The 144,179-nt window shown below is 37.3% G+C and overlaps 5 protein-coding genes and 3 non-coding genes across 11 annotated transcripts; 6 read left to right on the forward strand and 2 right to left on the reverse strand.

The window, feature by feature from the left end:
* The first annotated feature begins 6,290 nt into the window (after positions 1 to 6,290).
* On the forward strand, positions 6,291 to 6,394 carry LOC130955060 (small nucleolar RNA R71). The gene has a single exon (XR_009076574.1). It is a non-coding gene; the product is annotated as a small nucleolar RNA R71 (small nucleolar RNA).
* Positions 6,395 to 16,348: 9,954 nt separating this feature from the next.
* LOC130951729 (small nucleolar RNA R71) lies at positions 16,349 to 16,456 on the reverse strand. Its single transcript, XR_009074080.1, has one exon. It is a non-coding gene; the product is annotated as a small nucleolar RNA R71 (small nucleolar RNA).
* A 33,543-nt stretch (positions 16,457 to 49,999) lies between these two features.
* On the forward strand, positions 50,000 to 53,088 carry LOC130965604 (probable apyrase 7). 4 transcript variants are annotated; one of them, XM_057890379.1, is made up of 3 exons: positions 50,000 to 50,146; positions 50,344 to 51,456; positions 51,983 to 52,826. In XM_057890379.1, exons 2-3 carry the CDS (start codon positions 50,643 to 50,645, stop codon positions 52,531 to 52,533), a joined length of 1,365 nt encoding a protein of 454 aa, XP_057746362.1. In that variant the 5' UTR covers positions 50,000 to 50,146; positions 50,344 to 50,642; the 3' UTR covers positions 52,534 to 52,826. The 4 variants fall into 4 exon arrangements, with proteins under 4 accessions (XP_057746362.1, XP_057746376.1, XP_057746369.1 ...); XM_057890386.1 differs by having other exon boundaries at positions 50,010 to 51,456; positions 51,983 to 52,114; positions 52,198 to 52,536; XM_057890393.1 differs by having other exon boundaries at positions 50,009 to 51,456; positions 52,198 to 52,536.
* A 354-nt stretch (positions 53,089 to 53,442) lies between these two features.
* LOC130965629 (uncharacterized) lies at positions 53,443 to 55,504 on the reverse strand. Its single transcript, XM_057890396.1, has 2 exons — positions 55,088 to 55,504; positions 53,443 to 54,065 (listed from the first exon to the last, which is right to left on the reverse strand). Exons 1-2 carry the CDS (start codon positions 55,300 to 55,302, stop codon positions 53,621 to 53,623), a joined length of 660 nt encoding a protein of 219 aa, XP_057746379.1. The 5' UTR covers positions 55,303 to 55,504; the 3' UTR covers positions 53,443 to 53,620.
* Positions 55,505 to 72,436: 16,932 nt separating this feature from the next.
* LOC130982301 (uncharacterized) lies at positions 72,437 to 78,048 on the forward strand. The gene is made up of 2 exons (XM_057906263.1): positions 72,437 to 72,472; positions 76,948 to 78,048. The coding sequence occupies exons 1-2, from the start codon at positions 72,437 to 72,439 to the stop codon at positions 78,046 to 78,048; spliced, it is 1,137 nt and encodes a 378-aa protein (XP_057762246.1).
* A 6,556-nt stretch (positions 78,049 to 84,604) lies between these two features.
* Positions 84,605 to 86,758, forward strand: LOC130982318 (uncharacterized). The gene has a single exon (XM_057906286.1). The coding sequence runs from the start codon at positions 84,605 to 84,607 to the stop codon at positions 86,756 to 86,758; it is 2,154 nt and encodes a 717-aa protein (XP_057762269.1).
* A 36-nt stretch (positions 86,759 to 86,794) lies between these two features.
* LOC130982326 (uncharacterized) lies at positions 86,795 to 89,971 on the forward strand. Its single transcript, XM_057906298.1, has one exon. The coding sequence runs from the start codon at positions 86,795 to 86,797 to the stop codon at positions 89,969 to 89,971; it is 3,177 nt and encodes a 1,058-aa protein (XP_057762281.1).
* A 20,840-nt stretch (positions 89,972 to 110,811) lies between these two features.
* LOC130948705 (small nucleolar RNA R71) lies at positions 110,812 to 110,915 on the forward strand. Its single transcript, XR_009073173.1, has one exon. It is a non-coding gene; the product is annotated as a small nucleolar RNA R71 (small nucleolar RNA).
* Positions 110,916 to 144,179: the final 33,264 nt, after the last annotated feature.

The raw sequence follows: 144,179 nt of genomic DNA on the forward strand, positions 1-144,179 counted from the left end.
TAAAAATCTACTTCCGGGCCCACTTGGTGTGTGCTTGGGCTGAGCATTGAAGCATTTTCGTGTAGAGACTCTTCTTGGAGTTAAACGTCAGCTTTTGTGCCAGTTTGGGCGTTTAACTCCCACTTTGGTGCCAGTTCCGGCGTTTAACGCTGGGAATTCTGAGGGTGACATTGAACGCCGGTTTGGGCCATCAAATCTTGGGCAAAGTATGGACTATCATATATTGCTTGAAAGCCCAGGATGTCTACTTTCCAACGCCGTTGAGAGCGCGCCAATTGGGCTTCTGTAGCTCCAGAAAATCCACTTCGAGTGCAGGGAGGTCAAAATCCAACAGCATCTGTAGTCCTTTTCAGTCTCTGAATCAGATTTTTGCTCAAGTCCCTCAATTTCAGCCAGAAAATACCTGAAATCACAGAAAAACACACAAACTCATAGTAAAGTCCAGAAAAGTGAATTTTAACTAAAAACTAATAAAAATATACTAAAAACTAACTAAATCCTACTAGAAACATACTAAAAATAATGCCAAAAAGCGTATAAATTATCCGCTCATCAGTATCTTAGAACAGGAATAAATCGAATTGAATAGAAAATAGTAGTAATTGCATTAAACTTGAGGTACAGCAGAGCTCCACACCCTTAATCTATGGTGAGTAGAAACTCTACCGTTGAAAATACATAAGTAATGAAGGTTCAGGCATGGCCGAATGGCCAGCCCCCAAAACGTGATCACAGGATCAAAAATACAATCCCCCGATATGTGGTCAAAAGACCTGAATACAATAGTAAAATGTTCTATTTATACTAAACTAGCTACTAGGATTTATAGAAGTAATTGATGCAGAAATCCACTTCCGGGGCCCACTTGGTGTGTGCTTGGGCTGAGCTTGAGCTTTACATGTGCAGAGACTTTTTTTGGAGTTGAACGCCAAGTTGTAACGTGTTTTTGGCGTTCAACTCTGGTTCGTGATGTGTTTCTGGCGTTTGACTCCTGAATGCAGCATGGAATTGGCGTTGAGCGCCAGTTTACGTCGTCTAATCACGAATAAAGTATGGACTATTATATATTTCTGGAAAGCTCTGGATGTCTACTTTCCAACTCCGGTGAGAGCGCACCATTTGGAGTTCTATAGCTCCAGAAAATTCATTTCGAGTGCAGGGAGGTCAGAATCCAACAGCATCAACAGTCCTTTGTCAGCCTTTTATCAGAGTTTTGCTCAGGTCCCTCAATTTCAGCCAGAAAATACCTGAAATCACAGAAAAACACACAAACTCATAGTAAAGTCCATAAATGTGAATTTAGCATAAAAACTAATGAAAACATCTCTAAAAGTAACTAGATTATACTAAAAACTATCTAAAAAATGCCAAAAAGCGTATAAATTATCCGCTCATCACAACACCAGACTTAAATTGTTGCTTATCCCCAAGCAACTGAAAATCAATTAGGATAAAAAGAAGAGAATATACTATAAATTCCAGAATATCAATGAATATTAATTCTAATTAGATGAGCGGGACTTGTAGCTTTTTGCTTCTGAACAGTTTTGGCATCTCACTTTTTCCTTTGAAGTTTAGAATGATTAGCATCTCTAGGAACTTAGAATTTCAGATAGTGTTATTGATTCTCCTAGTTAAGTTTGTTGATTCTTGAACACAGCTACTTTTATGAGTCTTGGTCGTGGCACTAAGCACTTTGTTTTCCAGTATTACCACCAGATACATAAATGCCACAGACATATAGCTTGCTGAACCTTTTCAGATTGTGACTCAGCTTTGCTAAAGTCCCCAGTTAGAGGTGTCCAGAGTTCTTAAGCACATTCTTTTTACTTTGGATCACGACTTTAACCACTCAGTCTCAAGTTTTTCACATGGACCTGCATGCCACAAGCACATGGTTAGGGATAGCTTGATTTAGCCGCTTAGGCCTGGATTTTATTTCCTTGGGCCCTCCTATCCATTGATGCTCAAAGCCTTGGATCCTTTTTACCCTTGCTTTTTGGTTTTAAGGGCTATTGGCTTTTTCTGCTTGCTTTTTCTTTTTCTTTCTAATTTTTTTTGCCACTTTTTTTTTCGCAAGCTTTTGCTTTTTCACTGCTTTTTCTTGCTTCAAGAATCAATTTTCATGATTTTTCAGATTGTCAATAACATTCTCTTTGTTCATCATTCTTTCAAGAGCCAATAATTTTAACATTCATAAACAACAAGATCAAAATTATGCACTGTTCAAGCATTCATTTAGAAAACAAAAGTATTGTCACCACATCAATATAATTAAACTAAATTCCAGGATAATTTTGAAATTTATATACTTCTTGTTCTTTTAAATTAGAAACATTTTTCATTTAAGAGAGGTGAAGGATTTATGGAATTATTCATAGCCTTGAGACATAATTACTACATACTAATGATCATGAAGTAGAGACACAAAACATAAACACACATATAGCATAGAAAACGAAAAATGGAAAAAATAAGAACAAGGAATGAGTCCACCTTAGTGATGGTGGCACTTTCTTCTTGAAGAACCAATGATGCCCTTGAGCTCTTCTATGTCTCTTCCTTGCCTTTGTTGCTCCTCCCTCATTGCTCTTTGATCTTCTCTAATTTCATGGAGAATGATGGAGTGATCTTGATATTCCACCCTTAATTGATCCATATTGTAACTCAAGTCTTCTAGAAAAGTGTTGAGTTATTCCCAATAGTTGTTGGGAGGAAAGTGCATCCCTTGAGGAATTTCTGGGATTTCTTGGTGATGAGCTTCCTCATGTGTCTCTTGAGTTTCATGAGTGGGCTCTCTTGTTTCCTCCATCCTTTTCTTAGTGATGGGCTTGTCCTCCTCAATGGGGATGTCTCCTTCTATGATGACTCCAGCTGAGTAACATAGATGGCAAATAAGATGAGGAAAAGCTAGCCTTGCCAAGGTAGAGGGCTTTTCGACTATTTTGTAGAATTCAAGGGAGATGACTTCATGAACTTCTACTTCCTCTCCATTCATGATGCTATGAATCATGATGGCCCAATCCACAGTAACTTCAGATCGGTTGCTAGTGGGGATGATGGAGCGTTGGATAAACTCCAACCATCCTCTAGCCACAGGCTTGAGGTCCAGTCTTCTTAATTGAACCGGCTTGCCTTTGGAGTCTCTTTTCCATTGAGCTCCTTCAACACATATGTCCATAAGGACTTGGTCCAACCTTTGATCAAAGTTGACCCTTCTTGTGTAGGGGTGTGCATCTCCTTGCATCATGGACAACTTGAATGCCAACCTCTCATTTTTCGGACTAAAATCTAAGTATTTCCCCCGAACCATTGTAGGATAGTTCTTTGGATTCGGGTTCATACTTTGATCATGGTTCCTAGTGATCCATGCATTGGCATAGAACTCTTGAACCATCAAGATTCCGACTTGTTGAATGGGGTTGGTCAGAACTTCCCAACTTCTTCTTTGGATCTCATGTCGGATCTCCGGGAACTCATTTTTCTTGAGCTTGAAAGGGACCTCAGGAATCACCTTCTTCTTAGCCACAACATCATAGAAGTGGTCTTGATGGGCTTTGGAGATGAATCTCTCCATCTCCCATGACTCGGAGGTGGAAGCTTTTGTCTTCCCTTTCCCTTTTCTAGAGGTTTCTCTGGACTTAGGTGCCATTAATGGTTATGGAAAAACAAAAGCTATGCTTTTACCACACCAAACTTAAAATATTGCTCGCCCTCGAGCAAGAGAAGAAAGAATAGACGAAGAAGAAGAAGATATAGAGGAGAAGGAGAGAAGGTTGTGTTTCGGCCAAGGTGGAGAAGAGAGGGTTGTGTTGTGTGAAAATAAAGAAAAATGGAGGGGTATTTATAGTGGAGGGAGAGGGGTTAAGGTTCGGCCATATTGGGTGGGTTGGGTGGGAAAGTGATTTTAAATTTTGAAGGTAGGTGGGGTTTATGGGGAAGAGTGGGAGGATGTGAGTGGTGAAGGGGGGTAATTGGAAAGAGACATTGAGGTGATTGGTAAAGGGTTTTTGGGGAAGAGTGTTTATGGGGAAGAGAGGATGAATGTGAAGAAGAGGAGAGAGGGTGAGTTGAGGTAGGTGGGGATCCTGTGGGGTCCACAGATCCTGAGGTGTCAAGGATTTACATCCCTGCACCAATTAGGCATGTAAAACGCCTTTGCATACAATTCAGGCGTTTAAACACCGAAGTGATGCTTATGTTGGGCGTTCAACGCCCAACTGCAGCATGTTTCTGGCGTTGAACGCCAGTTCCATGCTTGTTTCTGGCGTTCAGCGCCAGCTCTCCTCAGGGTATATTCCTGGCATTCAAGGCCAGATCCATGTTCTGTTCTGGCGTTGAACGCCAGCCAGATGCTCCTTACTGGCGTTTGAACGCCAGTAAGTCCTTCCTCCATGGTGTGATTTTTCTTCTGCTATTTTTGATTCTGTTTTTAATTTTAGTATTTTTTTCGTGACTCCACATGATCATGAACCTAATAAAACATTAAAGAACAATAAAAGAAAAAAATAAAATTAGATAAATAAAAATTGGATTGCCTCCCAATAAGCGCTTCTTTAATGTCAATAGCTTGACAGTGGGCTCTCATGGAGCCACACAGGTAATCAGGTCAATGTTGTAGACTCCTAACACCAAACATAGAGTTTGGATGTGGGGATTCAACACCAAACTTAGAGTTTAGCTGAGGGCTCTCAACACCAAACTTAGAGTTTGATTGTGGGGGCTTTGTTTGACTCTGTACTGAGAGAAGCTTTTCATGCTTCCTCTCCATTGTTAAAGAAGAAGATCCTTGAGTCTTAAACACAAGGTAGTCCCCATTCAATTGAAGGACTAATTCTCCTCTGTTAACATCTATCACAGCTCCTGTTGTGGCTAGGAAAGGTCTTCCAAGGATGATGCATTCGTCCTCCTCTTTCCTAGTGTCTAAGATTATGAAATCAGCAGGGATGTAAAGACCTTCAACCTTTACCAACACGTCCTCTACCAATCCATAAGCTTGTCTTACTGACTTGTCTGCCATTTGCAATGAAAATATGGCAGGCTATACCTCAATGATCCCCAGCTTCTCCATTACAGAGAGTGGCATAAGATTTATGCCTGACCCCAGGTCACACAGAGCTTTTTCAAATATCATGGTGCCTATGGTGCAGGGTATTACGAATTTTCCAGGATCTTGTCTCTTTTGAGGTAAAGTTTGCTGAACCCATGTATCTAGTTCACTAATGAGCAAGGGAGGTTCACCTTCCCAAGTCTTATTACCAAATAACTTGGCATTCAGCTTAATGATAGCTCCTAAATATTGAGCAACTTGCTCTCCAGTTACATCTTCATCCTCTTCAGAGGAAGAATAGTCTTCAGAGCTTATGAATGGCAGAAGGAGGTTTAATGGGATCTCTATAGCCTCTATATGAGCCTCAGATTCCCTTGGGTCCTCAATAAGGAACTCCTTCTTGCTTAAAAGATGTCCCATGAGGTCTTCCTCATTGGGATTCACGTCCTCTCCTTCCTCTCTAGGTTTGGCCATATTGATTATATCAATAGCCTTGCACTCTCTTTTTGGATTCTCTTCAGTATTGCTTGGGAGAGTACTAGGAGGAGTTTCAGTGATTTTCTTACTCAGCTAGCCCACTTGTGCCTCCAGATTTCTAATGGAGGACCTTGTTTCACTCATGAAACTTAAAGTGGCCTTAGACAGATCAGAGACTAAGTTTGCTAAGTTAGAGGTGCTCTGTTCAGAATTCTTTGTCTGTTGCTGAGAAGATTATGGATAAGGCTTAATATTGCTGAGCCTATTTCTTCCACCATTATTAAAGCCTTGTTGAGGCTTTTGTTGATCCTTCCATGAGAAATTTAGATGATTTCTCCATGATGAATTATAGGTGTTTCCATAAGGTTCACCCATATAATTTACCTCTGCTATTGCAGGGTTCTCAGGATCATAAGCTTTTTCTTCAGAAGATGCCTCTTTAGTACTGTTGGAAGTATTTTGCCATCCATTCAGACTTTGAGAAATTATGTTAACTTGCTGAGTCAACATTTTGTTCTGAGCCAATATGGCATTCAGAGCATCAATTTCAAGAACTCCCTTCCTTTGAGGCATCCCATTATTCACGGAATTCCTCTCAGAAGTGTACATAAACTGGTTATTTGCAACCATGTCAATAAGTTCTTGAGCTTCTGCAGGCGTTTTCTTTAGGTGAATGGATCCACCTGCAGAATGGTCCAGTGACATCTTAGAGAACTCAGATAGACCATAATAGAATATATCTATCATGGTCCATTCTGAAAACATGTCAGAAGGACATCTTTTGGTCATCTGCTTGTATCTTTCCCAAGCTTCATAGAGGGTTTCACCATCTTTTTGTTTGAAGGTCTGAACATCTACTCTAAGCTTGCTCAGCTTTTGAGGAGGAAAGAACTTAGCCAAGAAGGCCGTGACCAGCTTATCCCAGGAGTCCAGGCTATCTTTAGGTTGAGAGTCCAACCATGCTCTAGCTTTGTCTCTTACAGCAAAAAGGAAAAGTATGAGCCTGTAGACTTCAGGATCTACTCCATTAGTCTTAACAGTCTCACAGATCTGCAAGAACTCAGTCAAGAACTGATAGGGATCTTCTGATGGAAGTCCTTGAAACTTGCAGTTCTGTTGCATTAGAGTAACTAATTAAGGTTTTAGCTCAAAATTGTTTGCTCCAATGGCAGGAATTGAGATGCTTCTTCCATCAAACTTGGACGTAGGTGCAGTATAATCACCAAGCATCCTTCTTGCATTATTGTTGTTGGGTTCGGCTGCCATCTCCTTTTCTTGTTTGAAAATTTTAGCAAGGTTGTCTCTGGATTGTTGTAATTTAGCTTCTCTTAGTTTCCTCTTCAAAGTCCTTTCAGGTTCTGGATCAGCTTCAACAAGAATGCCTTTTTCCTTGTTCCTGCTCATATGAAGGAGAAGAGAACAGAAAAAGAAGAGGAATCCTCTATGTCACAGTAAAGAGGTTCCTTATTATTAGTAGAAGAAGAAAGGGGATAAAGAAAGGAGAATCCAAACACAAGGGTGAGGATAAGGGCAGTGATTTGAGATGAAGAGAAGTGTTAGTAAATGAATGAATAAATAGAATAAGATGAGAGAGAAGTTTTCGAAAATAATTTTGAAAAGGAGTTAATGATTTTCGAAAATTAAGATAAGAAATAAAATTTAAATTTAAATTTAAAATAATTAATTAATTAAAAAGAATTTTTGAAAAAGAGGGAGATATTTTCAAAAATTAGAGAGAGAAAAGTTGTTAGGTGGTTTTGAAAAAGATAAGAAATAAACAAAAAGTCAAATAGTTAGTTGAAAAAGATTTGAAAGTCAAATTTGAAAAGATAAGAAGATAAGAAGATATTTTGAAATCAAATTTTTGAAAAAGATATGATAAAAAGATATGATTAAAAAGATATGGTTGGAAAAGATTAATTTTTTTTTAAATTAAAATTAATTACTTGACTAACAAGAAACTAAAAGATATGATTCTAGAATTTAAAGATTGAACCTTTCTTAATAAGAAAGTAACAAACTTCAAATTTTTGAACCAATCACATTACTTGTTAGTTAAGTTTCGAAAATTTTGAAATAAAATTAAGAAAAGATTTTGAAAATAATTTTTGAAATTTTCGAAAATCATAAAAGAAAAGTGAAAAAGATTTGAAAGTTGAAAAAGATTTTGAAAAGATAAGATTTTTAAAATTGAAAGTTTGACTTGACTTACAAGAAACAACTAATTTTAAAATTTTTTTTTACTAAGTCAACCCAAATTTTCGAAATTTTGAGAGAAAAAAGGAAAAGATATTTTTTTATTTTTGAATTTTTAATTATGAGAGAGAAAAACATAAAAAATGACTCACAACATGAAAATTATGAATCAAAACACATGATGCATGCAAGAACACTATGAATGTCAAGATGAACACCAAGAACACTTTGAAGATCAAGAACATATTTTTGAAAATTTTTTAATGCAAAAAAAACATGCAAGACACCAAACTTAGAAATCTTTAATGCTTAGACAATATGAATGCATAAATGCATATGAAAAACAGCAAAGAACACAAAACAAGAAAACATCAAGATTAAACAAGTAGACTTACCAAGAACCACTTGAAGATCATGAAGAACACTATGAATGCATGAATTTTTTCGAAAAATACAAGAACAATATGAATATGCAATTGACACCAAACTTAAAACATGATACAAGACTCAAACAAGAAACACAAAAATATTTTTGATTTTTATAATTTTATTATTTTTTGGGATTTTATTTTATATTTTTCGAAAAACATATAGGAAAAGGAAAATAAGAAATTCAAAATTTTTAAGAAGAATTCCAGGAATCTTTCAATGTTAGCCTAAAACTCCAATCCAAGGGTTGGACATGGCTTAATAGCTAGCCAGCTTTAGGATATAAATCAGTCATACAACAGCTGATATTTCAATTAACTTGCCTCTATGCTGATGGTTGGAAGCCTCAATCCAAAAGAATTTGGATATGGCTTTATAGCCAGCCAGGCTTCAACATGCTTCATGAAACACTAGAATTCATTCTTAAAAATTTAGAATAATTTTCGAAAACAGATGAGAAATACTTTTTTTTTTCAAAAAATTTTTGAAAATAAAACAAAAAGAAAATTACCTAATCTGAGCAACAAGATGAACCGTCAGTTTTCATACTCGAACAATCCCCGGCAACGGTGCCAAAAACTTGGTGGACGAAATTGTGATTCATACTTAAATTGTTATTCGAAATTGATTCCCAGGTAATGGCCCCAAAAACTTGGTGCTCAATACCATGGTCTAAACATAATTTCACAACTTCGCTCAACTAACTAGCAAGTGTACTGGGTCGTCCAAGTAATAAACCTTACGTGAGTAAGGGTCGATCCCACAGAGATTGTTGGTATGAAGCAAGCTATGGTCATCTTGTAGATCTCAGTCAGGCAGATAATAAATGGTGAGAGAGTTTTCAAATATTAATAATAAATAAACTGAAAATAAAGATAGAAATACTTATGTAAATCATTGATGGGAATTTCAGATAGGCGTATGAACATGCTGTGCTCCTTCTGAATATCTGCTTTCCTACTACCTTCATCCAATCCTTCTTACTCCTTTCCATGGCAAGTTGTATGTAGGGCATCACCGTTGTCAACGGCTACATCCCATCCTCTCAATGAAAAAGGTCCAAATGCTCTATCACAGCACGGCTAATCATCTGTCGGTTCTCGATCATGTCGGAATAGAATCCCTTGATTCTTTTGCATTTGTCATCACACCCAACAATCACGAGTTTGAAGCACGTCACAGTCATTCAATCCCGGAATCCTACTCGGAGTACCACAGACAAGGTTTAGACTTTCCAGATTCTCATGAATGCCGCCATCAATTCTAGCTTATACCACGAAGACTCTGATCTCACGAAATGGAAGGCTCGGTTGTCAGGCGAGGGCAACTATGCGTCGTGCATCAGGAATCCAAGAGATACACACTCTAGCTTTCGCTTGTAGAACGGAAGTGGTTGTCAGGCACGCGTTCATAGGGACGGATGATGATGAGTGTCACGGATCATCACATCCATCAGGTTGAAGTACGAATGGTATCTTAGAACAGGAATAAATCGAATTGAATAGAAAATAGTAGTAATTGCATTAAAACTTGAGGTACAGCAGAGCTCCACACCCTTAATCTATGGTGTGTAGAAACTCCACCGTTGAAAATACATAAGTAATGAAGGTTCAGGCATGGCCGAATGGCCAGCCCCCAAAACATGATCACATGATCAAAAATACAATCCCCTGATATGTGGTCAAAAGACCTGAATACAATAGTAAAATGTTCTATTTATACTAAACTAGCTACTAGGGTTTACAGAAGTAAGTAATTGATGCAGAAATCCACTTCCGGGGCCCACTTGGTGTGTGCTTGGGTTGAGCTTGAGCTTTACACGTGCAGAGGCTTCTTTTGGAGTTGAACGCCAAGTTGTAACGTGTTTTTGGCGTTCAACTCTGGTTCGTGACGTGTTTCTGGCGTTTGACTCCCGAATGCAGCATGGAATTGGCGTTGAGAGCCAGTTTACGTCATCTAATTACGAATAAAGTATAGACTATTATATATTTCTAGAAAGCTCTGGATGTCTACTTTCCAACGCCATTAAGAGCGTGCTATTTGGAGTTCTGTAGCTCCAGAAAATTTATTTCGAGTGCAGGGAGGTCAGAATCCAACAGCATCAGCAGTCCTTTGTCAGCCTTTTATCAGAGTTTTGCTCAGGTCCCTCAATTTCAGCCAGAAAATACCTGAAATCACAGAAAAACACAAAAACTCATAATAAAGTCCAAAAATGTGAATTTAGCATAAAAACTAATGAAAACATCCCTAAAAGTAACTAGATTATACTAAAAACTATCTAAAAATAATACCAAAAAGCGTATAAATTATCCGCTCATCAGAGATCAGTATAGTAATAATTTTTAAATATTCTGATTTAATTAAAATAATAGTGATACTGTTAGAGATTAGTAGTTTATTATAGTGATAATATTAGAGATTAGTGTAGTAATCATTTTTAAATATTTTGATTTAATTAAAATAATAGTGATAATGTTAGAGATTAGTAGTTTATTATAGTGATAATGTTAGAGATTAGTGTAGTCATAATTTTTAAATATTTTGATTTAATTAAAATAATAGTGATAATTTTAGAGATTAATCATTTATTATGGTGATAATATTAGAGATTAGTATAGTAATAATTTTTATTAAGATGTATGATAATAAATTAATTATTGTTATTAATAGATTAATTTTTAAAAAAAGCTGCATGTATGATAATAAAATAATTAATATTAATTGTTATTAATAAATTTATTGTAATAATAATGTTTATTAAGATTATACACGTGTTTTGTAATAAATTAATTATTATAAATCGTTATTTATAAGTAAAGAAATTTATTATTATTATTATTATTATTATTATTATTATTATTATTATTATTATTGCTATCTAAATATAAATAGAAAATAAAAAATGAGAGTTGTTATTATAAAATAATTTGGTTTGAGACATTAGAATATGTAAAAAATATAGATGTGAAATTTTTGTAAAATAGAGTTAGTGTATTTTGAGAAGTTAGTAATATAGTTGTTAACATGATTATTTTTTACTAGTTATGTGATAACAAAAATTTGATGCTGTTTGTAGCACCCTAATTACCCTAAGCCTTATCTCTAGCCGTAAAGCAAAGGTTAATCAAAGGATACGACAATCATATATATATATATATATATATATATATATATATATATATATATATATATATATATATATATATATATAAAGAAATAATATATTCTAGAAGTCTGATGAAGGAGTAAAGCTCAAAGTCACGTAAAACGGAATTTCGAAAAGCGCAAAACGTTCACACACGAATACTAAACACGTAGGTACGAACGGAACAAGACAGGATATATATAAAACCTTGTAGATAGCTCCAGAATACACATGACGATACTCAAATTAACAAGATATATATATATATATATATATATATATATATATATATATATATATATATGAAATACCAAAATGAGAACTAGTCACAATCTGCGGAGTTTAGGCCGGCTAGTCAAACTGAATACAACAGAGTTTGAAGTTTACAACAGTAACACCCTATCTCTCAAAGTTTTTAGAAAATAAAGCCTTTAAGGCAACAAAGCTAAATATACAAAAGGTGAGAGAATACTACGACAAAAGTAAAACAGAAATAAACAAGGAAAGAACCATACTCCGCTCTATCACTATGTCCGCAATTTCACCGAGGTGAATTACGACCTGCATCTGAAAAACAACAACAAAGTATGGAATGAGAACCGGAGGTTCTCAGTATGGTAACAGTGCCGAATAATGTAAGATGTAAGGTTTCGGGACGCCGAAGGCAATCCTAGAACTTCACACCAAACAGATATTCAAGCTTAACATAAATAAATAAATTAAACCATAAACCATAAGTAGGGTTATCTAAACTTAGGAAAATTCTAACTAATACTAATCACACTGCTGTATCTCACAGCCTTCGCCACCCTAACCTCCGTGTGATCATATCGCCACCACCTACCTAGCCTCCTCAGCACCAGACAATCACAATTAATGTAAGCAAGTAATACACAGGTAGTAATCATATATAACAAGTAATTCAAAAAGCAAGTAGGCATGTTATACAATTAGGCAAACTCAAGTAATCAAAGCAAACAAACACATAAGAGATGCATATGATGAATGTCTGTCCTATTGGCTCGTGATATCATTTGTCGGTTCATAAATGCAAACCCGACACATCCTTTCAGATGTAGCCTTTTTTGTCACGCCAGAGATATAGTGCCCTGCACACTCATGTAGTAGTGAATCTGCTACGGCAGAGATATAGTGCCCTGCACACTCATGCAGTAGGGAGTCTACTACTTCAGGGATATAGGCCTCGCACACTTCATGCAGCAGAGAAGGAAACAACAACAATGATTCATGCAGCTGAGAAATCTGCTACGCTGGAGATATAGGCTCCGCATACTCTCAACAACAACTTTTCATGCAGCAAGAAAATCTGCTACGCCGGAGATATAGGCTCCGCACACTCTCATATAATCCAATAATTTTCTCATTATTTGCTTCTAAGTTCTCAACTCATCACAACCATCGTCAATTGATGAGCGGATAATTTGTACGCTTTTTGGCATTATTTTTAGTATGTTTTTAGTAGGATTTAGTTAGTTTTAGTGTATTTTTATTAGTTTTTAGTTAAAATTAACTTTTCTGGACTTTACTATGAGTTTGTGTGTTTTTCTGTGATTTCAGGTATTTTCTGGCTGAAATTGAGGGACCTGAGCAAAAATCTGATTCAGAGACTGAAAAGGACTGCAGATGCTGTTGGATTCTGACCTCCCTGCACTCGAAGTGGATTTTCTAGAGCTACAGAAGCCCAATTGGCGCGCTCTCAACGGCGTTGGAAAGTAAGCATCCTGGGCTTTCCAGCAATATATGATAGTCCATACTTTGCCCAAGATTTGATGGCCCAAACCGGCGTTCAAAGTCACCTTCAGATTTCCCAGCGTTAAACGCTGGAACTGGCACCAAAGTGGGAGTTAAACGCCCAAACTGGCACAAAAGCTGGCGTTTAACTCCAAGAAGAGTCTCTACACGAAAATGCTTCAATGCTCAGCCCAAGCACACACCAAGTGGGCCAGGAAGTGGATTTTTATGTCATTTACTCATCTTTGTAATTCTTAAGCTACTAGTTTCCTATAAATAGGACCTTTTTACTATTGTATTTTAATCTTCTGATCTTTGGAATCATTTGATCTTTAGATCTTTTGACCACTTTGGGAGGCTGGCCATTCGGCCATGCCTAGACCTTGTTCTTATGTATTTTCAACGGTGGAGTTTCTACACACCATAGATTAAGGTGTGGAGCTCTGCTGTACCTCGAGTATTAATGCAATTACTATTGTTCTTATATTCAATTCCGCTTGTTCTTGTTCCAAGATATCACTTGTTCTTCAACTTGATGAATGTGATGATCCGTGACACTCATCATCATTCTCACCTATGAACGTGTGACTGACAACCACCTCCGTTCTACCTTAGATTGGGTGAATATCTCTTGGATTCCTGATACACGACGCATGGTTGATCGCCTAACAACCGAGCGCTCGCCTGACAACCGAGCCAGCCATTCTGTGAGATCAGAGTCTTCGTGGTATAGGCAAGAATTGATGGCAGCATTCAAGAGAATCCGGAAGGTCTAACCTTGTCTGTGGTATTCTGAGTAGGATTCAATGATTGAATGACTGTGACGTGCTTCAAACTCCTGAGGGCGGGGCGTTAGTGACAGACGCAAAAGAATCACTGGATTCTATTCCGGCCTGATTGAGAACCGACAGATGGATAGCCGTGTTGTGACAGGGTGCGTTGAACATTTCCACTGAGAGGATGGGAGGTAGCCACTGACAACAGTGAAACCCTTGCATAAGCTTGCCATGGAAAGGAGTAAGAATGATTGGATGAAGACAGCAGGAAAGCAGAGAGACGGAAGGGACAAAGCATCTCCATTCGCTTATCCGAAATTTTCACCAATGGAATACATAAGTATCTCTATCTTTATCTTTATGTTTTATTCATATATCATCCATAACCATTTGAGTCTGCCTGACTGAGATTTACAAGGTGACCATAGCATGCTTCATACCAACAATCTCCGTGGGATCGACCCTTACTCGCGTAAGGTTTATTACTTGGACGACCCAGTGCACTTGCTGGTTAGTTGTGCGGAGTTGTGATAAAGAGTTGAGATTGCAATGAGCGTACCATGTTGATGGCGCCATTGATGATCACAATTTCGTGCACCAAGTTTTTGGCGCCGTTGCCGGGGATTGTTTCATGTATGGACAACTGACGGTTCATCTTGTTGCTTAGATTAGGTAATTTTTTCAGAATTTCTTTAAAAATGAATTCTAGAGTTTCATGATGATCTGTTGAAATCTGGCTGGCTGAGAAGCCATGTCTAATCTTATTGGACCGAGGTTTCAACTTATCATCACAAGAGCTTGTTGATTTCTATCAAACTTGCTATTGGAGCAATGATCTGCTGAGGCTTGGCTGGCCATTGGCCATGTCTAGTGTTTTGGACCGAAGCTTTCTTTGAAAGCTTGGCTGGCTGTGAAGCCATGTCTAATTCCTGGACCGGAGTCTTAGACTAGCATTGCAATGATTCCTGGAATCCAAATTAAGAATTCTGAAACCTTTATTTTCTATTTTCATATAATTTTCGAAAAAGCACAAAAAAAATTACAAAATCATAAAAAACCAAAAAAGATTTTATGTTTCTTGTTTGAGTCTAGTGTCTAATTTTAAGTTTGGTGTCTTGCATGCATTGTTTATTTGATCTTGGTTCTATTTTCAAGTCAATAGTACAGGGAACTGAAGATTCAGAACATGCAGCAGAGGAATTACATAGAAAAAGCTGGGCGTTCAAAACGCCCAGTGAAGAAGGAAGACTGGCGTTTAAACGCCAGCCAGGGTGCCTGGTTGGGCGTTTAACGCCCAAAAAGGTAGTGCATTGGGCGTTAAACGCCAGAATGTGCACCATTCTGGGCGTTTAACGCCAGGATGGCACAAGAGGGAAGATTCTGTTTTTAATTCAGATTTTTTTTCAAGTTTTCAAAGTTTTTCAAAATCAAATCTTTTTCAAATCATATCTTTTCAGTCAAATCTTTTTCAAAATCAATTTCTTTCCTTTTTCAAAGATACTTGCTAACAATTAATGATTTGATTCAACATTTCAAGTATGTTACCTTTTCTGTTGAGAAAGGTTTAATGTTTGAATCATATCTTTTCTTGTTAGCCAAGTCATTAATTTTTAAAATCAAATCCTTTTAAAATTGTTTTCAAATCATATCTTTTCAATCATATCTTTTTTGTTTCTTTTTTTCAAAATCTTTTTCAAAAATTACTTGATTTCTTTCCCACTCTTGGTTTTCAAAAATCAATTAAAGTTTTTCAAAATGTTTTCAAAATCTTTCACTTAATTTTCGAAAATTTCTTCCTCTCTTCTCACATCCTTCTATTTATGGAGTACCACTCCTTCTCAATGCACAATTCGAACTCTATCTGATAAAGTTCGAATTCTTCTACCTCTTTCTTCTATTTTTCTTCTTCTCTGACACCTCAAGGAATCTCCATACTGTGACATAGAGGATTCCACATTTTCTTGTTCTCTTCTCTTTCATATGAGCAGGAACAAAGACAAAGGCATTCTTGTTGAAGCTGACCCTGAACCTGAAAGGACCTTGAAGCGAAAGCTAAGAGAAGCTAAGGCACAACTCTCTGTAGAGGACCTAACAGAAATCTTCAAAGAAGAAGAACCCATGGCAACCGAAAACAACAACAATGCCAACAATGCAAGGAAGGTGCTGGGTGACTTTACTGCACCTACTCCCGACTTCTATGGGAGAAGCATCTCTATCCCTGCCATTGGAGCAAACAACTTTGAGCTTAAGCCTCAATTAGTTTCTCTAATGCAACAGAATTGCAAGTTCCATGGACTTCCAATGGAAGATCCTCATCAGTTTTTAGCTGAATTCTTGCAAATCTGTGACACTGTCAAGACTAATAGGGTTGACCCTGAGGTCTACAGACTTATGCTATTCCCTTTTGCTGTAAGAGACAGAGCTAGGACATGGTTGGACTCACAACCTAAAGAAAGCCTGAACTCTTGGGAAAAGCTAGTCAATGCCTTCTTGGCAAAGTTCTTTCCACCTCAAAAATTGAGTAAGCTTAGAGTGGAAGTCCAAACCTTCAGACAGAAGGAAGGAGAATCCCTCTATGAAGCTTGGGAAAGATACAAACAATTGATCAGAAAGTGTCCCTCTGATATGCTTTCTGAATGGAGCATCATAGGTATTTTCTATGATGGTCTCTCTGAACTATCCAAGATGTCTTTGGATAGCTCTGCTGGAGGATCTCTTCATTTGAAGAAGATGCCTGCAGAAGCTCAAGAGCTAATTGAAATGGTTGCAAATAACCAATTCATGTACACTTCTGAAAGGAATCCTGTGAACAATGGGACAAATCAGAAGAAAGGAGTTCTTGAGATTGATACTCTGAATGCCATATTGGCTCAGAACAAAATATTGACTCAGCAAGTCAATTTGATTTCTCAAAGTCTGTCTGGAATGCAAAATGCACCAGGCAGTACTAAGGATGCTTCATCTGAAGAAGAAGCTTATGATCCTGAGAACCCTTCAATGGAAGAGGTGAATTACATGGGAGAACCCTATGGAAACACCTATAATTCTTCATGGAGAAATCACCCAAATCTCTCATGGAAGGATCAACAGAGACCTCAACAAGGTTTCAACAACAATAATGGTGGAAGAAACAGGTTTAGCAATGGCAAGCCTTTTCCATCATCTTCTCAGCAACAGACAGAGAATTCTAAGCAGAGCCACTCTGACTTGGCAACCATGGTCTCTGATCTAATCAAAACCACTCAAAGTTTCATGACTGAAACAAGATCCTCCATTAGAAATTTGGAGGCACAAGTGGGACAGCTGAGCAAGAAAGTTACTGAACTCCCTCCTAGTACTCTTCCAAGCAATACAGAAGAAAATCCAAAAGGAGAGTGCAAGGCCATCAACATGGCCGAATTTGGAGAGGAAGGAGAGGCAGTGAACGCCGCTGAGGAAGACCTCAATGGACGTCCACTGGCCTCCACTGAGTTCCCCAATGAGGAACCATGGGAATCTGAGGCTCAAAATGAGACCATAGAGATTCCATTGGACTTACTTCTGCCTTTCATGAGCTCTGATGAGTATTCCTCCTCTGAAGAGGATGAGTATGTCACTGAAGAGCAAGTTGCTAAATACCTTGGAGCAATCATGAAGCTAAATGACAAGTTATTTGGAAATGAGACTTGGGAGAACAAACCTCCTTTGCTCACCAAAGAACTGGATGACTTGTCTAGGCAGAAATTACCTCAAAAGAGACAAGATCCTGGGAAGTTTTCAATACCTTGTACCATAGGCACCATGACCTTCAAGAAGGCTCTGTGTGACTTAGGGTCAAGTGTAAACCTCATGCCTCTCTCTGTAATGGAGAAGCTAGGGATCTCTGAGGTACAAGCTGCAAGAATCTCACTAGAAATGGCAGACAATTCAAAGAAACAAGCCTATGGACTTGTAGAGAATGTTCTGGTAAAAATTGAAGACCATTACATCCCTACTGATTTCATAGTCCTAGAGACTGGGAAATGCATGGATGAATCCATCATCCTTGGCAGACCTTTCCTAGCCACAGCAAGGGCTGTGATTGATGTTGATAGAGGTGAACTGATCATTCAAGTGAATGAGGAATCCTTTGTGTTTAAGGCTCAAGGATATCCCTCTGTCACCATGGAGAGGAAGCATGAAGAGCTTCTCTCAAAACAGAGTCAAACAGAGCCCCCACAGTCAAACTCTAAGTTTGGTGTTGGGAGGCCACAACCAAACTCTAAGTTTGGTGTTGAACCCCCACATTCAAACTCTAAGTTTGGTGTTGGGAGGTTCCAACATTGCTCTGAGCATTTGTGAGGCTCCATGAGAGCCCTCTGTCAAGCTACTGACATTAAAGAAGCGCTTGTTGGGAGGCAACCCAATGTTATATTTTATCTATTTTCCTTTGTTATTTTATGTTTTCTGTAGGTTGATGATCATGAGAAGTCACAAAATCAATTGAAAAAGCAAAAACAGAATGAACAACAGGAAGAAAAACAGCACACCCTGGAGGAAGAACCTACTGGCGTTTAAACGCCAGTAAGGCTAGCAGATGGGCGTTTAACGCCCAGTCTGGCACCATTCTGGGCGTTTAACGCCAGAAAGGGGCACCAGACTGGCGTTAAACGCCAGATATGGGCAAGCACTTGGCGTTAAACGCCAGAAATGGGCACCAGCCCGGCGTTTAACGCCAGAATTGGCTCAAAACGCATTTTTGCATGCCATTTGGTGCAGGGATGACTTTTCCTTGACACCTCAGGATCTGTGGACCCCACAGGATCACCTCCGAGTCATGGGAGATGGAGAGATTCATCTCAAGGGTGCATCAAGACCACTTCTATGAAGTTGTAGCCTTGAAGAAGGTGATCCCCGAGGTCCCTTTCAAACTCAAAAAGAGTGAATATCCGGAGATCCGACATGAGATTCGAAGGAGAGGTTGGAAAGTTCTTACCAACCCCATTCAACAAGTTGGAATCTTAATGGTTCAAGAGTTCTATGCCAATGCATGGGTCACCAAGAGCCATGATTAAAGTGTGAACCCGAACCCAAGGAATTAGCTTACAATGGTTCGGGGGAAATACTTAGATTTTAGTCCAGAAAATGTGAGGTTGGCATTCAACTTGCCCATGATGCAAGGAGATGAACATCCTTACACAAGAAGGGTCAACTTTGATCAAAGGTTGGACCAAGTCCTCACTGACATTTGTGAAGAGGGCTGATGAGCGGATAATTTATACGCTTTTTGGCATTGTTTTTAGGTAGTTTTTAGCAAGTTCAAGCTACTTTTAGGGGTGTTTTCATTAGTTTTTATGTTAATTCACATTTCTGGACTTTACTATGAGTTTGTGTGTTTTTCTGTGATTTCAGGTAAATTCTGACTGAAATTGAGGGATTTGAGCAAAACTCTGAAAAAGGCTGACAAAAGGACTGCTGATGCTGTTGGAATCTGACCTCCCTGCACTCGAAATGGATTTTTTGGAGCTACAGAACTCCAATTGGCGCGCTCTCAACGGCGTTGGAAATTAGACATCCAGGGCTTTCCAGCAATATATAATAGTCCATACTTTATTCGGAAATTGACAACGTAACTTGGCGTTGAACGCCAAGTACATGCTGCTGTCTGGAGTTAAACGCCAGAAAAACGTCATGATCCGGAGTTGAACGCCCAAAACACGTCATAACTCGGAGTTCAACTCCAAGAGAAGCCTCAGCTCGTGGATAGATCAAGCTCAGCCCAAACATACACCAAGTGGGCCCCGGAAGTGGATTTATGCATCAATTACTTACTCATGTAAACCCTAGGAGCTAGTTTATTATAAATAGAACATTTAACTAATGTATTTGACATCTTGGGACGATTAGTTCTCAGATCATGGGGGCTGGCCATTCGGCCATGCCTGAACCTTTTACTTATGTATTTTCAACGGTGGAGTTTCTGCACACCATAGATTAAGGGTGTGGAGCTCTGCTGTACCTCAAGTATTAATGCAGTTCTATTTTCTTTTATTCAATTCTCTCTTATTCTTATTCCAAGATATTCATTCGCACCCAAGAACATGATGAATGTGATGATTAGATAACCCTCATTATCATTCTCACTTATGAACGCACGTGATTGACAACCACTTCCGTTCTACATGCAACAGAGCTTGAATGTGTATCTCTTAGATTTCCCAACAGAATCTTCGTGGTATAAGCTAGATAGATGGCGGCATTCATGAGGATTCGGAAAGTCTAAACCTTGTCTATGGTATTCCGAGTAGGATTCTAGGATTGAATGACTGTGACGAACTTCAAACTCCTGAAGGCTGGGCGTGATGACAAGCGCAAAAGAATCAATGGATTCTATTCCAACCTGATTGAGAACCGACAGATGATTAGCCATGCGAGTGACAGCCGCAGAGGACCATTTTCACTGAGAGGATGGGATGTAGCCACTGACAACGGTGATGCCCTACATACAGCTTGCCATGGAAAGGAGTAAGAAGGATTGAGTTGAAGCAGTAGGAGGGCAGGCATCCTTGAGCCTTACAGTATCTCCATATGCTTATCTGAAATTCCTACCAATGAATCTGAATAAGTGTTCTATCCCTTTTATTATTTCATTTATTTTCTTATTATTAATTTCTGAAACCATAAAACAATTTTAATCTGCCTAACTGAGATTTACAAGGTGACCATAGCTTGCTTCATACCAACAATCTCTGTGGGATCGACCCTTACTCACGTAAGGTTTATTACTTGGACGACCCAGTACACTTGCTGGTTAGTTGAACGGAGTTGTGGATTCAACCAATGCCATAAGAATGATTTCATCTCAAAATAGTTAGAAACATTGATCACAATTTCGTCCACCAAGTTTTTGGCGCCGTTGCCGGGGATTGTTCGAGTATGGACAACTGACGGTTTATCTTGTTGCTCAGATTAGGTAATTTTTCTTTTCAAAAATCTTTTTCAAAATTTTTCTTTTCTTTTTCGTTTTCACAAACTATATTTTTCGAAAAAATTTAATAAAAATCCAAAAAAATTAGAAAATCATAAAAATCAAAAATATTTTGTGTTTCTTGTTTGAGTCTTGAGTCAAATTTTAAAGTTTGGTGTCAATTGCATGCTTTAAAAAATTTTTCTTGCATTTTTCGAAAATCCCATGCATTCATAGTGTTCTTCATGATCTTCAAGTTGTTCTTGATAAGTCCTCTTGTTTGATCTTGATGTTTTCTTGTTTTGTGTTGTTTCTTGTTTTTCATATGCATCTTTGCATTCATATTTTCCATGCATTAAAGATTTCTAAGTTTGGTGTCTTGCATGTTTTCTTTGCATAAAAAATTTTTCAAAATTATGTTCTTGATGTTCATCATGATCTTCAAAGTGTTCTTGGTGTTCATCTTGACATTCATAGTGTTCTTGCATGCATCTTGTGTTTTGATCCAAAATTTTCATGTTTTGGGTCATTTTTGTGTTTTTCTCTCTCATAATTAAAAAATTCAAAAATAAAAAATATATCTTTTCCTTATTTTTCTCATAATTTTCGAAAATTTGAGTTGACTTAGTCAAAAAAATTTTCAAAATTAGTTGTTTCTTACAAGTCAAGTCAAATTTTCAATTTTAAAAATCTTATCTTTTCAAAAATCATATCTTTCTCATTTTTTTATATTTCTCGAAAATTTCAAAATTATTTTTCAAAATATTTTCAAAATCTTTTTCTTATCTTTACATCTAATTTTCGAAAATTCACTAATAATTAATGTGATTGGTTCAAAAATTTGAAGTTTGTTACTTTCTTGTTAAGAAAGGTTCAATCTTTAAGTTCTAGAATCTTATCTTGTAGTTTCTTGTTAGTGAAGTAAATAATTTTAAAATTTTTGAATTAAATCTTTTTATCTTTTATTTTATCTTTTTCAAAATTTGATTTCAAAATATCTTATCTAACTTGCTATCTTCTTATCTTTTTCAATTTTGATTTCAAATCTTTTTCAATCAACTAACTAACTTCTTGTTTGTTTCTTATCTTTTTCAAAACCACCTAACTACTTTTCCCTCTTCAAATTTTCGAAAATATCTCATTGATGAGCGGATAATTTATACGCTTTTTGGCATTATTTTTAGGTAGTTTTTAGTATGATCTAGTTACTTTTAGGGATGTTTTCATTAGTTTTTATGTTAAATTCACATTTCTGGACTTTACTATGAGTTTGTGTGTTTTTCTGTGATTTCAGGTAATTTCTGGCTGAAATTGAGGGACTTGAGCAAAACTCTGAAAAAGGCTGACAAAAGGACTGCTGATGCTGTTGGAATCTGACCTCCCTGCACTCAAAATGGATTTTCTGGAGCTACAAAACTCCAATTGGCGCGCTCTCAACGGCGTTAGAAAGTAGACATCCAGGGCTTTCCAGCAATATATAATAGTCGATACTTTATTCGGAAATTGACGATGTAACTTGGCGTTGAACGCCAAGTTCATGCTGCTGTCTGGAGTTAAACGCCAGAAAAACGTCATGATCCGGAGTTGAACGCCCAAAACACGTCATAACTCGGAGTTCAACTCCAAGAGAAGCCTCAGCTCGTGGATTGATCAAGCTCAGCCCAAACATACACCAAGTGGGCCCCGGAAGTGGATTTATGCATCAATTACTTACTCATGTAAACCCTAGGAGCTAGTTTATTATAAATAGAACATTTAACTAATGTATTTGACATCTTTTGATCACTTTAGATCTTAGGATCAGATCTTTGAACGCATAGTTCTTAGACCTTGGGGGCTGGCCTCTCGGCCATGCCTGAACCTTTCACTTATGTATTTTCAACGGTGGAGTTTCTACACACCATAGATTAAGGGTGTGGAGCTCTGCTGTACCTCAAGTTTCAATGCCATTAAGATGATATCCTATTCAATTCTATTTATTCCTATTTCAAGATATACGTTGCACTTCAACTTGATGAATGTGATGATCCGTGACACTCATCATCATTCTCACCTATGAACGCGCGTGATTGACAACCACTTCCGTTCTACTCTAGGCCGAGCGCATATCTCTTAGATTCTCCAACAGAATCTTCGTGGTATAAGTTAGATAGATGGCGGCATTCATGAGGATCCGGAAAGTCTAAACCTTGTCTATGGTATTCCGAGTAGGATTCTGGGATTGAATGACTGTGACGAGCTTCAAACTTCTGAAGGCTGGGCGTGATGACAAGCGCAAAAGAATCAAGGGATTCTATTCCAACCTGATTGAGAACCGACAGATGATTAGCCATGCGAGTGACAGCCGCAGAGGACCATTTTCACTGAGAGGATGGGATGTAGCCATTGACAACGGTGATGCCCTACAAACAGCTTGCCATGGAAAGGAGTAAGAAGGATCGGATGAAAGCAATGAGGAAAGTAGAGATTCAAGAGGAGCACAGCATCTCCATACACCTATCTGAAATTCCCACCATTGAATTACATAAGTACTTCTATCCGTTTTATTTATTTTATTTATCCAATTTAATTCCATTTGACCCTATGATTCCACTCACTAACTGAGATCTACAAGATAACCATAGCTTGCTTCATACCAACAATCTCCGTGGGATCGACCCTTACTCACGTAAGGTATTACTTGGACGACCCAGTGCACTTGCTGGTTAGTTGTGCGGAGTTGTGAATTGAATTTTAGACACCGTAATATTGAGCACCAAGTTTTTGGAGCCATTACCGGGGATTGTTTCGAGTTAGAAAAGAATGAATCACAATTTCGTCCACCACTCATCCCTTTTTCAAAAGTTCTTTTTAATTAATTAATTGTTTCATGTTTAATTTTAATTACATTTTATCTCTAATTTTCGAAAATTACTAACCTCTTTTTCAAAAATTAATTTCGAAAATTTCCTTCTCTTTCCTTCTTCTATTTAATTATTTAATTACTAATACTTCTCTTTACCTCTCTTCATCCAAAAATCCGAACCTCCTTCTTCATTCTTCTACCCCCTTTCTTTTTCCACTAACATAAAGGAATCTCTATACTGTGACATAGAGGATTCCTCTTTCTTTTCTTGTTTTCTTCTCTTTCATATGAGCAGGAACAGGGATAAAGGCACTCTTGTTGAAATTGATCCAGAACCTGAAAGGACTCTGAAGAGGAAATTAAGAGAAGCTAAATTAAATTATTCTAAAGGTAACCTTTCAGAAATTTTCGAACAAGAGAAGGAGATGGCAGCCGAAAATAATAATAATGCAAGGAGAATGCTTGGTGACTTCACAAAACCAACGTCCAAGTTTGATGGAAGAAGCATCTCCATTCCTGCCATTGGAGCCAACAACTTTGAGCTGAAACCTCAGCTAGTTGCCTTAATGCAACAAAACTGCAAGTTTTATGGACTTCCATCTGAAGATCCTTATCAGTTTTTAACTGAGTTTTTGCAGATCTGTGAGACTGTAAAGACGAATGGAGTTGATCCTGAAGTCTACAGACTCATGCTTTTCCCTTTTGCTGTAAGAGACAGAGCTAGAATATGGTTGGATTCACAACCCAAGGATAGCCTGGACTCATGGGATAAGCTGGTCACTGCCTTCCTGGATAAATTCTTTCCTCCTCAAAAGCTGAGCAAGCTGAGAGTGGATGTTCAAACCTTCAAACAAAAAGATGGTGAATCCCTCTATGAAGCTTGGGAAAGATACAAGCAGCTGACCAAAAGATGTCCATCTGACATGTTTTCAGAATGGACCATATTGGATATATTCTATTATGGTCTCTCTGAATTTTCGAAAATGTCATTGGATCATTCTGCAGGTGGATCTATTCACCTGAAGAAAACGCCTGAAGAGGCTCAAGAGCTCATTGACATGGTTGCAAATAACCAGTTCATGTACACTTCTGAGAGGAATTCCGTGAACAATGGGATACCTCAAAAGAAAGGAGTTCTTGAAATTGATGCTCTGAATGCCATATTGGCTCAGAACAAAGTGTTGACTCAACAGGTCAACATGATCTCTCAAAATCTGAATGGATTGCAACATGCATCCAACAGTACTAGAGAGGCATCTTCTGAAGAAGCTTATGATCCTGAGAACCCTGCCATGGCAGAGGTTAATTACATGGGTGAACCTTATGGAAACACCTATAACTCATCATGGAGAAATCATCCAAATTTCTCATGGAAGGATCAACAAAAACCTCAACAAGGTTTTAACAGTGGTGGACGCAACAGGCTGGGCAATAGCAAGCCATATCCATCATCTTCTCAGCAACAGACAGAGAATTCTGAACAAAACACTTCTAATTTAGCCAATGTAGTCTCTGATCTGTCAAAGGCCACTTTCAGTTTCATGAATGAAACAAGATCCTCCATTAGAAATCTGGAGGCACAAGTGGGCCAGCTGAGTAAGAAAGTCATTGAAACTCCTCCCAGTATTCTCCCAAGTAATACAGAAGAGAATCCAAAAGGAGAGTGCAAGGCCATTGATGTGATCAATGTGGCCGAATGCACAAGGGAGGAGGAGGACGAAAATCCTAGTGAGGAAGACCTCCTGGAACGTCCCTTAAGCAAGAAGGAGTCTCCTATTAAGGATCCAAAGGAATCTGAGGCTCAAATAGAGACCATAGAGATTCCATTAAATCTCCTTCTGCCATTCATGAGCTCTGAAGACTATTCATCCTCTGAAGAGGATGAAGATGTAACTGGAGAGCAAGTTGCTCAATATTTAGGAGCTATCATGAAGCTGAATGCCAAGTTGTTTGGTAATGAGACTTGGGAAAGTGAACCTCCCTTGCTCATTAATGAACTGGATACTTGGATTCAGAAAATTCTACCTCAAAAGAAATAAGATCCTGGCAAGTTCTTAATACCTTGTACCATAGGCACCATGATCTTTGAAAAAGCTCTGTGTGATCTGGGGTCAGGGATAAATCTTATGCCACTCTCTGTAATGGAGAAGCTAGGGATCATTGAGGTACAACCTGCCTTGTTCTCATTACAACTGGCAGACAAGTCATTGAGACAAGCTTATGGATTAGTAGAGGACGTGCTAGTAAAGGTAGAAGGCCTTTACATCCCTGCTGATTTCATAATCTTAGACACTAGGAAGAAAGAGGATGACTGCATCATCCTTGGAAGACCTTTCCTAGCCACAGCAGGAGCTGTGATAGATGTCAACAAAGGTGAATTAGTCCTTCAATTGAATGGGGACTACCTTGTGTTTAAGGCACATGGTCACCCCTCTGTGACAAAAGAGAGTAAGCATGAAGAGCTTCTCTCAGTTCAGAGTCAAGAAAAGCCCACATAGTCAAACTTTAAGTTTGGTGTTGTGAGGCCACAACCAAACTCTAAGTTTGGTGTTAAGATCCCATATCCAAACTCTAAGTTTGGTGTTGGGACCACACTAAAATTGACCTGATCACCTTGTGGCTCCATGAGAGCCACTGTCAAGCTATTGACATTAAAGAAGCGCTTGTTGGGAGGCAACCCAATTTTATTTATCTAATTTTTATTTTATTTTGTTTTATTGTTATTTTGTGTTTTATTAGGTACATGATCATGAGGAGTCACGAAAAAAATCAAAAAAATTAAAAACAGAGTCAAAAACAGAAGAAAAAAATTTTCACACTGGAGGACGCACAGGCTGGCGTTAAACGCCAGTAAGGTGCATCTGGCCGGCGTTCAACGCCAGAACAGAGCACCATTCTGGCGCTGAACGCCAGAAACAAGCAACATCCTGGCGTTGAACGCCAGGAATGTGCCTAGAGGAGAAAAGCTGGCACTGAACGCCAGTAACAAGCATGAAACTGGCGCTCAACGCCAGAAACATGCATTACATGGGCGTTGAACGCCCAGAACATGCATCAATGGGCGTTTGAATGCCAGAATGATGCATGAAGGCATTTTACATGCCTATAGGGTGAAGGAATGGTATTTCTTTACACCTCAGGATCCTGTGGACCCCACAGGATCACCTCAGGATCTGTGGACCCCACAGGATCCCCACCTACCATATTCCCACCTTACCTTTTAATCCTAATCACACTCTCCTAATCCTAAATATCATTCTTCTTACTCCCCATGTCACACTTCCCAACACCCATCACCAATCACCTCAATTCCTCTTCCCAATTTCCCCATTCACCATTCACATCACCCCACTCTTCCCCATAAACCCCACCTACCTTCATAAAATTCAAATTCAATTTCCCACCCATTCCCACCCAAATTGGCCGAACACCCACAACCCCTTCTTCTCCCACATAGCCGAACCTACCTCTCTCCCTCTCTACCACATTTTCTTCTTCTTCTTCTACTCTTCTTTTCTTTTTTGCTCGAGGACGAGCAAAATTTTAAGTTTGGTGTGGTAAAAAGCATAAGCTTTTTGTTTTTCCATTACCATCAATGGCACCTAAGGCCGGAGTATCCTCTAGAAAAGGAAAAGGGAAGACAAAAGCTTCCACCTCCGAGTCATGGGAGATGGAAAGATTCATCTCCAAGAGCCATCAAGACCACTTCTATGATGTTGTGGCAAAGAAGAAAGTGATCCCTGAGGTCCCTTTCAAGCTCAAGAAGAATGAGTATCTGGAGATCCGACATGAAGTTCGAAGAAGAGGTTGGGAAGTCTTAACCAACCCCATGCAACAAGTCGGAATCTTAATGGTTCAAAAGTTCTATGCCAATGCATGGATCACTAGGAACCATGACCAAGGTATGAACCCAAGTCCAAAGAATTATCTCACAATGGTTAGGGGAAATACTTGGATTTCAGTCCGAAAAATGTAAGGTTGGCATTCCACTTGCCTATGATGCAAGGTGATGAACGCCCCTACACTAAAAGGGTCAACTTTGATCAAAGGTTGGACCAAGTCCTTATGGACATTTGTGTGGAAGGAGCTCAGTGGAAGAGAGACTCCAAAGGCAAGCCAGTCCAACTAAGAAGACTGGACCTCAAGCCTATAGCTAGAGGATGGTTGGAGTTCATTCAACGCTCCATCATTCCTACTAGTAACCGATCTGAAGTTACTGTGGATCGGGCCATCATGATTCATGGCATCATGATTGGAGAGGAAGTAGAAGTTCATGAGGTCATCTCCAATGAAATCTACAAAATAGCCGACAAGCCCTCACCTATGGCACGGCTAGCTTTTCCTCACCTTATTTGCCATCTATGTTACTCAGCTGGAGTTATCATAGAAGGAGATGTCTCCATTGAAGAAGACAAGCCCATCACCAAGAAAAGGATGGAGCAAGCAAGAGAAGCTCCTCACGGTTTTCAAGAGGTGCATGAGGAAGTTCATCATCAAGAAATCCCTGAGATGCCTCAAGGGATGCACTTTCCTCCAAACAACTATTGGGAGCAACTCAACACTTCTTTAGAAGGTTTGAGTCACAATGTGGAACAATCAAGGGTGGAACATCATGAGCACTCCATCATTCTCCAAGAAATAAGAGAAGATCAAAGAGCAATGAGGGAGGAGCAACAAAGACAAGGAAGGGACATAGAAGAGCTAAAGAACATCATTGGTCCTTCAAGAAGAAGACGCCACTAGAGGTGGATTCATTCCTTGTCCTTTATTTCTTTCTGTTTTTAGTATTGTGTTTATCTATGTTTTGTGTCTTTATTTCATGATCATTAGTATGTAACCATGCCTTAAAGCTATGAATAAAATCCATTACTCCTTCACTTCTCTTAAAAGAAAAATGTTTTAATTCAAAAGAACAAAAAGTACATAAATTTCGAAAATAGCTCTTGAATTTAGTTTAATTATATTGATGTGGTGACAATACTTTTTGTTTTCTGAATGAATGCTTGAACAGTGCATATGTCTTTTGATCTTGTTGTTTATGAATGTTAAAATTGTTGGCTCTTGAAAGAATGATGAACAAAGAGAAATGTTATTGAGGATCTGAAAAATCATGAAATTGATTCTTGAAGCAAGACAAAGCAGTGAAAAAGAAGAAGCATTCGAAAAAAAAAAAGAGTATATAGAAAAAGAAGGAGCAGTAGAAAAAGCCAATAGCCCTTAAAACCAAAAGGCAAGGGTAAAAAGGATCCAAGGCTTTGAGCATCAATGGATAGGAGGGCCCAAGGAAATAAAATCCAGGCCTAAGCGGCTAAATCAAGCTGTCCCTAACCATGTGCTTGTGTCATGAAGGTCCAAGCAAAAAGCTTGAGACTGAGTGGTTAAAGTCGTGATCTAAAGCAAAAAGAGTGTGCTTAAGAGCTCTGGACACCACTAATTGGGGACTCTAGCAAAGCTGAGTCACAATCCGAAAAGGTTCACCCAGTTATGTGTGTGTGGCATTTATGTATCCGGTGGTAATACTGGAAAACAAAGTGCTTAGGGCCACGGCCAAGTCTCATAAGTAGCTATGTTCAAGAATCAACATGCGTAACTAGGAAAGTCAATAACACTATCCGAAATTCTAAGTTCCTAGAGAAGCCAATCATTCTGAACTTCAAAGGAAAAAGTGAGATGCCAAAACTATTCAGAGGCAAAAAGCTACAAGTCCCGCTCATCTAATTATAATTAATATTCATTGATATTCTGGAATTTATAGTATATTCTCTTCTTTTTATCCTAATTTATTTTCAGTTGCTTGGGGACAAGCAACAATTTAAGTTTGGTGTTGTGACGAGCGGATAATTTATACGCTTTTTGGCATTGTTTTTAGGCAGTTTTTAGCAAGTTCAAGCTACTTTTAGGGGTGTTTTCATTAGTTTTTATGTTAAATTCACATTTCTGGACTTTACTATGAGTTTGTGTGTTTTTCTGTGATTTCAGGTAAATTCTGACTGAAATTGAGGGATTTGAGCAAAACTCTGAAAAAGGCTGACAAAAGGACTGCTGATGCTGTTGGAATCTGACCTCCCTGCACTCGAAATGGATTTTTTGGAGCTACAGAACTCCAATTGGCGCGCTCTCAACGGCGTTGGAAAGTAGACATCCAGGGCTTTCCAGCAATATATAATAGTCCATACTTTATTCGGAAATTGACGACGTAACTTGGTGTTGAACGCCAAGTACATGCTGCTGTCTGGAGTTAAACGCCAAAAAAACGTCATGATCCGGAGTTGAACGCCCAAAACACGTCATAACTCGGAGTTCAACTCCAAGAGAAGCCTCAGCTCGTGGATAGATCAAGCTCAGCCCAAACATACACCAAGTGGGCCCCGGAAGTGGATTTATGCATCAATTACTTACTCATGTAAACCCTAGGAGCTAGTTTATTATAAATAGAACATTTAACTAATGTATTTGACATCTTGGGACGATTAGTTCTCAAATCATGGGGGCTGGCCATTCGGCCATGCCTGAACCTTTTACTTATGTATTTTCAACGGTGGAGTTTCTGCACACCATAGATTAAGGGTGTGGAGCTCTGCTGTACCTCAAGTATTAATGCAGTTCTATTTTCTTTTATTCAATTCTCTCTTATTCTTATTCCAAGATATTCATTCGCACCCAAGAACATGATGAATGTGATGATTAGATAACCCTCATTATCATTCTCACTTATGAACGCACGTGATTGACAACCACTTCCGTTCTACATGCAACAGAGCTTGAATGTGTATCTCTTAGATTCCCCAACAGAATCTTCGTGGTATAAGCTAGATAAATGGCGGCATTCATGAGGATCCGGAAAGTCTAAACCTTGTCTATGGTATTCCGAGTAGGATTCTAGGATTGAATGACTGTGACGAACTTCAAACTCCTGAAGGCTGGGCGTGATGACAAGCGCAAAAGAATCAATAGATTCTATTCCAACCTGATTGAGAACCGACAGATGATTAGCCATGCGAGTGACAGCCGCAGAGGACCATTTTCACTGAGAGGATGGGATGTAGCCACTGACAACGGTGATGCCCTACATACAGCTTGCCATGGAAAGGAGTAAGAAGGATTGAGTTGAAGCAGTAGGAGGGCAGGCGTCCTTGAGCCTTACAGTATCTCCATATGCTTATCTGAAATTCCTACCAATGAATCTGCATAAGTGTTCTATCCCTTTTATTATTTCATTTATTTTCTTATTATTAATTTCCGAAACCATAAAACAATTTTAATCTGCCTAACTGAGAATTACAAGGTGACCATAGCTTGCTTCATACCAACAATCTCTCTGGGATCGACCCTTACTCACGTAAGGTTTATTACTTGGATGACCCAGTACACTTGCTGGTTAGTTGAACGGAGTTGTGGATTCAACCAGTGCCATAAGAATGATTTCATCTCAAAATAGTTAGAACATTGATCACAATTTCGTCCACCAAGGGCGCCCAATGGAAAAGAGATTCAAGAGGGAAGCCGGTTCAATTAAGAAGGCATGACCTCAAGCCCGTGGCTAGGGGATGGTTGGAGTTTATCCAACGCTCAATCATTCCCACTAGCAACCGGTCCGAAGTTACTCTAGACCGGGCCATCATGATTCATAGCATCATGATTGGAGAAGAAGTGGAAGTTCATGAGGTTATAGCCCAAGAACTCTATAAGGTGGCGGACAAGTCCTCTACCTTGGCAAGGTTAGCCTTTCCTCATCTTATTTGTCACCTCTGTTATTCAGTTGGAGTGGACATAGAAGGAGACATCCTCATTGATGAGGATAAGCCCATCACTAAGAAAAGGATGGAGCAAACAAGAGACCCCACTCATCATGAAATCCCTGAGATGCCTCAAGGGATGCACTTTCCTCCACAAGACTATTGGGAGCAAATCAACACCTCCCTAGGAGAATTGAGTTCCAACATGGGACAACTAAGGGTGGAGCACCAAGAACATTCCATCCTCCTCCATGAAATTAAAGAAGATCAAAGAATCATGAGAGAGGAGCAACAAAGACAAGGAAGAGACATTGAGGAGCTCAAGCACTCCATAAGATCTTCAAGAGGAAGAACAAGCCGCCATCACTAAGGTGGACCCGTTCTTTAATCTCCTTGTTCTTTATTTTCTTGTTTTTCGAATTTTCATGCTTATGTTTATCCATGTTTGTGTCTTATGATCATTAGTGTCTTAGTATCTATGCCTTAAAGTTATGAATGTCCTATGAATCCATCACCTTTCTTAAATAAACAATGTTCTTAATTGAAAAAGAGAAGAATTGCATGAATTTCAGATTTTATAACAGATTAATTATTTTGATGTGGAGGCAGCACTTTTGTTTTCTGAATGTATGATTAAACAGTGCATATGTCTTTTGAATTTGTGGTTCATGATTGGTTGGCTCTTGAAAGAATGATGAAAAAGGAGACATGTTACTGAGGATCTGAAAAATCATAAAAATGATTCTTGAAGCAAGAAAAAGTAGTGAATACAAAAAAAAACGAAAAAAAAAAGAGAAAGAAAGAAAGAAATAAATAAAGTTGTGATCCAAGGCAAAAAGAGTGTGCTTAAGAACCCTGGACACCTCTAATTGGGGACTCTAGCAAAGCTGAGTCACAATCTGAAAAGGTTCACCCAGTTATGTGTCTGTGGCATGTATGTATCCGGTGGTAATACTGGAAGACAGAGTGCTTTGGGCCACGGCCAAGACTCAATAAGTAGCTATGTTCAAGAATCATCCTACTTAACTAGGAGAATCAATGACACTATCTGGATTCTGAGTTCCTAAAGAGGCCAATCATTCTGAATTTCAAAGGATAAAGTGAGATGCCAAAACTGTTCAGAGGCAAAAAGCTACTAGTCCCGCTCATCTAATTGGAGCTAAGTTTCATTGATAATTTGGAGTCTATAGTATATTCTCTTCTTTTTATCTTATTTGATTTTCAGTTGCTTGGGGACAAGCAACCATTTAAGTTTGGTGTTGTGATGAGCGGATAATTTGTACGCTTTTTGGCATTGTTTTTAGTATGTTTTTAGTATATTTTTATTAGTTTTTAGTTAAAATTCACTTTTCTGGACTTTACTATGAGTTTGTGTATTTTTCTGTGATTTCAGGTATTTTCTGGCTGAAATTGAGGGACCTGGGCAAAAATCTGATTCAGAGACTGAAAAGGACTGCAGATGCTGTTGGATTCTGACCTCCCTGCACTCGAAGTGGATTTTCTGGAGCTACAGAAGCCCAATTGGCGCGCTCTCAACGGCGTTGGAAAGTAGACATCCTGGGCTTTCCAGCAATATATGATAGTCCATACTTTGTCCAAGATTTGATGGCCCAAACCGGCGTTCAAAGTCACCTTCAGATTTCCCAGCGTTAAACGCCGGAACTGGCACCAAAGTGGGAGTTAAACGCCCAAACTGGCACAAAAGCTGGCGTTTAACTCCAAGAAGAGTCTCTACACGAAAATGCTTCAATGCTCAGCCCAAGCACACACCAAGTGGGCCCGGAAGTGGATTTTTATGTCATTTACTCATCTTTGTAATTCTTAAGCTACTAGTTTCCTATAAATAGGACCTTTTTACTATTGTATTTTAATCTTCTGATCTTTGGAATCGTTTGATCTTTAGATCTTTTGATCACTTTGGGAGGCTGGCCATTCGGCCATGCCTAGACCTTGTTCTTATGTATTTTCAACGGTGGAGTTTCTACACACCATAGATTAAGGTGTGGAGCTCTGCTGTACCTCGAGTATTAATGCAATTACTATTGTTCTTATATTCAATTCCGCTTGTTCTTGTTCCAAGATATCACTTGTTCTTCAACTTGATAAATGTGATGATCCGTGACACTCATCATCATTCTCACCTATGAACGTGTGACTGACAACCACCTCCGTTCTACCTTAGATTGGGTGAATATCTCTTGGATTTCTGATACACGACGCATGGTTGATCGCCTGACAACCGAGCGCTCACCTGACAACCGAGCCAGCCATTTCGTGAGATCAGAGTCTTCGTGGTATAGGCTAGAACTGATGGCAGCATTCAAGAGAATCCGGAAGGTCTAACCTTGTCTGTGGTATTCTGAGTAGGATTCAATGATTGAATGACTGTGACGTGCTTCAAACTCCTGAGGGCGGGGCGTTAGTGACAGACGCAAAAGAATCACTGGATTCTATTCTGGCCTGATTGAGAACCGACAGATGGATAGCCGTGCCGTGACAGGGTGCGTTGAACATTTCCACTGAGAGGATGGGAGGTAGCCACTGACAACGGTGAAACCCTTGCATAAGCTTGCCATGGAAAGGAGTAAGAAGGATTGGATGAAGACAGCAGGAAAGCAGAGAGACGGAAGGGACAAAGCATCTCCATTCGCTTATCTGAAATTTTCACCAATGGAATACATAAGTATCTCTATCTTTATCTTTATGTTTAATTCATATATCATCCATAACCATTTGAGTCTGCCTGACTGAGATTTACAAGGTGACCATAGCTTGCTTCATACCAACAATCTCCGTGGGATCGACCCTTACTCGCGTAAGGTTTATTACTTGGACGACCCAGTGCACTTGCTGGTTAGTTGTGCGGAGTTGTGATAAAGAGTTGAGATTGCAATGAGCGTACCATGTTGATGGCGCCATTGATGATCGCAATTTCGTGCACCATCAATTCAAAATTTTCCATTCCGAACTCATCAGTTCATCAGTTTATCAATTCGTTGTCAGTAATCACCAAGTTCACTATCCTTCCTTCTCTCTCAACCACACTCATCCTCGATACACCTGAAACCTAAACCTTCGTTCTCTAACTTTTCAAAGTAAAATCCAAATTAAATCTCCTAGGACCTTTCCTATGTTTTGGTGCCCAAAAAATAAGCCAAAGAATCTTAAATAGGTGTCATAGAAGTTTACAAGCTTGTTGGGAAGGTGAAACAGTTAAAAATAGATTTTAGTTGAAAAACAGGACATGTGTATATGCACAAGAGTGTGCGTGCACACGCCCAGAAAAGTTTTGAAATGTGTGCGTACGCATAGAGGTGTGCATACTCACATGTAGTAAAATTTCATCTCTGTTCATCCGCACAAGGCGTGCGAATGCCCTCAACAGAGTGCACCTTCCAACGTGTGCATGCGCACAGGTTGCAAATCTTCATTGGTTGTATATGTGCACAGGTCGTGCTAGCGCTCTCAACAGCAAGCCCTCCCCTGAGTGTGCGTGCACACAGGTCCAAAAACTCACAGGGGTGTGCGTGCACACAAGGTTGTGCGTGCGCACACAAACCAAAAATCACAAATTTTGCAGCATGCACAAAATTCAGATTTTGACACCAAACTTTGAATGATCATAACTTTTTCTATAAAAATCTATTTCTTACAAAAGTTATATCCATTTAAAGAGTTTTCAATGAATTTTAATTTAAAGCAAATTTTAACAAATTTTGAAAACTGAGACTCAAGTTATGATCCATCAAAGTTCACCAAAAATCCATTTTTACCAAATTTCACAAGGTTCTCTATTTTACCAAAACTCAAAACCAAACCAAACATTGACAGCCATAATTCATTACCAAAACACTACCACACATTTACCATTATTTCTCAACCATATCCCAAACATTTCCACACCTAATCACTCATTCTCTTCTAACTTTCCTTATTACGAATCAAATACATATCACTACCGAAATTCCCACATGGCTTCCATTCCTCAATTCATTCACTAATCCCAAACAATAACATTATTTCATATACAAGATATATACCCAATTATCATCCTTATTATTATTATGATTCATTCCACACAACATCACCACTTCATCTATCAATTCTCATCAACAACACCAATCATCAATTTCCTCAACATCATAATCACACTCCAATACATACAATTTATAAAATCTCCATCATAATTCACATGCCTCATACATAGTCCAATCCACCATCAATACTCATTGACACCAATAATTCTCAACAATCATCATCAACCACAATAACCATAAATTAAAATCATCATCAACAACCATATTCAATCCTCAACACCCACCAACATAATTCATCAATAATCATCATCTAACAATATATATATCATCACATTCAAACTCATTTAACCTACATCCAAACCATCATCAAGCATAACATTCATATACAATTAATCATATAATCACATCCTTCAACCTATCTTAAGGTCAACTAGCCTAAATATCCAGAAACATTATATATTACATAAAAGAAATCGAAACCATACCTTGCCCGATTCTCAATATGTGTAAACACCAAAAGCTTGATTCCAACAAGATCAACAAGCCTTCAGCACCAACACCACTTCCAAAACTCACTAACTATCAAGCTATACATATATAACATACCAACATCAAGCATATGGTTCACAAAAACAACTAAACACAAAGGTTTAGTAAAACCTTACCTTACCCAAAGAGATTAGGGGTAAAATCCAACAATACTCCAATGCTTAGATCACCCCTAAACAAATAAAACCACAAAACTTACTCAAAAACCAAACCCCAAAAATGTAGAAAGTTAGGGCAGAAAACTAGAGCTTGAGCTTCAAGTTCTTACCAAGTTTTCTTAAATAGAAACAAAGATTTTGATAAGAGCTTCACGTGGCTGCAAATGGCTCGTCAATCGGAGCTCTGTAGCTCAAGTTATGGCTCCCGGAAGGTGATGATGAATAGTGACAATCGGGTTTCTCCCCCCACCATCACCATATCCGAGCTCTCTCTCTCTCTTCCCAACAAAATGAGCTTAAAGCTCATTAAACACTCATATATATGTGGGACCTTGGGCTCGGTTTGGGCCCGGTCCAATCCGTTAGCGGTTTTAGTCTGTTTGGTCCACTTTGGACTAAAACCTTTAAGATTAGCATCTGATTTTCAATTCTAAATTATTTTTATCTTTTCAAAATAATAAATCAATTTTCCAAAATCTTATTTTCCAAAATAAGTAGTACTGGACAGACTAGAGCCGGTACTGCCAGCTTAAGCGCCAATATGCATTTTTACAAAAACTTTTCGAAAAAGATACATTTTCCAACTAAGAAAAATTCATTGAAATCAAATTTTACCTTTATATTTTCAAATTAAAACTTCAAAATTTTTAATCTACTCAGGACACTTAAAAATTATTATTTTTACTAAAGCGGTTAAGTCGGTTTTTACACTGTTAAAGTTAATTTGTTAATCAAAGAAAGTTACATTTGTTTAATGTGGTCTATGTCCACGTTTTTTAGGGTTCACGGATGTTGCAATGTGACCACTATTTGCCGCCGGATTCGTACAATCAAATAGTGGAGGGGCATTTACGGGACACCAACTTTTATCATGTGTCACAGATTGGAGTTGTCCACTGTCAGTCGGCATTGGTTAATGCTCTGATGGAGTGATAGCGCCCTAAGACTCACACATTCCATTTTCCGGTTGGTGAGTGTACCGTAACGCTGGAGGACGTGGCATTAATTCTTAGTCTTCCGACAAATGGTCTGCCAGTTACATGACCAACACTCAGTAGTTATGAGGCGTTAGAGGCTGAATGCTTGGATCAGTTTGGTGTTGCACCTAGGAAGACCGACTATAGGGGAAGTTTCATCAAGTTGACGTGGTTTCAAGCATTGAAAGATCGTTTAGTGTTGGTTGATGATATTCAGATTCAGAGGTACGTGAAGTGCCACATAATATTATTATTTGGGACCGTTGTGTTTAGAGATAAGTCTTGGGTAGGGGTGCACTGGAAGTTTCTGCCGTTACTCCGTAACTTTACTGGGATTATACACTTTAGTTGGGGATCAGCATGCCTGGCACACTTGTATAGAGCGTTGTGTAGGGCAACTCGTGTCCATTGTAAGGAGGTTAATGGCCCGCTAACACTATTGCTTACCTGGGCTTGGATCCGTTTACCATTTATTGTGCCAATTCCTTACTCACGAACTGTTCGCGAGTATCCTGTCAATAAAAAAAGACCCACTATAAATAACGTTCATCATAATAACTGGGTTTACGAATAACTGTAACAGTAACTATCATACCAATATTGACGATAAGCTTCTGTAGATAAGGAGCCTTGAACTTCCTCAAGAAGTTAGACTCTATATGTCTGATACAAAACATGTGGAATGCTCTGAGAGGAGACCAAGCTCCATTACTACGAGCAATAGCTGACCTGATGGAATCATGCCGATCGGAGATCAGACCCACACCATCACGTGTCACAACATGTTGTCGTAAGTTACTAAGAAAAAAGTGTCAAGCATCAGATGTCTCTCCCTCAACTATCACAAATGCAATAGGCACGATGTTGTTTTTGCCATTCTGTGAAACTGTAACCAACAAACAACCCTTATATTTTCCATACAAATGAGTTTCGTCTACCTGCACTATTGGCTTGTAATGTTTGAATGCTCTAATACAAGGGTAATAAATCTAGAAGACTCGATGTAGTACACGAATATTAGGAACCAAGTCATCCCCCTGATACACAGGCATTGTTTCAAAATGAACAACTGCAGATGGCTCCTTGTGACACATGGCCTCAAATATCAGCAAAGTTTCATACAAAGCTTCCCAACCTCCAAAAATTGACTCCATTGCCTTCTGTTTTGCCAACCATGCTTTGCAATAACTTATGGTGTAGTTAAACTTCGACTGTACTTCCGCAATCACTAATTTCACCTTTATAGATGGGTCAACTTCTACCAATAGTTTTATTGCTTCTGCAATTGTGCTGGAATCCAACTTCGAATGATCTTGAGAAATGGTAACCTTAGTACAGGTGTGACTACTATTGTACCTCTTTATCTCCCAGCGGTACTTCTTGGACATTTTGCTTACCTTGATCAACCAATCACAGCCTGTGCCATACTGGGTGCATTTAGCATAGAATGTCGTCGGTTTTAACTCATGCACCTGATAATCTACACATCTACGGATGGTATAATATTTCATCGTCTTAATCACTGCCTCCCTAGAACTGAATTCCATTCCCACGGTCAACTCACCATCCGTCATAACAGGAAGCTTTACTGCAAACACGTCACAAATTTTATATTTCGAAAAATAACTCTTAAATACGTATCGAATTAATAAATCTATGATCCATAAATCAAGAATAAATCATTCAAAAGTTAATATAATTATCAACTAGGCCATCACATGATATTTAATAAATTAATAATAACACAAGAATGCGAAATACTAAATTTCTCAACATACATGTTTAATGGTAATTAAACATTAAATAATTACTAACTATATGTTATTTTTTTCCTATTTATTGTTGTCTATTTGAATCAAACTCAAAACATATGCACAAATTATAATTTAACAAATTATTATTTAAAATTATGACGTACCTGCATTTACATATTGAGGAAACTCCAGTGCATGCATGAGTCGGCTCCACAAACGGCTGCTGGTTTGCTAGTGCATTTGCCACATCCGCCACATCTGCCACCATAGCATCATCAACTTGATCTTCGTCTACACCCGGATCAACGACCTCGTAGTTGCTTTCAAACTCTTCTTCACTATCACTGTTGTAATCTTTCGACTCAATATCTCGGTCCGCTGCAGATTGCTCGAACTCGATACACAGTTCGATGAACGATATTCGGGACCGACTTTCAAGATACATTGAAAACATTTCTTACATGCTCGCTTCATCGGCCACGTATTTCGTTTGAAATTGAACGAACCCACCAAACACAGATATAGGATATCTGTACAAAATACACGACTCTCTTCTAGATATTTGAGAATCCATCTTCTCATAAATCACACCTTTTAATTCTTCAAATGACAGTGTGAATAGAATTATAATATCTAATAGATTTTCACACAAATTTTACTCCTTCAGATGTTTGTAATAAAATTTGGCCATGATAATACACTTTTAATCTCACTATATCATACATGATAATAAAGAAGAAGAAAAATACAGAAAAGAGCTTTAGAGATTTAGAGCACCGAAGAAGAAGAAGACGAAATGGGCTGCTCAGCTTGGGTTAGGTACATATATATGTTACACTGAAATCAGATCGTCCAGCCGCTTTCATGGTGATTCGAATTTTTTTGAACAAAAAAATCGGATAGTTTGATTAGTGAATGGCCCGCCCAAAAAAAATTACAAATCCAGAAATTGCTAGGTCCGATTTGAGTGTCCTGCCAAATTTTTGGACTGCAGCGTTGGAATCGGTGGGTCCAATTTCTTTGGGCCAAAAAAGCTTCCCCACCCATGCATGAAATCGGAGGGCCCAATTTCTTTGCACGCAACTATCCCACACGCACAAATCGAACGGTCCGATTTGTGTCCCCTCCCACCTGCAAGAAATCGGACCGTCCGATTTCTCTCCGTCACCTAACCACCGTCACAACGGTGTAAAACTCCTATAAGTTCCATAACCTGGCATTACACCAAACTTGGTGTCATATGCAAAAAAAATTAGCCTTGGGGCGAAGCATTATCCAGTGAATAAAAAATAAAAAATAAAAAAATTTTACAACATTAAAATTTCATAAAATTAATTTTTTATTTTTAAATTTTTAAATTAAAAAACTTAAATTTTTTGTTAAAAGTAGAAAAATAAAATAAAGTCCAGCAATATCCAATAAATGAAAAATTTGTAAAATTATTATTTTTAATTTTTAAATTAAAAAATAATAATTTTTTTATGAAAAGTAAAAAAATAAAAAATTTCAACAATATCCAATAAACAAAAAATTTAAATTATTAAAATTAATTTAATCTAAATTTTTTAAAATTTCAGCATTAAGAAAGTCAAGGGTCCATCGTGGTTCGAGTGCAGTATTATCCAGTGAATAAAAAACAAAAAAAAAATATTTTCTTAAAAAGTAAAAAAATATTATGAAACTAAATTTTTATTTTTTAGTTTTTAAATTAAGAATTAAATTTTTTATTAAAAATAATAAGATAAAATAAAGTCCAACAATATCCAATAAACAAAAATATGTACAGTCATTATTTTTTTATTTTAAATTTATATATTAAAAATAATTTTTTTACTAAAAGTAGAGAAATAAGAAATTCCAATAATATCCAATAAACAAAAAAAAATTAAGTTATTAAAATTAATTATTTTATATTTTTTAAAAAGTCCAACATTAAAAAGTCAAAGGTTCGGGCGTCGTAGTTTGGGTGCATAATTATTTGATGAATAAAAAAATAAAAAAAAAATATTTTTAAAAAATTTAAATTTTATAAAACAAATTTTTTTTGAATTTCTAAATTAAAAAATAATTTTTTTATTAAAAGTAAAAAAGATAAAATAAAGTCCAACAATATTTAATAAACAAAAAATATTTAGAGTTATTAATTTTTATTTTTAAATTATAAATTAAATTTTTTTTCTAAAACTAGAAAAATAAAATATTCTAACATTATCCAATAAACAAAAAAAATTTAAATGATTAAAATTAGTTTATTCTATATTTTTGAAAATGCCCGACAATAAAAAGTTAAAGACCGGGCACCGAGTCAAACATTATCTGATGAATAAAAAAATATATTTTTTTTAAAATTTAGAATTTGATAAAACTATTTTTTTTATTTAAGAATTTTATTAAATAATTAAATTTTTTATTAAAAATAGAAAAATAAAAAGTCTAACAATATTCGATAAACAAAAAAAAAATAAATTTTTAGAATTAATTTATTCTAAATTTTAAAAAAGTCCAATAAAAAAGTCAAAGGTCTGAGTGATGTGATCCATGGACTAAGCATTATCAAGTGAATAAAAAAAATTAAGAAAACTTAAAATTTTATAAAATTAATTTTTTTATATTTCAATTTTTAAATTAAAAATTAAATTTTTGTTAAAAGTAGAAAATAAAATAAAATCTAACAATATCTAATAAATAAAAAATTTATAAAATTATTATTTTTTATTTTTAAATTTATAAATTAAAATATAACTTTTTACTAAAAGCAGAAAAAAATTCCAATAATATCTAATAAAAAAATTTTAATTATTAAAATTAATTTAATCTAAAATTTTTTAAATATCCAGCAATAAAAAAGTCAAGGGTCCAAGCGTTTGTTGGGTATTTCGGATATGTTATTTCATTTGACACCACCTACAATACAAACAGGTAACAAACTGTCCCTGTTTATGATGCTAAATTAATGTATTTTTATGAATCCGCGGCAGAGGTGTATATTGGGTGTTTTGGGTGTATACAAAGCATTTGTTGGGTATACGTAATGATTTTTCATTCTGCACTATGGTTATTTGTTTCAAGTATAATTTGGTTTGTGGTTCTTTTGTCGAGGTGAATCACCACGGTTACTCAACACTTCTTGGATGCTCTTTGATGAAAAACGAAAAAATTGAATCATTCAAATGGTTATTTCAATGTTGGCTTCATTGCATGGGAGGAAATGCTCCGAAAGGGTTTTTCACCGATCAATGTGCATCAATGAAAAGGGCTTTAGAGGCCTGTATGCCAACAACAATTCACCGTTGCTGTATTTGGCACATCATGAAGAAGATTCTAAGCAAATTAAACGAGTACAAGGGACATGCAGAAATTGAACAAGAAATGAGCCAAGTTGTTTGGAACTCTCATAGTAAAGACTCATTTGATAGGAATTGAAATGATTTTCTGCTGAATTTTGGTCTTGTGGACAACAAGTGGCTTTCAGGTAATGTTTCTTTAAAATCTGCAGCAGAGGTGTAATTTTAATTTCTTTCGGGTGTATTTATAGTCTGTGTTTGGGTGTATTATGTATATCTCTATGAAGACCGTTATATATGAGTTCCAATCTATCTGGATCACCACTTCTGGGCAGGGATGAGAAGCACACAAAGGAGCGAGAGCATGCATTCATTTTTTAACAAGTTTATTACCCGGAACAACTCGCTTATTTAATTTATCAAACAATACGATAATTGCCTCAGAAGCAGGGAGCAAGCAGAGAGAGAATCAGATGCTGCAGATTTTCATACGGTGATACCGTGTGCAACCAAATCCTCCACTGAAGCTCAGTTTCAAGATGTGTGCACTCATCAAAAGTTTAGGGAAGTCTAAGCACAATTCAGAGGAAAGGCGAATTGCATCACTAGATTAATGAATTCTGCTCTAGGCTATTCAGTATACGAAGTTGGAGAACAAGTTTCCAGCTCAATATTCAACAAGTTTGTGGTTACTTATGACTCAGTAGCAGCCGAGGTAAAATGTCAATGCTTATTATTCGAGTCAAGAGGGATATTGTGCCGTCACGCACTAAGCGTGTTAAGCTTTGAACAAGTAACCCAAGTGTCATCTAGATATATATTGGAACGATGGAGCAAGAAGGTAAAGAGGCGACACACACACATCAAGAGCAGCCACGACGAGCTATTGTTGGAGCCAAGAAGCAAGAGGTTTGACGAATTGGTTTTTCATTCACAAAATATTTGCAAATTTGCATCAGAATCAGAGGAGCTTACTGCAATTCTGCACCGTGCGTACGATACCGTCATAGTTGAGATGGAAGAATTGAAAGCCAAAAGGAAGGGGACATCTTCTTTATCTCACGAAGACGCCAACTTGAAATCCGTTAACGAGCTTCAAAGCCCTCCAGGTATTCGAACAAGAGGACGTCTAAAAAACAGGCTAGGTTCAAAGTTGGACAAACAGATTGCAAATGCCTCAAAGAAGAAGAAAATGAAAGCTTTAAACGAGGTCAAAGTGATGTTTCTTAAATATGTGGTAATTGAGTTTAATTTTGTCATTAATAGTTTAGGTAATATGTGAGTTTGTTATATTCAGTTAAACCTCTTTGATGCTGGATCAGTGGTGCATTCAAATTCTAGCCAATATCAAGGACGTGTTATGAATTATCAATTCAGGGTACTAGTTGTAGCGGATATCTCTTTGGATGTATAGTTACAGAATATGGGTGTAAAATCACTGTTCTTTTGGGTGTATTTTCTAAATTTTCTTGTGTTTCACTTTTTGCATATATATAAATATATATACTTCACAATCTGTTGTTTATGTTATAAAATATTGTTTGTTTATTTTACTACAATTTAAGGGTTTTAGGGTTTAGGGTTTAGGGTTTAGGGTTTAGGGTTTTAGGGTTTAGGGTTTAGGGTTTAGGGTTTAGGATTTTGGGTTTAGGGTTTTAAGGGTAAAGCATCAGGGTATAGTAGTTTGTGTGTATATTCAACTCCCTTGGTTGTATATTCAACTTTCTTTGGATGTAAAATTTTATGTTTTGGTTTTATATCTCGTTATATGTTTTCCTTCCTACTTTACCACCTGTAATACAGAGCTTTTGAATACAGCACAGACAATTTAACAGCAGAGATAGTTTAACTATGGAAAATAATTTCATTCAATAGAAGTTGAATTATAAATGCAAATTTTTACGGCATGTGTTCTATTTACATGTCTAAATATCATTAGAATCTATCTGGCAATATAGACTCAATAACAATGATGATGGCTTGGGCAGTCTTATTGCATAACTTCCTCTAATGGCTTCAGCTTTGTTTTGATTCATTTCATGGAATAGAATCCGGGAAGCATATTCTACTCTAAAGTGATCCACCTCGTCCTACAGTTAAAAGGAATATTGTGTTTAATGAACGATGTTAATTGAGTAAAGTAATACAGAGTTATTTAGTTTTAAACACATTTACCTGGGTCCAGTTGTCCCACTCATACTTCAACCTTTTAATGTTTTCGGGCTGAATTATCTCAAGCCACTTCATTACGTAAATAGCACAGTCATAGCTGAAAACTAAGAAAATAAATTACAAATTACATATAGGAAAGTTTAATTTTCAGAGTTAAAGATTTATACCTTGTCTTTTGGCCTCAGATGTTAAGGTATGGCGGTTCAATTTTCTTGTCCTTGTCCTTTGTCTTCAGAGGTGGCCCTCCAGCATATACTCTAATTCGTGAAATTACATATCCCTTAAAACATAAAACAAATTAGTAATACATGGATAAATTAAATAAACGAAGATACCCAAAGGAGCACAAACTTAAACCTTATTTTGAACAGAAATACACCCAAATATTAAAATATAAAACACAGAACCAACTTACAATGAATGTATTTAGGGCTGTTCTCTTATCAGACGGAGATTTCGTGTGATAAGGTTGACTATATAAAATTTCCGCTTTCTTGTATCAGCCAACCATAACCACCAATGGTCCAAATGGCAAACAGGTGCAAAAATCTGAAATATGTTCCGATTGAACACTGTTTTAATTTATTTGGCACATAAGTAAAAAATGGTAATAAGAAGTTTTTGAAATGAAAACTTACATAACGATGTGATGCTAATTTTTTAAGGTCCAAGAAGGGTATAAACATTGGGTAGTCTTCCACCCTGAATGGCCTATTGGTTTTAGCGTTTAAGAATACCCCTTCTGGATGATTTACAATGGTCATGTTCTGCAAAAATTGTGAACACCCAAATGAATACCAAAAATACACCCAAACGAATGCAAAAAATAAACCCAAATGAATACACAACTTACACCTAATTGAACACAAAAAATACACCCAAATGAACACATAAAATACACGCAATGTAAGGAAGAAAATACACCCTAAGGAATGCAGAAAATACACCCAAAATTTGTGTAACCAACCCTTACCACAATATCAGGGGGAGACAATATACTTCTTCTTGAAACCTTTTAATCTTTTGCTGGTTTAGGATGAGGTACATGGCAGAGACAATCTAGAAAAAGATGCCAAAATCAATTTACATCAATCAGCATTGCAGTTAATTTTGGTGATAAAAACATTTATGTTATTGTAATATTACCTCAGCTTCTATATGCATTTCAACTGCGAGTGATGCAAGGTGGACTTTTGACAAAATGTATTTACCTTGGGCTTGGAGTGTGCACACGGTGTCAAACTCATTAGTTAGTCCATTTGCGTATCTTTTCACTCGTATGGCCCAGAGGTAACATTTCTCTTTCATGTCAAAAGTAAGTTCATTCGTCCTCGCAGGAGTTTCAAACTTCTCGAAACTCTCTGCGCCACTCTCCATTGGAATCTGCAGACTTTTTTCTTTTGTTGTCACCCCATCACTTGCAATTTTGTGTACCAGATCCCCTAATTATTCTAGCATTTTTAGGGTTTCTGGAGTTTTTTTTCCTCCCTCCTTCTTGCGTTGACACTCCCTCATGTGTTGGTGCTTCTTCTTGGCTTGAATTAGTCAAGCCAAGGCTGAATGATGACAACAAATCTGCTTTAGGAACATACGATGCTGTCCATGCCATCATCATCAGCGCAGCAGCGTCTTCTGGGGCTGGATTACTGCGTGATCATGTATAACGTATTATAAGAATAAGAATATACGGATGATAACCAAACATTGATTTTACTCTGATGAACTTACATTTTAGATGGAGTTGGGGGAAGTGTGGGTGTGCTTTCTACAAGTTGTTGGGGGGTTCAGGAGTGCTGCACAGTACATAAAATTAATCATGATGTAAAAAAACTAGTCCTGGATCAATCGTGAAAATATACACCCCAACAGGGGCAATATACACCCAAACTATAACCAAATATACACCCAACATTATTTATTACCTTTTTGTAGTTCCTTCAATTTGTAGCAGAGAGGTTGGTTCATTTTCTGTCTCAGGTGTTTGTTCATTTTTCGGCATAGAGGTTGTTTGAGACAGTGGTAGACAAACTTGAATCGAAACTCTAAACAAGAAGAAAAATAAAAGGTTAAAAATGCCTTTGAAAATAAAAAGGTTATAAGGTTGAAATATTTTTGAAAAATTCACATTGCAAGCCCTTCATATTGTGTCTCTTCCCTCACAACCATCATATTCTCTTCAAATAGATTCTACCTAAAATACACCATAAGAAAGTCAATAATACACCCGAACAATTCAAAAGAAAGACAGGCTTTGTTTTTTGAGAACTTACATACTTGCAGTTTTTGCTTTTTTTTCTTGCCTTTTTTTTTCTCGAATAAAACAATAAAGGGCTTTTTTTTTCTAAAAAAAAATATATACAGAATTAGAAGTAGAAAGTAATAAAAGAATAAAAGCAACGGTTGCTCTCTGTTGGTTTGTTTACGCTACTTTGTTTTGTGTGTCCTTGAGAGGAAGGATCATCACTTCCCAAGTTTACATCCGGTATTCTAAACATAATAGAGTACATGTTATTCACAAAAAATACAACACTATTAAATCATGATAACAAGATTTTATCAAATAAAGCTTCTTACATTTCAGATGAGACATAGTGACCTTCCGTCGATCGCAGGTCAGCTTCCTTTTCCCTGCGAAACAAGAAACAATTATTAGCAAAGTAAACACCCTAAAATCTGAAATATACACCCCAACAAGACATACCCTTCTGCAGTAGATTTTTCATTGTTTTTCCTTAAGAATTCATCTAAATCTTTAGTTCCAATTTCAGATCTGACAGTAAATGCATAAAAGAACATGTTAACAAATATAATTTTGATGATAGACGGTAATATAGCTTACAAAGTATTGTACCCATAATAGGATTGAGCTTGCTCAGGAGATGAATCCTCAACAACGACCTTTTTCTTTTTGGATTGTGTCTTGGGGGAAAAAACAAGTATGAATCAAAAATACAAAATTGATTTGATCACAAAATACTATCCAAAGAAGTGCTTACTTTTTTGGTGTTCTCTGAATTTTTTTCTTTGTTTTTTTGTTTCTCCACTGGTGATGATTCTTCACTTCTATAAGTTAATAAGAGACACTCTGTTAATACATGAAATCTTGATAATAAATCCAAAGAAAAAGAGTAATAATTTCAGAACATTACTTATCAGTTGATTCAGATTCTGAATCAGAATCCTCCTGAATCTTCTTTCTTTTTTTGGACTCCATTTTGGAAGACAAGCAATCATTATTTAAAAACATTCTAAAAGGGATAAAATACACCCAAATGTATGCACAAGATACACCTAAATGAATACACAAAATACACCCAAAATAAAATACACCCAAATGGATAAACAAAATACATGCAAGTATGTTACTTACTTTTTGGCTTTTCGGGTGGGTTGTTTTCTTGTTGAATCCTCTGAGTCTTCTTCAGTCTCAGACTCAGAGGTAGAATGGTCACTTTCAATTGTTTCAGCCTCAGATGATAATGTTGAACTTGCCTTCCTTTTTTTTTGGTTTCTTCCTTTTTTCTTTTTTCTTTATTTCTTTCATTTTTTCCTTTGTGTTGGCCATCTTTACAATCCCCTGAAACATTAGAAATTTTAGTTAGCAGTATTCAGGTAAATAAAATACACCCAATATATTTTTTCACTTACCATATGATCCTCCATTTCTGCCCTCATTCTTTCAACTAACTGCTCCTTAGTCCAGTTGGCAATCCAGGGTTCTGGAGGTCTTTTTTCCCTCTTCTTGTCTTTATTTTTTTACAGATGAAAGTAAATTATCATCAGGGTAAACAGGCAGCCGTCAATTGCCTTTTTCTTTTTCAAATTGTAATCTGTTATGCCCTTGATGATAAAATTTAAAACATGTGCTCCCCAGTTCCGCTCTGTTATTGTGTCCATCTTGAAAATTGGGGCCAGGTGCACAGGTGAGATTTTGTTTATTGTCGTTGGTAATAGAAACGCCATCTGTATATAGAGGATGAAAATCCTCTTAAACATGAGGCGGTCCTGTTCATTATCAACGACAATAGCCATCATCTCATCTGTCAGATTTTTTAGCGTCTTACCCTGGAATCTTCTAAAAATTTGTTTGTCATCTTCAGAAAGATTCTTATAATTCACTTTCTGAGGAAATAGATCTCATACAAAAAGGAAAACAACATAGTATGAAAATAAGTTCAAATACACCCAAGCATCAATTGAAATACAACTGAATATGGCTCATATACACCTATAATTTTTAGCAAGTTACCTGACGCGTTGATGCCAAGCGCAGCCCCTATTGTTTTTTATCTTACTTTAAATGAATCGTAGCCGGTTTCCAGTCTGTTTTCCCCTAATTTGAAGGAGTTAGCCAACTCCCTTAATATTTGGTGATGCACCCTTAGCGGCGGGATGTGCATCAGGCCACCAAATCCCAAATCCCTAACAATCGTTTTCTTCTCCTTGCTCATGTTTCTGAATTTCTCACTTAACAAATGTGTTGCACACTTAAGGTCTTTGGTTTGCTGTAAACAAAGCAAAATTATAGTTAGATATATTTCTATTATATAAAACTGATTTCATCGAAGACATATATTTGTTACATTTTTTCCAGCTTGGTTTCTACCTGCCATTTTTTCTGAAATGAAAAATACACCCATATATATCAGTAAGATACACCCATAGATATGATTTAGATACAGCCATAGATATGAGTCAGATACACCCATAGATATCAGTCAGATATCACTCAAACATGCATTAATATACAAGGTCAAGCAACATTAAAAGGTCAAGTAATATACACCCATGGACAAGCAAATATTAGAACAGTTACAACTGTTGACTATATTACAGTATATCAGTTCAGAAATATACACCCAACAAATTATGCCATATACACCCAAAAATTTACTCCATATACACCCACCAAATTACGTAATATACTCCAAAAAATCAGTTACGAGAAGAACTAGAACAACAAGAACAGTAACACCTAGAACAACTAAGAAGAACAGTATAACCTATAACCAAGAATAACAGTAAGACCTAGAACAAGTAGAACATTAAAAACTGTAAATGAGACCTAGAACAAGAAGAACAGTAAAACCTAGAAGAACGTAGAAGAACAGTAAAACCTAGTTCTTCGATTTCGAAATATGGAAAATATACAAGATGAGTAAAATAGTAACGTAACGTACCTTGAGTATTATAACTTCGTTTTTTCTGGAGATTGTTGATGGAGAGTTGTAATCTTCGCGACGAATCCTATCTCTGTAGTTTGGAATGTTACTCGAAAATGGACGGTTTGTGTTTTCTTCGAAGGACTTGGAGAAGTGGAAGAGTGCGCCATTAAGGAGCGCTATTCGCGAAGAGCAACCATTGAGTGGGGCGCGTGTAATTTACGCTCCATTCAAAGTGAGTGAGTGCGCGTGTGAATGAAATGTGGGTTGGGAACTTGTAAAACTTGCAGGGCCTTTTTGCTTGTATGTGTAGCAAGTCCGTAACTTTTCAAACACAAAATAACTTATTTAAAAGTTATTATTAATAAAAGTCCTTATATTTTAAACTTCTTTTTCAAAAGAATTTATTTAAGAAGTTTAGCCAAACTGGCCCTAAATGAATATTCTTTTATCTCACTTTTTATTATTTTGCATGATAATATAATATTTCTAATAGCGAAAGCTTGATGAAGGATGACTTCAATATTTAGTAAGTTAGAATGATAATATAATATTTATTATTTCTAATTGGGCCCTTTTTCTTTCTTTCGTTTGTTTTTTTAAAACTTAAATTGCCCCAAAAAGATTAACCGAAAAGAACCAAGTTTGCAGAGAACTCAGATCTGAAATTTCAATAGCAACACCATTCAAAGATAATTGCGGATCAAAAATCAAAGTACCAGGTTCGTCAATCCTTTTTTCTATATTTTCATTACTAGGTTTCCAAGCTACAAGTGAATTCATCATAGTTGGAGCTGAACCTCTGATTTATTACGTAACTAAGGACTAATAATACATGAAAGAAATAACGGGTTTGGTATTAGACTTTTCTTTTTTTGTTCCCTTATTCTAATGGAATTCCCCAAATCCCCTTCCAAAGACAAACGATTCGTCAATCGCAAATGGATTTTGAGAATCCTTGCAGCAATTTTGGTCACTCTGCTGTTGTTACTGGGTTTTCATTTGGAGTCAGATTATGGTAGAAATGGTCACTTCAATGCGGCATCGTATTACACTGTTGTTGTGGATTGTGGAAGCACTGGTACACGGGTGAACGTGTATGAGTGGAAGATTGGGGTTATAAGCAATGGTAGCTTGCCAATTCTGCTGAATTCTTATCCTGATAACAGTTCAACAACAAAGAACTCACTCTGGAAGAGTTCTTGTCAGTATCACTGTATGCAAACTGAACCCGGGTTGGACAAGTTTGTGAATGATTCTTCGGAAGTGAGGAATTCTTTGGAACCATTGATTGCTTGGGCAGAGAATGTGGTCCCACGCGAAATGCATAGGGAAACACCTGTTTTTGTTCTGGCCACTGCTGGTCTGAGGAGGCTTCCGGGAAGTGATGCCGTGCGAGTTTTGGAAGATGTTGAGGTAGTTGTGAAAGGTCATTCATTTATGTGTAGGAAGAGTTGGATAAGGGTTTTGAGTGGGAGGGAAGAAGCTTATTATGGTTGGGTGGCTTTGAATTACAAGATGGGAAGATTTGGTGGTTATCATGGTGATAGTACTTTTGGGCTTCTTGATTTGGGTGGCTCGTCGTTGCAGATTGTGGTAGAGGTAGACAATGGTGCTGGAGATGATTCTCATGTTATCACATCAAGGATTAGTTCAATTGAGCATAATATTGTGGCATACTCGTTGCCTGCATTTGGTTTAAATGAAGCGTTTGAAAGGACAGTTCTTATGCTCAGAAATAGTCAAATTGCAGAAGGAATTGGAGGTGTCTCTATTATCAGACATCCTTGTTTGATGTCTACTTTTGCACAAAATTATACCTGCAATTCTTGCTCTGCATTTGACGCCACATATCAGAAAAATCATAGCCAACCCAATGAAACAAAACCTCGGTCTTTACGACTTATTGGAGATCCTGATTGGGAGCAATGCAAGGAAATAGCTATTGCTGCTTCAATGAACTCAAGCAATACTAAAGTTCCACATCCAAATGCTGGCAAAGACTGCGAAGCAAGTTCATTTTCTCATATTGGTAAGTTTATATAGTTTGAATTTATGCACTCCTAAGTTGTTTCGGGATGATGAAATTTTTCTCATAGCTCTTTAACTCTTTATACATTATATGTTAATTAAAAGTTGCAAAACTCATTTTGGCTAAGCAAATTCTTTATCAGAGTTCATCACCGGCATAAGTAAGAAATTTACCATTGGGTTTTTGTCTCAATTTGTCACCCCTTTACCAGAATTATCGACAGAAAAGATCACATTAAAAAAAGAAAAGAAGCAACAGTGAAATCCAATACTACATACACAAATTTGATACCAAAATGGTTTACTTCTCAAGTGTTGATAACGTGAAAATGCATTACTTTTCATGATTAGCGTGTAGTCTACCCCCTATTGTCATTGCAGGGATCCCCATTGGCCCACCCACCAGAAGGCAAAAGAACAAGGAAATCGGAAGGGGGGGGGGGGGGGTGGTTTTACTTTGGATTTTGTTTCCATGATTTTCACATAAAAATGCAGAAACTTATTATGCTTCATTTTGCACCTTACAGGCATCAGTCTACTTAATTTAACAGCTATTGCACACCCAATCAAGCGCTTTCATGCTTTGTCTGGTTTCTTTTTTGTCTACAACAAGCTTAATTTGAGCCCAAGAGCCAACCTAACAATGGTTTGGGAGTCAGGCAAACAGATATGTTCAAATTTATGGGATAGCTTGAGCAGTATTTCTGATAATTCAAATTACATGGGACAATTTTGTTTCCAGGTGGCTTATATGGCATCTTTGATCGACTATGGAATGTGTCTTGGTGATGTTGAAGTGGTGTTTGGTCCAGGTGATGTTTCCTGGACGTTAGGAGCTGCAATGGTTGAAGGTAAATTTCTCTGGTTAAATTCAACAAACCGCAAAGCAGAGACTATCATCTCAACCTTAAAGAATGTCAAGGTCGTTTCTTCTCCAACTTTGCTCTTTGCTGTACTTGTATTTGTTTTATTGATTGTTAATTGTAGCCAAATCAAGCTACCAATGCCAAGCAGGAGGGCTTCTGCTTCTGGCTTATCGTTGCCAACATATACTCATATAAGACGGCGTTCTTTTTAGCTATTAATTCAGTGTTCTTGATCATTCTGATCTTTGCATAACTTCATTTTAATAAGACATGATACTAAGTGGTTTGAAACTTGGTGCTTATTTAATTGGGTCATCAAAAATTTAAAACCACACACCTAGAGGAAAGTGGCTTTCATACCAAGCTTTTGATGCCAATTGGCAAACGTTAATGAAAGATAGTGGGAAAAACTCTCACGTATTCATTGCTGATTCTTCAATTGATATATTGATATATAAGAATGATATTTGTACACCTAAAGTTATGCTATTCATGTATTTGGCGATATCTGAGATTAAGTCCGTGTGGCTTGTGAATTTGAAACTAAAGCTGGTCATAGACTCGTAGTAGCTATTCTTTAAAAATGATTGAGTACTTGTGCAATCTTGACGTGTAATATTGCTGGTAATTTAGCCTGCTTGTAAAGGTTATTGTTTGAAAATCAATCAAACATGTGATTCATTCGTTATCTTCTTAATTTTTCATGGGTCTGCTGGTGGATCCCGTGACGCCGGAGCTTTCACTGGCTAAGGACAATTTTGTACCGGTATTTTCCACTTTACAGAAGTTAAGTTTTATTAGCTTTAAAGCAACGTTATGTCTAAAACATAGACGTAGAATTGTAGAAACTCGCCTAAGCTTTGTGAAAAGTTGATTGTTGTGAAAGACATTTCATTTGGTTATTAAAAAGTAGGTAGATAAACTTCTCCTTTTTGCGGTACTTGATTGTTGTAATCCATAGTTTGTGGAGCGCGGATCGCCCCTTACTACTTGAAATAGAAATTCGTACTTTTCTTTCCATACCATTTTCTACCATCCAAATCCTATATGTAGAATTTGACTAATAAAATAATTATTTTTTCACATTCTAAAAGGAAAAACAAATGCACAAACTATAGACCACAACCACATGAAGGAGGCAGTTCCAGTTGCAAAAGGGAAAAAGAAAAATATTTTTCAAGTGAGTCTGATCTCTTTAGATATAAAGTTATTAACATATAGTCATATACAAATGCTATTACAGAATATTATGATTGACAACATTTGCATCCATATACTAGATGATCACCAACAATTCTTTCAATATGCTGCAACACCAACTGATTTACAACCCAAATCAGGGGCATCAATGTCGATCCAAACCTCATTCCGGCGCTTAATGATCTTAAAAGGAGCATCATACTGAGCAATGGAGTAAGAACTCCTGGCAGAAGTTGAGTCAACCCAAGGGGACCTGCTGAGGCTGGTGGCAAGCTTTTGAGCTTCTTTGACAACCCTATCATCCTTGGCAAAACCAGAGAACTCTCTGACCGCAATGCAGTGGCTGGCGAATTTGTGGGGCTTGATGTTGAGTTCTGGCAATGGGAGTGGTGGGGTGGCTTGGAACTTGACAGGCAAGTAAAGACTAACATAATACCCTTGTGATTCGAGGGGTCCAGCTCCGGGGACCATTGTTGTCAGCACCGGAGCAGTCATGGGAATTCGAGAGAAGTTAAGGTTGGCACCTTGTATGAATTGAAACAACCTACAAAGGTTCAAAACAAACAACTGCTGTATTTGAACACCTAAAAGAATACGTCTATGGACATAATCATAATAATAAAATGGTTAAGAATAACAAAGCTACTAAATTTTTTACATTGTCCAATGTATTAAGACAAACTTCTTGGTTTTAATCCTTGACAATAAGTAAATTTAACAAAACCAACAGAAAAGCACGGCCTTGAATCTTGATGACCCAAACTAAATAAATTTCAACAATCTTCAGCCTTGACGCTATAGGGTGTGTTTGGATTTGCGTTGGAGAAGAGAGAAGGGCGTTTGAGCTTCTTGAACGTTCATCTTTGTGTTTGGCAACATTTTTATCCTCTAAACGCAGAAGTGATTTCTATGTTAAACCCACGTTTACCAGAAGCTATAAATTCTAGCTTTTCCGTTTACCTTTTCACGTTGGATTAAAAATTATGTTGTATGTACCAATTATGTCCTTCATTATTTATATGTTTGTTTTTTTTTATAATATTTTTTCTAATACTCTCTTATGCATATTATTGTTTTTTTTATTTATATGAGTTTTTTAATTGTTATTGTTATTTCTTTTTTACATGGAATATTTTTTTACTTTGTATTATGATTCTATTAATCCTATTAGAGTACTAAAGAATATTGAAAATACTAAAAAAATATTAAAATTTATTTAAATATTTAAAATAAAATTATAAAATAACATAAAATAATTATTTAAATTCATGTCCTTTTCTGTAATTTTTTACCTAAAAGTGATTTTGAATAATATAATCCAAACAATATTTAGTTTACTATAATTCATTTTGAATAAAAATTGCCAAACATAAACTACGTTAATATTAACCCATTTTTGATCAAAATCAATTTTACAAAATCAATTTTATATAAACCTCAGTTTACAAACTATAATCCAAACACACACATAATTTTGGCAGCAATGGTTCCTAAATTCTACTAACCCATTCTAGGATATTGAATTGAATCTTGGTGTGGATAGAAAGTAATAAATAGGTAGCGTACCTGTGGAAACCGTTCCAGGTGGCTTTCTGGAAGGAAAGTTGAAGAAGAGCAGGAGCGGACATCCAAACAGAGTGTCGATAGAGCCTGATCTCGAATTCCGACTCCTTATGGACTAGCGTGTACTGCGGTGATTCGATCGCACTACAAAATGCCACCAAAAGCAGCAAATTGACCACAAACACCGCCGCTGTCTTCTTCATCACCATCATCTCCATTCCCCCTCGGCCTTCGCTCAACCTATCTTATGTGCCACGTTGCCAATACTGTTGCTATTTTATTTTATTTTATTATTATTTTAGCCGTGTTCGCTGGTTTCGCTCTTTGTTTTTGCTGTTCAGACGAAAGGCAGTTTAATTATAGGATTGGAGAAGGTTTGGAGAAGGCAAAAACAGTTCGAATATACCAACGACTTATACCGTGACAAACTTTTGTTAGGTACTGAAATGATTTTTTCCCTGATAAATAAAACTATAATTAATCTCTACATACAGATCATTTAACCAATCAAGGAAGAAAAAATATATAATGCTACAAAATTACTTGGAAGATGATAAATTTACATTCATTTAACTAAAAGAAAAAAAATAAAAAAAGAAAAATAAAAAATGCAGCATTAAAAAAAATAATTTTGTGCATTTACAGCAGATTTTCAGTATAAAACTAAGACATCTTTGTGTATTATTAAAAATTTTCGATATATTTGTACTGATAAATTATACATATTTCAAAACTCTTCATCTTCTTCCTCATTATCTTCCGACACTTCTTCTTTTTCTTTTATTTCATCAGCATCATCATCTTCTTTTTTTTCCTATTAATTTTTTTCTTCCTATTTTACCTTTTTAAGTTTCTTTTTGTTTTACTCTCTTAATAAGAATAAAAATAAAAAAATCAAAAAAAGAAGGAGAAGAAACACATAATGCTGTAAAATTACTTAGAAGAGGATGAACATACATTCATTCAACTAAAAGAAAAGAAAGAAATAAGAAAAAAACTAAGATATTTATGTATATTCTTAAGAATTTTCGGTGTATTTGTACTGATAAATTCTCCATAATTCAAAACTCTTCCTCTTTCTCCTTCTCATCTTCTGCTTCTTCTTCTTCTTCTTCTTCTTTTTCAGCATCATCATCATCATCAACTTCATTTTTTTCTTATTCATCTTTTCCTTCTTGTTTTACCTTTTTAAGTTTCTTCTTATTTTACTTTCTTAACAAGAATAAAAAAATCAAATAAAGAAAAAGAAGAAACACATAATACTGTAAAATTATGATGAACTTATATTCATTCAACTAAAAAAAAAAGGAAATAAAAGAATAAAAAATGCAACATTAAAGAAAATATTATTGTGCATTTGTAGCAAATTTCAATATAAAACTAAGATGTTTATGTGTATTGTTAAGAATTTTGGGTGTATCTTGTATGGATAAATTTTGCATAATTTAAAATTATTCCTCTTCCTTCTTCTCATCTTCTACTATTTCTTCTTCTTCATCTTATTATATCATTTTCTCGTCATTTTTTTGGGAGGAAAGATTAAACAAAAAAAACATATATAATATTGCAAAATCAATAGAAAGGGAAGGAGGCAAAAAAATACAGCAACAACAGCAGTAATAAAAAATACGACAAAGCGGAAGAAGAAGAAACACGATGAAAAAGAAGGAGGAGCACAAAGAAGAAGGAGAAGGAGGAAGAGGAGGAGGAATGTCGGATAGAAACGTTAGAGGAAGAACGGCGTAATTTTACGCGTGTGTTGTGTAAGTCGATTTTGTTAGGTTAAGGTTGATTTATTTAGATTTATTTGCAAAAAAAATTGTATGTATAGCAAGATTGATAAAAATAATGATATCTAACAAATAATTTGAGAAGATATAAAAATTTAACAAACAAGGTTAAATGTCAAGTACGTTTTTATTTAAAAAATTGAAAACTAAGATGAAGATGTATAATGTAGCACAGCCTCTAAAGGAAGAAAAAATCGTATGGATAATTTGTATGGTGAGACACAACTTGCGAAATCGTGCACAATAAATAATCTTCCTTTGCATCATTGTTTCGCGTGTAGAGTAAAATGAGAAAAGGTTTATGCGTTTTTGTGAACGGAAGATAATAATTTAGTTTTAAGTTGCAATTTGGGACATAAAATACAAACACACTTGCTTGAAATTTTATTTAAGCAGAATAAAGAAAAATTAACATTATGTGGTTGCAAGGAATGAAGTATGTGAGAATAAAGGCTAATGAATTAGACACCTCTGATTTTAAGTTTTGGTATACAGAAAAAGTGGAAATAAATAGAATAGACATTATTGTTGATAAATAGTCGAAAAAGGATGTTTATTATTGTCGTGGTAACTTTTATCTTTTTATTGTTGTCAATTTTATTTTATCGGTGTCTAACATGGCATTTTGTTGTATAATTACGTAGTTTTAAAGTGTTCTGTAAAAAAAAGGTTAAACCAATTGATTTTGAAAGAAGTGGATGTAAACTTTTAATCGACCCCATTTGATATAGAAAAAAAAAGAAAAGAAAAGAAAAGATAAGATATGTTAATTGCTAAAGAGCCTTTAATAATTTTGTTCTTTAGAAACATAAATTGTAGTTAGGACAGAGAACTTTCTAAGTTTTGAAATAAAAGATACCATTCAATCTTGAAATCAAGGAGATTTCTTTTATGGGGAAAGCATTTTTAAAACCTTCAAGGTCCAGTAAACATTTGAAATTAATAAATATTTCAGTTGCCGGTTCAACAATATTTTTAAATAAGAAGATTGAAATTATTGAAAGTTTAGTGTTTAGATTGTGATAAGTAATATTCACTGCTATTTCGGGTATTACCATATTTTATTTTATGTTAAATCATTAATTCAATATTATTGCTAAGATCGTTGTTCTTATTACCTTTTTTTTAATTATTATTATTATTATTATTATTAACTACATTTTTTCATAAGGCCACTTATATGGTACAGATTTATTTATACAAATTAAAAGAGGTTGTGACAAGTGGCACGGTTGGAGACAGGCTTGGCAAAGCTCTGTCACCTTGTCTGGACTTGCTAGTTGAATGGAGTCGGCTAATGGAATAAAGAGCCAAAGTTGCAAATCTCCAATTGAGTTTAAGGAGGTGGGCTGTCCAATTGTTTTTGTTTTTTCATTTGGGTCATCAGTGATGGCCTCTTTTAATCTAATTGGGCTTATACATCTTCTACTTTGCTTCAGGGTTTTATGGAACAGAGCACTGCTGTAATCCCTCTTCTCCGGTCACCGTCGTCGTGTTCCTCGCTGCTGGAGCTGGGGCCTTGTTCTTTCTGCTCTGCTTTGCCGTCTTTATCTGCTCGCGCCATTCTGAAACCTTTGCTCTGCTCCGTCGTGGTGCCATGCTCTGTCCTTTCAGGCAAATCGATAACTCTCTGCCGTTCACCTCTTTCTCTCAAGCCTCTCGCATCACACTCGATCCTTAGGTATCTCTTTCTCTTTGTCTTTATTGCTTACTTCTTCCTAGTAATTTCATGGAAGTTCTATTTCAGATCATTTTTTCTGATGTGCTGTTATCACATTACCGAATTTAGGGTTTTTCTCTTGTTGATTTTGGTTTTGGTTACATCGAATTTTGATTTTTGTTCACTCCCTGCGATTGTTAATTTTGTGATTGTGCTGCTACTTTAATTTTGGATTTCAATTTTTAATTTTCTTACTGATGCAGAGGTACATAAAGCAGAACAATGACGTTGCTCTCTATGCACTGGGATGGGTATCAATTTCTTTCACTTCTCTACTTTCTTTTCTTCGTGCACCTTATTACCTCATTACTTCTTTTTCCCTTAGGTTCCATGAAGAAAATTATTATTGTTTTAATATAACCGATATGGTACAATTACTTGATTGATTCTATCAAAAGCAAATAAGAATTAAGATACAGGAATCTTAGATATAATTGAGTTATCTTGTCCTTGTTAGTAGTTTTGAATTTTTAGATATAATCCAAATAAAGAAGCTAGTATTAGTAGTTTTGAATTTTGAGCCAATAACAGAAATCCATCTTGCATTGTTTCTTCTCGAGTTCTCTCCGTGCTTTTTGAATTCGCGTCACTTTTGGCTAATGGAGCTCAAGCAGAAGCTGAAGTAGGTAATAACTATGTGTATGCACCTATTGATTTGTCGCCTCATGATAAGTTATTAGTATATTGATCATTCATATAGCATATGAGAATATAATATCTTTTGAAGCTAAAGTATGAGGGTTTTAATCTTTTAAGTATGAAATAGGTATTTTACTCTAATTTAATTATGCCGTGGATTTAATGAATTGGTGAATGACAATTATATTCACAGGGATTTTTTGAAAAGCTCATGAGCAATGCTGTTAATGCTTAGGCACTGCACTTAATATGAGCTGTGTATGTAGCAATATTTAAAGTGCTTTTATGATTTCAGCATCTAATTTATAATTGAAGTTTGGTGTTTAAGTGCTATTTTATTTGTATATATCCATTGCACCTTTATGATTCTATTGAAATTTATATATCAATTGCTGCTCCAAAAAGAATTTAAGACTGTTGAAATTAAAGTTTTATCAAATTGAATTTAAGGCCCTGTTGTGATTGAATTTGTTTCTTTGCCATATACAGCAGTGACCACACAGTAAAAATAATTGATTGTGAAACTTGAAGTTGGTAAAGGTGCTAGTTGGTCATAGAAGGACGCCTTGGGTAGTAAACTTTTTATCTGGCTTTTCATAGTAATTTATTGGATCTATTTCATTAAAAAATGAGCTAACGAGACTTGAGAAACGCATCCAAAATAGTACTTATAACTCCACAATGCTTCACTTGGATTTTCACTTGTGTCTTCAATCATATGCTTTTCATCTAACCTTGCAAGATGCATTTCAGCCACAATGTTGTCAATTGGGTCACATTGCAATAGAGAATGATTCTCCGGTGGGTGTTTCATTGCTTCTTCAAGGCTAAAACTCATGACTCTCCCATCGATCTCAAACGAGTAGGTTCCTGAGTATGCATCTAACTTGAACCTAGAGGTCCTAAAAAATGGTCTCTCAAGTAGGATAGATGCTGCCCTCTCGGACTTTCTTGATGGCATCTTAAGAACGTAAAAATCAATTGGAAACACCAACCCTTTTATATTCACCAATACATCTTCCGTAACACCTGTCACGGTTATTATGCTCTTGTCCGCTAAAACAAATCTTGCTGTCGACCTCTTCAATGGTGGTAGCCTCAATATACGGTATACGGAAAGAGGCATAATGCTAACGCATGCACCGAGATCACACATACAATCTAGAAATTGAACCCCATCTATGGTGCAAGTGACCATGCACGGTCCCGGATCATCACATTTCTCGGGTAATGCTCCCATTAAAGCGGAAATAGAACTCCCCAATGGAATAGTTTCCAACTCAAGAATTCTATCCTTGTTCATGCATAAATCCTTAAGGAATTTTGCATATTTAGGTACTTGATGGATAGCATCAAAGAGGGGGATGGTTACCTCAACTTTCTTGAACATCTCAACCATTTTGGGGTCAAGTTCCATACGCTTCCTAGCTTTCTTTGCAAGTGTAGGAAATGGGATTGGTTGAGCAATTTCTTCTTCCACGGCTCCCTTATTCTTGGGGGCCTCACTTGTTGGTTGAGTCTCTTCATCCTCAACTATGACTTATGCTTCCTCCTCCTCTTCTATTTCTTCTATCTCGATTCCCTCCTCCTCTTGAGTGATTATGATCAGACTTGGGTCCTTTACCTTCTTCTCTTTCAATTAAGTCCTGGATCTCAAGGTAATGGCGTTAATGCCACCCTTGGGATTGGGTTGAGGTTGAGAAGGAATGGCACTAGAATTTGGGGCTTGAAGAGCGGAATTGGAGGGTGGGTCCATGCTTGCAAGAAGAGCTTGTAGAGTAGATGTAAGATCGGTGAGGCCGGAGGCAAGTGTGGTTCGAAGCTCTTTTTGGCCTTGGAGAATGGTCCGGAGTGTATCATCTTGATTGGGAGAAGTGGAATGGCATGTGATTTGAGGGGCTTGTGATTGGCTGGGTTGAGGTGGTGGTCGTTGATGTGGTGGTTGATAGGTTTGGTAGTTTCTTCCTTGATTTTGTTGGGTGTATGGTTGGCTTTGGGAGTATGGTCAGTTTTGTGAGTTGTTGTTGTTCCATCTTTGATTGCCTCCATTGTTGTTTTTGTCCCTACCTCCTTGTTGGTAATTGTCCCTCCATTGGTTGAAGTTGTCCTTCCAATTTTGATTAGAATTGCCACCCCCTTGATTGTAGTTTCCTCCTTGTTGAGGATACCCTTGGTTGAAATTGCTGCCTTGTTGGTAGTATCCTTGATTCGGACGGTCATAAAATTTGTGGGTAGCCGCCAAGGTGTTGTCTTCTTGAAGACTAGGGCACTCGTCCATGTAGTGGGAATAGCAAGAACAAATGCCACACACTTTTTGGGGGACCAATTGTTGACTATATTGTAGAGGAGGTGGTGGAGGGTATTGTTGATGAGGTTGTTGTTGACCCAATTGGAGTTGCTTTAGGATGTTTGTCATCTCGCCTAAGGATTTGGCAAGAGCGGTGGCCTCGCTACTAGAGGATACTTCATTCACGGTCTTTGAGCGGTTGATTCTCCGTCTAACATGTTGGTTGGACTCGGCCAAGTCGCCAATGAGTTGCCATGCTTCCTCCGCCATCTTATTTTTAGACAAAGAACCATTGTTAGAGGAATCCAAAAGAGTCATATCTTGTTCTCGCATCCCTTGGCATATGTAGCCGAGCAACACTTGAGTGTTAATCATGTGGTTGGGGCATGCGTCAAGAAGTTTGCAAAACCGCTCCCAATACTCGCATAGGGGTTCCATTTCGCCTTGCACAATGCATGAGATCTCCTTCCTTAGTTTGTCCATCCTTTCCGGGGGCAAGAATTCTTCTAGGAACCCTCTTCTAAGCAAGTCCCAATCGGAAATAACATCACTAGGTAAAGTGTAAAACCACTCTTTAGCTTTATCCTCAAGAGAGAATGGGAAAGCAGACAACCATATAGCAACTTCATCGGATCCTTCCCGTCTAGTTGTTGAGCATATACTATGAAAATCCTTGAGGTGTCGAATAGGATCTTGTGCGGGAAGTCCATGGAACTTAGGTAGGAGGTGAATCAAAGCGGTCTTGAGTTCAAAATTCGCGTTCAAGTTTGGATGAAGCACATGAACGGGTTGAAGAACATAATCTGGTGCACCCGCTTCCTTGAGAATGACTCTCCTCGGAGCGGCCATGGTGTCGGCACCTAGATCAAAAGAAGAATTATTAGTACTATTAACGGAGGGATAGCTAGTGCCTTCTTCGAATGACGGTTCGGAATTCACTTTGGGTAAGGTTGGTGAATTCGTAAGAACCTTTTCACCTTCCCTAAAGGTTAACCGCCTCCGAGCTTGCCTACTGTGGAGCAAAGTTCGTTCAATTTCCGGATCAAATGGGACTAAGCTCAGATTCGATTGTGAACGCGTCATGCAATGAAGGGAGTGTAAAGCTCATGGCAACTAGTGGAATTACACAAAGATTAATCCTATGTCAATCAAACAAAGAAGCAATCAAGAAAAAAATGCAAGTATGTACATATACACATATTTACACTAAATAATAACATGGCACACATAAGCAAGTCCCCGGCAACGGCGCCATTTTGATAAACAATATTTTGTATGTCGATATAGAATTTAATAGTGAATACAATCGTGAGTATAGTCTAATCGACACTCAAATCTCGCATCAAACAATTCTACAATCTACAATCGAGAGTATTAATCTCCCGAGTCGTCCTCCCTTGGAATTACTATAGAACACATGTTATTGATTAGGAAGCTTTTGTTGTGGTTTTTGAAGATTGATGTACTAGTTCAAGCTAGCAAAAGTGGATAACAAACAATCAATATTGGCCAAGGGTTAACATTGGAAGCTCTATCACTATAGTTTCCTTCAATGATGATAACAATTAAGTCTTGCTTCACTTAGTTGACCTCTAATCATAGAGGAGATTCAAGTGAAAGTGACTAGCTTGAGTCACAAGTCCTAGCTTCACCCTAAGGAAATCTAGCTTTAGTACACTCCAAGCCAATTGGCAATTCTTAATTCTCAATCAACAATTGACATCCACTATTCAAGTTTTTCTAATGGCTCAAACCCTAGGCTAAGTGAAAGACTTTTACTCCATAACTAGTATTGGCATTTTATCAAACATTTGGTGAGCATTCATAAGAGGCATTATGAAATTGAAATGAAGAATTGAATTTAAGAGATCTAAATCACACAATCATCAACAATTGAACAATTACAAGTAATGGATATGAAAGTACCTCAAGTCACTAGTTCCAAATCCAAGTAACAAAGTCAAAGCTAGATCCAAAGTGAGAGGATCAAAGAACACAAATTGAGAATAGGAGAAGAGTAGATCTACTAATTGCATCAAAATAAAAGTGTATTACAATAGATCTCACCAAGAGAATCAAAGGAGAATTGCAATGGAGAATGAAATCCTAGAGAGAGGTTGGAGGTTCTCTCTCTATCCAAAATGTAACCAACTCTAGGAAAATATCTAAGAAAGTGTCAAAAATGAGTGAATCCCCTAAACCCCTCAATCCTTGGCCTTCTTAAGCTTTTTCCCACCAAAACTCTTTCCCAAAATAGGGTTTCTAACTACCTCCACGCGCTGGTCACGTGCCTTTTAAAAAATCATGTGTGGCAGTTGGCGCGTACGCGCAAAGCACGCGTACGCATCCCTGGGGCATTTGCAATCCGTGCGCAGGCAGAGTGTGCGCGGGCGCATCCATGAGGATTATGGCTTAGCCGCTAAACGCGCTAGCTCGTAGCTTGGCTCCTGGCTTTGGCTCAGGTGGCGCAAAATCTGCGCGGACGCGCCTTGTGCGCGCGCGCGCCACTGCTGAAGTTTCCAAAGCTCAATTTTCCATGCTCATTTCCTTTGTGCATGCTCCCATTCTCTTCTCCAAGTCATCCGTGTCCTATAAACTCTGAAACCACTTAACACACGGGTCACGGTATCAAATGGTACTAGAGGAGGATTAAGAATATATCTAATTTAGTGCAAAAGAAGCATGTTTTCATCCATGAGGCAAAATTGGGAACGGAACACAAAATCATGTTTTTTCATATGAATAAGTGCGTAGGATCATTGATAAAACCCTCGAAATTAATACAAGATAAACCCTAAAAATGGGGTTTATCACATACCAATAGGTATTTTCAAGCCATTACGTTGAGTAATAGCATCCCTAAGTACCCTTGAATCAGATGCCGATCCTTCCCAACCACTAAGGACATAGATGAAATTCATGTTCCGATTACAAACTCCTAAAACATTGGTGGATATTCTAGATTTCCTCGTCCGATATCTAGATTTATCACTCTTCGGGACTGTGACATCTATATAAGTTCCATCTAATGCTCCTAGACAACCCTATCAAATGTAAAAAAAAAAATTAGTTATTACACGCAGAGTAAACTTGACTAATAAAAATTGGAGATACATACATGACCTACCTTGAACCATTTCCATCTGGGATCTACACAATCTTCCGGTATAGGGTCTGCCTTTACAAATAAGATACTTTGGACACGTAAAACCGAACACAATACCTTGTGAAAATACCTACTAATAGTTTCACCAGACCTATAGAACCTGACTTGTACGCTGTGATTTTTGGTATGGTGAGCTAATATGATTAAGAAAGTAGTTACTTGCTCGCCTATGCCAACATGACCATCTTCGTCTAATCCACCTTGAATTTGTAGCAATTCACATAAAGTTGCAAATGCATTCAAACTCATTCTTAACTCCCATATGCAATTTCTATCTCCACCCTCCCCAATGATATTATCTAATGCATCTCGCCTTAATGGTAGTGTGTTCACTCTTCGACCAATCAAAAAATGACCGCGCCTTCTATTCCTAATATACATATATAAAGTGACTAATAAAAGTAGCATTAACGTGTCAAATTGCATTATTATAATCCAGTAATATCTAACACATAGCTTAATTTGTTTAGAACGATCCATCATCACTTCCTAAGAAACAATAACAAGTAAATGCATAAATGAAGAACTCTAACAATTTGTACAAATAGGAGAAATACTCAATTAAACTAAAAATAGGAAAAACACCCATTACATAAGTATATGCTCACATAATCAAGTTCAAAGCATACTAATAGATTTCAAACTTAAGTAACCAACCAACTAGCTTAGATGCTATGAACAAAATAGAAAAGATATGATTGAAATCTATATATATCAATAAAAATGTCAGCTGAAAAATAATTAAGAGTTTTAATATGTAATTTTTTATTAATTAAAATAAAGGAAATAATGCTTTGAGACATGTGATTGATAACTTTCTAAGAAAAATTAACTCTAACTACTATCACAATGAAATAACATCCAGATTTGTAAATTAACATGTCAAAAAAGAGAAGATTTACGGCAGTGATACATGTGAGATGATGCAGAACAAAAAAGAGATTTCATGGAGTTAACGCCAATTTTTATTTTACACTATAATATTTACACATAAAAATTATTTAAATCTTGAGTTTGTGGTTCAAGCATTTTACAGCAATGCACCCGTAAAAAAATTAAAAATTTCCTACCAATCAATACTTCAATAGCTAAGAAGGAATGGAATTTGGCCCACATGCAAAGTGAGAAAAGGGGTTAACATGATAAACAGTACTATCCACCTGAGGAAGAGAAATAATTAAACTTTTACCAATTAAGAAACAATAATTAAAAACTCAACCAAGTCCCACTCTTCTAACCCAATTAATCAATTCAAATTCCTATATTCCACACGTCAGAATCAGATTCCACCCCACCCAAAAGAACAAATAAAAAAAATCTACACAACAGTTGAAGCTAGAAAATTATAAAGATGCAAGCAAACTTTGCAAATCAAAGAAGCTAAAATGGTGCGTTAGAAGGGAAGTTGGAAGAGTAGCAACTTACAGATTCAGAACTTCAAAGAGAACAAAATAGAGCTTATGTTGTTCCTCCCTCTCTCGCTCTCAAGAGCCACTGTCAGTAATTCAGTATACAGAAGGAATTATCACTGGTTAGGGTTTCAATCAAACAGGGGAGACATTTGGAATTTCAGAAAATGAATGAGGATAAAATTGTCTGAAAAAATTGATATAGATCCATGTCCATCGCCCAAAATCCGTGTCTCACCATTTTACTGAGACATGAAATACATATTTTCTGTGTATCTATGTGTGTAAGCGTGTCCTTCTCTTTTTTGTGTCTCACAGTCCAAACAATAGACACGCCCCACTGTGTCTATGTTTTGGCAAGACACACACATGAAACAAACAGAGTGTAATAGCCACCACCCTCCTCTTCGTATACACACGCACACACACACCCACGTGAAGGGAGAGCACTACGAGGAAGAAGAGAAAGAGAGGGAGAAGGGCATCGCCGGCGAGGAGGGCTGTCGTCGTTGCCGAACCGTCGAGCTTCCTCTCACTGTGCACCATATTTCTAGCCTCTGATCCGTCAACCTCTCCTCTTGTCATCATCGTCGAACTTGTGTCACCGTGCGCCGTCGAGTTTTCCATCGTCGTCGTCGTTGTTGGGCTCGTCACTGGAAGCCTTCAATGTGGCCACTGTTCACTACTAGAAGGGGATCTCATCGCCTCCACTGGAGTCCATCGCCACCGCCACAGTTGTTGAAGACACCAACATCGCCACTGTTGTCCGAGCTCCACCAAAGGGAGCAGCTACTGCGTGAAGAAAAACGAAAGCTGCAAGAGAGAGAGAAGGGGGTGATGAGGGTTCTGCCGCTGGAGCTATTGTCGTTGTTACTGCTGTTTGGCTGCTGTTGAAGGTCTCCTACCATCACTGGAGATGCTTAGAACCACCATGATTGCCACCAAGGGGACAGAATGGGTGTTAGAATTTGACAGAGCGCCGCTGCTGTCGATCGGAGATGCTAAACTGCTGCTGCTACTACCTTAAGTTGATGTGGCTGCTACTAGAGCTGCTGTAGATGAATGCTGCGTTCCCAATTCCTATAGATTTCGACATTGAGGTAGGAGATTTATTTTAAAGTTTAACGATTTTAATTTTAGAATGCCTACAAGTTAATTGGATAATTGTAAATAGTTAATAATGATTAAAAATTAATTGATGTGAATTGCTTGAAATGTGTTTGAGAATAGTTAGTTGTTATGATTACTCTAAATTATGATTGAAATTAGATGCGATTGTGAATTATATTTGACTTATTGATTTTTGCGATGAATTGGCTGAGATTTCGATATTGAATGAATTATTTTGGATTGTTTGATGTTGAATTAGTTATTTGATATATCGGAACGGCTGTGAATTGACTTGCAACTGGTTGGAATTGATTTTGGTGGTTATTGAAGGATTGGAAGTTAAGGATCGGTTGAAAACCTGATTTTTTGAAATAATATAGTAACTTTAAGAGTATATAAATAATTATGTAATGGCTGGAATTGCGTGTGGTTAAATTCTGAATGAATTAGGGTAAGTCTAATTGATTGAGTTTAAATTCAAAAGGATTCAACGATTTGTGGAATTTAATTATGAATTTTGAAATTGGATTGGTTGATTATGTCGGAATTGCGAATCATGATTGAATTGTTAATTATTGATATTTGTGAATCTGGTTGATTGAAAATCTTCTGTTTGATAATTGCTGACAAAAGGTTGAAGAGTTGTTGATATTGAGGGAACCCGTAAGAATGGTTAAGTCCTATTTTTAGGGTAGGTTATGTCTGAATTTTTTAAAATATAAGAATTTAATTAAAATAAATTATGTGAGCTGAGCCTTAGATGTTTGATTGATGAATTTGAAACTTGATAACTGAAAATGAATATTTAAGAGTTTATTTGACGATGGTTATCGATTGTTTATAAAATTGAAAAGTAAATATTCTTTTAAAAGTATTAAGGGTAGATTTAAAGTGTTTGAAAATTGTTTGAGTTAAGATTGCTAAAGTAAAGATTGTGAAATGGTTTGATAGTTAAGGTTTAAAGAAAAGAATGTTTAAGAAAGATAAAGGAAAGTTTAAAGAATGAAAAAAGGATTTGGTTTTAATTAATTGTTTTAAATGCGGGAAAAACCGATGAATTGATAATCATTGATCACGGGAATAAACCACGAACTATTGACAATCATTGATCTCGAAGATAGCCCACGAACTGAGGATCGTTGTTTTATTGTTTGTTGATATCGGGGATAGCTCACAAACTGAGGATCGTTGTTTTGTTATATGTTGATCTTGGGGATGCCCATGAACTGAGGATTGTTGTTTTTCCTTCTGTGTATATTGTGGCGTCGAGCTCTGTACCGACAGCCAGTAGTTACGAAGGAGTGGTATTTTTAACCACTTACATGTATGCACGAAGGACACAACGAAAAACCATATCTAAGACTGGTTCTTAGGTAATGTCGAGCTGCAAGGTGTAAATCGACACATGAGCTCATGGCCTGTTTAGGACAAACATGCATCATATTGTTTGCGCATTTGTATTTGGTTGTATTTTCTTATTTTATTTCTTTATGATTATGCTGTTTGTCTTATTGTGACTTATTTGTGTGTGGAATTGAGGTGAGTAAGAACTGATATTGTGATTGAGAATTAATTATGTGGCTGAAAGATAGTTAATATGACAAATTTTGTGATTGAGGTCTAGTTTTGGTTTAGAAATTTAAACAAAGTAATTAATTATCTAAAGTAAAACTAAAAGTATTTTTAAGGATTTGATAAAAGTAGTTTATTGAGTAACGTTAATTAGTTGCATTTTATTCATTGCTTTTATGGTATTTGTATTTCCTACTAAGAATGAGTGGTTTGTTTTCACTCCAAAATTTTTCATCCTTTCAGTGACACAGGTTTGAAGACTCAGTACGAAGCCTTGGACGAATAGTGAAAATTGTTTACGAGTTAAGCTACTTTCATAAAATTCTCTCGCTCTTAATTCTTAAGATTTTAGTTTATACAGAGGGATAAATGTTGTATCTGAGTTTTATTTTGATTTATTTGTATAAAATTTATTATTATTAGTATTTATGTGATTAATATTACTTGGACATATTTGATATATGATTTTTAATGAAATAAAAACAAAATTTCTTGGAATTTTCTTAAATTTGGAATGTGATATCAACGTAAAGGCTCAATATTAAATAGATAATAAAGAAAAATAGATCAGTAATACCTTACTTTTAGTACGATCATGACTTGCTGAAAGTTGGTTCGTTACAACAACAAAGAAGAAAAAGGTGTTGTAGATCATGGAATCTATTTTATGTAGCCAGCAATAAATAAATTTTAGCCATAGCAATACAAGACAATAATAAATCTGAAACAAAAAGATGCTGTTGGAGGTAAGATGTTGCATGATCTAGTTACCGCAATTTATTTTTATTTTTTTAACTATATTATTGATCCGATCAGTAATTTGATGGACTAGCTGAATTTATTGAATTCTAGAAAAGATTGGCAAACTAGAAACCAATATGCTAAAATGTCATGCATGCATAATTATCCCACTTTGGTTTTAAGTTTTTGTGGAATACATTTATTGCTAAATCCTTGAAGCATATCATTATTATTTGTTTTACTTTTTCTAAAAATTTTTGAGCAAGTAGTATTTCTTTTTTAATTGGCCAAAGGATTTCATATCTTTGCAAGAATACTGGCACTTGGCTAATTGTTGACTACACATGAGTAAGTTTTTTAATTTATTATCATCTTCATATATATATGAATGGAAAATTAAATAAGAAAGAAGTCTTAGATATATGTTTATGATCGATTCTGCTTATGAATAATATGTAAGATCCTGGTACCATTGCAGTAGAATATAGGGTAAAGAATAGAAGAAGACAGAATAGAACACGAGGGCTGAATGACGTCTTAGAGATGTCGTCCTTATTATATAGATATTGTAGATCATAGCAACAAATAAATTAGCCATAGTAATACAAGACAACAGTAAATCTAAAACAATGTCAATTGATATAACATAACAGATACTCGTATCATGCAATTCAAAACAACAAAAACAAATGTAATTAAAAAACTATAGAACAAGAAAAATATGGTCATACCATATCTATGTTTCGAACAAGAGTTCATCCATAAGCGCTATTTGCATCAACTAAAGAGTGTTAGGCATCTTGTAACAAACCTTCGATTTCTTCTGGCCTCATTCAAGGTTCAGATAGCTGAAGTATTAATGTAACCATATTCCAAAATCCATGAATCTCTTCCTCTTGGTGCTTTTGTTTGGTCTTCATGTCTCCAAGTTCATCCTTAAAAGATGTCACCTCCTCCATGTGCTGCTTCTTGATTTCAGAAATTTCAGCATGCTTTTTTAAGTCACTTTTTGTAACAGATCTTCCATGGCACGTCACCCGGCCTGGTTGTTCTTTCCCAAATTAGGATTTAAAAGTTTCCTAAATTTGAAATATAATTATTAATGGTTCAATGAACTCTTACAATTGCATCTTATGTTTTCTTTCCTTTTCCGACTTGTTCAAGTAGTAATGAATATTTCAAACTTTTTTGGTTCCTCATTTGTTCCCTTTGTTGCTCGCTAAAAATAAGCTCTTACTTCAGTTTCTTCCTTTAATTTATGCAATATAATTTTTTCATACAGAGCTTAAGTTGATGCATTACTCTCAGCCCTTTTTTACCACCTCAAAATAAACAAAATTAATTGGAAGACTAAATTAATGCAATCAAAATTACAAGATATAAGTTCTTGTAACACCCTAAGTTTTATCCTATCGTGAAGGTTTTTAAAGTAAGATGCCACACTCGACAAAGAAGAAAAAGAATGACTTAATCGTTATGCAAGGGAGGAGGAGGTGCGCATGAAGGGGAAAATGAGTAGCACTAAAACGTTCGAATTTGAATAAATGTGAAAAAAACATCTTAACCATGAGTACGGTTCAAAATGAAACACTTAGAGGAAATTATAACCCGAAAAGGAACTAATTACGTCTTAAACTAATCTCGTCGAAGAAGCTCCCATACTTGTATCCTATCCTATTCTTGATCAGGACCCTTCAGTTATCCACGAATCGAGGTACCAGGGGCCTCCCTCCAACACCTTTCTGCACAGTAAAGATCCGGTTCCGATGGGTGGGGTGAACCAAAACTCGACGGGTTGCCGAAGTGGGGGAAGAAGGAACGTATTCCACCTTTGGACTTCTGCAAGGGTTCAACTCCTCCTCTGGGTCCTCCTCCATGGTGTCTCCCTTCTGGCCAGGGTTGTCGGATTCCTCTTCCTCGGTTTCGGAGTCGGACTCGAGGTGTACCACCTTAGATGACCGCTTTTTAGATGCTGAAGTGTTCCTATCTAGGAAGGTTACGACGGGCAGTTGGGGTCCTTCTTCCACGAACTCTCGACCTAAGTAGATAGTTTGGAGCACAGTAGTAGTGGTCGCAACTACCCACGCGTGCTTCGAGGGGTCATACTCAGAAGTTACCTTCGGGGGGCACTGCGTCGTCTCTATCCGCTGTGCCATGTTCCTCTGGAGACAGTATGGGAAAAGAAAGCGAGTGAGAACCTAACGTCTCAGTAGGAGTGCTATGCAACACCTCCATATCCATCTCCAGCCCACGTGCGGGATTTTTAAAATTGAGGCGTATGATATGGCATGTAATATGCATCTTTCTTGTAGAACATGTGTGCAAAAAGAGAAGGCTTATAGGGAAAATAGGAGGATAACATCCTAAGTAACATCAACATAATCATACATAAATCTAAAAAAAAAAAAAAACTAAAAATCAAACTTTCATTCATGCTTTCTTCTTTCTTAACTTTTAACTTTTATGGAAGGTATTGAGCTCAAACCGGTATAAATGAAAGTCCCCTTCCCTTACCGTCTTGGCGATCACCTTCCCTTACCGAAGGATCATCTCGATCGATCACCCTCCCTTACCGAGTAATCATCTCGATATCTTGTCTTTGGGGGTCACCTTCCCTTACCGAAGGATCATGTCCTCAGTTTAATTTACAATTAGGGTTATTTTAAGCATACATAAAAATAAGGTCATACAAGAAGCATTCATGCATGAAGATGGATAAAATTAGGATATACTAAGTAATTAAATATAACCTGGTAAAAAGGTATGTACTCTCAATATTAATGGAACATTAATGATATGATGATATGAAAAGTCATGTAAATGCACATGGTAGAATTATGGCATATTAAATAATTAAATAAAACATGGTAGAAAGGTATGTACTCTTAACATTAAAGGAACGTTAATGATATACTGATATGGAAAGTCATGTAAATGCACATGGTAAAATTATGGTATATTAAATAATTAAATAAAACATGGTAGAAAGATATGTACTCTTAACATTAAAGGAACGTTAATGATATAATGATATGGAAAGTAATGTAAATACATATGGTAGGATCATGGTACATTAAATAATAAAACATGGTAGAAAGGCATGTACTCTTAAAATTAAAGGAACGTTAATGGTATGAAAAGCCATGTAAATGCATATGGTAGAATTATGGTATATTAAATAATTAAATAAAACATAAAATTAGGAACATTTATAATATAATGATATGAAAAGTCATGTAATTGCACAAGGTAAAAGTTAGGATATATCAAATAATTAAACATGGTAAAAAGGTATGTACTCCCAACATTAAAGGAATATTAATGATAGAATGATATGAAAAGTCATGTAAATGCACATGGTAAAAATCAAATAATTAAACATGGTAAAAATGTATGTACTCCCAACATTAAAGGAACATTAATGATAGAATGATATGAAAAGTCATGTAAATGTACATGGTAAAAATTAGGGCATATTAAATAATTAAATGAAACATGATAAAAGGGTATATACTAACGAATCAAGAGATCATAAATGATAGAATCGATAAACATGGTCAATATGGATAAGGGATGAGAACAAGGTATTAATGCCATGTACTACATGAAAAGATAGTAATCATGCATGGATGGAAGGAAAATAAACTAGAGCATACTACATGCCAATATAAGTAAGAAAGGCATAATTCCCTACTCTTTTTCTAATGCCTCTTTTATTGCCTATGAGCTTGCCTCTTGTATTTGCACACGGAATATTTGCGTAGAGGGAGAAGGGGAAGGATTAGTGTTTGAGAGGAGTGATCTTCTACCTATGGGTGTACCCCTATTTATATACTTCCAGTGGTAAGGTGGTTGGGATAGTTTTAAATTTAAAAGAAGGGCGGTTATTAGATTCCTATCCATAATTCAAAATTCTAAACACATCTCCTAACTGACTTTCAAAAATCGAATTTGATTTTGTTTCTAGAAGGGATGAAGGGAAGTTGTTACAGTTCTATTAAATATAAAATTGCTCTTCAACATTAAATAAATATACCGGAGCCACTCGTATTCTTTCGAAATTGATTGGCCCCATATGGTGTGGAAATTTTTGTTGTTCCTTCCACTTATTGACTATAATTGAATAAAAATTTGGCACATAGAAAAAGGGAAATTTATTATTTTTTATTTTTAAACTAAAAATATATTTTTTCTAATTGTAAAAAATTAAGAAATTCCAAAAATATCCCAAAAAAATAAAAAATTAAAATTTTAAAATTTTTTAAATTAATTTATTCTTAATTTGTGAACAAGTGCAGCAAAAAAAAGTCAACTGTCTGGGTGTAGCATTATCCGGTGAATAAAAAAATAAAAATATTTTTAAAAAAATAAAAATTAAAAAAATAAAATTTTTTATTTTTGAATTTTTAAATTATATTATTAAATGTTTTTTATTTAAATAATAAAAATAAAATAAAGTCCAACAATATCTAATAAACAATAGATTTGTAAATTTATTATTTTTTTATTTTTAAACTAAAAATATATTTTTCTAATTGTAAAAAATTAAAAAATTCCTAAAATATCCAAAAAATATAAAAAATTAAAATTTTAAATTTTTTTAAATTAATTTATTCTTAATTTGTGAACAAGTGCAGCAAAAAAAGTCAACTGTCTAGGTGTAGCATTATCTGGTGAATAAAAAAATAAAAAATATTTTTAAAAAATTTAAAATTAAAAAAAAAATTTTTTATTTTTGAATTTTTAAATTATATTATTAAATATTTTTTATTTAAATAATAAAAATAAAATAAAGTCCAACAATATCTAATAAACAATAGATTTGTAAATTTATTATTTTTCTAATTGTAAAAAATTAAAAATTCCTAAAATATCCAAAAAATAAAAAATTAAAATTTTAAATTTTTTAAATTAATTTATTCTTAATTTGTGAACAAGTGCAGCAAAAAAAGTCAACTGTCTGGGTGTAGCATTATCCGGTGAATTAAAAAAATAAAAATATTTTTAAAAAAATTAAAAATTAAAAAAAAATTTTATTTTTGAATTTTTAAATTATATTATTAAATGTTTTTTATTTAAATAATAAAAATAAAATAAAGTCCAGCAATATCTAATAAACAATAGATCTGTAAATTTATTATTTTATTATTTTTAAAATAAAATATATTTTTTCTAATTGTAAAAAATTAAGAAATTCCAAAAATATCCCAAAAAAATAAAAAATTAAAATTTTAAAATTTTTTAAATTAATTTATTCTTAATTTGTGAACAAGTGCAGCAAAAAAAAGTCAACTGTCTGGGTGTAGCATTATCCGGTGAATAAAAAAAATTATTTTTAAAAAAATTAAAAATTAAAAAAAATAAAATTTTTTATTTTTAAATTTTTAAATTATATTATTAAATATTTTTTATTTAAATAATAAAAATAAAATAAAGTCCAACAATATCTAATAAACAATAGATTTGTAAATTTATTATTTTTTTATTTTTAAACTAAAAATATATTTTTCTAATTGTAAAAAATTAAAAAATTCCTAAAATATCCAAAAATATAAAAAATTAAAATTTTAAATTTTTTAAATTAATTTATTCTTAATTTGTGAACAAGTGCAGAAAAAAAGTCAACTGTCTGGGTGTAGCATTATCCGGTGAATTAAAAATAAAAATTTTTAAAAAATTAAAAATTTTAATAAAAATAAATTCTTTATTTTTGAATTTTAAAATTATATTATTAAATATTTTTTATTTAAATAATAAAAATAAAATAAAGTCCAGCAATATCTAATAAATAATAGATCTGTAAATTTATTATTTTTTTATTTTTAAACTAAAAATATATTTTTTCTAATTGTAAAAAATTAAGAAATTCCAAAAATATCCCAAAAAAATAAAAATTAAAATTTTAAATTTTTTTGAATTAATTTATTCTAAATTTGTGAACAAGTGCAGCAAAAAAAGTCAACTGTCTAGGTGTAGCATTATCCGGTGAATAAAAAAATAAAAATATTTTTAAAAAATTAAAAATTAAAAAAAAATAAAATTTTTTATTTTTGGATTTTTAAATTATATTATTAAATGTTTTTTATTTAAATAATAAAAATAAAATAAAGTCCAACAATATCTAATAAACAATAGATTTGTAAATTTATTATTTTTTTATTTTTAAACTAAAAATATATTTTTCTAATTGTAAAAAATTAAAAAATTCCTAAAATATCCAAAAAATATAAAAATTAAAATTTTAAATTTTTTAAATTAATTTATTCTTAATTTGTGAACAAGTGCAAAAAAAGTCAACTGTCTAGGTGTAGCATTATCCGGTGAATAAAAAAATAAAAAATATTTTTAAAAAAATTAAAAATTAAAAAAATAAAATTTTTTATTTTTGAATTTTTAAATTATATTATTAAATGTTTTTTATTTAAATAATAAAAATAAAATAAAGTCCAACAATATCTAATAAACAATAGATTTGTAAATTTATTATTTTTCTAATTGTAAAAAATAAAAAATTCCTAAAATATCCAAAAATATAAAAAATTAAAATTTTAAATTTTTTAAATTAATTTATTCTTAATTTGTGAACAAGTGCAGCAAAAAAAGTCAACTGTCTGGGTGTAGCATTATCCGGTGAATAAAAAAATAAAAATATTTTTAAAAAAATTAAAAATTTAAAAAAAATTTTATTTTTGAATTTTTAAATTATATTATTAAATGTTTTTTATTTAAATAATAAAATAAAATAAAGTCCAGCAATATCTAATAAACAATAGATTTGTAAATTTATTATTTTTTTATTTTTAAACTAAAAATATATTTTTTCTAATTGTAAAAAATTAAGAAATTCCAAAAATATCCCAAAAAATAAAAAATTAAAATTTTAAAATTTTTTAAATTAATTTATTCTTAATTTGTGAACAAGTGCAGCAAAAAAAAGTCAACTGTCTGGGTGTAGCATTATCCAGTGAATAAAAAAAAAATATTTTTAAAAAAATTAAAAATTAAAAAAATAAAATTTTTTATTTTTGAATTTTTAAATTATATTATTAAATATTTTTTATTTAAATAATAAAAATAAAATAAAGTCCAACAATATCTAATAAATAGTAGATTTGTAAATTTATTATTTTTTTATTTTTAAACTAAAAATATATTTTTCTAATTGTAAAAAATTAAAAAATTCCTAAAATATCCAAAAAATATAAAAAATTAAAATTTTAAATTTTTTAAATTAATTTATTCTTAATTTGTGAACAAGTGCAGCAAAAAAAGTCAACTGTCTGGGTGTAGCATTATCCGGTGAATAAAAAAATAAAAATATTTTATAAAAAATTAAAAATTTTAATAAAAATAAATTTTTTATTTTTGAATTTTTAAATTATATTATTAAACATTTTTTATTTAAATAATAAAAATAAAATATTTCCAGAACGTCGCCAGAGACTACATTAACGACGAAGAGGTCAGCCAGGTCGTCGCCGCCAACAAACGGCAGCAGACCCAACACGGCAATTCGGCTCCCCGGCATAACCCAACACCCAAAGATAATCAACGGGACCACCCCAAGCCGATCAACCGGCCACCGAGAATTGGTAAATTCTCTAATTACACGCCCCTAACTGCACCAATTACGGAGATATACCATCAAATAGCAGATAGAGGCATCATCCCAAGAGCCCGACAACTCAAAGAGAGGACGGGAGGCAACAAAACCCTCTACTATGACTACCACCGAGGTTACGGCCACAAAACACAAGATTGCTTCGATCTCAAAGACGCTCTTGAACAGGCCATACGAGACGGCAAACTCCCGGAATTTGCCAAAATCATCAGGGAACCAAGACGTGCGGAGAAAGACAAGTCACCAGAAAGAGAAGGACGCAACCCAAGAACACAAAGGCAACCCACCAGGGAGAGTCCGGAGGAAGACCCGACCATCATAGTAAACGTCATCACAGGCAAGGACGTATCGAGCAAGTCAAAACTAACAATGAAAAAAGACCTCAAGGTAATATCCGTCAGAAACCAAGCCCCAATCACCGCCACTGGCAGCACGATAACATTCTTACCGGAGGATTGCCTGCACGGCGCCTCAGCCGAAGATGCCCCTTTTGTCATCTCAGCCAGGATCGGAACAGGACTGGTACGAAGGATACTGGTAGACACCGGTGCAGACTCCAACATCCTTTTCCGAGGAGCCTTTGACAAGCTCGGGCTCCGCAACGATAACCTCCAAACACACCGCCACGGCGTCACGGGACTCGGCGACAACTTTCTCAAACCAGACGGCTCAATTACCCTACCCATCACCATAGGAACGAGCAATCAGAAAAAGACAATCCTATCCGAATTCGTAGTCCTTAAAGACTCCACAGCCTATAACGTGATCCTCGGAAGAAAAACAATCAATGACTTCTCCGCAGTCATCTTCACCAAATACCTCCTCATGAAGTTCAGAGCCACGATGGCTCTATCGGTACCATTCACGGAGACCGAGAGGTCGCAGCCGAATGCAACAACACCAGCCTAGCCCTAAGGAAAAAATCCCGAGATGTGGCCGGAATATTCCTAGCCGACCTAGATGCGCGACAAGACGGCCAACCCAGGCCAGAACCAGAAGGAGACATGGAAAAACTACAGATAGGACCGACCAAGGAAGAATATACCTTCATCAATAGAAACCTCCCATATGATCTTAAAGAAGAACTCTCCCAACTCCTGAAACAAAACAAAGACTTATTCGCATTTACACCAGCCGACATGCCGGGAATTAACCCCGACCTAATGTCCCACCACCTAGCCGTGAACCCCCAGGCTAAGCCGGTAGCACAAAGATGACGAAAAATGTCTCCAGACCGAGCCGGCGAAGTCAAAAAACAAGTTAAAGCCTTACTCGAAGCCAACTTCATCCGGGAACTCCCCTACACGACCTGGCTAGCCAACGTCGTGCTAGTACGGAAACCTAACGGGAAATGGCGAATGTGCGTCGACTACACGGACCTAAACAAGGCTTGCCCGAAGGACGCCTTCCCCCTACCAAACATCGACGGATTAGTAGACGCAGCATCCGGCCACCGATACCTCAGCTTCATGGACGCATATTCCGGCTATAACCAAATCCCGATGCACCGACCAGACGAAGAAAAAACCGCGTTCATCACCCCAGACGGAACATACTGTTACACAGTGATGCCTTTCGACTTGAAAAACGCTGGAGCCACCTACCAAAGACTCGTTAACAAGATCTTTCGAGACCTAACCGGAGACAAGCTAGAAGTCTACATTGACGACATGCTCGCCAAGACTAAATCCAGCGAACAACTAATCAGCGACCTCACGGTCATAATGAACACCCTACGAAAGCACCAAATGCGGCTCAACCCGGCAAAGTGCGCCTTCGGAATGGAGGCAGGAAAGTTCCTCGGCTTCATGATCACACAACGCGGAGTTGAAGCAAACCCGGAGAAATGTCGTGCCGTCCTCGAAATGGCAAGCCCCAAAAACCTTAAGGACATCCAAAAGCTCACCGGCAGACTAACCGCGTTATCACGCTTTCTCGGTGCATCAGCCCAAAAAGCAATCCCTTTCTTCAAACTAATGAAAAAAGGGACCCCTTTTAAGTGGGAAACAGAATGCGAAGAAGCATTCCAACACTTCAAGAAGGCCTTATCGGAACCACCAATCCTCGCCAAACCCCAAGCAGGGGAAACACTCTACTTATACCTTTCCATAACAGAAGAGGCACTGGCAGCGGCACTCATCCGTGAAGACGAGAAAAAGGAGCAAAAACCCATATACTTCATAAGCAAAGTCTTGCAGGATGCGGAAACTTGCTATTCACGCTTAGAAAAGCTAGCTTTCGCACTCCTTACAGCCTCCCGACGTCTGCGACAATATTTCCAGGCTCACCCCGTAACGGTCCGAACCGACCAGGCGGTCAAGCAAGTGTTACAGAAACCCGACCTAGCAGGAAGAATGCTAGCATGGTCCATCGAGTTATCCCAATTCCAGATCAGATTCGAATCCCGGAACGCTATCAAGGCACAAGCCTTGACTGACTTCATCGCCGAAATGACTCCAGGAAAACTCACCCCGGAACCATGGAAATTACACGTCGACGGCTCGTCGAACTCCACTCACGGAGGAGCCGGAATTATACTCGAAAACCAAAACGGAATCACAATAGAACAGTCAATACGGTACGAATTCCCAGTATCAAACAATCAGGCAGAATACGAAGCCCTCTTAGCAGGCCTGACCCTAGCCCGGGAAGTCGGTGTAAACGCCTTAGAAGTAAATACCGATTCCCAGGTGGTCAGTTCCCAAATCAACGGAAGCTACCAGGCACGAGATCCCCTGCTCCAACAATACCTCACCAAGGTAAACGAACTAAAAGAAGGGTTCGAAAGCATTATCATACGGCACGTCCCCAGGGAACAAAACACCAGGGCAGACCTACTCTCCAAGCTAGCCAGTACCAAACCGGGACACGGCAACAAATCGCTAATTCAAGAGGTCGTCAGGTCGCCCTCTGTGTCAACGGCAATCAACTCTCATCTGACAATCTCAAGCCAGGGGTCGTGGACATACCCCCTCCTACAATACCTCCTCAACGGAACTTTACCGCCAGATTCGAAAGAAGGAAAGCGAATAAAAAAAGAAGCCGCCAACTACACCATCATAGCGGGACAACTATACAAACGAGGATTCTCGCAACCCCTACTCAAATGTGTCGAACCCGGGGACACGGAGTACATACTCCGCGAAATCCACGAAGGCTGCTGCGGACACCACGTCGGAGGCAAAACATTAGCCCAAAAAATCATCAGGGCTGGCTACTTCTGGCCCACAATCATTCGAGACTCCATACAATTGGTAAAAAGATGTGACAAATGCCAAAGACACGCCAATATCCACCAAGCCGCCCCACACCAGCTCAGCACCATATCGGCAGAACGGCCATTCGGCACTTGGGGGATCGACCTCGTCGGGCCCTTCCCTACGGCTCCCGGCCAGCTCCGATACCTCATTGTCGCTATAGATTACTACACCAAATGGATCGAGGCCGAACCTCTGGCTTCCATAACGGCGACCCAATGCCGGAAATTCGTCTGGCGACAAATCATTACCCGCTTCAGAATCCCAGAGGTCGTCATATCGGACAACGGAACTCAATTTACCGATAAAAAATTCAAAGAGTTCCTAGGAGGATTACAGATATCCCATCGCTTCAGCTCAGTAGAACACCCCCAAACAAACGGACAGGTGGAATCCGCAAGCAAAATAATCGTTAAAGGACTCAAAAAACGGCTCGACGAAGCCAAAGGACTATGGGCAGACAAGTTAGGGTCGGTTCTATGGTCGTACCGAACAACACCCCAAACGGCCACTGGGGAAACGCCTTTCCGATTAACGTACGGCGTAGAGGCAGTCATCCCAGTAGAAATCGGGGACCCCAGTCCCAGGAAAACAGTCGGAGGTAACGACGAAGAAGCAGAAAGAGACCTCATTGACGAAGAAAGAAACATAGCTCACGTCAAAGAATTAGCACTTAAACAAAAAATCAGCCTAAGGTACAATCACGGCGTTATCCGACGAGAATTCGGCGCTGACGACCTCGTCCTACGGCGAAACGATATCGGTCTCCCGACCCCAGGGGAAGGAAAGCTCACCCCCAACTGGGAAGGACCATACAGAATCAAGGCCATAATCGGAAAAGGAGCGTATAAACTCGAACGGCTCAACGGCGACGAAGTCCCGAGGACCTGGAACGCAACCAACTTGCACGATACTACGCCTAGACCGACCTAAATAGGTCGCCCTCTTTTATTTTGCTTTCTATTTTTTTTATATATGTAATCTCGGGTACTCTTTCCCGCCGTTAACGGAGGGTTTTAACGAGGCCCAACCATTCAATAAAAACTCCATTAAAAGCTATTTCCACTTTCCTACACATACGGAACGAAGACACGGCCACGACTGGAGGACTGATCACCCCCCAGGCCCAACACACGGATATCCATAAAAAACCCGACCAAACGACGGTCCGAGGAAACGAAAAACAAACGTGGAATAGCTCACAACATAAAGCCCGAACGGCCGAAAAACAACATAACTACGGAACATACAAAAAAAAAGCCCGACGGCCAATAAATGCAAAAAACAAAAGTACGGTGTTCCAAAAGTACACGGCCCTTGGCCATCCAAAATATTCAAAAACAAGTTTAAAGAAAAAACCAAAGAAACAGAAACTACTCGAGGTCAACAATCTGGCCATCACGAACAGTCCTGAAGGCCCCCATCACGGACACATCCACACCAGGGGCCAGCACCAAGGCCTGAGCCCTCATCGTCTCCTCGGTAGCCACAATCGCATTCTTTGCATCAGCTAGCAACTCCGTCTTCTCCTTCTTCAAGGCAGCAACCTCGGCCTTCAAAATCTCCACTTCACCGAGAAGCATCGCCGACTGGGAACCCGCATCAGAAGCCCGCTTACGCTCCTCTGCCAACTGGGAACGAAGTGAAGTCTCAACCTCGGAAAGTCAGAGAATCTCTGCCCCGGCCTCCTCAGAAGATTTCACCGCCTTCTCCTTCGCAACCCCAGCAGCCTCAAGCTCCTCCTTTAACTTAGCCACTTCAGCCTGCGACTGACGAAGCTTCTTATCTAACAACCCAACCTGAGCCATCACGAGCTCGGCCTTACGGACAACAACGGCGGACCGGAAAAGTGCACGATATACCGACTTAGCTTGAAATGAAACATCACAGCCATCAAAAAACGGCTCTGTCCCAGGCATCAGGTGCTGATCGATAAAACCAGAGGCATCAAAGCGACGATCCATCACACTAGGCACAGCATCCTCCTCCTCAAAAGTTTCGCTGCTAGGATCCTCGGGCCTCTTTCTCTTCTGGGAAGCCTCGGCAGCCGAAACCACGACAACCTCAGGCGAGTTCACAGGACCCGGCGAGGCCCGAGCTTCGGCCCTCACTCCCGACGAAACTACCTCATGGGAAACGGCCTGAGAACCCACAGCCGGATTAGAGACGGGAGTAGCAGGAGACGACGACTCCTCCTCCCGAGCCATCGCCGCCTTCAGCCTCGCCAAAGAAGTCATCCCACCAGCCATTTCAACTGGAAAAAGAAAGAAAAATCAAGTCAAAAAAAAAAAAAAGCACACACCAATATACGTCCGACAAGCCTCGGGATCCCCCATAACATCTCGAGGATTCAACGGACGCTCGCCGAACAAATGCCACAAAACGCCGGCAATGTCCTTATCCTCCCGAGATAAATCACCATAAGTAACCTTAGTCAGAACCGACGGGCCAGCACCAAAGTTCCAATACGTCGGAAATCGGCGCTCGCCCTCCAAAGTCAGCCAAAACGGACGATGCCCCTGCACGGGACGTACCTTAAAATATTCCCACTTAAAACCATGGAAAGAATCCTCAAACAACCCAAAAATCCGACGATGAGGCTGAGCACGGAAAGACATATATCCTTTCTTATGCTTCCCTTCCTTAGACGGAAGAGTACATAAGAAAAGAAAGAGAAAGACGGGAACAGAAGTCGGAAGGTCGAGATACCGGCACACTAGCTCAAACGTCCGCACGGCAGCCCAACTGTTCGGATGAAGCTGAGACGGTGCCACGGAACACCGACTCAACAAATCCTGAACAAAAGGCAAAAAAGGGAAACGCACGCCGAGCCGAGTGAACATAGACTCGTAAACCCACATCCAGTCCGGCACGGTGGGCGAATGAAGGTTCAGATAACAGACGCGCTCGTCGGCATCAGGGAGGACGAGCTCATACCGTCCCTCCTCATCACCACCACCACAGATCGCCCCCTGATCACGGAGCCGCTGGAGGTCATCCTCCGTAATCCGCGATGGAACACCCCATACATCGCTGGTCACCCAACCGTAGCGATTAGGAACGCCCCTGGAAGGGGCTACGGGGGCTCCCACACCCTCATTCCTTCGTCGTTGCATACCTAAAACAGGGAGGAGCACCACCATCAGCCTACTAACTCTACGCAGAAGCAAGACAGAAACCTAATACCGCTACCAAACTAGCGCGGTGGCTCACCACCACTATTAAGCAAGACACGGCGGTGCTCAGCCCCTCCAAAACCTCAAATTACTACACCCCAAAGATACCAAACACAGTAACAGACAGAACAAGCATTTACAAAATAAAAAGAGAGAAAGCATACCAACCTGGTAATACAGAAAGGAAACTTGACGAAAAGCCAGAAAAACAGAAGAAGCAAAGCAGAAACCACAGAAAGCTTCCCCTCGGATGAAGAGTCTTTCGGAAGTGAAAATGGAGAAGAAGATAAAAACGAGCGAAGAGAACTGAAACAAAAGCAAAGGAAAAACGGTTTCAAAACAAGGCAAAAGGACACAACTAACCCTAGGCACAACGAAGACTCGTAGGGGTAAAAAAGGAAAAACGTCCCCTCGCAATAAATACCCCCCATCGAAAAAATAACGCCTCGAAGAACGTAACGGGCGCAACTGATACGGAAGAGTCACATCAAACCTAAACGGTCAGACGAATCTTCCACGACACGAAACCAAGACACCGACCTCACAGCGTAGAGGCCAGACGGGCACCCGAGAAGAAAACAAACGTCACCCAGCGGCAGCCCGATCACGCTCGCTCTCCCGCTGCGGGGGCAACTGTTACGGGTCCAACCCACGGATCCTACAGACCCTGTTTCTCGGGTTAAACCCATTTCGATCGGAAGGCCCGGAACCGGCCCTCTAGAGCTCCTAACCAACTTTTGAATTCAAACGTCTCCCTTATCTTAGCCAAACAAGATAAGATAAGATAACTACCATCACCTATAAGTAGAGGACCCAGGTCCCTCCAGGTATTCACTCATTCCTCACACCTTATACCTCTTAGATCCATTCTGACTTGAGCGTCGGAGTGTCTTTGCAGGTGCCTCCCCCCCGCTCCGCTCGGATAGTCCAACATCCACCTCAACCCACAGGTTCCCGATCCTCACCTCAACCCGTACCAGAGTCCTCTTGTACATTGGCGCCGTCTGTGGGGACCTGCGACAGTCGAACTGGATGGAGGGCATCCTGGAGGAAAACCCATCAAGCCAGGATGACTCCCAACCACGTCGTCCGGCCTCAGAACACCATGAAGCCACAAACCAAGCAAAAATAGCAAGTACCATCCACCACACGAACGAACACGTCACCACGAACCCGCAACACCCCGAGAAGGCCAGGGACAAAGCGGCGCAGATCATCCAGGATCTCTGTCTCCGGGTCCAAGAACTTGAAGGCAAACTAACTAATAGAGAAAAACATAATAACGAACACGGAAGCCAGGCAACTTCCAGGCCAAGATCCCACCGCGGCAGGTCGCCAACCCGGCAACACGACAGGAGAGATGATCGCAGCATCTCGCGCAACCACCGACACGAGAAATCGCCAGAACGGCGATACAACAAGAAACACCACCGCAGCGCTTCTCGGGATCTAAGTCGTCAACACGATTCGGACGAGGACCGGAGATACCGAAACACCAAACGCACGAGAAGCGACCACACCATAATGGGAGCTACACCCTTCACAGAAAGAATCTTAAGAGCGAAACTCCCCAAAGGTTTCGACAAACCCACCGACATGAAGTATGATGGAACCAAGGACCCTCAGGAACATCTAACGGCCTTCGAGGCCAGAATGAACTTAGAAGGAGCGGCCGACGCTGTCCGGTGCAGAGCCTTCCCGGTAACCCTTGCCGGACTAGCGATCAAATGGTTCAACGCCCTCCCGAATGGATCCATAACCAGCTTCCACGACATAGCACGAAAATTCATGGCCCAGTTCACAACCAGAATCACCAATGCCAAACACCCTATCATCCTGTTAGGGGTCACACAAAAGATAGACGAATCCACAAGAAAATACCTCGACCGCTTCAACGACGAATGCCTAACGGTCGACGGACTCACGGATTTCGTCGCAAGCCTTTGCCTCACCAACGGGCTCATGAACGAGGACTTTCGCAAACACCTCACTACCAAACCAGTATGGACCATGCACGAAATCCAGAACGTCGCCAGAGACTACATTAACGACGAAGAGGTCAGCCAGGTCGTCGCCGCCAACAAACGGCAGCAGACCCAACACGGCAATTCGGCTCCCCGGCATAACCCAACACCCAAAGATAATCAACGGGACCACCCCAAGCCGATCAACCGGCCACCGAGAATTGGTAAATTCTCTAATTACACGCCCCTAACTGCACCAATTACGGAGATATACCATCAAATAGCAGATAGAGGCATCATCCCAAGAGCCCGACAACTCAAAGAGAGGACGGGAGGCAACAAAACCCTCTACTGTGACTACCACCGAGGTTACGGCCACAAAACACAAGATTGCTTCGATCTCAAAGACGCTCTTGAACAGGCCATACGAGACGGCAAACTCCCGGAATTTGCCAAAATCATCTGGGAACCAAGATGTGCGGAGAAAGACAAGTCACCAGAAAGAGAAGGACGCAACCCAAGAACACAAAGGCAACCCACCAGGGAGAGTCCGGAGGAAGACCCGACCATCATAGTAAACGTCATCACAGGCAAGGACGTATCGAGCAAGTCAAAACTAACAATGAAAAAAGACCTCAAGGTAATGTCCGTCAGAAACCAAGCCCCAATCACCGCCACCGGCAGCACGATAACATTCTTACCGGAGGATTGCCTGCACGGCGCCTCAGCCGAAGATGCCCCCTTTGTCATCTCAGCCAGGATCGGAACAGGACTGGTACGAAGGATACTGGTAGACACCGGTGCAGACTCCAACATCCTTTTCCGAGGAGCCTTTGACAAGCTCGGGCTCCGCAACGATAACCTCCAAACACACCGCCACGGCGTCACGGGACTCGGCAATAACTTTCTCAAACCAGACGACTCAATTACCCTACCCATCACCATAGGAATGAGCAATCAGAAAAAGACAATCCTATCCGAATTCGTAGTCCTTAAAGACTCCACAGCCTATAACGTGATCCTCAGAAGAAAAACAATCAATGACTTCTCCGCAGTCATCTTCACCAAATACCTCCTCATGAAGTTCAGAGCCGACGATGGCTCCATCGGTACCATTCACGGAGACCGAGAGGTCGCAGCCGAATGCGACAACACCAGCCTAGCCCTAAGGAAAAAATCCCGAGATGCGGCCGGAATATTCCTAGCCGACCTAGATGCGTGACAAGACGGCCAACCCAGGCCAGAACCAGAAGGAGACATGGAAAAACTACAGATAGGACCGACCAAGGAAGAATATACCTTCATCAATAGAAACCTCCCATATGATCTTAAAGAAGAACTCTCCCAACTCCTGAAACAAAACAAAGACTTATTCGCATTTACACCAGCCGACATGCCGGGAATTAACCCCGACCTAATGTCCCACCACCTAGCCGTGAACCCCCAGGCTAAGCCGGTAGCACAAAGACGACGAAAAATGTCTCCAGACCGAGCCGGCGAAGTCAAAAAACAAGTCAAAGCCTTACTCGAAGCCAACTTCATCCGGGAACTCCCCTACACGACCTGGCTAGCCAACGTCGTGCTAGTACGGAAACCTAACGGGAAATGGCGAATGTGCGTCGAGTACACGGACCTAAACAAGGCTTGCCCGAAGGACGCCTTCCCCCTACCAAACATCGACGGATTAGTAGACGCAGCATCCGGCCACCGATACCTCAGCTTCATGGACGCATATTCCGGCTATAACCAAATCCCGATGCACCGACCAGACGAAGAAAAAACCGCGTTCATCACCCCAGACGGAACATACTGTTACATAGTGATGCCTTTCGGCTTGAAAAACGCTGGAGCCACCTACCAAAGACTCGTTAACAAGATCTTTCGAGACCTAACCGGAGACAAGCTAGAAGTCTACATTGACGACATGCTCGCCAAGACTAAATCCAGCGAACAACTAATCAGCGACCTCACGGTCATAATGAACACCCTACGAAAGCACCAAATGCGGCTCAACCCGGCAAAGTGCGCCTTCGGAATGGAGGCAGGAAAGTTCCTCGGCTTCATGATCACACAACGCGGAGTTGAAGCAAACCCGGAGAAATGTCGTGCCATCCTTGAAATGGCAAGCCCCAAAAACCTTAAGGACATCCAAAAGCTCACCGGCAGACTAACCGCGTTATCACGCTTTCTCGGTGCATCAGCCCAAAAAGCAATCCCTTTCTTCAAACTAATGAAAAAAGGGACCCCTTTTAAGTGGGAAACAGAATGCGAAGAAGCATTCCAACACTTCAAGAAGGCCTTATCGGAACCACCAATCCTCGCCAAACCCCAAGCAGGGGAAACACTCTACTTATACCTTTCCATAACAGAAGAGGCACTGGCAGCGGCACTCATCCGTGAAGACGAGAAAAAGGAGAAAAAACCCATATACTTCATAAGCAAAGTCTTGCAGGATGCGGAAACTCGCTATTCACGCTTAGAAAAGCTAGCTTTCGCACTCCTTACAGCCTCCCGACGTCTGCGACAATATTTCCAGGCTCACCCCGTAACGGTCCGAACCGACCAGGCGGTCAAGCAAGTGTTACAGAAACCCGACCTATCAGGAAGAATGCTAGCATGGTCCATCGAGTTATCCCAATTCCAGATCAGATTCGAACCCTGGAATGCTATCAAGGCACAAGCCTTGACTGACTTCATCGCCGAAATGACTCCAGGAAAACTCACCCCGGAACCATGGAAATTACACGTCGACGGCTCGTCGAACTCCACTCACGGAGGAGCCGGAATTATACTCGAAAACCAAAACGGAATCACAATAGAACAGTCAATACGGTACGAATTCTCAGTATCAAACAATCAGGCAGAATACGAAGCCCTCTTAGCAGGCCTGACCCTAGCCCGGGAAGTCGGTGTAAACGCCTTAGAAGTAAATACCGATTCCCAGGTGGTCAGTTCCCAAATCAACGGAAGCTACCAGGCACGAGATCCCCTGCTCCAACAATACCTCACCAAGGTAAACGAACTAAAAGAAGGGTTCGAAAGCATTATCATACGGCACGTCCCCAGGGAACAAAACACCAGGGCAGACCTACTCTCCAAGCTAGCCAGTACCAAACCGGGACACGGCAACAAATCGCTAATTCAAGAGGTCGTCAGGTCGCCCTCTGTGTCAACGGCAATCAACTCTCATCTGACAATCTCAAGCCAGGGGTCGTGGACATACCCCCTCCTACAATACCTCCTCAACGGAACTTTACCGCCAGATCCGAAAGAAGAAAAGCGAATAAAAAGGGAAGCCGCCAACTACACCATCATAGCGGGACAACTATACAAACGAGGATTCTCGCAACCCCTACTCAAATGTGTCGAACCCGGGGACACGGAGTACATACTCCGTGAAATCCACGAAGGCTGCTGCGGACACCACGTCGGAGGCAAAACATTAGCCCAAAAAATCATCAGGGCTGGCTACTTCTGGCCCACAATCATTCGAGACTCCATACAATTGGTAAAAAGATGTGACAAATGCCAAAGACACGCCAATATCCACCAAGCCGCCCCACACCAGCTCAGCACCATATCGGCAGAACGGCCATTCGGCACTTGGGGGATCGACCTCGTCGGGCCCTTCCCTACGGCTCCCGGCCAGCTCCGATACCTCATTGTCGCTATAGATTACTACACCAAATGGATCGAGGCCGAACCTCTGGCCTCCATAACGGTGACCCAATGCCGGAAATTCGTCTGGCGACAAATCATTACCCGCTTCGGAATCCCAGAGGTCGTCATATCGGACAACGGAACTCAATTTACTGATAAAAAATTCAAAGAGTTCCTAGGAGGATTACAGATATCCCATCGCTTCAGCTCAGTAGAACACCCCCAAACAAACGGACAGGTGGAATCCGCAAACAAAATAATCGTTAAAGGACTCAAAAAACGGCTCGACGAAGCCAAAGGACTATGGGCAGACGAGTTAGGGTCGGTTCTATGGTCGTACCGAACAACACCCCAAACGGCCACTGGGGAAACACCTTTCCGATTAACGTACGACGTAGAGGCAGTCATCCCAGTAGAAATCGGGGACCCCAGTCCCAGGAAAACAGTCGGAGGTAACGACGAAGAAGCAGAAAGAGACCTCATTGATGAAGAAAGAAACATAGCTCACGTCAAAGAATTAGCACTTAAACAAAGAATCAGCCTAAGGTACAATCACGGCGTTATCCGACGAGAATTCGGCGCTGACGACCTCGTCCTACGGCGAAACGATATCGGTCCCCCGACCCCAGGGGAAGGAAAGCTCACCCCCAACTGGGAAGGACCATACAGAATCAAGGCCATAATCGGAAAAGGAGCGTATAAACTCGAACGGCTCAACGGCGACGAAGTCCCGAGGACCTGGAATGCAACCAACTTGCGACGATACTACGCCTAGACCGACCTAAATAGGTCGCCCTCTTTTATTTTGCTTTCTATTTTTTTTATATATGTAATCTCGGGTACTCTTTCCCGCCGTTAATGGAGGGTTTTAACGAGGCCCAACCATTCAATAAAAACTCCATTAAAAGCTATTTCCACTTTCCTACACATACGGAACGAAGACACGGCCACGACTGGAGGACTGATCACCCCCCAGGCCCAACACACGGATATCCATAAAAAACCCGACCAAACGACGGTCCGAGGAAACGAAAAACAAACGCGGAATAGCTCACAACATAAAGCCCGAACGGCCGAAAAACAACATAACTACGGAACATACAAAAAAAAAGCCCGACGGCCAATAAATGCAAAAAACAAAAGTACGGTGTTCCAAAAGTACACGGCCCTTGGCCATCCAAAATATTCAAAAACAAGTTTAAAGAAAAAACCAAAGAAACAGAAACTACTCGAGGTCAACAATCTGGCCATCACGAACAGTCCTGAAGGCCCCCATCACGGACACATCCACACCAGGGGCCAGCACCAAGGCCTGAGCCCTCATCGTCTCCTCGGTAGCCACAATCGCATTCTTTGCATCAGCTAGCAACTCCGTCTTCTCCTTCTTCAAGGCAGCAACCTCGGCCTTCAAAATCTCCACTTCACCGAGAAGCACCGCCGACTGGGAACCCGCATCAGAAGCCCGCTTACGCTCCTCTGCCAACTGGGAACGAAGTGAAGTCTCAACCTCGGAAAGTCGGAGAATCTCTGCCCCGGCCTCCTCGGAAGATTTCACCGCCTTCTCCTTCGCAACCCCAGCAGCCTCAAGCTCCTCCTTTAACTTAGCCATTTCAGCCTGCGACTGACGAAGCTTCTTATCTAACAACCCAACCTGAGCCATCACGGGCTCGGCCTTACGGACAACAACGGCGGACTGGAGAAGTGCACGATATACCGACTTAGCCTGAAACGAAACATCACAGCCATCAAAAAACGGCTCTGTCCCAGGCATCAGGTGCTGATCGATAAAACCAGAGGCATCAAAGCGACGATCCATCACACTAGGCACAGCACCCTCCTCCTCAAAAGTTTCGCTGCTAGGATCCTCGGGCCTCTTTCTCTTTCGGGAAGCCTCGGCAGCCGAAACCACGACAACCTCAGGCGAGTTCACAGGACCCGGCGAGGCCCGAGCTTCGGCCCTCACTCCCGACGAAACTACCTCATGGGAAACGGCCTGAGAACCCACAGCCGGATTAGAGACGGGAGTAGCAGGAGACGACGACTCCTCCTCCCGAGCCATCGCCGCCTTCAGCCTCGCCAAAGAAGTCATCCCACCAGCCATTTCAACTGGAAAAAGAAAGAAAAATCAAGTCAAAAAAAAAAAAGCACACACCAATATATGTCCGACAAGCCTCGGGATCCCCCATAACATCTCGAGGATTCAACGGACGCTCGCCGAACAAATGCCACAAAACGCCGGCAATGTCCTTATCCTCCCGAGATAAATCACCATAAGTAACCTTAGTCAGAACCGACGGGCCAGCACCAAAGTTCCAATACGTCGGAAATCGGCGCTCGCCCTCCAAAGTCAGCCAAAACGGACGATGCCCCTGCACGGGACGTACCTTAAAATATTCCCACTTAAAACCATGGAAAGAATCCTCAAACAACCCAAAAATCTGACGATGAGGCTGAGCACGGAAAGACATATATCCTTTCTTATGCTTCCCTTCCTTAGACGGAAGAGTACATAAGAAAAGAAAGAGAAAGACAGGAACAGAAGTCGGAAGGTCGAGATACCGGCACACCAGCTCAAACGTCCGCACGGCAGCCCAACTGTTCGGATGAAGCTGAGACGGTGCCACGGAACACCGACTCAACAAATCCTGAACAAAAGGCGAAAAAGGGAAACGCACGCCGAGCCGAGTGAACATAGACTCGTAAACCCACATCCAGTCCGGCACGGTGGGCGAATGAAGGTTCAGATAACAGACGCGCTCGTCGGCATCAGGGAGGACGAGCTCATACCGTCCCTCCTCATCACCACCACCACAGATCGCCCCCTGATCACGGAGCCGCTGGAGGTCATCCTCCGTAATCCGCGATGGAACACCCCATACATCGCTGGTCACCCAACCGTAGCGATTAGGAACACCCCTGGAAGGGGCTACGGGGGCTCCCACACCCTCATTCCTTCGTCGTTGCATACCTAAAACAGGGAGGAGCACCACCATCAGCCTACTAACTCTACGCAGAAGCAAGACAGAAACCTAATACCGCTACCAAACTAGCGCGGTGGCTTACCACCACTATTAAGCAAGACACGGCGGTGCTCAGCCCCTCCAAAACCTCAAATTACTACACCCCAAAGATACCAAACACAGTGATAGACAGAACAAGCATTTACAAAATAAAAAGAGAGAAAGCATACCAACCTGGTAATACAGAAAGGAAACTTGACGAAAAGCCAGAAAAACAGAAGAAGCAAAGCAGAAACCACAGAAAGCTTCCCCTCGGATGAAGAGTCTTTCGGAAGTGAAAATAGAGAAGAAGATAAAAACGAGCGAAGAGAACTGAAACAAAAGCAAAGGAAAAACGGTTTCAAAACAAGGCAAAAGGACACAACTAACCCTAGGCACAACGAAGACTCATAGGGGTAAAAAAGGAAAAACGTCCCCTCGCAATAAATACCCCCCATCGAAAAAAGTAACGCCTCAAAGAACGCAACGGGCGCAACTGATACGGAAGAGTCACATCAAACCTAAATGGTCAGACGAATCTTCCACGACACGAAACCAAGACACCGACCTCACAGCGTAGAGGCCAGACGGGCACCCGAGAAGAAAACAAACGTCACCCAGCGGCAGCCCGATCACGCTCGCTCTCCCGCTGCGGGGGTAACTGTTACGGATCCAACCCACGGATCCTACAGACCCGGTTTCTCGGGTTAAACCCATTTCGATCGGAAGGCCCGGAACCGGCCCTCTAGAGCTCCTAACCAACTTTTGAATTCAAACGTCTCCCTTATCTTAGCCAAACAAGATAAGATAAGATAACTACCATCACCTATAAGTAGAGGACCCAGGTCCCTCCAGGTATTCACTCATTCCTCACACCTTATACCTCTTAGATCCATTCTGACTTGAGCGTCGGAGTGTCTTTGCAGGTGCCTCCCCCCCGCTCCGCTCGGATAGTCCACCATCCACCTCGACCCACAGGTTCCCGATCCTCACCTCAACCCGTACCAGAGTCCTCTTGTACATATCTGTATGGATAAATTTTGCATAATTTAAAATTATTCCTCTTCGTTCTTTTCATCTTCTACTATTTCTTCTTCTTCATCTTATTATATCATTTTCTCGTCATTTTTTTGGGAGGAAAGATTAAACAAAAAAAAAACATATATAATATTGCAAAATCAATAGAAAGGGAAGGAGGCAAAAAAAGACAGCAACAACAGCAGTAATAAAAAATACGACAAAGCGGAAGAAGAAGAAACACGATGAAAAAGAAGGAGGAGCACAAAGAAGAAGGAGAAGGAGGAAGAGGAGGAGGAACGTCGGATAGAAACGTTAGAGGAAGAACGGCGTAATTTTACGCGTGTGTTGTGTAAGTCGATTTTGTTAGGTTAAGGTTGATTTATTTAGATTTATTTGCAAAAAAATTTGTATGTATAGCAAGATTGATAAAAATAATGATATCTAACAAATAATTTGAGAAGATATAAAAATTTAACAAACAAGGTTAAATGTCAAGTACATTTTTATTTAAAAAATTGAAAACTAAGATGAAGATGTATAATGTAGCACAGCCTCTAAAGGAAGAAAAAATCGTATGGATAATTTGTATGGTGAGACACAACTTGCGAAATCGTGCACAATAAATAATCTTCCTTTGCATCATTGTTTCGCGTGTAGAGTAAAATGAGAAAAGGTTTATGCGTTTTTGTGAACGGAAGATAATAATTTAGTTTTAAGTTGCAATTTGGGACATAAAATACAAACACACTTGCTTGAAATTTTATTTAAGCAGAATAAAGAAAAATTAACATTATGTGGTTGCAAGGAATGAAGTATGTGAGAATAAAGGCTAATGAATTAGACACCTCTGATTTTAAGTTTTGGTATACAGAAAAAGTGGAAATAAATAGAATAGACATTATTGTTGATAAATAGTCGAAAAAGGATGTTTATTATTGTCGTGGTAACTTTTATCTTTTTATTGTTGTCAATTTTATTTTATCGGTGTCTAACATGGCATTTTGTTGTATAATTGCGTAGTTTTAAAGTGTTCTGTAAAAAAAAAGGTTAAACCAATTGATTTTGAAAGAAGTGGATGTAAACTTTTAATCGACCCCATTTGATATAGAAAAAAAAAAGAAAAGAAAAGAAAAGATAAGATATGTTAATTGCTAAAGAGCCTTTAATAATTTTGTTCTTTAGAAACATAAATTGTAGTTAGGACAGAGAACTTTCTAAGTTTTGAAATAAAAGATACCATTCAATCTTGAAATCAAGGAGATTTCTTTTATGGGGAAAGCATTTTTAAAACCTTCAAGGTCCAGTAAACATTTGAAATTAATAAATATTTCAGTTGCCGGTTCAACAATATTTTTAAATAAGAAGATTGAAATTATTGAAAGTTTAGTGTTTAGATTGTGATAAGTAATATTCACTGCTATTTCAGGTATTACCATATTTTATTTTATGTTAAATCATTAATTCAATATTATTGCTAAGATCGTTGTTCTTATTACCTTTTTTTTAATTATTATTATTATTATTATTATTAACTACATTTTTTCATAAGGCCACTTATATGGTACAGATTTATTTATACAAATTAAAGGAGGTTGTGACAAGTGGCACGGTTGGAGACAGGCTTGGCAAAGCTCTGTCACCTTGTCTGGACTTGCTAGTTGAATGGAGTCGGCTAATGGAATAAAGAGCCAAAGTTGCAAATCTCCAATTGAGTTTAAGGAGGTGGGCTGTCCAATTGTTTTTGTTTTTTCATTTGGGTCATCAGTGATGGCCTCTTTTAATCTAATTGGGCTTATACATCTTCTACTTTGCTTCAGGGTTTTATGGAACAGAGCACTGCTGTAATCCCTCTTCTCCGGTCGCCGTCGTCGTGTTCCTCGCTGCTGGAGCTGGGGCCTTGTTCTTTCTGCTCTTCTTTGCCGTCTTTATCTGCTCGCGCCGTTCTGAAACCTTTGCTCTGCTCCGTCGTGGTGCCATGCTCTGTCCTTTCAGGCAAATCGATAACTCTCCGCCGTTCACCTCTTTCTCTCAAGCCTCTCGCATCACACTCGATCCTTAGGTATCTCTTTCTCTTTGTCTTTATTGCTTACTTCTTCCTAGTAATTTCATGGAAGTTCTATTTCAGATCATTTTTTCTGATGTGCTGTTATCACATTACCGAATTTAGGGTTTTTCTCTTGTTGATTTTGGTTTTGGTTACATCGAATTTTGATTTTTGTTCACTCCCTGCGATTGTTAATTTTGTGATTGTGCTGCTACTTTAATTTTGGATTTCAATTTTTAATTTTCTTACTGATGCAGAGGTACATAAAGCAGAACAATGACGTTGCTCTCTATGCACTGGGATGGGTATCAATTTCTTTCACTTCTCTACTTTCTTTTCTTCGTGCACCTTATTACCTCATTACTTCTTTTTCCCTTAGGTTCCATGAAGAAAATTATTATTGTTTTAATATAACCGATATGGTACAATTACTTGATTGATTCTATCAAAAGCAAATAAGAATTAAGATACAGGAATCTTAGATATAATTGAGTTATCTTGTCCTTGTTAGTAGTTTTGAATTTTTAGATATAATCCAAATAAAGAAGCTAGTATTAGTAGTTTGAATTTTGAGCCAATAACAGAAATCCATCTTGCATTGTTTCTTCTCGAGTTCTCTCCGTGCTTCTTGAATTCGCGTCACTTTTGGCTAATGGAGCTCAAGCAGAAGCTGAAGTAGGTAATAACTATGTGTATGCACCTATTGATTTGTCGCCTCATGATAAGTTATTAGTATATTGATCATTCATATAGCATATGAGAATATAATATCTTTTGAAGCTAAAGTATGAGGGTTTTAATCTTTTAAGTATGAAATAGGTATTTTACTCTAATTTAATTATGCCGTGGATTTAATGAATTGGTGAATGACAATTATATTCACAGGGATTTTTTGAAAAGCTCATGAGCAATGCTGTTAATGCTTAGGCACTGCACTTAATATGAGCTGTGTATGTAGCAATATTTAAAGTGCTTTTATGATTTCAGCATCTAATTTATAATTGAAGTTTGGTGTTTAAGTGCTATTTTATTTGTATATATCCATTGCACCTTTATGATTCTATTGAAATTTATATATCAATTGCTGCTCCAAAAGAATTTAAGACTGTTGAAATTAAAGTTTTATCAAATTGAATTTAAGGCCCTGTTGTGATTGAATTTGTTTCTTTGCCATATACAGCAGTGACCACACAGTAAAAATAATTGATTGTGAAACTTGAAGTTGGTAAAGGTGCTAGTTGGTCATAGAAGGACGCCTTGGGTAGTAAACTTTTTATCTGGCTTTTCATAGTAATTTATTGGATCTATTTCATTAAAAAATGAGCTAACGAGACTTGAGAAACGCATCCAAAATAGTACTTATAACTCCACAATGCTTCACTTGGATTTTCACTTGTGTCTTCAATCATATGCTTTTCATCTAACCTTGCAAGATGCATTTCAGCCACAATGTTGTCAATTGGGTCACATTGCAATAGAGAATGATTCTCCGGTGGGTGTTTCATTGCTTCTTCAAGGCTAAAACTCATGACTCTCCCATCGATCTCAAACGAGTAGGTTCCTGAGTATGCATCTAACTTGAACCTAGAGGTCCTAAAAAATGGTCTCTCAAGTAGGATAGATGCTGCCCTCTCGGACTTTCTTGATGGCATCTCAAGAACGTAAAAATCAATTGGAAACACCAACCCTTTTATATTCACCAATACATCTTCCGTAACACCCGTCACGGTTATTATGCTCTTGTCCGCTAAAACAAATCTTGCTGTCGACCTCTTCAATGGTGGTAGCCTCAATATACGGTATACGGAAAGAGGCATAATGCTAACGCATGCACCGAGATCACACATACAATCTAGAAATTGAACCCCATCTATGGTGCAAGTGACCATGCACGGTCCCGGATCATCACATTTCTCGGGTAATGCTCCCATTAAAGCAGAAATAGAACTCCCCAATGGAATAGTTTCCAACTCAAGAATTCTATCCTTGTTCATGCATAAATCCTTAAGGAATTTTGCATATTTAGGTACTTGATGGATAGCATCAAAGAGGGGGATGGTTACCTCAACTTTCTTGAACATCTCAACCATTTTGGGGTCAAGTTCTATACGCTTCCTAGCTTTCTTTGCAAGTGTAGGAAATGGGATTGGTTGAGCAATTTCTTCTTCCACGGCTCCCTTATTCTTGGGGGCCTCACTTGTTGGTTGAGTCTCTTCATCCTCAACTATGACTTGTGCTTCCTCCTCCTCTTCTATTTCTTCTATCTCGATTCCCTCCTCCTCTTGAGTGATTATGATCAGACTTGGGTCCTTTACCTTCTTCTCTTTCAATTAAGTCCTGGATCTCAAGGTAATGGCGTTAATGCCACCTTTGGGATTGGGTTGAGGTTGAGAAGGAATGGCACTAGAATTTGGGGCTTGAAGAGCGGAATTGGAGGGTGGGTCCATGCTTGCAAGAAGAGCTTGTAGAGTAGATGTAAGATCGGTGAGGCCGGAGGCAAGTGTGGTTCGAAGCTCTTTTTGGCCTTGGAGAATGGTCCGGAGTGTATCATCTTGATTGGGAGAAGTGGAATGGCATGTGATTTGAGGGGCTTGTGATTGGCTGGGTTGAGGTGGTGGTCGTTGATGTGGTGGTTGATAGGTTTGGTAGTTTCTTCCTTGATTTTGTTGGGTGTATGGTTGGCTTTGGGAGTATGGTCAGTTTTGTGAGTTGTTGTTGTTCCATCTTTGATTGCCTCCATTGTTGTTTTTGTCCCTACCTCCTTGTTGGTAATTGTCCCTCCATTGGTTGAAGTTGTCCTTCCAATTTTGATTAGAATTGCCACCCCCTTGATTGTAGTTTCCTCCTTGTTGAGGATACCCTTGGTTGAAATTGCTGCCTTGTTGGTAGTATCCTTGATTCGGACGGTCATAAAATTTGTGGGTAGCCGCCAAGGTGTTGTCTTCTTGAAGACTAGGGCACTCGTCCATGTAGTGGGAATAGCAAGAACAAATGCCACACACTTTTTGGGGGACCAATTGTTGACTATATTATAGAGGAGGTGGTGGAGGGTATTGTTGATGAGGTTGTTGTTGACCCAATTGGAGTTGCTTTAGGATGTTTGTCATCTCGCCTAAGGATTTGGCAAGAGCGGTGGCCTCGCTACTAGAGGATACTTCATTCACGGTCTTTGAGCGGTTGATTCTCCGTCTAACATGTTGGTTGGACTCGGCCAAGTCGCCAATGAGTTGCCATGCTTCCTCCGCTATCTTATTTTTAGACAAAGAACCAGTGTTAGAGGAATCCAAAAGAGTCATATCTTGTTCTCGCATCCCTTGGCATATGTAGCCGAGCAACACTTGAGTGTTAATCATGTGGTTGGGGCATGCGTCAAGAAGTTTGCGAAACCGCTCCCAATACTCGCATAGGGGTTCCATTTCGCCTTGCACAATGCATGAGATCTCCTTCCTTAGTTTGTCCATCCTTTCCGGGGGCAAGAATTCTTCTAGGAACCCTCTTCTAAGCAAGTCCCAATCGGAAATAACATCACTAGGTAAAGTGTAAAACCACTCTTTAGCTTTATCCTCAAGAGAGAATGGGAAAGCAAACAACCATATAGCAACTTCATCGGATCCTTCCCGTCTAGTTGTTGAGCATATACTATGAAAATCCTTGAGGTGTCGAATAGGATCTTGTGCGGGAAGTCCATGGAACTTAGGTAGGAGGTGAATCAAAGCGGTCTTGAGTTCAAAATTCGCGTTCAAGTTTGGATGAAGCACATGAACGGGTTGAAGAACATAATCTGGTGCACCCGCTTCCTTGAGAATGACTCTCCTCGGAGCGGCCATGGTGTCGGCACCTAGATCAAAAGAAGAATTATTAGTACTATTAACGGAGGGATAGCTAGTGCCTTCTTCGAATGACGGTTCGGAATTCACTTTGGGTAAGGTTGGTGAATTCGTAAGAACCTTTTCACCTTCCCTAAAGGTTAACCGCCTCCGAGCTTGCCTACTGTGGAGCAAAGTTCGTTCAATTTCCGGATCAAATGGGGCTAAGCTCAGATTCGATTGTGAACGCGTCATGCAATGAAGGGAGTGTAAAGCTCATGGAAACTAGTGGAATTACACAAAGATTAATCCTATGTCAATCAAACAAAGAAGCAATCAAGAAAAAAATGCAAGTATGTACATATACACATATTTACACTAAATAATAACATGGCACACATAAGCAAGTCCCCGGCAACGGCGCCATTTTGATAAACAATATTTTGTATGTCGATATAGAATTTAATAGTGAATACAATCGTGAGTATAGTCTAATCGACACTCAAATCTCGCATCAAACAATTCTACAATCTACAATCGAGAGTATTAATCTCCCGAGTCGTCCTCCCTTGGAATTACTATAGAACACATGTTATTGATTAGGAAGCTTTTGTTGTGGTTTTTGAAGATTGATGTACTAGTTCAAGCTAGCAAAAGTGGATAACAAACAATCAATATTGGCCAAGGGTTAACATTGGAAGCTCTATCACTATAGTTTCCTTCAATGATGATAACAATTAAGTCTTGCTTCACTTAGTTGACCTCTAATCATAGAGGAGATTCAAGTGAAAGTGACTAGCTTGAGTCACAAGTCCTAGCTTCACCCTAAGGAAATCTAGCTTTAGTACACTCCAAGCCAATTGGCAATTCTTAATTCTCAATCAACAATTGACATCCACTATTCAAGTTTTTCTAATGGCTCAAACCCTAGGCTAAGTGAAAGACTTTTACTCCATAACTAGTATTGGCATTTTATCAAACATTTGGTGAGCATTCATAAGAGGCATTATGAAATTGAAATGAAGAATTGAATTTAAGAGATCTAAATCACACAATCATCAACAATTGAACAATTACAAGTAATGGATATGAAAGTACCTCAAGTCACTAGTTCCAAATCCAAGTAACAAAGTCAAAGCTAGATCCAAAGTGAGAGGATCAAAGAACACAAATTGAGAATAGGAGAAGAGTAGATCTACTAATTGCATCAAAATAAAAGTGTATTACAATAGATCTCACCAAGAGAATCAAAGGAGAATTGCAATGGAGAATGAAATCCTAGAGAGAGGTTGGAGGTTCTCTCTCTATCCAAAATGTAACCAACTCTAGGAAAATATCTAAGAAAGTGTCAAAAATGAGTGAATCCCCTAAACCCCTCAATCCTTGGCCTTCTTAAGCTTTTTCCCACCAAAACTCTTTCCCAAAATAGGGTTTCTAACTACCTCCACGCGCTGGTCACGTGCCTTTTAAAAAATCATGTGTGGCAGTTGGCGCGTACGCGCAAAGCACACGTACGCATCCCTGGGGCATTTGCAATCCGTGCGCAGGCAGAGTGTGCGCGGGCGCATCCATGAGGATTATGGCTTAGCCGCTAAATGCGCTGGCTCGTAGCTTGGCTCCTGGCTTTGGCTCTGGTGGCGCAAAATCTGCGCGGACGCGCCATGTGTGCGCGCGCGCCACTGCTGAAGTTTCCAAAGGTCAATTTTCCATGCTCCTTTCCTTTGTGCATGCTCCCATTCTCTTCTCCAAGTCATCCGTGCCCTATAAACTCTGAAATCACTTAACACACGGGTCACGGTATCAAATGGTACTAGAGGAGGATTAAGAATATATCTAATTTAGTGCAAAAGAAGCATGTTTTCATCCATGAGGCAAAATTGGGAACGGAACACAAAATCATGTTTTTTCATATGAATAAGTGCGTAGGATCATTGATAAAACCCTCGAAATTAATACAAGATAAACCCTAAAAATGGGATTTATCACATACCAATAGGTATTTTCAAGCCATTACGTTGAGTAATAGCATCCCTAAGTACCCTTGAATCAGATGCCGATCCTTCCCAACCACTAAGGACATAGATGAAATTCATGTTCCGATTACAAACTCCTAAAACATTGGTGGATATTCTAGATTTCCTCGTCCGATATCTAGATTTATCACTCTTCGGGACTGTGACATCTATATAAGTTCCATCTAATGCTCCTAGACAACCCTATCAAATGTAAAAAAAAAAAATTAGTTATTACACGCAGAGTAAACTTGACTAATAAAAATTGGAGATACATACATGACCTACCTTGAACCATTTCCATCTGGGATCTACACAATCTTCCGGTATAGGGTCTGCCTTTACAAATAAGATACTTTGGACACGTAAAACCGAACACAATACCTTGTGAAAATACCTACTAATAGTTTCACCAGACCTATAGAACCTATAGAACCTGACTTCCGTGTCTCACCATTTTACTGAGACATGAAATACATATTTTCTGTGTATTTATGTGTGTAAGCGTGTCCTTCTCTTTTTTGTGTCTCACAGTCCAAACAATAGACACGCCCCACTGTGTCTATGTTTTGGCAAGACACACACATGAAACAAACAGAGTGTAATAGCCACCACCCTCCTCTTCGTATACACACGCACACACACACCCACGTGAAGGGAGAGCACTACGAGGAAGAAGAGAAAGAGAGGGAGAAGGGCATCGCCGGCGAGGAGGGCTGTCGTCGTTGCCGAACCGTCGAGCTTCCTCTCACTGTGCACCATATTTCTAGCCTCTGATCCGTCAACCTCTCCTCTTGTCATCATCGTCGAACTTGTGTCACCGTACGCCGTCGAGTTTTCCATCGTCGTCGTCGTTGTTGGGCTCATCACTGGAAGCCTTCAATGTGGCCACTGTTCACTACTAGAAGGGGATCTCATCGCCTCCACTGGAGTCCATCGCCACCGCCGCAGTTGTTGAAGACACCAACATCGCCGCTGTTGTCCGAGCTCCACCAAAGGGAGCAGCTACTGCGTGAAGAAAAACGAAAGCTGCAAGAGAGAGAGAAGGGGGTAATGAGGGTTCTGCCGCTGGAGCTATTGTCGTTGTTACTGCTGTTTGGCTGCTATTGAAGGTCTCCTACCATCACTGGAGATGCTTAGAACCACCATGATTGCCACCAAGGGGACAGAATGGGTGTTAGAATTTGACAGAGCGCCGCTGCTGTCGATTGGAGATGCTAAACTGCTGCTGCTACTACCTTAAGTTGATGTGGCTGCTACTAGAGCTGCTGTAGATGAATGCTGCGTTCCCAATTCCTATAGATTTCGACATTGAGGTAGGAGATTTATTTTAAAGTTTAACGATTTTAATTTTAGAATGCCTACAAGTTAATTGGATAATTGTAAATAGTTAATAATGATTAAAAATTAATTGATGTGAATTGCTTGAAATGTGTTTGAGAATAGTTAGTTGTTGTGATTACTCTAAATTATGATTGAAATTAGATGCGATTGTGAATTATATTTGACTTATTGATTTTTGCGATGAATTGGCTGAGATTTCGATATTGAATGAATTATTTTGGATTGTTTGATGTTGAATTAGTTATTTGATATATCGGAACGGCTGTGAATTGACTTGCAACTGGTTGGAATTGATTTTGGTGGTTATTGAAGGATTGGAAGTTAAGGATCGGTTGAAAACCTGATTTTTTGAAATAATATAGTAACTTTAAGAGTATATAAATAATTATGTAATGGCTGGAATTGCGTGTGGTTAAATTCTGAATGAATTAGGGTAAGTCTAATTGATTGAGTTTAAATTCAAAAGGATTCAACGATTTGTGGAATTTAATTATGAATTTTGAAATTGGATTGGTTGATTATGTCGGAATTGCGAATCATGATTGAATTGTTAATTATTGATATTTGTGAATCTGGTTGATTGAAAATCTTCTGTTTGATAATTGCTGACAAAAGGTTGAAGAGTTGTTGATATTGAGGGAACGCGTAAGAATGGTTAAGTCCTATTTTTAGGGTAGGTTATGTCTGAATTTTTTAAAATATAAGAATTTAATTAAAATAAATTATGTGAGCTGAGCCTTAGATGTTTGATTGATGAATTTGAAACTTGATAACTGAAAATGAATATTTAAGAGTTTATTTGACGATGGTTATCGATTGTTTATAAAATTGAAAAGTAAATATTCTTTTAAAAGTATTAAGGGTAGATTTAAAGTGTTTGAAAATTGTTTGAGTTAAGATTGCTAAAGTAAAGATTGTGAAATGGTTTGATAGTTAAGGTTTAAAGAAAAGAATGTTTAAGAAAGATAAAGGAAAGTTTAAAGAATGAAAAGAGGATTTGGTTTTAATTAATTGTTTTAAATGCGGGAAAAACCGATGAATTGATAATCATTGATCACGGGAATAAACCACGAACTATTGACAATTATTGATCTCGAAGATAGCCCACGAACTGAGGATCGTTGTTTTATTGTTTGTTGATCTCGGGGATAGCTCACAAACTGAGGATCGTTGTTTTGTTATATGTTGATCTTGGGGATGCCCATGAACTGAGGATTGTTGTTTTTCCTTCTGTGTATATTGTGGCGTCGAGCTCTGTGCCGACAGCCAGTAGTTACGAAGGAGTGGTATTTTTAACCACTTACATGTATGCACGAAGGACACAACGAAAAACCATATCTAAGACTGGTTCTTAGGTAATGTCGGGCTGCAAGGTGTAAATCGACACATGAGCTCATGGCCTGTTTAGGACAAACATGCATTATATTGTTTGCGCATTTGTATTTGGTTGTATTTTCTTATTTTATTTCTTTATGATTATGTTGTTTGTCTTATTGTGACTTATTTGTGTGTGGAATTGAGGTGAGTAAGAACTGATATTGTGATTGAGAATTAATTATGTGGCTGAAAGATAGTTAATATGACAAATTTTGTGATTGAGGTCTAGTTTTGGTTTAGAAATTTAAACAAAGTAATTAATTATCTAAAGTAAAACTAAAAGTATTTTTAAGGATTTGATAAAAGTAGTTTATTGAGTAACGTTAATTAGTTGCATTTTATTCATTGCTTTTATGGTATTTGTATTTCCTACTAAGAATGAGTGGTTTGTTTTCAACCAAAGGCCAGCCAAGCCTTAGCAGATCACTGCTCCAAAAGCAAGATTGATAAAAATCAACAAGCTCTTGTGATGATAAGTTGAAACCTCGGTCCAATGAGATTAGACATGGCTTCTCAGCCAGCCAGACTTCAACAAATCATCATGAAACTCTAGAATTCATCTTCAAGAATTTCGAAAAAAAATACCTAATCTAAGCAATAAGATGAACCGTCAGTTGTCCAAACTGAACAATCCCCGGCAACGGCGCCAAAAACTTGGTGCTGTTGCCGGATCTTGGCACTGATGTTACCAAAAGCTTGCTCAAAACTTGAACAATCCCCGGCAACGGCGCCAAAAACTTGGTGCGCGAAATTGTGAACAATACTTTTCACAACTCTCATAATCCCCGGTCATGAACTCCAAAAACTTGGTAGCTCAATTCCATGGCATTACACAACTTCGCACAACTAACCAGCAAGTGCACTGGGTCGTCCAAGTAATACCTTACGTGAGTAAGGGTCGATCCCACGGAGATTGTTAGTATTGAAGCAAGCTATGGTCATCTTGTAAATCTTAGTCAGGCAAACTCAGATGTATAATGGTGATGAACGCATAAAACATAAAAGATAAGGATAGATATACTTATGTAATTCATTGGTAGGAACTTCAGATAAGTGCATGAAGATGCCTTCCCTTCCGTCTCTCTGCTTTCCTACTGTCTTCATCCAATCCTTCTTATTCCTTTCCATGGCAAGCTCGTGTAGGGTTTCACCGTTGTCAATGGCTACCTCCCATCCTCTCAGTGAAAGCGATTGCATATGCCCTGTCACGGCACGCGGAATTCAGCTGTCGGTTCTCGGTCAGGCCGGAATAATATCCATTGATACTTTTGCGTCTGTCACTAACGCCCCGCCTGCTAGGAGTTTGAAGCACGTCACAGTCATTCAGTCATTGAATCCTACTCAGAATACCACAGACAAGGTTAGACCTTCCGGATTCTCTTGAATGCTGCCATCAGTTCTTGCCTATACCACGAAGACTCTGATCTCACGGAATGGTTGGCTCGTTTGTCAGGCGAGCACTCGGTTGTCAGGCGATCAACCATGCATCGTGCAATCAGGAATCCAAGAGATATTCACTGGAGCCTTGGTTGCTTGTAGAACAAAAGTGGTTGTCAGTCACCTTGTTCATAGGTGAGAATGATGATGAGTGTCATGGATCATCACATTCATCAAGTTGAAGAACAAGTGATATCTTAGAACAAGAACAAGCGGAATTGAATGGAAGAACAATAGTAATTGCATTAATACTCGAGGTACAGCAGAGCTCCACACCTTAATCTATGGTGTGTAGAAACTCCACCGTTGAAAATACATAAGCATAAGGTCTAGGCATGGCCGAATGGCCAGCCTCCCAATGATCTAAGATAGCATCAAACACGAAGATAGCTACCCCGATATCTCAATACAATAGTAAAAGGTCCTATATATAGAAAACTAGTAGCCTAGGGTGTATAGAGATGAGTAAATGACATAAAAATCCACTTCCGGGCCCACTTGGTGTGTGCTTGGGCTGAGCAATGAAGCATTTTCGTGCAGAGACTCTTCTTGGAGTTAAACGCCAGCTTTTATGCCAGTTTGGGCGTTTAACTCCCATTTGGGTGCCAGTTCCAGCGTTTAACGCTGGGATTTCCTGAGGTGACTTTGAACGCCGGTTTGGGCCATCAAATATTGGGCAAAGTATGGACTATCATATATTGCTGGAAAGCCCAGGATGTCTACTTTCCAACGCCGTTGAGAGCGCGCCAATTGGGCTTGTGTAGCTCCAGAAAATCCACTTCGAGTGCAGGGAGGTCAGAATCCAACAGCATCTGCAGTCCTTTTTAGTCTCTGAATCAGATTTTTGCTCAGGTCCCTCAATTTCAGCCAGAAAATACCTGAAATCACAGAAAAACACACAAAACTCATAGTAAAGTCCAGAAAAGTGATTTTTAACTAAAAACTAATAAAAATATACTAAAAACTAACTAGATCATACCAAAAACATACTAAAAACAATGCCAAAAAGTGTATAAATTATCCGCTCATCACAACACCAAACTTAAATTGTTGCTTGTCCTCAAGCAACTGAAAATCAAATAAGATAAAAAGAAGAGAATATGCAATGAATTCCAAAAACATCTATGAAGATCAGTATTAATTAGATGAGCGGGGCTTTTAGCTTTTTGCCTCTGAATAGTTTTGGCATCTCACTCTATCCTTTGCAACTCAGAATGATTGGCTTCTTTAGGAACTCAGAATCCAGATAGTGTTATTGATTCTCCTAGTTAAGTATGATGATTCTTGAACACAGCTACTTTATGAGTCTTGGCCGTGGCCCAAAGCACTCTGTCTTCCAGTATTACCACCGGATACATACATGCCACAGACACATAATTGGGTGAACCTTTTCAGATTGTGACTCAGCTTTGCTAGAGTCCCCAATTAGAGGTGTCCAGGGTTCTTAAGCACACTCTTATTGCCTTGGATCACAACTTTATTCTTTCTTTTTCTTTCTTTTTCTTTTTCTTTTTTCGTTTTTTTTTCTTTTTTTTTCGCCCTCTTTTTTTTTTTTGTATTCACTGCTTTTTCTTGCTTCAAGAATCATTTTTATGATTTTTCAGATCCTCAGTAACATGTCTCCTTTTTCATCATTCTTTCAAGAGCCAACATTCATGAACCACAAATTCAAAAGACATATGCACTGTTTAAGCATACATTCAGAAGACAAAAGTAATGCCACCACATCAAAACAATTAAACTGCTATAAAATTCAAAATTCATGCAATTCTTTCCTTTTCAATTAAGCACTTTTTATTCAAGAAAGGTGATGGATTCATAGGACATTCATAACTTTAAGGCATAGACACTAAGACACTAATGATCACAAGACACAAACATGGATAAACATAAGCATAAAATTCGAAAAACAGAAGAATAAAAAACAAGGAAATCAAAGAACGGGTCCACCTTAGTGATGGCGGCTCTTTCTTCCTCTTGAAGATCCTATGGAGTGCTTGAGCTCCTCAATGTCTCTTCCTTGTCTTTGTTGCTCCTCCCTCATGATTCTTTGATCTTCTCTAATTTCATGGAGGATGATGGAGTGTTCTTGATGCTCCACCCTTAGTTGTCCCATGTTGGAACTCAGTTCTCCTAGGGAGGTGTTCAGTTGCTCCCAATAGTTTTGTGGAGGAAAGTGCATCCCTTGGGGCATCTCAGGGATCTCATGATGAGAGGGGTCTCTTGTGTGCTCCATCCTTTTCTTAGTGATGGGCTTATCCTCATCAATGGGGATGTCTCCCTCTATGTTAACTCCTACTGAATAACAGAGGTGACAAATGAGATGAGGAAAGGCTAACCTTGCTAAGGTAGAGGACTTGTCCGCCACCTTATAAAGTTCTTAGGCTATAACCTCATGAACTTCCACTTCTTCTCCAATCATGATGCTATGAATCATGATGGCCCGGTCTAGGGTAACTTCGGACCGGTTGCTAGTAGGAATGATTGAGCGTTGAATGAACTCCAACCATCCTCTAGCCACGGGTTTGAGGTCATGCCTTCTCAATTGAACCGGCTTGCCTCTTGACTCTCTCTTCCATTGTGCGCCCTCTTCACATATGACTGTGAGGACTTGGTCCAACTTTTGATCAAAGTTGACCCTTCTAGTGTAAGGATGTTCGTCTCCTTGCATCATGGGCAAATTGAATGCCAACCTTACACTTTCCGGACTAAAATCCAAGTATTTCCACCGAACCATAGTAAGATAATTCTTTGGATTCGGGTTCACACTTTGATCATGGTTCTTGGTGATCCATGCATTGGCATAGAACTCTTGAACCATCAAGATTCCGACTTGTTGAATGGGGTTGGTAAGAACTTCCCAACCTCTTCTTCGGATCTCATGTCGGATCTCCGGATATTCACCCTTTTTGAGTGAAAAGGGGACCTCGGGGATCACCTTCTTCAAGGCCACAACTTCATAGAAGTGGTCTTGATGCACCCTTGAGATGAATCTCTCCATCTCCCATGACTCGGAGGTGGAAGCTCTTGCCTTCCCTTTCCTCTTTTTAGAGGTTTCTCCGGCCTTGGATGCCATAAATGGTTATGGAAAAACAAAAAAGCAACGCTTTTACCACACCAAACTTAAAATGTTTGCTCGTCCTCGAGCAAAAGAAGAAAGAAGAGAGTAGAAAACGAAGAAATGAGGAGAAAGGGAATGGCTTTGTATTCGGCCAAAGGAGAGAGAGATGGTGTTTTAGGTGTGGGAAAATGAAGGAGTGAAGGAGGGTTTATATAGGAGAAGGGGAGAGGGTTGTTCGGCCATTTGAGGGTGGGTTTGGGTGGGAAAGTGGTTTGAATTTGAATGGTGAGGTAGGTGGGGTTTTATGAAGGATGGATGTGAGTGGTGACGAGAAAGAGAGTGGTAGGGTAGGTGGGGATCCTGTGGGGTCCACAGATCCTGAGGTGTCAAGGAAAAGTCATCCCTGCACCAAATGGCATGCAAAATCACGTTTTGTGCCATTTCTGGCGTTAAACGCCGGGCTGGTGCCCATTCCTGGCGTTTAACGCCAAGTTGTTGCCCTTTTCTGGCGTTTAACGCCAGTCTGGTGCCCCTTTCTGGCGTTAAACGCCCAGAATGGTGCCAGACTGGGCGTTAAACGCCCAACAGCTAACCTTACTGGCGTTTAAACGCCAGTAGGTGCGTCCTCCAGGGTGTGCTGTTTTTCTTCCTGTTTTTCATTTTGTTTTTGCTTTTTTCATTGATTTTGTGACTTCTTATGATCATCAACCTACAAAAGACATAAAATAACAAAAGAAAATAGTTAATTATAAAACATTGGGTTGCCTCCCAACAAGCGCTTCTTTAATGTCATTAGCTTTGACAGAGGACTCTCATGGAGCCTCACAGATACTTAGAGCCATGTTGGGACCTCCCAACACCAAACTTAGAGTTTGAATGTGGGGGTTCAACACCAAACTTAGAGTTTGGTTGTGGCCTCCCAACACCAAACTTAAAGTTTGACTGTGGGGGCTCTGTTTGGCTCTGCTTTGAAAGAAGCTCTTCATGCTTCTTCTCCATGGTGATAGAGGGATATCCTTGGGCCTTAAACACCAAGGATTCTTCATTCACTTGAATGATCAACTCTCCTCTATCAACATCAATCACAGCCTTTGCTGTGGCTAGGAAGGGTCTGCCTAGGATGATGGATTCATCCATGCACTTCCCAGTCTCTAGGACTATGAAGTCAGTAGGGATGTAGTGGTCTTCAATCTTAACCAAAACATTCTCTACAAGTCCATAAGCTTGTTTTCTTGAGTTGTCTGCCATCTCTAATGAGATTCTTGCAGCTTGTACCTCAAAGATCCCTAGCTTCTCCATTACAGAGAGAGGCATGAGGTTTACACTTGACCCTAAGTCACACAGAGCCTTCTTGAAGGTCATGGTGCCTATGGTACAAGGTATTGAAAACTTCCCAGGATCTTGTTTCTTTTGAGGTAATTTCTGCCTAGACAAGTCATCCAGTTCTTTGGTGAGCAAAGGGGGTTCATCCTCCCAAGTCTCATTTCCAAACAACTTGTCATTTAGCTTCATGATTGCTCCAAGGTATTTAGCAACTTGCTCTTCAGTGACATACTCTTCCTCTTCAGAGGAAGAATACTCATCAGAGCTCATGAATGGCAGAAGTAAATCCATTGGAATCTCTATGGTCTCATTTTGAACCTCAGATTCCCATGGTTCCTCATTGGGGAACTCATAGGAGGCCAGTGGACGTCCAGTGAGGTCTTCCTCAGTGGCGTTCACTGCCTCTTCTTCCTCCCAGAATTCGGCCATGTCAATGGCTTTGCACTCTCCTTTTGGATTTTCTTCTGTGTTGCTTGGGAGAGTACTAGGAGGGAGTTCAGTAACTTTCTTGCTCAGCTGACCCACTTGCCCTTCCAAGTTTCTAATGGAGGACCTTGTTTCAGTCATGAAACTTTGAGTGGTTTTGATTAGATCAGAGACCATGGTTGCTAAGTCAGAGGTATTCTGCTTAGAACTCTCTGTCTGTTGCTGAGAAGATGATGGAAAAGGCTTGCCATTGCTAAGCCTGTTTCTTCCACCATTATTGTTATTGAAACCTTGTTGAGGTCTCTCTTGATTTTTCCATGAGAAATTTGGGTGATTTCTCCATGAAGAATTATAGGTGTTTCCATAGGATTCTCCTAGGTAATTCACCTCTTCCATTGAAGGGTTCTCAGGATCATATGCTTCTTCTTCAGATGAAGCATCCTTAGTACTGCTTGGTGCATTTTGCATTCCAGACAGACTTTGAGAAATTAAATTGACTTGTTGGGTCAATATTTTGTTCTGAGCCAATATGGCATTCAGAGTGTCAATCTCAAGAACTCCTTTCTTCTGATTAGTCCCATTGTTCACAGGATTCCTTTCAGAAGTGTACATGAATTGGTTATTTGCAACCATTTCAATTAGCTCTTGAGCTTCTGTAGGCGTCTTCTTCAAATGAAGAGATCCTCCAGTAGAGCTATCCAGAGACATCTTGGATAGTTCAGAGAGACCATCATAGAAAATACCTATGATGCTCCATTCAGAAAGCATGTCAGATGGACATTTTCTGATCAATTGTTTGTATCTTTCCCAAGCTTCATAGAGGGATTCTCCATCCTTCTGTCTGAAGGTTTGGACTTCCACTCTAAGCTTACTCCATTTTTGAGGTGGAAAGAACTTTGCCAAGAAGGCATTGACTAGCTTTTCCCAAGAGTCCAGGCTATCTTTAGGTTGTGAATCCAACCATATTCTAGCTCTGTCTCTTACAGCAAAAGGGAACAGCATCAGTCTATAGACCTCAGGGTCTACCCCATTAGTCTTGACAGTGTCACAGATTTGCAAGAACTCAGCTAAAAACTGATGAGGATCTTCCATTGGAAGTCCATGGAACTTGCAATTCTGTTGCATTAGAGAAACTAATTGAGGCTTAAGCTCAAAGTTGTTTGCTCCAATGGCAGGAATAGAGATGCTTCTCCCATAGAAGTCGGGAGTAGGTGCAGTAAAGTCACCCAGCACCTTCCTTGCATTGTTTGCATTGTTGTTGTTTTCGGCTGCCATGTGTTCTTCTTCTTTGAAGAATTCGGTCAGGTCCTCTGAAGAGAGTTGTGCTTTGGCTTCTCTTAGCTTTCTCTTCAAGGTCCTTTCAGGTTCAGGGTCAGCTTCAACAAGAATGCCTTTGTCTTTGCTCCTGCTCATAAGAAAGAGAAGGGAACAAGAAAATGTGGAATCCTCTATGTCACAGTATAGAGATTCCTTAAAGTGTCAGAGGAAAAGAAGAGTAGAAGACAGAAGTAGAAAATTCGAACTTATCAGAAGAGATGGAGTTCGAATTTTGCATTAAGGGATAGTGTTAGTCCATAAATAGAAGGATGTGAGGAGAAGGGAAGTAATTTTCGAAAATTAAGTGAAAGTTTTTGAAAATATTTTTGAAAAGTATTACTTAATTTTTGAAAATGAGAGTGGGAAAGAAATAAGATGATTTTTGAAAAAGATTTTGAAATTAGAAATCAAAAAGATTTGATTGAAAACTATTTTGAAAAAGATGAGGTTAAGAAGATATGATTGATTTTAAAAAAAATGTGATTGAGAAGATATGATTTGAAAACAATTTTAAAAAGATTCGATTTTTAAAATTAATAACTTGGCTATCAAGAAAAGATATGATTCAAACATTAAACCTTTCTCAACAGAAAAGGCAACATACTTGAAATGTTCAATCAAATCATTAATTGATAGTAAGTATCTTTGAAAAAGGAAAGAAATTAATTTTGAAAACATTTGATTGAAAAGATATGATTTGAAAAAGATTTGATTTTGAAAAACTTTGAAAACTTGAAAAAAATTTGAATTGAAAACAAAATCTTCCCCCTTTAGCCATCCTGGCGTTAAACGCCCAGAATGGTGCACATTCTGGCGTTTAACGCCCAAAACTATACCCTTTTGGGCGTTAAACGCCCAACCAGGTACCCTGGCTGGCGTTTAAACGCCAGTCTGTCCTTCTTCACTGGGCGTTTTGAACGCCCAGCTTTTTCTGTGCAATTCCTCTGCTGTATGTTCTGAATCTTCAATTCTCTGTATTATTGACTTGAAAAGACACAAATTAAAAATATTTTTGGATTTTTAATAATAAAGAATAATCAAAATGCAACTAAAACCAAATAACAATGCATGCAAGACACCAAACTTAGCAGTTTGTATACCACTGACACTAACAATATGAGAATGCATATGAGACACACAAAACACTTCAAGTCAATAGAATTCAAAGATTAGAGCAAGTAAATCATCAAGAACATTTTGAAGATCACTAAGACACATGAATGAATGCATGCATTTGACACCAAACCTAAGATGAGACACTAAACTAAAACAAGAAACATAAAATATTTTTGGTTTTTATAAAAATTTTTTTTTATTTTTTTGTGTTTTTCGAAAATTAAGTGGAAAAAGGTATCAAAATTCTTAATGAGAATTCCAGGAATCAGTGCAATGCTAGTCTAAGACTCCGGTCCAGGAATTAGACATGGCTTCACAGCCAGCCAAGCTTTCAAAGAAAGCTTCGGTCCAAAACACTAGACATGGCCAAAGGCCAGCCAAGCCTTAGCAGATCACTGCTCCAAAAGCAAGATTGATAAAAATCAACAAGCTCTTGTGATGATAAGTTGAAACCTCGGTCCAATGAGATTAGACATGGCTTCTCAGCCAGCCAGACTTCAACAAATCATCATGAAACTCTAGAATTCATCTTCAAGAATTTCGAAAAAAAATACCTAATCTAAGCAATAAGATGAACCGTCAGTTGTCCAAACTGAACAATCCCCGGCAACGGCGCCAAAAACTTGGTGCTGTTGCCGGATCTTGGCACTGATGTTACCAAAAGCTTGCTCAAAACTTGAACAATCCCCGGCAACGGCGCCAAAAACTTGGTGCGCGAAATTGTGAACAATACTTTTCACAACTCTCATAATCCCCGGTCATGAACTCCAAAAACTTGGTAGCTCAATTCCATGGCATTACACAACTTCGCACAACTAACCAGCAAGTGCACTGGGTCGTCCAAGTAATACCTTACGTGAGTAAGGGTCGATCCCACGGAGATTGTTAGTATTGAAGCAAGCTATGGTCATCTTGTAAATCTTAGTCAGGCAAACTCAGATGTATAATGGTGATGAACGCATAAAACATAAAAGATAAGGATAGATATACTTATGTAATTCATTGGTAGGAACTTCAGATAAGTGCATGAAGATGCCTTCCCTTCCGTCTCTCTGCTTTCCTACTGTCTTCATCCAATCCTTCTTATTCCTTTCCATGGCAAGCTCGTGTAGGGTTTCACCGTTGTCAATGGCTACCTCCCATCCTCTCAGTGAAAGCGATTGCATATGCCCTATCACGGCACGCGGAATTCAGCTGTCGGTTCTCGGTCAGGCCGGAATAATATCCATTGATACTTTTGCGTCTGTCACTAACGCCCCGCCTGCTAGGAGTTTGAAGCACGTCACAGTCATTCAGTCATTGAATCCTACTCAGAATACTACAGACAAGGTTAGACCTTCCGGATTCTCTTGAATGCTGCCATCAGTTCTTGCCTATACCACGAAGACTCTGATCTCACGGAATGGTTGGCTCGTTTGTCAGGCGAGCACTCGGTTGTCAGGCGATCAACCATGCATCGTGCAATCAGGAATCCAAGAGATATTCACTGGAGCCTTGGTTGCTTGTAGAACAAAAGTGGTTGTCAGTCACCTTGTTCATAGGTGAGAATGATGATGAGTGTCACGGATCATCACATTCATCAAGTTGAAGAACAAGTGATATCTTAGAACAAGAACAAGCGGAATTGAATGGAAGAACAATAGTAATTGCATTAATACTCGAGGTACAGCAGAGCTCCACACCTTAATCTATGGTGTGTAGAAACTCCACCGTTGAAAATACATAAGCATAAGGTCTAGGCATGGCCGAATGGCCAGCCTCCCAATGATCTAAGATAGCATCAAACACGAAGATAGCTACCCCGATATCTCAATACAATAGTAAAAGGTCCTATATATAGAAAACTAGTAGCCTAGGGTGTATAGAGATGAGTAAATGACATAAAAATCCACTTCTGGGCCCACTTGGTGTGTGCTTGGGCTGAGCAATGAAGCATTTTCGTGCAGAGACTCTTCTTGGAGTTAAACGCCAGCTTTTATGCCAGTTTGGGCGTTTAACTCCCATTTGGGTGCCAGTTCCAGCGTTTAACGCTAGGATTTCCTGAGGTGACTTTGAACGCCGGTTTGGGCCATCAAATCTTGGGCAAAGTATGGACTATCATATATTGCTGGAAAGCCCAAGATGTCTACTTTCCAACGCCGTTGAGAGCGCGGCAATTGGGCTTCTGTAGCTCCAGAAAATCCACTTCGAGTGCAGGGAGGTCAGAATCCAACAGCATCTGCAGTCCTTTTTAGTCTCTGAATCAGATTTTTGCTCAGGTCCCTCAATTTCAGCCAGAAAATACCTGAAATCACAGAAAAACACACAAAACTCATAGTAAAGTCCAGAAAAGTGATTTTTAACTAAAAACTAATAAAAATATACTAAAAACTAACTAGATCATACCAAAAACATACTAAAAACAATGCCAAAAAGTGTATAAATTATCCGCTCATCATAAATCCTTGAAGCATATCATTATTATTTGTTTTACTTTTTCTAAAAATTTTTGAGCAAGTAGTATTTCTTTTTTAATTGGCCAAAGGATTTCATATCTTTGCAAGAATACTGGCACTTGGCTAATTGTTGACTACACATGAGTAAGTTTTTTAATTTATTATCATCTTCATATATATATGAATGGAAAATTAAATAAGAAAGAAGTCTTAGATATATGTTTATGATTGATTCTGCTTATGAATAATATGTAAGATCCTGGTACCATTGCAGTAGAATATAGGGTAAAGAATAGAAGAAGACAGAATAGAACACGAGGGCTGAATGACGTCTTAGAGATGTCGTCCTTATTATATAGATATTGTAGATCATAGCAACAAATAAATTAGCCATAGCAATACAAGACAACAGTAAATCTAAAACAATGTCAATTGATATAACATAACAGATACTCGTATCATGCAATTCAAAACAACAAAAACAAATGTAATTAAAAAACTATAGAACAAGAAAAATATGGTCATACCATATCTATGTTTCGAACAAGAGTTCATCCATAAGCGCTATTTGCATCAACTAAAGAGTGTTAGGCATCTTGTAACAAACCTTCGATTTCTTCTGGCCTCATTCAAGGTTCAGATAGCTGAAGTATTAATGTAACCATATTCCAAAATCCATGAATCTCTTCCTCTTGGTGCTTTTGTTTGGTCTTCATGTCTCCAAGTTCATCCTTAAAAGATGTCACCTCCTCCATGTGCTGCTTCTTGATTTCAGAAATTTCAGCATGCTTTTTTAAGTCACTTTTTGTAACAGATCTTCCATGGCACGTCACCCGGCCTGGTTGTTCTTTCCCAAATTAGGATTCAAAAGTTTCCTAAATTTGAAATATAATTATTAATGGTTCAATGAACTCTTACAATTGCATCTTATGTTTTCTTTCCTTTTCCGACTTGTTCAAGTAGTAATGAATATTTCAAACTTTTTTGGTTCCTCATTTGTTCCCTTTGTTGCTCGCTAAAAAATAAGCTCTTACTTCAGTTTCTTCCTTTAATTTATGCAATATAATTTTTTCATACAGAGCTTAAGTTGATGCATTACTCTCAGCCCTTTTTTACCACCTCAAAATAAACAAAATTAATTGGAAGACTAAATTAATGCAATCAAAATTACAAGATATAAGTTCTTGTAACACCCTAAGTTTTATCCTATCGTGAAGGTTTTTAAAGTAAGATGCCACACTCGACAAAGAAGAAAAAGAATGACTTAATCGTTATGCAAGGGAGGAGGAGGTGCGCATGAAGGGGAAAATGAGTAGCACTAAAACGTTCGAATTTGAATAAATGTGAAAAAAACATCTTAACCATGAGTACGGTTCAAAATGAAACACTTAGAGGAAATTATAACCCGAAAAGGAACTAATTACGTCTTAAACTAATCTCGTCGAAGAAGCTCCCATACTTGTATCCTATCCTATTCTTGATCAGGACCCTTCAGTTATCCACGAATCGAGGTACCAGGGGCCTCCCTCCAACACCTTTCTGCACAGTAAAGATCCGGTTCCGATGGGTGGGGTGAACCAAAACTCGACGGGTTGCCGAAGTGGGGGAAGAAGGAACGTATTCCACCTTTGGACTTTCGCAAGGGTTCAACTCCTCCTCTGGGTCCTCCTCCATGGTGTCTCCCTTCTGGCCAGGGTTGTCGGATTCCTCTTCCTCGGTTTCGAAGTCGGACTCGAGGTGTACCACCTTAGATGACCGCTTTTTAGATGCTGAAGTGTTCCTATCTAGGAAGGTTACGACGGGCAGCTGGGGTCCTTCTTCCACGAACTCTCAACCTAAGTAGATAGTTTGGAGCACAGTAGTAGTGGTCGCAACTACCCACGCGTGCTTCGAGGGGTCATACTCAGAAGTTACCTTCGGGGGGCACTGCGTCGTCTCTATCCGCTGTGCCATGTTCCTCTGGAGACAGTATGGGAAAAGAAAGCGAGTGAGAACCTAACGTCTCAGTAGGAGTGCTATGCAACACCTCCATATCCATCTCCAGCCCACGTGCGGGATTTTTAAAATTGAGGCGTATGATATGGCATGTAATATGCATCTTTCTTGTAGAACATGTGTGCAAAAAGAGAAGGCTTATAGGGAAAATAGGAGGATAACATCCTAAGTAACATCAACATAATCATACATAAATCTGAAAAAAAAAACTAAAAATCAAACTTTCATTCATGCTTTCTTCTTTCTTAACTTTTAAGTTTTATGGAAGGTATTGAGCTCAAACCGGTATAAATGAAAGTCCCCTTCCCTTACCCTCTTGGCGATCACCTTCCCTTACCGAAGGATCATCTCGATCGATCACCCTCCCTTACCGAGTAATCATCTCGATATCTTGTCTTTGGGGGTCACCTTCCCTTACCGAAGGATCATGTCCTCAGTTTAATTTACAATTAGGGTTATTTTAAGCATACATAAAAATAAGGTCATACAAGAAGCATTCATGCATGAAGATGGATAAAATTAGGATATACTAAGTAATTAAATATAACCTGGTAAAAAGGTATGTACTCTCAATATTAATGGAACATTAATGATATGATGATATGAAAAGTCATGTAAATGCACATGGTAGAATTATGGCATATTAAATAATTAAATAAAACATGGTAGAAAGGTATGTACTCTTAACATTAAAGGAACGTTAATGATATAATGATATGGAAAGTCATGTAAATGCACATGGTAAAATTATGGTATATTAAATAATTAAATAAAACATGGTAGAAAGATATGTACTCTTAACATTAAAGGAACGCTAATGATATAATGATATGGAAAGTAATGTAAATACATATGGTAGGATCATGGTACATTAAATAATAAAACATGGTAGAAAGGCATGTACTCTTAAAATTAAAGGAACGTTAATGGTATGAAAAGCCATGTAAATGCATATGGTAGAATTATGGTATATTAAATAATTAAATAAAACATAAAATTAGGAACATTTATAATATAATGATATGAAAAGTCATGTAATTGCACAAGGTAAGAGTTAGGATATATCAAATAATTAAACATGGTAAAAAGGTATGTACTCCCAACATTAAAGGAATATTAATGATAGAATGATATGAAAAGTCATGTAAATGCACATGGTAAAAATCAAATAATTAAACATGGTAAAAATGTATGTACTCCCAACATTAAAGGAACATTAATGATAGAATGATATGAAAAGTCATGTAAATGCACATGGTAAAAATTAGGGCATATTAAATAATTAAATGAAACATGATAAAAGGGTATATACTAACGAATCAAGAGATCATAAATGATAGAATCGATAAACATGGTCAATATGGATAAGGGATGAGAACAAGGTATTAATGCCATGTACTACATGAAAAGATAGTAATCATGCATGGATGGAAGGAAAATAAACTAGAGCATACTACATGCCAATATAAGTAAGAAAGGCATAATTCCCTACTCTTTTTCTAATGCCTCTTTTATTGCCTATGAGCTTGCCTCTTGTATTTGCACACGGAATATTTGCGTAGAGGGAGAAGGGGAAGGATTAGTGTTTGAGATGTGTGATCTTCTACCTATGGGTGTACCCCTATTTATATACTTTCAGTGGTAAGGTGGTTGGGATAGTTTTAAATTTAAAAGAAGGGCGGTTATTAGATTCCTATCCATAATTCAAAATTCTAAACACATCTCCTAACTGACTTTCAAAAATCGAATTTGATTTTGTTTCTAGAAGGGGTGAAGGGAGGTTGTTACAGTTCTATTAAATATAAAATTGCTCTTCAACATTAAATAAATATACCGGAGCCACTCGTATTCTTTCGAAATTGATTGGCCCCATATGGTGTGGAAATTTTTGTTGTTCCTTCCACTTATTGACTATAATTGAATAAAAATTTGGCACATAGAAAAAGGGAACAATTAAGTCTTGCTTTAGAAAATAGAATAATAGCATAACAAAATTGACAGAAAATAGAATTGCATAGAATATAATTGGCACAAAATATAATTACAGCAAACAGAAATACAGCAAACAACAGTAAACAAAACCATAATTTTCGGAAAATAGAAATACAGCCAATAGAAGTGCACAAAACTAGAATTGTAGGAACCAAAATTGTAGAAAACTAGAATTGCACAAAAACCAGAATTGCAGAAAACACAAATAAATCAAACAGAAGTGCACAAAACCAGAATTGAAACCTAGAATTACAGTAAACAAAATTGCAGAAAATAGAATTATAGCAACCAAAAGTGCCCTAAACCAGAAACCAGAATTGCGGAAATCGAAATTGTAGTGAACATAATAGTACAATTTTACCTGGATTATAGGATGACTCTAATAATAGATCAATTTTATGAACTGAATTTCGGGTACTTACGTGGGTTGATTTTTCACCATATCTTCAATTTTATCATAGCAAACAAAGTATTTATACTTAATCTTTCTTTTGAACCGCTTCCAAGCATCCCGAATTGCTTGCATCATCTACTTTTCTCCACTAGCAAGGGGATAAACTTGGTCTGCATGATATCAAGTATGTGTTATATGCACTTTTGTAAATTAAAAAAAGTGACGTCAATAATAATAAAAGAGTCTTACATTAACGTAATTCCATATGAACTTCTTAGATTTAGGAGTTAGAGCATGCCAACTAGTGTATAAAAGACTAACAAATATTTTATTTCTATGAACGGTGCCTACAAAACTAGTTAAATTAGACACACTTGGTTGTGGGTCCTACTGGCTGTCCATTATCAAAATTGACCTCTTTCCGCTGTTCCATAGTTCTTGCATAAATTTCTTTGGCTTTCCTAGTTTCATACATTAGGGAAAACATTAAAGAGTAATTAGGGATGCTTATTGAAAAAAATAGCATTATAATTTACAAGAGAATATAAAAAAACTTGCATATTACCTTTTTCATCATTAATGTCCTCCATCACATGTTGATAATAATCTTCATTAAGAGCCAAGCTATCTCTCATATCATCACTTAGTTTAGTGTTTGGTCCTTCAATTTCACATTTATCCTATTTTCTTTTAAGAATTCATCATAGTTGTAGACTTTATTCCTGGCTTGCTCTTTTCCTTTATTGATTTTCTTTACTCCAACATTGCTTTTTCATCTTGTGGGGTAGTTTCAAAACTAGGCAAAGTAGTGTCATCTTGCCCTTTTTGAGTTCCTTCATGTGTGACTTGAATATTCTGTTACTACCCTTGGTTGATTGATATCCGAGTAGAATGTGCACAACTCTGCTCTTGACTTACACTTGTTTGCATGTTATTATTCTTTTTACGAAATCGAGCTTCCACTACAAGAAAATGAAACATTTGTAACAAAAAAATTGTTTCAAATTTAAAATTGTTACAAATTATGATTTTTCGTAAAAATAATTAGTTATTATTACAAAATAAGAATATTTTGTAACAACATGATTTTTTTAGTTACAAATTATGTTGGCTTTTGTATCGAATTATTGTTTTGTTACAAAATATTATAATGTTTTGTAACAAAAGATTATATTGTTGCAAAATTTAAAATATTTTGTAATAAGTTATCTATTTGTCACAAAATTGGAAGTTTTTTTGTAACTAATAAAAAATTTTGTTGCAATATATTAAATGTAAGACTTCAAATTTTTAAAAATTAATATAATAAGTTATTTATGATTTATTATATTTATTTAATATTTTATATTAAAAAAATTTATTTTACTAAAAATATTTAAGTCAAATTAATGATACTTCGTGTTTAAAATTATTTTAAAAATTAAATGATAAGTCATTTATGATTTACTATATTTATTCAAAATAAATTTTTAGAGATTTTTATATTAAACGTAATATTTTCTTATTTATAATTTAAAGTTTTAATAATTAAAAAATATAATAATTTTATATGATTTAATTTAAATATTTAAAAAAATTTTATTTAATACTTTAACCTTTATGAATAAAAGAATTAACTTGATTATCTCCAATTTTATCTTAATTAGTGTTTATTTAAAAATAATTTGTAAATTAATAATAAAATAGTATTTTAAAAATAATTAATTTAATTACTTCTAATTTTTAAAATTAGTGTATTTATTTAAAAATATTTTATAATTTATAATTAAATAATATCTTTATATAATTTTTATTATATTAAAAATAATTTGCAATTACTATAGTACCCTTATTTTTATTAAAAATATCTAAATTATCCCAACCCTAACCCCAAATCAACTCACACTATTCCCACCCCTAAACTTATTAGCCGTCAGTCCTCTCCTTTCCCAAAACACTTACTCAGTGGAAAAAAAAAAGAAAAAAGTAAGAGAAAGTTGAAACAGAAATAGGAAAAGAGGAAGAAGAGAAGGAGAAGGGGGAAGGAGGGGAGGACGGCGCCGGCGGGCATCACTGCCGTACCGTTGTGTCACACCGAGAGGAGAAAGGGCACCGTAGAGCAAGGGCCAAGGAGAAAGAGAGAGCGCGTTGTGCCTGCCACGAGCCTACTGTCGGAGGAGTTGTCGTCACGCCCAGCCACCATTGTTGTTGTTCAAGCCGCCGGGCTGCTGCATGCAAGGAACTTTCCGCTTTGCTGCCGTCGTGCCGGGCCAGGGGAGAGAGCACTGTTGAGAGAGGAGACACCGTGACAGAGAAATCGCGCCGCGAAGGATGAGACTATTGTCGCCGAGACTCTACCCAGCCGCTGTTGCCGAAGCTGTGACGTCATCTCTGATAGCTCCTTGGCGTCGTCGTCGCTGATAGCTCCTTGGCATTGCAGCCGCTTCTCCTTGTCTTCACTGTTTTCTATGCCAGCTGGGGCAGCCTTTGAGTGTGTAAACTCTGATAACCCTTTCTTTCCCATTTTAATATCAAGTTTCTCATTATTTTCAATTTTTAGGACAAAATTTTTGTTGTGATTTAAAGACCTAACTTTAATTTCTACTGAAATTTTTCGCTGCAAACTCTAATTCATGCCATTCTAAAGAATGAGTTTATTACTGATGATGAGTAGTGAACATTATTGAGGATTATTGAACTGTTAATTTTACGAGTAATGATTTTCTTAGGTTTCTCTGTTATGAGTAATTTAGATTATTTTGTTTTGTAGTAATTATGGAACTGTTCTTGTTGTTCAGAAGTGGTATTTTTTTTAATTATTCAGTGTTGTGTTTATTATTGTTGCTGTTTGTTCTTAAAAGTACTGATTGTTGATGTTTGTTCACTATTGTTTTTGTTCTTAATTGTTGCAATTTTTTATAGTGTTGTTTGTTTGCTGTGCTGCTGTTTTTCATGCTATTTTTGCATTCTTATGCTTTGTGCAGCTTAATTTTTTGCATTCTGTGTTGTGATTTGATTATTTAATTAAAGAATTGCTCCTAACAAAGTTAAAAGAGATGTTTGAGAGAAATGAACGAATCACCATTTGGGAGTGTGTGATTCAACAAAGTAGTTAAAGGTTCTTGAATATGGCTCTCCTCTTTTGATTTTGATGATTAATAACAAATTTTAATATTTGTCTTTGATATTTGGATATTTGATTGTGTTAAAAGTTGTAAAATTTTAACTTTAAACTGGTTGTTGCCTCTATGTTGCATTTTGTTTTTCTTGTTGGAGCTATTACTACTACTATGAGTGGTGTTGTTGGTGCCGATTAGAGGAGCTGCTGCTGGTACCATCATCCTTGATTGGTTTGTTGTTTGTGACTGTGTTATGATGAATGGTTGAATAAATTGGTTTGATTACTTCTAAATTATTAAAGAATAGTAGTTTGATTGTTAGTCTGATTTCACATTCCCAAACCAAGCTTATTCAATTTTTCATATTCCTTGATATTTTCTTAGACATTTTTTTGCCCTTTTGCAAATCCAGCTTGCGCAGCAACTACAACGAGTGCCTTGCAAGGTAGTATTTTTCAATGAATAATTATACAAAAGAAAATTCTGTATTTGTTCATGTAAATTATCTAACTGAATTATTTAAGTATGTGATAACTTAGATGAAGATCGTCAAATTAGAAGATACATTAACTTGTTTGGTAGATACAATGAACTAAATTTATTTATTGAATTTTTAAGTTGAATTTTGCTTTTGTACTAGATGTGCTCAAAGAAAAACTTAAAGAGCATGAAAGAAACTAGACAATTAAAGGTACTCCTAAAATTACTTATAGTTTTAATACATATTCATAGATGATTCATATATTATTAGTATAGTTTAATTATATATGGATCTGTTTATTTCATTTTACTTGTGTCGTGGTTGATAAATGACAAATGTCCTATTATTTGGTTTGATAAATTTGGTTGTGTATTGGCTGAGAAATAAGTAATAAATTGGTTGTTATTGATGGAACCGTAGACGATGAAAATATCCAAGTTTTAGGGGAGGTTCTGCCAAAAATTTTTCTAAAAATTTTGAATAAAAGTTAATGGAAAAATTATAATTGGTGTTTTATGTTGTTTCTAATTTTTTGTTTTGGTTTTTCTCATTTACAAGAGAGCTAAAATGGCGACAACATACTATCTAAAGGACTCAAGAATATTTTAATTCATAGAGGCATTAATCTATATTAGACTTTTAACTTTTCGTTGAACTTGTGTAAGAAATAACTTGTAGAACTAATAAATGTAGATATTAATATTATTTTGTTTTAATATAATTTTAGTTAAATGAAGTGTGTTTGAATTATCTATGTTTTTACATATTATATAAATGTTGACTTGCTTATTAAAGTAGTTAATATATCAATTAATTAAAATTATGTATGTAATTTGTATTAAAAAAATTATTACAAAATAAATATTGTGCTTTTGTAACTAAATAAAACAAAATGTTTCAAAATCAAATTATATATCCAAAAAATCTTCTTGCAGTAGAGCTTGGACCTCTAGATACTTCTTTTAGCCAAACAGGCACATCTGGATCCCTTGCATGAGTTTCAAACCATTACGAGAAGGTTTTACTGTGTAATTTTCCTTTTCTCCATTTTGTTTCCTGCTGATTGTTAACCTCATCCTCATACTCTCTATAGTTAACAATAGTTATGTTTTAGAAAAGAATATATGTGCAATTGATTTAGTGAATAGAAATAACTTGTGTTAAAGTTGTGTTAAAGTTACCTAACATAATCTGCGAGTTCTTCACAATTGTGTAATACATACACATGGCTTGGGCACTTGATATGTCATTGATGTTAATTGGTTCTCCACTTCCTACGCCTACTGAACAAACTTTGTTAGAAAAAAGTTTTGATGGCAAAACTTTGTCTTTGTTAGGATCATCATCATTCCAAGGTCCCTTATTAAGTCATATTCACACACTTCCATACAAGTATCTTGAGCAAAAAGTTAAGCACTCTTCAGCCAGATATGCCTTTGCAATAGAACCTTTGGAGCGACTTTTGTTGCAAACCTATGACTTTAATGTACACATGTATCTTTTTGGAGGATACATCCAATGAAACTGCACCGGACCACCCAATCTCACCTCATTTGCTAAATGAATTGGAAGATGAACTATTATGTCACAAAAACTATGAGGAAAAATCCTCTCAAGGGTGCATAATATTTTCATAATCTCTAACGCCAGTCAATATATCTCTTCCAGTGTGATGAACTTTTTGCATAAGCGACAAAAAAAAAGAACTTAGTCTAATGAACGGAATAGCCACATGATCAGGAAGGATGCTTTTAATCGGTATTGGTAGTAAATAGTGTAGCATAAAGTGAGCATCGTAGGTCTTATAACCATAAACTTTTCTTTCTCCTAGAGGGACACATCGTGATATATTCGAAGCACTACCATTAGGTAGCTTTGACGTCTTCAAAATACCACAAAAATTTGACTTCTCTGCAGCAATCATAGAAAAGCATGTCTTTGCCAACTTTGTTCTCTTGCCATAATTCACCTCCTTTGGTTGAAGTTTTTTCCAGATCCCCAAATCTTTTAAGTCATATCGAGAATTCAAATGGTCCTTCGTCTTGCCTGTAATATCCAAAAGAGTTCCAATTACATTGTCAAGTATGTTCTTCTCTATGTGCATGACATCTAAGTTGTGACGCAATGGGTTCTTATGCCAGTAAGGCTGATGAATTCACATCTCATGGTATTTATTTGCTCTAATTGGGTGGATTTTATCAACTTTCCTTGCATTTATTCAGTGAAATAGCTTGGTTTTGTAAATTCTCCATAAATTATGCTCAAAAGTAAAAACATGCTTTTTAAGCTCTTAATTGCTAAATTTTATTCACTTTAATTCCATTTGATGTCTTGATGTGCTTGTTGAGTGATTTCAGGTTTTCAAGGTTAATATGGATTGAAGAAGTAAGGAAAAAGGGTGCCAAATTGGAGAAATTATGAAGAAATGAAGTTTGGAGCTTTTTAGTAAGTGCGTGCGCACAGGCGGAAGCGTGCCGTTATGCGTACGCACAACCCTTTGTGTGTACGCACAAGTGGAAAAATCAGAAAATGTGCGTATGCACAAGTACCAGCACGTGACCTCATTAATACAATTCGCTGGTTGCAAATTTTGGGCCCCCAAAACCCAATTCAACTCATTTCTGAAGCTATTTCAACCCTATCTCAAGTGGAGGCAAGAGGGGAGCAATTAGTTTTAGGTTTTGTTATGTTTTTGTCTTACTTTTCTAGAGAGAGAAGCTCCCCCTTCTCTCTAGAATTTAGGTTTTCTTAGTTAATTTCTCTTTAATTTCAGTTTTTAATTCTTGTTTTAGTGTAGTTTCTTTTATGTTTTCATACTCTTTGGTCTTGATCTTCCTCATTTCTTTTGTCATTTCCTTCATTTTGTCACTTTTATGTTATGAACACTCTTGTTGACTTTAATTTTATTTAATGCAAAATTATGTTTCCATGTTATTATTGCTTTCTTTAGTTGTTATTATTAATTTCTTGAATTTGGTAGCTTTAGAATTTATTATTATTGTAATTTAATATGCTTTTATTTTCATGTACACCAAGTGTTTGATGAAAATGCTTGACTTTGTTTTTACTTAGTTTTTCTTCACTCTTATCTTGGAATTGAAGATTTTGGTGACCCTTGAGTCATTGATGTCCATTCATAATTGATATATTAGAGTAGTTAGTTGATTTGGTTTCTATTAACTCTAAGCCTTCCATTAATAGAGTTAGCTAGGACTTGTAGATTGAGATCAACTATGCATATTTGACTTATCCTCGATGTTAGGATTGACTAAGTAGGATTAACTCTTCATAATCATCATGTGTTTGTGGTCAATGGCTAGGATAGGTAACTTTAGCTCTCAATCCATGCCAAGAGGTTTCTTAGCATTTGAATTTCCCTTTTCTTTGATTAGTTGCCTTTGAATTTAATTGCTTTCATTTAATTTCTTGCATGTTTATTTACTTTCTTACTATTTACATTACTTGCATCTTGAGCAAACCCCATCCCCCATAGCCAATAATTGAGCATTTCATTTGCAACTCCTAGGGAAGACAACTCAAAAATTCCAACTTCCGATTTTTATTTGTTTTGAATTGTGACAAATATTTATTCTAAACTTTGATTGAGAGGATCCATTGCCGGTTTGGACTATACTTGCAACGGAAGAAACTCTAATTTTTTCTAAATTTTCGAACCGGCATAAATTCTCACATCAAGTTTTTTGTGCCGTTGTCGGGGAGTTGCAATGGTGTTATGTTATTGGCTATTGTAAATATGTTAATATGTAAATATTTTGCTTCTTTTTGGTTGTTTGTTTGATTTTGTTAGTTGTTAGGAGTTTGCTTTAGTTTCTCTTATTAGCTTTTGTTTTTATTTAATCTCTGCTCTATGAATTCTCACCCCTTTGGCTTGGAGTTCGGTTGTTATGATGTTGTAAGAAATGAGAACCTCAATGATGGAATACATCATAAATTGTTGGATCAATTGAGTGAGGAGCTATATACTTCTAGGCAACCCTCTTGGCAAGAACCTCTTCCACATCCTTATAGCTACTATCCACCTCTTGATGCATGCTAATACAACCCAAACCCTCAACACTATGATCAACTTTACTCACAAGCTACATCACACTATTACCAAACACCTCCACATGAATACTCGCCACTATACTCACCATACCATCAACCTTATGTGCCTCATGAACAACCTTATGAACCACACTTAGAACCACCACAATTCCAACACCAATACTCCACACCACCTCAATACTCTCATCAATAACAACCACCTTCAACATATGAGGACCCTCTCCCACATGATGAATCATTTTTTCCTCCACAACCTTCAACGGAGGAAGCATTCCAATTCTTCCTTCAAGAGCAAGAAGAGTACCAAAAGAGACAAGACAATATCATGGCTACCTTAGCCGGAGCCCTATCCCACTTAGCCTCACTACACTCTTTCAACAATTCAAGCACTTCCATGGATGAATGTAAAGAATCAACTTCAATTGAAGCTTGTGGAGTGAAGGAGAGCTTGGAACTACAAGGGAAAGAAGAGGAATTGAAGCATGAGTTGTAAGTGGAGAAGGTTGAATTCAAGGAATTAGAAGAAGTGGTTGAAGAATTTGAAGAGGTGGAGATCATACAAGAAGCACTATCACCTCCTTCATCTAAGTGGGCAACATTCTTAACCTTGAGCTTCATTATTCCACTTGAATATGGTTTGATTGAAAATGATAGTCAACTTAGGAATATTTGTGGATTGGAAAATAAAGAAAAATTAGGTAGTGGTTGGAAACATGATCCTAGGTTCATAGAAGTTGAATCTTTAAAATTTTGCTTGAATGGTTGGTGTAATTCTCAATTGGATGGATTGTTTGGATGCTTGAATGAGAACTTTGAATACTTGCCACCCGGATGGAATCATATGAGTCAACAAGAAGATCGGATGCGCAAAATTTGGGATCCCGGAGGCCATTGGAGATACAAACATTGGTGGGGATTCAAGGAAGAATTCAAGCACAAGCCACCATAGCCAAGGCTCTTCCAATTGTCTAACTTAAAAACAATAAATGAAAGTGCTAGGTGAGAGACACCCCACCATGGTAACACCTTTCTAACCCTCTCTTTGTATATAGTTTCAATCCATTGTATTTTATTTCTTGTAGGTAGCTTATATCTAGTTTAATTTCAAGCTTAGTTAGGTTAAATTTTAGTTTGGATAATGTAGTTGTGCAATATTGGATGTTTTGGAGTTGAAACCCTTTTGTTGAGCTCAAGTTTGGTGCCTTAGAGCTCTAAAAATTTTTGGGAAAAACAGAGTAGTGTGTGCGCACACACCTGTGTGTATGCACACCCACCCCAATTTCTGCACCTATGCGCACGCACCCAGCTGTGCGTTGATGGTGTTTTTTTGGAAAAAGAAATTTCCAAACACATAGATCTAACCGGCAAGTAAACCGGGTCGCATCAAGTAGTAATAACTCACTTAGAGTGAGGTCGATCCCACAGGGATTGATGGATCAAGCAACTTTAGTGGGTGGTTAGTTTAGTCAAGCTAACATTGAAGTGAAATTGGATGAAATGTAGCCAACAGAAAGTAAATGGCAGGGAATTTAAATTGCAGAAAGTAAAGTGACTGAAACTTAAAGAGCAAGAAAAGTAAATTGACAAAATCTTAAATGACAAGAAATGTAAATTGCATCAAATGTAAAGGGGGCTGGGGTGCTGAAAATTAAAGAAAGCAATAGATCCAAGGCAAGAAAAGTAAATTCAGATTTGCAGCAAGCTCAAAGGTAAAGTGTAGAATGTAAATGTGCAGAAAATGTAAATTGGAAACAATGCAGCAGAAAGTAAAAATTGCAGAGAAGGAAATTGTAGCAGAAAAGTGAATCAGCAAGAAAACTCAATTCAATTATGAAATCTAAAAAGACAAGTGAAGATCTCAGGGAATTAATGAGACTAGAGAACAAGTCTAGATTTCAAGCCCTTCCTTGATCAATTCAGAGAACAATTTGCAGAAGAAAAAGAAGATGAAAGAAATAAATGAAAACTTAGATTCAATTCTTAATTTTCTGAAATTATGCAGAAGAAGAACAAGAGATTTCAGATCAAGTGAAACAGAATTCCTTCAATTCTTGATCCAAAATTCAAACAGAAAGGAAAATTAAAAGAGAGAGAGCTCTCTACTACTACTCCTAATGCTCCCTAGTGGAGCTAGCCTCCTTTAATGAGATGGAATTGATGCCTTTATATAGGCTTTACAAAGTGAAAATGAAAATGAAATTAAAACAAATTACAATTAAAATGAAAATCCTAATCTAATTGATCCATGTGCCTTTGAGTGATGATGTGGGCTTTGCTTGCTTTGGATTTGAGGAGAAATGGGTTTGGTTGGCCTTGATTCAATTTGGAGAGGAATTGAATTTAAATGGAATTTTGGTTGAATTTTTGGCCCATGAGTGACACTCCCAGGGGGTGCTCTGCTCTTGTGGAGAGTGGAGCATTGGCTTGTCTTTGTCCCTTTGTTGCGCGCCAAGGTTGGGTAGCAATCAGGATAGTGCTCTGCTCTTGTGTGGAGCGGAGCATCCTTGCTTCCTTAGTGAGGCACCAGGTTCAAGCCTTGGTGAAAGCACTCCACGCCAATTTTCTTGCATTTTCTTTGGGTGAGAACACGATAATGCTCTCCAAGAGAGCACTCTGCTCTCCTTGAGAGCGCTACTTCCTTGGTTTCCTTGTGTCTCCCTCTTCGAGCCATGGTGGAAGCACTTTGGTTTATTTTCGCTTATTTTTGGCCCTTAAAGATGCCTTTCACTCATGCCTCAATTGTACGCCAAATATGAATTGCTATATATTGTTGGAAAGCTCTGAATGTCAGCTTTCCAACGCAACTAAAAGCACATCAATTGGACATCTGTAGCTCAAGTTATAGCCCTTTGAAGGAGGCATGGTCATGCTGTGAGCGCCCCAAATTTAACTTAGCGAAAATTTGCTTCCAACCTCACTTTGCATCACGATAATGCTCTGCTCTTGGCAAGAGCGGAGCATCGTGTGTGCTGGTTACTTCCTTCTTTGATTTGGTCATGGGCCACGCTTTTAAAAGCGTGGCCTAAGGCTCCAAAGTGTGCTCCAACTTCAAAGTGTGCCCCAAAGCTCTTTTTTTCTCCTTTTTCGCTTATTTTGTGCTTCTTTGCTTCTTTTTCTTCTTATTTCCTACAAGATTTATAAAATTAAAAGATCAAGGAAATATTCCAATTAAGCACAAAAGAATGCAATATTTAAGCACAAATCATAAATTTCTTGTATGAAAAAGCATAGAAAAACATGACATGGTGACATGTCATCATGCGTACGCACACCCTTTGCACAGCCCATGTTCGGAGCGCTTGTACGCCTTGTGCGTTTGCGTCCCCCTCTTTTTTACCTCTCGTGCGTACGCACGAACTTGTGTGCATATGCACAGATGGCGAATCAAGCGTTAAATTTTGACATTTCATATTCTCAAAAAAAAAAACTTTCTGTGCGTACGCACAGCCCTGTACGCGTGCACACTCATTAGCACCCCCTCTGCTGGGAGCGCTCACACACCTTGTGTGTCCGCATCCCCCCTCTGTTTTTCTTCTTGTGTGCACGCACGGACCTGTGTGCGTACGCACAGATGTCGAATTTTGACGTTTCATTTTCTAAAAAAAAAACCCTAGTGTGCATACGAACACATGTGTGCGCTCGCACACATCGATTTCACCTTCTGCCCGGAGCACTCGCACACTCTTGTGCGTGCACAAACCTCTATTCTACCCCTTTTGTGCGTACGCACGACTCTATTTTCTCATCACACTACTTCTTTTTCTTCTCTTCTCTCTTTTTTTCTCTTCTTTTCTCTTCTCCTCCCTTCTTTCTCTTCTCCAACCATCATCCACCACTATCATTCCCCACTCACCTATACTTAGTTAGTTAGTGTTTAGTTACTTAGTTAGTTATTGCATTAGTTAGTTTAATTTTCTGTTTTGGTGCTAAGTGTTGGATGATTGAGTTGATTGGTTGATTCTGTTGAGATATTGCTGCTGAATTATTGATGTTGTTATTGCTATTTATTGTTGGATATCTTCATTGAGGTCATACATTGTTGCTTGTACTGAGTTCTTCATGTTTAATTTTGTGCATACCAAGTACTCATAGCATTGCCTTTGAGAATCTTGTTGAATTTATAAATTGTATGTTTTGGCTACCATGTGATTTGATTTCATTATATATCATTAGGCAATTTGTTTTAGTGATGCATTTTTTGTTAGGTGATGCTTGTTCTGATTGATTTTTATTTAAGTCACCTGGTTAATTCATTAAAATTAAGAAATTGTTTAATTGGATTCTAAGCCCACCTAGTGACATTTTTGAGCTTTTTAAGCTTTGTGGATCATACGTTTTCCACTTCATGTCATTTAGGTGTTGCAAACAAACTTTTCCTCATCATCAATTTCACAATTCCTTGATTTTTGCTTGAATACTTTTATGCTCCTTTATTGCTTGTTTGTTTATCTTAACCTACAAGTTTCCTTTTTAAAGTATTTCAAGCACACTAGAATGAGTGAAGTACATGTTCTTTTGTGTAATTGTGACATAGCTTTCCAAGCTAGTGTGTATGTTCTAAACTGCGCAACTTAGAATTCACACATTTGTTTCCTTCATGCCACAAACCTATTCACTCAGTCATTTTAGTGATTCATCACCTCATTCAAACAATCTTTGCTTCCTTGCTTTTGCATCCACTCATTTTACTATCTTATTTTCTATTTTTCATGGAGGAGTCACTATAAACAACAAGGAAAGCAGGAGAAAGAGCACGCAGTAGCCGACTGATCCACCAGCTGAAGGTGGCAATCCGAAATTGCCATACCCCCTTGCTCACCATTGAATGCACCGTGGACGCTGCAAACTTTTAAATGTAGGGAGGTCGTCACCGATCGACAATCTTAGGTGACAAATTCTAATCTTAACACTTGCACAGTTTATTTTGCTTAGTTTGTATATATTTTAGAGCTTTAATTACAATCTTTCTTAGTTTATTGCATGTCTTTGCATACATATAATAAGCTTAGTTAATTTAATAAAATTTTCCAAGAAAAATATTCTTGATAAGGCATTGACATCCTAATTGATTTGAGTTGGAACTTTTGATTGAAACTTGCTTGAAAATATATTGTGGAACATGTTTTTGGGCTAAGAACACATAAGCAAGTGCGCTTTGAGCCTAATTGTGTGGTTACATCATATAATCACTATTTTCATTCTTGTGTGTGTTATTCTCTTTCTATGATTGCAATCTTTGATTTGTTTGATTCTTTATGTCCATTGTTTGATGTATATATGCATTTACATGATTGAGGCCATCATTTCATGTAGCTCATTTACCCAAAGAGCCTACCCTTTTATCTTCCTTTGTTAACCAATTTTGAGCATGTTTTAACCCACTTTTGTTCTTAAATTTAGCACATCACTACTCATAAGTGAAAAATAATAAATATCCCTTATTTGGATCTTTGATTAGTTTAGGATAGTGAGAGTGTCTATCATCTAAGTGTGGGGAAGTTTGGAAACTTTGGTTGAGGTAAAAGTGGCTTTTTGTACTTTTGTTGAAAATCTTGGGAATTGGGTACATACTCATGCATTAAATACTTAAACCATATGCATTGACACTCTTGTATTTATTTTGTATTGAATAAAAAAAGAGAAAAGAGAAAAGAAGAAAAAGAAAAAGAGAAAAAGAAAATAATAAAAAGGGACAAAATGCCCCAAAGTAGAATAATAATAACAATGCATATGGAATGTGAAATGAAAAGAATGCATGAGTGTGTAAAAAAGTGAAGAATGAGTAGTTTGGTTTGCATTTGAATTGTTGTTATATATGTTAGTGAGAGCTTAGGTTAATTAAAGATTCAAATTTCAAGCTCACTTAACCATATGAATCCTAACCTTAACCCTAACCCCATTACAACCATGAAAAGTCCTCATGATACTTGTATGCATGCATTGAATGATTGTTGATTTTTAGATGGAAAACAAATCTTAGAAAGCTTGATTAGAAGAGAGTTGAGTGAATCAACCCTAAACAATTGAGCGATTAAGAGTATATACACATCCGGTAAGGGGTTCGATTGCTCAAATTCTATGTTTCCGCCTTTGATTATCTCCTTTCTTGCAAGTTTATAAATTCATTTCAATAACTCAATTCAATTATAGATTTGAATTTGTTATGATTGCTTTAGCCCTTATATAGGCATATAGGCAATTTTCTTGCATTGAATAAATGTAATACTCCTTGTTTCTTTCTTGAGTATAGCATGAGGACATGCTATTATTTAAGTGTGGGGATGTGATGAATCTACATTTCATGGTATTTATTTGCTCTAATTGGGTGGATTTCATCAACTTTTCTTGCATTTATTCAGTGAAATAGCTTGGTTTTGTAAATTCTCCATAAATTGTGCTCAAAAGTAAAAACATACTTTTTAGGCCCCTTAATTGCTAAATTTTATTCACTTTAATTCTATTTGATACCTTGATATGTTTGTTGAGTGATTTCAGGTTTACAAGGCTAATATGGATTGAAGAAGTGAGGAAAAAGCATGCCAAAGTGGAGAAATCATGAAGAAATGAAGTTTAGAGGTTTTCAGCAAGTGTGCATGCGCACAAGTAGAAGCGTGCCGTTATGCGTACGCACAACCCTTTCTGCGTACGCACAAGTCAAAAAATCAGAAAGTGTATGTATGCATAAGGTGCCAGCACGTGACCTCATTAATGCAATTCGCTAGCTGCGAATTTTGGGACCCAAAACCCAATCCAACTCATTTCTGATGCTATTTCAACCCTAACTCAACTGGAGACAAGGGGGGAGCAATTAGTTTTAGGTTTTGTTATGTTTTTGTCTTAGTTTTCTAGAGAGAGAAGCTCCCCCTTTGCTCTAGAATTTAGGTTTTCTTAGTTAATTTCTCTTTAATTTCAGTTTTTAATGTTTTAGTGTAGTTTCCTTTATGTTTTCATACTCTTTTGTCTTGATCTTCCTCATTTCTTTTGTCATTTCCTTCATTTTGTGACTTTTATGTTATGTACACTCTTGTTGACTTTAATTTCATTTAATGCAAATTTATGTTTCCATGTTATTATTGCTTTCTTTAGTTGTTATTATTACTTTCTCAGTTTCTTGCATTTGGTAGCTTTAGAATTTATTATTATTGCAATTTAATATGTTTTTATTTTTATGTACACCAAGTGTTTGATAAAAATGCTTGGCTTTGTTTTTACTTAGTTTTTCTTCACTCTTGGCTTGGAATTGAGGATTTTGGTGACCCTTGAGTCATTGATGTCCATTCTTGATTGATATATTAGAGTAGTTAGTTGATTTGGTTTCTACTAACTCTAAGCCTTCCATTAATAGAGTTGGCTAGGACTGGTGGATTGAGATCAACTATACCTATTTGAATTATTCTCGATGTTAGGGTTGACTAAGTAGGATTAACTCTTCATAATCATTATGTGTTTGTGGTCAATGGCTAGGATTGGTAATCTTAGCTCTCGATCCATGCCAAGAGGTTTCTTAGCATTTGAATTTTCCTTTTCTTTGATTAATTGCCTTTGAATTTAATTGCTTTCATTTAATTTCTTGCATGTTTATTTACTTTTTTGCTATTTATATTACTTGCATCTTGCTATCCAAACCCCGTCTTCCATAGCCAATAATTGAGCATTTCATTCGCAACTCCTAGGGAAGACGACCCGAAAAGTCAAACTCCCGGTCTATATTTGTTTTGAATTGTGACAAATCTTTATTCTAAACTTTGATTGAGAGGATCTTTTGCCGGTTTGGACTATACTTGCAACGGAAGAAACTCTAATTTTGTCTAATTTTCTGAACCGGCATAAATTCTCACATCTAAGGCAAATCAAAGGAAATTGATCTTTTTTTCAATTCCATGTGAAACCATTTGATGTACTTTGCTTCTTCCCAAAAATATTATCAATACAAGTGTATTAGGCCGTGCCATGCACATGATAAGATTAAAATTATAATTTTAAATTCTTTTGTTAAAATTAGTTTGAATTATAATAATTTGATTAATAAAAATGTAACATATTATGTATTGTATGTTTTTTCTTAATCTAGTATTAAATGTATTAACTCTAAAATAGTTATTAATTAGTTTTACTAATTTACTTTTTTCAATAAATTAAACATATATACTCAATGTGACCATAAATAACCTAGTAATACTTAGATCCACTAACAAATTTTTATATGTTGTTTTCCTATCAAGTAAGAACATATGAAAATCAGCTCAAAATAAATAATAAATTATTAGAGAATTCTAATGCACAAAATTTTCTAATAAACAATAAATAATTTAAACCCACTAAAAAATAACTCAACACTTTTCTTTGATACCTGCAAAACATATACCTGAAATAATTTTATATCAATGTTAGTATATAATTTTACAACCATCGTTCGTATTTACTATACGTGACTCCTTCTTAAAAGTTATTCTACATATGTGTGTAGTCGAAAGATAAATTACTGGAGTTTATTTTATTTTTCTAAATAACTATAATTATGCATTATTCATTAAATGCTACTTGTAATATAATTTTAATAAAAATATTTTTCTAAAATAAATTTAGAAGAGAGAATAGTGCTTTCATTTTGGAAGGAAAATGAATTCATGAGGAATTGATATTTCAGTTTTATTAGTTGATAATGTATTAAATATTGATTTTATATAATTATAATAAAGATATTCTTCTAAAATAAATTTAGAAGAGAAAATAGTGATTTTATTTTAGAGAAAAAATGAATTCATGAGGAATTAACACTTCACTTTTATTAGTTGGAGGAAAAATTCAGTTTTAGTATATTTCTCATTTTTATATATTTTTCTCTAATTATATATCCACTGTTTTCTTTCATTTGTTTCAGCATTTTGAACCTGGGTTTAACTTATCGTAGTTCTCACTTCTCAGTCATTCTATTAGATGTAGTTGATAACTATTGAAATTCTTTGATTAAAATAGGAGAAAAATATATTATTATATGATAGAATTAATATGAGTCTATTTTATTATAAATACATAAAGTTAATGTAAAATAAAATTACACATAAAAAAGCAAAGAAAATAAAATTAAAATAGCAAAAACGATAAAAAGATTATTTTTACAATTTTGTTTTGTCATTTTTTTGTATAGAAGATTAGAAAATATAAACTTTTGACTAAATTAATTTTGTATTTGTTGTATTCAAATTAAATAAGTAATAAATTATATTATTTTAATTTATTTCTTAAATTTATATATCATAAAAATCAAACCAATATACATAATTTTAAATTGTGTGACACTTAAATATCTAATCAAATCAATTAGTTGATATAATTAATGCATTATAATGAATTGTATTTAACGAGTTAAATAAAATAAATTAAGAAATACTTTCAGAAACATGCTACGTTGACTCTATCATTAAATGTAAAAAATCAATTTTTATATAATAGAATCGATAATATAATAGACGGTGAGAAAGAGAAAGATAAACATTTTAGATCCTAGGTTCTTTCATTTGGATGTTGTAATGTGGGTATCACATTATTTTACTTATTCTATTCTATGGACCTTTTTGCAACTTTATTTCAGTATCAATAGAATTTCACTACCTTTTAGTAAAAAATTAAAATCCAAAATAAAACTGAAAAAAAAAGTAAAGAATATAAAATTACTAATTAAAATTTTATTTTATTTTTTGTTATTATAATAGGTATTTTTATTTAATATACCAATACCGTACAAAATTAATTGTAAAAAAAGTATAAAATATAAATAAATATACTGAATTAAGAGATAAAATTATATTTGTTATCTCATTTTTACTTTTAGCAGTACAATAGAATATCATGTACTCAACATAATTTAAGATGCAAATTATAATTAATTATACTTTTTATTTTAAAATATTTAAAATTGATCTTAATATAAATAAAAATAATTTATTATATTAAATAAATTAATAGAATAATGTAAGTTAACTATTTTTTAATTAATTTTGTTTTTTCTTCTGACTACCTTTAAAGTTACGACTTTTTTTTTTTAAATTTAACCGTGAAATAAAATTAGAGTTGTTGGTCTACACCATTAAAAAAATAATACTATGCAATTACATTTGTACATATAACATGTTCCTAAATTTTTATATGCAAAACTTAAAATTCTGTATTTTTTTTTGTTTATGCCATAAATAAGTATTATTTACAATGATTCGTATTGATTTAAAAGCTTAAAAATTTTTGTACGTATTAATTTTATATTTAATATTAAAACATGAAAATTTACTATGTTATTTTACTATTAATGTATATAGTATTACATTATAAATTATAAAAATTAAAATGATTATTATATAGCTTAGATGGATTGAACTAAATATAAAAATATAAAATAGAATTGTATTATTAAATTTTAGTAATTTTAATTAGTTAATAATATAAAATAAGATAAAAGTGACTATTTATAATTGAATAGTTTTGGTTGATTAAACTAAAAAAATGAAAAACACTCTAAATAAAAAGCCAAATTAACTTTAATATTAAATTCATTAATATGATTTTAATTTTATATAATAGTTAGATAATAAATTAATAAAAGCAAATGGAAGGATGACTTTAATTAGTATTTGATAAAATATTCATTTAGAATAATTAAAAAAATTAAAAGTATGATATTTTTAAAAATAATACATTTTTATGTTTAAAATACATTTAAATAAAATATTTATAAAATTTAGAATAATATAGTTTCATAAATATTAATCATTTAGAATACCTCTTAGTATTCGACTATGTTTTATGTTTAACATATGTTTTATAAATATTTTATTAAAATACTAATTAATATTTTATCAAATACTAATTAAAATCAATTATGAACTAACAGTTGGTGATTGCAACAAAAATATCTCAAACATAAATTCGACTATGTTTTAGTTGTGGAGAAGAGGTATTTTTGTTGCAACAAGGACAAGGCAATTTTCCTTTTGTTTTCCACCCCAACAACATAGCATATGTAGGAAAATTATTAATTGTCCACAAAAGAGTTGTTCGCATTTGAAAGGTCTCATTCCACAACAACTTCAAGTCTTCTATTAATGGTTGTAGATAGATATCAATATCTTTACCAGGTGATTGTGGGCCACGAATAAGCAATGAAAGCATACAATTTTCGATTGTCATGCACATCCATGGAGGCAAGTTGTATGCCATAAACATCACAGGCCACATGCTCCATGAAATGTTCATGCTATAAAATGAGTCGAACCCATCACTTGACATGCCTAGTCTAATATTGCCTGATTTTTTTGCAAAATATTCATCAATTTTATCAAATTTTTCTCTGCAAGGCCATCAGCAAGATGCTTTAACATCCCATGTTTAACGCGTTCCTCATCATGCCACCTCAAACTAGCTTCCGTCTTTGAGCACATAAGTAATTTCTGAAGTCTTGGAATTATAGGAAAGTATCTCATGGTCTTTGCAGGAATAGGACGACCTTTCTTGGGATGTTGGATCTCGCTATTATCACTAAAATTTTTAGTATATCGAGAAGTTCTACACACACGACATTGTTTTTCATCCATTAGTTCTTTCTTATACAGGAGGCAATCCTTAGGACAAGCATCGATCTTTTTATATTCGAGACCTAGATCTCTTATCATAGCCTTCGTCTTATTGAAAGATGAAGGTATGTTAATGTCAAGCATTGCCTCCTTCAATAGCTCAAGAAGGGAAGTGAATGAGGCATTCCTCCACTCGTACAAACACTTTAACAAGTACAGACGGATGATAAATGATACTGTAAAAATTTTTTTGCAACCAAGATATAACTCTTGACTTGCCCCATCTATATTAATTGTAAAAATTTTTAAACACATCTCCAAACACATCATTAGGCAACCCTTCGATGTCATCATGTTGCACCTTCTTCAGTATCTATCTCATCGTCAACCACCATTGGAATTGTCCATTCACCGTGATTAATCCATGTTCTATATCCCTTAACAAATCCATCAACTTCTAAATGGTCAAAGACAATACCTTTTCTATACCAATTAATGTTGCAACACCTCTTACAAAAACATTAGATTTGTTGTCCTTCTGATTCACCCTTAGAGTACGCAAAGGCTAAGAAATTGTTAACACCATTGGTATACTCTTTGCTATACCTTGGTAGATCCATCCAATCCTTCGGCATATCACAAAACTTAATCGATAATTGTTACATTGTTTTAGGAGGATAACCTATCAGCCAAGTGAAAACCATGAGAATAGAAGAGGAAGGGTGTTACGAAATAAAGGAGAATGAGTAATGAAAAGGACTTTCATAGCCGCATAGACATAGTTAGGTTGAGAAATGGAGGAACCTTAGAAGTAATTCTCTAAACACTTTTTTAGAAACTCATTCAAGTGAAACAAATAAAGGAAAACAAAAAATTTATAGTACACATATAAAAGGTTAAATTACAATTTTAAAAATAACAAAACAATCAAGGTAGAGCTACATATAAATTAATAGCATAATCATAAAGTGAATAGAATGAAAAATGTGCATTGTAACTTGCGATGACACAATTAATTATTGACAAAATCCGAGTTGCTTGGAAGCTTCAACCAAAAACTTGAATCTATTTGTTACTGGGAAAAATTTCAAGAGATCAGACCAAATGCACCAATATTCATATTTTCAAATTTTCAAAGCACAAACAGTTAAAATCAGAAATTCAAAGACATTCATAAACACATTAATAAACACCAAAAAGTAAGCGAAAAAAATCAGAGAAATATTGGCAAGTCAAGATCATTGACACAAAAGTCAAAAGATAAATAATAAGTTACAAATATACATAAAAAGGAAAGCAGAAAAAGAAAAAAAAAGGAAGTACCCCAAAGTTTTATTAATGTGATTGAAATTTTTTATTTTCTATACCACCGTACCACTTTTTTATTTTATTCGAGGTTTGTAATGATCTATTTTTGCAATATCGTAGTAATTTGTCCTCTTATCATAACTGCACATTTCCTCCAATTATTTTTTCCCCTGAAAATATATAAAAATTGCGTATGGATATACATAAGAGAGGACAATAATGAACCATCAACCTTGATTTTTCCATAATTGGCTCTCTACTTGAATTGAAATGATACTACAAATATATCTCTACAATTTCTAATGTTAAAGTTGCTATATAATATGTTAATTATTATTTTGATAAGTATGTTAATCAACCAACTTAACATAAAGACAAAAGCACCTTAAAAAAAGGGGTTATTCCACATCATAAACTTCTAGAGAGAACATGCTTGAGCACATGCCTTTAGAATTAAAATAAGTGGATCCTGTTAATAATACTTTCTTCTGAAAAGAGAGATGTCTGCCTTGAAAATAAGAAGAAAAGAGAGATGCCTTTAGCCCTTTATATATAGTGTATGCTTTCCTAATTGTCTTATCACAATTCACAACAAGGATCAAATAAACACTGGAATTCAAAGCTTATCCCACAAGCTGAAAACACCAACTGATGATTTCATTTTCAGAACAAATTGAAGATTTTCAAGCAGCTGAACACACACACGTACACACTTTTTAAAACAGGAAATCGTAAGAACTAAAATTGAAGGTATGCACATACCAGAGTAAGTAAAATGCAAGCTGAAGCAAATTTGCAGAATAAGCACACACATGCCATTATAATAGCCCTATTCTTGAGAACACCCCTATCAAATCAAACAATGTAAGCTGATAAGAAAAAGGTGGATACATACCTTCTCAAATCGAAACCCTAAAATCGGAACCCCTAGCCCTCTCAAACTTTAGAACCAAATGAAGGTGAATACATACCTTCTCGATAACGGTGAGTGAAGAAAGGACGATGCTGAGTGCAGAGTCTTCCCGATGGTGAGCTCGCAGCGATGGTTAGAGAGCAGAAGGACGAAGAGTTACGACGGTTCTCTAGTGGCGAAGTGGTGAGTCGTGAATGGTGAGTAGTAAGTGGTAAGTGGGGAAGAGAAGTGACGATGAGTGGAGAAGAAGAGCTTTCTCTGATTTGGTGAAGCTCAATGACGTGAAAGAGAAAAAGGGGAAAGAGGAAAAGGCCAGGTCACGTTACTAATTAAGTGTATTTGGTGAAAAGGGAAAAATTTTTACTAAGTGTTGGTTCATATTTGGCCCTAGATACATTAGGAAGTACTTTTAAAGTGTACCAAAAATATAATAAATAAGTTACTCTTTAAAAGTGCTTTCTTTGGTGAAAAAAGTGTACCTATAGATATTAAAAAAAGGCTATGCTTTATAAGTGATATTTATAATATCTAAAGAGACACTTTTCAAGTGATGCCACAACTGTGTTTCCTACTCTCCTATAAAATGGTAACAAAGAGAAAAGCGTAGCCTATTTTATAATGTAGCTTAAAAAAGTGTGGTTGAATTGGTATTTTTCTTGTAGTGTTTACCAAACCCAAAATTCCCTTTACTTAAATAACAAACTCTAATTTCTACCTACACCACTCTAACCCTAATACAACACAACACACACTCACCCTCACCAAACTCTAGCCCTGAGCCCTCCACCCCCCAATGCCAGAAAATAAAAGAAAAGAGAAAAGGAAAAGAGAGAAGAGGGGTGACTAAAGAAGATGAAGAAAGAAAGAGGGAGGCGAGGAGAAAGATGGTGCCGGCGGGGCTAGGAGCCATCGTTGTCATTGCTATTGTCACGTAAGAGGAAGAGATAGAGGAACATGAGGAGAGAGAGTGTGGGGGCTCACCACCACCGTCAAAGGTCCGCTGTTCGTGAAGCCAACCACGTTGTTGTCAAAATTGCGGGCTGCCATTGCATGCACCATCGCTGCCACCCTTGGACCATTGTGCATTTCTAGAGAAGAGGAAGAGGACGCGCAAGAGGTAGTCGTCGCGGAGCTACCATCACCACCGCATTGTTACTCTCATCGTCGTTGAGTCTGTGTTGATGCCACATCGCCGCGAGAGTTCCACACCGCCGTTCTGGCCGCTGGAAACTACCGCTGGAACCCCTGTCTTCTTGGTATGTTCTAGCCATGTTTCGGGTTTCCTTCTTTTTTGTTGAAATCTTTGTTACCATGAGAGTTGTTGCTGAGGATGTCTGTGCCAGAAATATGGTTACCCCGAGTTATTCTGTCATATGCCACTGTCAGAGCCACCATCCCGCTGCTGCCGCCTCTACTTTGAGCTGTTGTTGTAGCGAGTGATGTTGTCGCTATTGTTGCTCGGTTTCGTTGTTCTTAGTTACGGTAAGCAAATTTGTTTCAGAACCCTTGAAATCAGTATTCTGTTATGGTTTATTAAAGATTATGAGGTTTTGGTAACGTAGGATTGAGTTTCGGTCATTGCATATCGCGATCAAAATTGGTGCTATTATTGCGAAAGTAGAGTGGAGTTGTGGTTGTGATTGCCATTGTTGCAGGCCACAAAAAAATATATTTTTGTGATTTTGTGAGTTTTATGGATTGAACTGAGTTACTTTGGATGAATGTAATTGTTTGTTAGACTAATTTATTGACCACTTGAGTATGCTGGGTGTTCTGGTTTGATGGTTGATTTTGTTAAATTGATTTTCATGATTTATTGAAAATTATTTAATATTGAAAATGGTTGAGATTGGAAGTGGCTTGATATATGAAAATGATTTGATATCGAAATTGGTTTGAGATTGAAAATGATTTGATATCGGAGTTGGTTTGAAATTGGAAATGATTTGATATTGAAAATAGTTTAATATTGGAAGTGATTTTATATTTGAAAATGGTTTGATGTTAAAAATGGTTGAGAATGGTTTGGGAAATGTGGTTTTGATGGAACTCGTAAGGGTGGTAAAGTCCGAGTTTGAGGGAAGGTACTGCCAAAATTTTTATAAGGGTTTTAAGTGAAATTTGATAACAAGAATTAACTTATTTTGGTTTTGACTAATTATGAAAAGAATTATGTCTTGGGGATGCTTTAAGCAAAAATGAAGAAATAAAAATGGGTATTTAAGATTAAACAGTTTTTAAGTCTTTGAGAAAATGTTTTGAGCTTAAAAAGAAGTTGTGATTGGTTAATTTGATTGAAGCATTCTGTTTTGAGAAGTTTTAGAGGAGTTAAAGTATTTAAATTTGACTTGGTGAAAAGAAAATGGATTTCGAGACTTTTTGAAAATGTCTTAAAGTTAAAAGTGAAGCTGAAAATTGTTTTGGGAAAACTTGGTTAAATCCAAAGTGAGTTTATTTGAGTGATTCAAATTAAGAAGTTATGATTTAAGAATTTTAATAAATTTAAAGTAATAAATTCTATGATTTTGTTCATTTGAGAAATTGGTTTATGATTTAACTCATTTAACTTTGAGATGACGGTTGAAGACCGTGGGAATGCTTTAAATTGAAATTGAGGATTTACGGAGGTTTGGCTCGTTAGCCTATAAAGTGATTATGATTCATGATAAATGATTTTGTCTATTTGAGATTTTGATTTTTGGGGAAATTTTGTAAGTTTGGTTAAAAATGAGATTGGTTGTCACCCCCTAAAGTTTTGAGACTTTGCCATGGAGATTAATTAATAAATCCTGATTTAAAGTGATTGATTTAAGAATAAATGATTTTTGAGTCTTTTGAAAGAGGTTTATACTTGAAATGATTTTGAAGTTAGTTTGAGAATTTTGGTTAAGTGAGAAATGAGTTTTATGAAAGAGAACTAGTTTAGAATGAAGTTGTTTTGAAGATTGAGGATTTCCTTTAGTTCAATTCTGTATTATTAATTTGATTTTTGGTTATGTTTGATTATGTTGATTGAAATAAAATTTGGATTGATATGGTGAGGATGGTATCTTTGTCCTGCTCACAAAGAGACAAGTTGAGGTTGAGGATTCTCTCTCTTGTTGCGATGGACAAGTGGGATTGAGAATTTTCTCTCTTGTTACATCAGAAAATTGGATGGAAGGTTGAGAATTCTCTTCGATTCAATTTCTGGCTATGTTATGGATGGGTTAGGCTGAGGATTCCCTTTCCGTTGTATCATAATTTCTCTCTGTTTTGCAAGGAGGTAGGGCACTAATCTTTGGATCTGTATGGTACGACCTCATAGGGGAAGGTGGTAGGGCACTCTCCCTGGATTTATGCCCCCCTGATGTTTGTTCCAAACGTAGGTAACAGGGCACTAAACCTTGGATTATTTGCCTCCTGGAGGTGTGCAATCAAAGAGACAATGTCCAGGTTAGCTATCAGATGTGT

This window comes from Arachis stenosperma, chromosome 1 (genome assembly GCF_014773155.1).
Source record: "Arachis stenosperma cultivar V10309 chromosome 1, arast.V10309.gnm1.PFL2, whole genome shotgun sequence".
In the NCBI taxonomy this organism is placed as follows: domain Eukaryota; kingdom Viridiplantae; phylum Streptophyta; class Magnoliopsida; order Fabales; family Fabaceae; genus Arachis; species Arachis stenosperma.

Bases quoted from the DNA above. Each gene is read 5' to 3' on its own strand.
- LOC130982326 (XM_057906298.1), top strand. From the start codon at position 86,795: ATGGAAAAACTACAGATAGGACCGACCAAGGAAGAATATACCTTCATC.
- LOC130982318 (XM_057906286.1), top strand. From the start codon at position 84,605: ATGGAGGGCATCCTGGAGGAAAACCCATCAAGCCAGGATGACTCCCAA.
- LOC130965604 (XM_057890374.1), top strand. From the start codon at position 50,316: ATGGAATTCCCCAAATCCCCTTCCAAAGACAAACGATTCGTCAATCGC. The intron at 51,457-51,982 runs GTAAGTTTATAT...TGCACCTTACAG, and splicing joins AAGTTCATTTTCTCATATTG to GCATCAGTCTACTTAATTTA.
- LOC130982301 (XM_057906263.1), top strand. From the start codon at position 72,437: ATGGAAAGTCATGTAAATGCACATGGTAAAATTATG. The intron at 72,473-76,947 runs GTATATTAAATA...AAATATTTCCAG, and splicing joins ATGCACATGGTAAAATTATG to AACGTCGCCAGAGACTACAT.
- LOC130965629 (XM_057890396.1), bottom strand. From the start codon at position 55,302: ATGGAGATGATGGTGATGAAGAAGACAGCGGCGGTGTTTGTGGTCAAT. The intron at 54,066-55,087 runs GTACGCTACCTA...GAACCTTTGTAG, and splicing joins ACCTGGAACGGTTTCCACAG to GTTGTTTCAATTCATACAAG.